General features: G+C 37.4%; 1 protein-coding gene across 2 annotated transcripts; it reads left to right on the forward strand.

Annotated features, from left to right (window-relative positions):
* Nucleotides 1-55,455: 55,455 nt before the first annotated feature.
* On the forward strand, nt 55,456-112,797 carry OTUD7A (OTU deubiquitinase 7A; the record flags this gene model as incomplete). Of its 2 annotated transcripts, none has more annotated exons than XM_082322578.1 (11): nt 55,456-55,606; nt 75,827-76,009; nt 79,072-79,290; nt 88,101-88,202; nt 89,742-89,869; nt 90,960-91,072; nt 100,421-100,548; nt 102,404-102,553; nt 108,959-109,073; nt 109,320-109,404; nt 111,364-112,797. In XM_082322578.1, 11 exons carry the CDS (start codon nt 55,456-55,458, stop codon nt 112,795-112,797), a joined length of 2,808 nt encoding a protein of 935 aa, XP_082178704.1. The 2 variants fall into 2 exon arrangements, with proteins under 2 accessions (XP_082178704.1, XP_082178705.1); XM_082322579.1 differs by having other exon boundaries at nt 111,367-112,797.
* Between the last annotated feature and the right edge of the window lie 9,352 nt (nt 112,798-122,149).

A 122,149-nucleotide genomic window follows, 5' to 3' on the forward strand; every position in this document is an offset into this window, starting at 1 on the left:
GAAGTTTTTTATAGTAGGAATTTGTACATGTTGTAAATCATAAGGTACTGTTCTTCAAGGCAGTCCATCTGAACAAAAACCTATGACCACTGTAAGCCTATTACAGGACATATTACAGGCTTTTGTTGTGTGCATCTCTGGTAATTGTTGACCCCTTTTCTTTTTTTTTTTCCTTCATTTTTGCATAGCATGGTATAAATGTTTCACCACTTGCGTGTTTCACGTTCCTTTTTCAATATGGCCAATTATGGCTGTAATTGAAGATAACCAAAGAAAGAAGAAAAATGCCTTCCCCTCCTGTGCATTTAAAAAAATTAAATTATAAAAGTATAGGGGAATATACTAATACATGTTTGCTTTATATATATGTGCTTGTAAATATACTTGCTTTCCTAAGAGCTCATGGTTCTAGGATAATGTGAGTGGCTGTTCCTAAATTCTTGACATGAATCTGGATACAGTGGAAAAATATCCAAGTTCTCTATCATGCAGCTGATCTATGTCCATTACGTATTTTGCACTTTGCTACCGTCTGTCCACTGGCACACTGCATAGATATAATAATAGGGGAAAATTCCAGGAGACTACAAACAGCATACAGTAGATGACGGTGGTTTTCTGATCCACAGAACAGCATCAGGTGCTTCTAGGTCTTTTGACCCTTTTTTCATTTGATAATGTATTAGTCCTTTAAATCTGTTGCAATAACTAAACATTGTTTTAAACTGAATTTAAGGACTCTAGAGATTCTAGAGAATCTAGAAAGGAAAACTGAGAAATTAATATAAAAATGTAGAGAATGTATTAGGTTATACATAGCTATATATGAAGTAGCTATATTATGCTAATTATCTGGTTTTAAAAAACAGTTCAAGGCTTCAGCTGAGATCATCACTGAAAACCTTACTCCAGCAGGACTCTTCCATAGGAAATTTTATATGCTCACAAGCAGCCAGCTCAACTTCGCATTATCTGACTGAGGAATGTCACTATCTGTTTAGATAAAAACTCTGTCCTTTTTTGTTATGTTTTCATATGGTACGCTAAGGCAACAGAAGGAAGAAAATGCAGGGTTGAGGGAAATTCCATTCTAATTTTTTTGTTTCTATTCTTTTCTACTTAGTTGTTCAAGATGGCTTGTTTTCCTTCTTGCAGCATATAAATTTCTTTAATAGCGGCTGTAGCTTAACCACCTAGTGATTGATCAGCAATTTTCAGTAACTTGCTCTAGATGACCTGTTCAAGTCAGGTAGCACTGCAGTATTTTTGGATATGAGTGCTTACAGCCCTCAAGTGGGTCTGACAAGTGCCTGCAAGGTCAAGAGAAGCATTGCTCAGGTAGATTCTGAGTCTGCAAGCTGTTCTATTTGACTCCAATCGTCTGTGCATTTGGAATAGTCCATGGGGGACAGGATTACCAATGGAGTAAATCCTGGCCTTCTCTGAGTACAAATGTCTATGTTATTAATATTTGCTACCTGTATTCATTCAGGGGCAAAGGTCTTCATTGAACTGCCAGAGAGTTCTCTGCTATTTAATGTTTGGAAATAATTTTAAAACCTTTACTTGTTAGGAAAGCAAACAGAGATGCTAAATGTACGTGCAACAATGAAGGTACAGGTGCTAGGGTGGATTGTAAAAGCCTTGCTTAGACAGTTTCTCTGGTGGAAGTCTGTAAGAATTCACACACAAATTCAGCAAAAATCTTGTTTCAGGTTAGATTTTTAAAGTTTCTTTCTGGTCATCTGGAGACGTTAATGTATTCTAGGGAAGAACTGATTACAGTTTAGTTAACTTTCTTCCCAGACATCTCTTCAATATTTGTTCATAAGTTAGGACCCTTGCTCTGTTCAGGTTACAACAGTGGGAATTGGTGGTTTGGTGTCTTTGCTTGTCTAATATGATTCATAATGTTTGTTTTGCCCCTATAAGCAGGTCGCACAATTGGAATTGTGTTTTCTTTTTGATGTTTGGGATGGATCACACAATTATGGAAGCAGAGTTTTCTTTTTACTGTGACATTGACAGTATTCGTGAAGTCTGTGGTACACAGATGTACACAAAACCCTAAAGCTAATCTATACAAGAAATTCTTCGTGAAAGATGGTAGAGATTTTTTTTCTCCTTTTCCAGCAAGAAGTGCCTTCCTGTCATTAAGAAATGTTCTTACAAGGGAGACAGAGATAATCTGACGAGGGAGTTCACTCTTTCTTGGAATATATTGGGTAATATCTGCTTCAGCAATAAAAAACATTTGTCTAGAGTGAGAATTTCCAAAGGATCAGGAGAATATTGACTGCATTGCATCATTTATTTTTGAGGATGAAGCTATGCAGGAAGAGCAGTTTTATTTTCTGCTCATTGGTAAACACACACAAAGGCTTTTAAGTAAATTAAAACCCAATAAAAGCAGCATTATAATGTATCAAATTTTGCCATCTGTGTTCTGAAGACTTTGAAGTCCCTACAGAGACAATTTCTCCCTCCTGAAGCCAATGTCAGAACGGCCGATTCGCATAAAGTTCAGCTTCTACCTAAAAAGGGCTTTCCGTCCTGGTTCAGTGATTTGTTCTCTGGGATACTGTGGGTTTGTGTGTCTGGCAGTTCTGTGAGGCTGGTTCTTGTCTGGGTGCTTTGTGAGGCCTTTGGATGATTGCCTGGGAATTCCTGTAGTGGCTCTAATCAGGCCATGGGACATTCAGTTGGAGTCATAGTTCCTCTGGTGCTACAGATGCACAGAAATCCTAGATGTTTTGACAGCATGCATTCAAGATCAGATGTACCACGTATGTGCAATAGGAGTGATTTGCACATGGCTGATGAGGCAACGGGCACAAACTGAAACACAGGAGGTGCACTGAGCAGCACCAGCCATTGGGAAAATCTGACTGTCCTACACAAAGTACATCTCTGCTTGGGCTTTGCTGAAGCTATTTATGACTTTTGTAAATGCTATCCCAGTGATGATCTACAGTGTGCTCCGAAGTCTGCTCGAGTGTTAATTGGTTTATTGTTTTACATAGTATATTAAAAGCTTTTCTATTCAGTTTAAAGTTTGAACTGTAATTCAATCCTTAGGATGCCCCGCATGTAAAGCAGAGTTACAAAGCAGGATGTTAGCATGTGGTATCCCTTTTCTGCTATGTTGTTGCCCTGGCATATTATCTATTTGACACCTTTGATAGATGACCATCTGAAAAGAGAGAGTGAAAGACAACAACTAGATTTTGTTTTCTTATCTTCCGTATTAGACATCTCATCCCCTTCTTATGGTGAGTTTTTCTGCTTCAGTTGGCGTGTCAGCGGGAAATATTACAATTAACGTATGTCACAGATGCACCTAGTTGAAGATCAGGGCTCATTTTGCCAGGCACTGTTATTGTTTTGTTACATGGAAAGTTTTTTTAAAACAGCATTGCAGGCTCTTTTGTGCTTTTTGGTATAATAATACTGTAACTCTGTAATACTTGAAACTCTGCTTACGGTCAGTTGCACTGTTTTGACTCCAGCCTATAGCTTGCTTCACTTCCAGTTGCAAGCCCTGTTATATTTTCTGAGTGCTAAAATTGGGTCTGTTTTCTCCTGTGCTGCCCAGTGTCCTTCTATTCAGTAACACAGTTGCTCAGTTGGGGATTCTAGGCAGAGATTCTGTTCTATTCTTGACTTCAACAGCTTTTTACTTCTGCAGGATGACAATCTTTCTATTGAATGTTAGGCTGTGTGCACTCTGGATGCATTTTCGTTTTATTCATATGTAAAGATGCTCTGCCAGTATCATTATGGAACACCTTTGTCTTTTCTGGAAGGATGATGTATTTTGCTGAAGTTTGCAAATGATATATAAGTTGCTGTATATGTGATTCTTTGTTAGTCAATGGACAATGTAAAAGGTTACTCTTCTAACTAACGTACAAGATTAGCTTTCTTTCAATTAAAAGGTAGAGTTGATGAAACTTTGCTAGGTAAACTTTGGGAATATTTTGTCCTTGAGCAGAATTCAGTTACTTATAGTCCGGGTAAAGATCCCCCCCCCCGCTCTAGATTATGATAATATCTATGTTATCTGGCAATAGTGGTTTTATAACACACTTTCTGTTCTTTCTAAACAGCCCATAACTCATCACTCTCCAATTGTCTTGCTTACACTGTGCATTTCAGACAGAAAGGATAAAGAACATGAAATCTTTAGCAAACTGAAATGCAAAAAAAGCTTAAATACTTATCTTTAAAGCTAATACATGCCATCATACTCAATTTAGTTTCTGATAGATTTCTGCTTTTGGCCAAGTTGTTATGTTGAAAAGTTGAGCTTACTTAAATTACATGTTAATCATACCTTCTCAATGTTTTTGAACCAATTTGATCTGTACTTCTACCAGTTTTCAGAGGTCTTTTGTTCTCTAATTTGACCTTTGTACAGCAGTTCATAGCTCATTACTTTGTCTATCACTACAGCAGGTGACTGTATTTTGAAATGTATTTGGTTATTTGAAAGACTTCATTGGTACAATCTCAGGCACTTCAAAAGTGTTTCTGTAAATTTCTGGTTCACCTGATGGTAATTACACACATTTTGAGTGGAGCTGGCAAAGGAGCAAACCTGAGTGGGATCAAGTTCAAAATACCTGGCAGAGTGTTATCTTTATGCACGCTGCCAACAGGACATGTGACAGATTCATCTGAACCACTGTGAAGAGTTGGGGAAGGTGTGACTTTATGTTAGAAACTCTTGCCTTTTGTCACCTCCACCGCTGTCACAGTATGCTTTGTCTTTTTGTATGTAAAAAAAAAAATTAATAATTTCTCAAGATCTTGCAGGTCAAATAAAGGCATGAAATCAATGGTGCTGGAAGGCTTTTGAAATGAAATGGAACATCATTACCTTACAATATATTTTATGGATTATTATAATTTTTTCTAGTTGCATTTTATTATATACCGCTTAATGCATGTGACATAAAACTAGAGAGAGATACATGTCTTCTGTTGTAATTTGACTTCTTGCTGCCAGAGAAAGAAGAGAAGAATTGATAAGTTGGTAGGTTTAGGGGGAAGAAGGCTTGATGGATAATATGGACTGTGCTCTAGAAAATGTCTTACTGGCTTCTGCAACACATTGTACCTTAACACGCATATTGGGGGAAAAAAAAGGAAAAAAGAAAAGAAAAAAAAAAAGGAAAAAAAAAAAGGAAAAAAAAAAAGAGGCAAGCAAGCTCATGAACCAAGAATGGTTTAGTACTTAAGATAATTTTTTATTTGTTTTTTAAAATTAATGCCTCTTCATTTTTGGTAGAAATTAATAAAACAAGGGCCATTTGTTATAAACAGGTTTCCCATCCCTCACCCTAAAATTAAGGAACTTCTTTTCTTTTCTCTTAAAACGTCTGGGGCTCAGTGGGATAAACCTATGGATAAGTTAAATGAAATGTTACATTTCTGCGTTGTCAGATGTCTGTCAACTGCTAGTAAGAAGAATATTAAATAAATCCTTTAGGCTCTTAACTGCATGGCTTACAGTAGGGTTAATGACTGATGAATATCAAGTTCTGTATTTTGAATTGACGGCTTATCCCAAATGAAAAAAAAAGAAAGTGGTGTTAGTGATGTTAGTTAAGATAGCTATATTATCTATAGATAAAAGTATGTATATTTATATCTATATAAATATATCAATAATATACAGACATATAGATAACAGATGCAGTATAGATATACCTATATATTACATATAGATTATACAAACATATAATGCCTATATACATTTCAACATGTACATAACCTTTTCTGTCTGTCCATAAAAACACGTATTTGTAATTTTTATATTTATAATGCCTCTTTGTCTAATGCATTTGACTTCTAGTTATTAAAATGTTTGCTCATTTCTTTGCATGTTACTTGGTAAGCTGCTCAAAAATAATAGCAGATGTGGTGGGGGGATTGTGCTCTTTTTTATTAATGGGAAGGACAGCTGGCAAATTAAAATCATCAGTTTTAGGGATTGAAGTAGGCAATTCAGCTATAGAGAATCATATTTTTCTTATTGTCTGTACTTCGTAAAGATTCTATCTATGGAAAATATTTATCTGACTTCAGCTGAAGAATATATGAGATGGATAACAAAAGAAGTATGTGATAATCTTATATACATAACTATCTAGCATGACATTTAATTTTTTTCAGTCTATGGCAAGGTTACTTTTATTGTAGTTTAGGTGCTTCATAATGTTGCCTTCCTTAAACCTTGCAAAATATCTAATTCAGTGAAGACAAAAAAAAAAATCTAGAAATCGGAGTGCATAACATACTGCTGTTTTCTCTTTATGAATTTCTCCCAGTAGTTTAAGACATGGAGGAAGAGGTGGGGATGGGGGAGTTGTTTGGTTAATAGGTTGGTTTGATGGTGGATTTTTTTTTTTTAAGATGAGTTTTGTTACCAGCTACTGTGCAGATACATCTTTGTGTGCTATACAGCAGGGCAGATTCAAGAAATCTCGTAGTAGGAAAACTTAAAAAATATACTGTGTGTATACTGGTAGGTTTCAGTAACAGATTATATTTGTCAATAAGTTTTACAGTATTTTCCACGTGTAAATGTATTTTCTTTAATATATTCTGTTGAAGTTTGTTTCTAGATGATAAGACTGTGTAAGAACTCACTTTATCGAAAAAATGTTTTTCCCCTAATGGTAGAATATGAAAGTTGCTCACAAATGCTCTACAGTACAAATGAGAACTGCAAAATATACTTTTTAGAGGTATTACAGTATGCTTGTGTGCTTTGGATTCTAAGATAGCTATAGCTCATTTCAGAGCAGAGTGTAGATGTATCTGGCCTAGATGTTGTGTCTCAGATGAGAGAATTAATTAGATGGGGAATTCCAGGGCTGGATTATGTGAACAGAAAGTGAAGCAACTTCTCTTCAGTTGATGTGTTACGTTCTTTTTAAGATTAGTATAATTATTCCCATTTTACAGGTGTAGAAACTGATACAGGAAAGTGAAGTTACATACGGAAGTTTGTAGGAGCCTTTTGAAACACATATATGGACCCATGCAAACTAGAAAGCTAAGAGTACCAAGCCTATTAATTTAACTGCAGTGTGGTTGTCTATGGGGCTGCAGTACCAATTAAGCATCTCCCTGTGCCGTCAGGCAGAAAAACAACTTCGTGGTCTTTGCAGGTCAGCTCTGTGTGTGATAAATATCTGCTACACGTAAAATACAGCGATTATTTGAACAGTGTGTATTCCAGTGTGTAAATTCACTACTCACTTTATGGTGTTTAGATGTGCTTTGTTAAATTCTTGAGATTTCTCCTTCCCCCCTTTCCACTTTCTTAAGTAAAGTTTTGACTTTGCCTGTGATAGCTGAAAACATTGAGAGAAAGGGGCGGGGTGGGGGGAGAGGGAGAGATTTGAGGCGAGTGTTGTTTAGCGTCTCACCGAAATGCAAGCTGACTCCTAATGTGTCAGGATGTACAAGCAGGAGCAAAAGAATAGAGAAGTGTGTGAGCAGAGGTGAAGAACTGTCATTGCCCTCCACTGCTAAATAGGCAGAGTAGTCTGATGTCATTGTGACCACAGGAACAAAAAAACCCCACAGAGATGCTAGGCTTGATTACATCAGTTCATAAAATTGGCTTTGCTTTCCTCTTTGCACTACCAGCTTTGATGCAAAAGCTGATGTAATGCAAACACAGTTAAAGTGCAAAACAACCATGTCATATTTTTTTAGCTTCAGAGAGGATTCTTTGTTATTGAAAGCAACGGTGATTTTGCCACTCATTTTAGTAAGTACCTTTAATAGCAGTTGACTAGATGACATTCAGCTGGACTGACAGAGACACATTTCCATCTTTTGATGCTGCTTTTAGCACAATCCATAGTTGAAATGAAAAATTTTACTTCTTCATCCTCTTTTATATATACACAGGAACTTGAATAGAGAAGAATGGAAGTCCTGCATTATTTTAATGCATTGAAATGTGCAAATATATTTCCTTTTTTTTGTTGTTTAGCTTCCTGCTTATTCTGCCAGTGTATATGAGAATTTGAATGGGTCCCATTAAGAATGCTTATTGAAGCAGGATTCCCATCTTGCTTCAGTGAGGGGCTTTGGCTCAGTTAGGACACCTAGACTGGCCGATACTGAAACATCTGCTATTTATCTTTTGCAGCTTGTTTCAGGAACATGGGTAAAAAAAGGTGCATTCTTGCAGAGCTATTTACAAAATGAGAGCTTGAATCTGTTTTGATGTAGGCTAATGATACATAAATATATATATTATAATTAAGTTATCTTGGGGTTTACTAACTATTTATTTGAGTTGCAAAATTTTTAGCCTGTCTCTGTTAAATGGTAGCTATCAACATAAGATTGGTTATCCTGTACATTAAATCTGAATTTCATACTTTACCAGCGTAATCTGGGAAATGTTTAGAGTGTGGTTTTGGCAAGTACTGAGAAGGTGTTACTAAGTAATGCTTGTAATAAAAGTGAACCATTAAGGATGTTGTGAAGAGAATATACGTTTAGCACATGAGAAATGGTAGTAACTATTCTCCATTATTGTAAGCTGTTTGTTTAGTATAATGACAAATGTGGAGGAGGAGGGTCAGTCTTGGAGAGGACCTTAGCATTGTGAAGAAGTGAGTGCATGCTGGGTCATTTTGCCACCAAAGGGCTATAACCATGTAAGCATAAAACATCAGTTTGTCACACTTACCTGAATTGTTGGACATTTCTCCTTTAAAACTCTGTCTTGCCTGCTTTTGAAAAAGCAGAGTTAGGCAGTTTAAATTTTTGTTTCTTATGCTATAAGAACAGTTAAGAACCTTCTGTTAATATCATACTAAAATCATCAGACAGTTCTGTTGTTTACAATAGGAAATAATTTTGTGATGTAGTTCATTCTTAAATTAGAAAAAAAAACAGCCGCCCACAAAAGGCAGCGAGGGATAGAAATTTATAGTTTTCCAAAATATATAGGAAAGTTTTATTTTTTAAAAAAAAAGGGGGGGGGAGGGGGAAGAAGCAAGCATTCAAATTTCCGTGGAAGCTCTGTGTTTATGTAAAGTACAGCAGCTGCACTGCAAACTCCCCTCTCTGGATGACCTCAGTCCTGAACAAGACAGACTGTTCCGGGTGCAGGTGTGATTACTGAATTATTTGTTCTGTTTTAGTGTCAGTCAGTTACAGTGAGGTATTCTGGGTAAAATTTGTATCCACTGAATAAAGTGAATTGGTATATTTGGTATTCCACAGTTCACTATGTGCCTTCCTGCTATTGCAGAAATAGTTTATTTTATTCTGTTGAATTACATTAGTTAAATAGGACGGACAAGAGGAAGTGACTCCAGCAACAACCTCTGAATACATCAGGCAGGCAGACAGAAAGGCAGGATTGGACTGAAGATTGTGCAGGACATGAAAGATAGTTTTGACAGCCGACTTGTGATCTTTTTGAAGAGGTTTGTATATACTGTTTGAATAGCGAATTTTAAGTTTCTTCTCCATGCTTCATGAGAAATAGAGCTGTGAAAAATGCTCACTTCTAATGCATGAATATCCAGTCAGCCCTGGTTTGAATTTGACTATTCTTGTGAACCTGTCAGTGGTTAGCAAGCTACCTTAGATCACATTTGCCAGGTGTCAATACCTATTTATGTTCTGTGTGCCTTTTATCTCTTACCAGTTTATGAAGTTTTATAGAAAGATCCTGTTCCCTCATTTGTGTTTGGTGTAGACTGCCAGAGAGTAGGACTACACATACTGAAACATGGCTATTTTTCTTATGCTTGTTTTCAACCAAACAAGTCCAGTCAGACTATGGGGAAGCCAGGTTCTTGAATACCTGATTTTTTTTTTTTCCCCATATGTGTAGGATGTACGCTTTTCAGTGTCTTCGCAGAATCAGCACAGATCTAGAACCCACAAAAGCAAGTCCTTCTAGAAAGATGGGTGTAGTTTTCTCCAAATAATTAATAAGAAATTCAATGTCTGCTTTGGCAACCATTAAAGAGAGAACTATTTATTCACCATAAGATGTATGACTTCAGCAGCTAAGTCCACCTAACACTTTTGAGAGGTTATCCCTTTTATCACCTGAAGTGCAATAAAGGGATATAGTGTTCCAGATGAGCTGTAATCCTATAAGGGTTACAGGGAATGGTGGCAATAGTATTACTCTGCATTTGAGATCTCAGTCTTCTGTAGATCCACTATCCTGTTACTTCTCTGTAAAACCACGGTAGCAGCATGACTATTGGCTTCATGTGAGGCACAGAGCATTAGTATAGAAATGTGTTCGAGAATTTGATAAAATTTATTTTAAAATGGAAGTGGATTAACATTAAGATTCCTATGCAAATAGCAGTGTACTTATAAACACTTTTTTTCTTACGTTAAATAAGCATGCTATTGCACTGTGTGCTTTATTAAGTAAGAAATAGATGAAAAATAGAAGGAAGTTTGCTGAGACTGACTGATTTTAAATCCTGGTTCTTGTTTCTGATCCAGTGCAATTTCTTTAAATGATCTGACTCTAACTGAAGACATATAGGGAAAGAGATCAGATATCTCTGAGGATTTAAGAATGGGTTTAGGTGACTCGTGAATGATAAACTAGCTTGATAAGTCAAATGAATGTGTAATCCAGTGTACTCATAGTATAGCATGGTTCCCTTGAGCATAAGAATTGTCTGCTAGCTATTTTTCTTTTAAACCATCTGAAGCAGGCAGATCTTCCTTGTGAAATTGGTAGTGCATTCATGGCAGGACTTGGAAACACATCAACATTTCTAATGGTGGGAATTAGTTCTCGAGGGGTTTGGCAGGGTCAAGGACAGCTCAAACACCACCCACTACTGTTGGTATTGGGAGTAGTGAGACACTGTGGTAAACAGCTGGTATTTCTCTGAGTCATTCATTCTGCTGTTCCCACCTCATCACTCTGTCTAGGGGGTGTGGGTGGCCAGGTACGTTTCTAGGCAGGGAAGTCATTAAAACTGATGTCACAAATCACAGTCATATTATGGGGGGAGGGGGGACATGCTTGCATCCCTCTCTTACCCCTTTTATAACCTTTATGCACTCATCTACCTGATGTATGTGACCATCAGTAAAAAGGGTAAGGGAACAACATATAGATGGCCTCACAAGGTTACGGTAGCTTGTATCCTTAGTCTCACCTGTCTGTTAGTATGCCAACCACTAGGCTACAGACCCATATTAAGGTGCAGGAAGGGTGTCTCCGAGAAATAGAACTATGAATGTCTTTGTATTTATGTATTTATTTGCCCGTCTGCTTTCTGGAGTATAGATGCTGGTTTTAGGCTAATGGAGGTTAATCTGATGCATTGAGGGTGTAATGGTTAGGTGTGATACAGTTAGGGGCATGTTGAACTTTAGCAGGTAATATAGCTTGTGCTTGAATCACTTCTGCCTCCTGTTGAGAAAAGTGGGGTGCAATAATATAGTATCCAAGCTATGTCTCTTGGAGCTTGATGAAGGTCACAAGTTAGCTTATAGTTCATGGTGTGCTAGCTATTCTGCACTAACAGCTTCTGTGTATGTTCTTAACACCAGTGTTGGACTTCATGCTTCAGAAAAGGCACCTCCATGTAGAAACTTAGGGCAAGGTTGGTGCCTTAGCATGAAGTTACAGTAACCTGGAATAGTGTTCCGTATAGATGTTCTTTTGTTAGATTGTATAAGGTAGAGCAGAGAGTCATCCTTGTTATTTTAATAACAAAGTCTGACACATCTGAGGCCATGGTAGCCAGCTGAAAAAAGACATTGAAATACTCCTGTAAGTGAGGTAGTGCCATTCAGACAAGTTGCATAGAACTTGAGATAAATAAGAATTGTTTCTTTATGACCTTTGAACTTGTTTGCATGCTTTTCTTAATTATGCTCTTTTGGGTAAGACAGTGAAGTCTCTAACTGCTCCAGAAGGAAAGGGTCTGGAAAGAAAATGAATTCTGTCTTTGGCAAATAAGTATCAGGTAACAGTGGCAGTGTGGGAGCTTCTTCATTTTTAAGATATTTATCTGAACCAATCTTGATGAACTGAGTTACACCTGAATTTGGAGTTACAGATTCAGAGGAAGGAAATTCTTTTCATGTCTTAAGCTCTTAGTCACTGAAACCAGAAAAGTGGCTGCTTTTCATTTTTGTGTAAAGTGCTGTTGCTTTTGATATGCAAATGGTGCACTGTACCGTATAACCTCAGTCTTCTAGAGAGCAAAAGGAAGGGCAGAGAAAAATGTGTGTGGTGCAGGAATTCAAATGATATGGAAACAGGGTTCCTACTCTCTTTCACGATTCCCTCCTAAATTCCAATAAAACAGAAAGACATCAAATCAGTTTGGACTCCGAGGGCAAAGATTGCCCTGTGTGATAAGGGACATTTGAGAGTTTCTGCATGTAATGAATATAAAAGGTAACTAAGCTGACTGAATGTTAAAGCAGCTGTAGTGAGCAGTAATAGAACTGAGTGGGTTGTAGCTGAGCAACAGCTCATCATATAATCATCATGTTTTCCACTTAGAGCATCTCTGAAAAACAAGAAAGATGGTTTAATTCTTTTTTGTGTTCCTCTAACAAGAGATTTTGACTATTTTTTGGAAAACCTTCATTGACATCTGGGCTATAGATATATATTTTGAGTGACATAAGAGTTACTGTCTGTGGTTCAAAATATATTCTCCCTCCTCCACCTTATTAAATCATACAGAGAATTTCCCCTAGTAATTTTTCTTTTTCCTTAATTGTCTTCTCTTGTACAGAGGTCAGATTTTCTCTGCTGGCATTTCACGATGCAGAAGTAATCACTTAGCAAAGCACAGACTTTTGCGTGTTTCAGTGTCTTTGACGCTCTCCATTCTTTTTCCTGCCCACCCCTCACCCTTGAGAAGCTGCGGGTAAGAAGCACAGATGGGCAGCAAACCAAGCAGCTCTCTGAATGCAGTCCGTTGAAATTACCATGGCTCAGCCATACAGTGTTGATGAGGCAGGCCATAGTCTGCCTTTCTTCTCTCTCAATCCTTACTTCTAAGAAGCTGATTGAGGAGAAACAATGCTTCTGTGATTATATAAAGGAGTAGCAGGTTCCCAGTTTTTACAGGAAGCTCTCACTAACCTCCGAGTCAATCTTTTTTTTGCGTTATCAGGAGAGTGGCAACTGGAAAATGGCTTTATTTGGTGAAGTAGGATTTAAAGGAAAATAGGTCTCATGAGATGAAGCTAAACTCAATAGGAGACTGCTTTATGCTGTGAGTCTTTAGGCATCAGTACGTACTGCGTGCTCTAGTTTTGCGTTATATTTTCTCATCCAGTAGTGACCAGAAAGGTCCTGTCACACCTGATCGGATACTTTGAGATACGGCATAGTACTACTCTTCATTAGTGGGCTTTGGAGCTTGTCAGGTTTTGTATCTAGAGGTCCGTTTTATAGTTAATAAACTATGATTCTTTTAAAAGTGAAATTGCATTTATTATTTGTAAAGGTGAAGCTGTTCCTATGAAGTTGATGAAGTGTTGTAAAGAAGTCTTGAAAGGTATGGCTGTGTTTTTCCTGTGAAGTCAGCAAACTGGGTGGTTGCTGTAGAGTGCAATACAGTTAAGTTGAATTGCTTGCATTTTATATTCTTTTAGAAGAGGGTAACTCAGTTTGCAATTACAATGCACTCTATTTATTTACTAAAGTTTGTACAGCTCTCTAGCAACAGGTTTTCCTAATGTAGTCCACCACTGAAGTGTCTGTATGCTTGTAAATTACTTTGCTGATAGCTTTCAGAGAAAGTTCATAATGTAGCTTTGTCCAGTTGTGGGTTTTTTGCATGTGTATATGTCGTGGTTTAACCCTTGTCGGCAACTAAGCACCACGCAGCCGCTCGCTCACTCCCCCCTGGTGGGATGGGGGAGAGAATCAGAAGGGTAAAAGTGAGAAAACTCGTGGGTTGAGATAAAGACAGTTTAATAGGTAAAGCAAAAGCTGCGCGCACAAGCAAAGCAAAGCAAGGAATTCATTCAGTACTTCCCATCAGCAGGCAGGTGTTCAGCCATCTCCAGGAAAGCAGGGCTCCATCGTGTGTAATGGTTACTTGGGAAGACAAACGCCATCACTCTGAACGTCCCCCCCCCTTCCTTCTTCTTCCTCCAGCTTATATACTGAGCATGATGTCATATGGTATGGAGTAGCCCTTTGGTCAGTCTGGGTCAGCTGTCCTGGCTGTGCTCCCTCCCAGCTTCTTGTGCACCTGGCAGAGCACAGGAAGCTGAAGAGCCCTTGACCAGTGTAAATTCTGCTCAGCAAGAACCAAAACATCAGTGTGTTATCAACATTATTCTCATCCTAAATCCAAAACACAGCACTCTACCAGCTACTAAGAAGAAAATTATCCCAGCTGAAACCAGGACAGTATAAAATTTAGAAATAGCTTTTTCTCAGAAATTTATTGCAGATAAGTTAATTAGAAATAATCAGAAATTAAGAAGATGCATTTCAAATAAAAGTCATTCATCTTCTACTACCTAGGAATGAATGAAGGGCATACTTTTAGATTAGTAAAAGATATAACTTTGTATGCCCATAATGGAGTATGATAGAAAAGAGTTGTGATTAGAGACTTTGATTAGTGATTTGAATAGTGAAAATAACTAGTGATTAGGCACTAGTTCAAGATCTGTCTTCTTGTACCAAGTCTGAGAGGCTCATGGGAAATGATAATGAGCAAGCAAGACAGATTTTGTGTGTGTGTGTGTGTATATGCACATACACACACACATATATAGAAATATATTATATGTATTTTTTAAACTGAAACACACTCTAATATGCAAGTTTTCAAACCACAAAAAATGAGAATCCACAGGTAAAAGTCAGATACTGTTAGCATTGTTTAAATATGAGATGTATTGGTTGATCTTCCTCTGAGTTTTTTGTTTGTTTGCTTAGTAACAGAGTTCACAGTAGTTAAAGGATGTTTATAGGTGAAGTTCATGGAAAACTTTCTCCGACCTCACTGAAGTTAGGATTTCTTTCTGTGTGTTACAAAAGATCTGAGAAACACACTGTCATGTTGGTGACTAGGTGTTTGCTTTCGTGTGAACAGTCTAATGATGTCGGCAAAACTAATCATGGAAGTAGATTTGTATGGGTTTAAACTCGTCAAAATTCAGGACAAAAGAAATGAAAACATGATTTTAAAAGTAACCTTTTCATATGTTAAGCTAAATGATAATTATTTTGAAACCTGCATCGATGCACTTGCTGACTTTGTATTATTCACAAAGAAAATTGTACTTTAATATTTTATGTTAGTACTGATGGTGATGTGAGAGAGAAAAAAACCCTTATAATTGGTATTTAATGCTTGTGATTTAGGATACAGTACAATTCTTGAGAGTTGGTAAGAAAAAAAGTGAATTCACAGGCTAACAAAAAGCCAGGACACACCATACTAAATATTCTTTGCAAGATTTGTATTTTAGTTTACAGATAATCTTTATTTGATCATTTTATGTGCGTTTTGTTTCAATTTTCTGACTGTAAAAGGGGAAAAAAGCATTTTTCAGAAAGTAATTTGGAAGTCCTATAACTGGTTAACATAGAGAAAAATAATTTAGATTTGAATTACATGTTTCAGGGGTTTTGTATGTGTGGAAACGTAACATCATTTTTATTCACTGAAACTTATTCCTTTAATGAAAATAAGGCTACAGAATGAGCTTTTATTGAGCTAATAAGTGAAATCAGACAACTTTGTATTTAGAAACCAAAACCAAAAACATTTGCTTCATAAAGTTAAACAGAAGTGGTGTGAGTTTATCGGGCTAGGCACTTTAAGTATAAAATGTAACCCTTTTTTTCCAAGGTAGTTTCCCAGTATTGGAGTTACTCTGGTTCCTATTTCTTCAGATGTTTTAATGCAAGTGTATAGATAGTTATGTAGCCAAGATCTAGTTCTGGAGTTCAATTTAGATCCATACCATTTTTAACTTGGAAAAAACACCTTAGAACCCATTTAATTGAGAATTTTGAGCTTTCAATGGCTAGGAAAAAAAGAGCTACTTATTTGATGGCGTTTTAAAAAAAATGCATATGTAAAATAAAGTGTAGGTGTTCACAGTATTGGGGAGATAAAAACAAGTTTTATGATCTTGTATTTCTCACTCCTGTTTACAGAGACTTGATGAGAGTAGCTGGCTGCATTTCTGACAGCACAGAAGAGTCAGATTAAATTAATGATGTGTAGCTAGACAGTCAAATAATTTAGTCTTTCTTACTCTTGGTAAAGTGTTCCTTGGCTATTGAAGAAAAAGAAGATGTTCCAATCCCCTTTGGTTCCCTCAGTTTTTTAGACAGGTAGGATTGGTGCTATTTTCACACATTTTTGTTTGTGAGATTGCTAAAAAATGTGCAGACGTATTTGGAAGCTTCTTTGAAACACAACCTGCGTACAACATACAGCTAAAGCCCTCAGACCTAAGCTCCAACCCAGCTCACTTTTATACTGTTAAAGGTGAAGGCTGATTTTCCAGCTGTCACCACATCAGAAGGTACCTGTCTGCTCCCCAGGGCCGGCAGGGCACCAGCACTGCGGAACAGACTTGGGTTCTGCCCTCAGTAGAGTTGCAGTGGGCCGACCTGTAAGTGGCTCAATTGCAGTACACTGAAGCTGTGGATCTGCAAAAGAGGAGAGCTAATCTGAAAGGTCACTGGCACCGAAGAAAAGAGATTTTTTTACCCCACTTGCTTCATGTTGCCTACTTTGCACTGGCTATGGTGTTTTTGCAGCCCCTTCTGTGAGCTGATTCAATCCGGCACAAAGTTCTTCCAGACAAAAAAAAGTACCAGTTTTTTTTTGTTTTTTTTTTTTTTTGTTGGCTGAGTGACTCAAAGTGGCCCACAGACCACTTAGAGAAGTATCAGAGCAAATGAAAAGGAGCAAATCGCACCAAGCGGCCCAAACCAGTGCTGCAAAGAAGGAAGAGGAATCCACGTTTTAAAGCTACTAGGTTTTAGCATCATCTTTGAGTCAGTACAAATTAGGTTTTCTGGGAGATTAGTATAAAGCAGATATGTGGAGATTGGGGATAACATCCATTGTTTGTTCAGTTCAGATTTTAGCTATTTTATTTCAGAAGGTGAATGTAGATAATTGCTAAACTTGAGAGTTTAGATTTGGTAGCTTTCTAGCATGGGCGTGGAAAAATGTCTCTGCTTTATGTGATAAAGAAGTATGTGTTGTATGTAAGGTCTTTAATTAGAAAGAGAATTTTCCATTGTAAAAAGGTGTCTTTAGCTTTTGACCAGTGGAACAATTACTGTGTTTTCCGTGACTTCATGCTGTTACTAGAGATGCTAAAAGTCAGCAGCAATAAACATAAACGAGAAGTTTATCATGTCTTAAAATTAGAGCTCTGGGCAAAAAGACTGCTGCCTCAAAGTGACAGATGCTACTGAGAGCTAAAGGGAACATACAGAAAACTTTCCAAGCTCTTGGTGATACTGTTTCTGTCAGTGTTAAAATAAAGTAGCTTTTGCAAAAACTCCTTTAGTACCTAATCATGACAGAACCTGAGGTCTGCCATAAACCTCAAACACGGGCACTTCCAGTATACCTGCACCGTCCCATTACAGCCTTTCATGATGGATCTGGTCAGAATAAAATTGTTCACAAAGGTCCTTGTTTCTTTGGGCTAATGAAAAAACACATGTAATTATCATCTGCATGACTGGAAGTGTCTGTATTTTATTTTCAGAGATAGAATTATAAATCTGAGTTTAAACAGTGGTATAATCATAATATAATCAATATATTGATAATATGTATCACATAACCAAATGTGAGAACGTACAGTACTTATTAGAGTATAATCATGTCAAGGTATTACTACACCAAAACCTTCATGAACCATTAGTGAGAGATTGTCACATTTTGGTTATGCCATAAACAAGAAACAGATTGAATTTTGAAAGCGTTAATTGCCTTTATGGGAACTTACTGGAGATGTTTGATGTTCTTCCCATAAAAACTTCCTTGCAATTGTTTCAGTTTGAATCTAGTGTCATTTGTTTTTCTTTCATTACGCATGAATCGTTTTGTCAGACCCATCAAATAACGGAATATAGAATTGAATACTGAGGTCAAATTAATTGCTTGTATTGGCAATTACAATCTCATTTAAATCTGTAGCTCACAATCAGAGGTAACTATGGCCTCTGCATTGAAAGACAAGTTTTGTGTCTCCTTGTCCATTGCTTGTGCTGTTGCATGAATTTCACCCAGTTAAGATGAGACCAATATACTTCCTCTCATTCTCCTAACCTCTCTTTTATTATCCACTGGATGCATGCAAGTGTCCAGGGATGGTTTTAGCAGGAGGCAAAGTAGCCAGGAGATACTTTTCTCTGCAGCCTCTTAGTATTCCTTTTTTACTTCACATTTTTGCTATCTAGAGAGAGCTTTGTTCTGGCTATTTTTGAACTTCTGCAATTAAAACAGCTGTTTTTAATGGCACTTAAGAGAAGCAAATGGGTGCTTTGATGGACAGTGATATTCTGAGTAGTTCTTCCATGTGTGCTGTTGCTAGAAGTGTTAATTGAGTTTTGTGAGTGTCAAGCAGTTCAGCAGGATGTGAGGGCATCAGAACAGCACAACAGGCTTGGGCTCTCTTTTTGTTTCCACCAACAGCATTACTGATGCACCACTTGTTCTCAATGACTTTTGTGAGTGACTGTAGTGTGTGTTGTGAATGAAGTGTTGCTGGTGGAAAGGAATCAGACAAACTCAAAGATCTTGGGCACCATTCTTTGGCTATGAGAATTTTAGCATAATTATATGTACTTGTACGATCTGCACGTGACAATATAAACACTACAGTGAAATTGAAGTGAAGTTTGGGTGGTGTTTCAATCTAGAAGTCTGAAATAAAGGCCTCGGCAAGAGTGAAAAAAGTATCTGGACAATCTCTTAAAAACTTATCTTAATTTGGCATTTTGGATTGTTTCTTATAATGCTGCAATCAAAGGTGTGATATCTTTAGTCAAAAATGCAAGTACAGATTTGCCTACGGACTGCAGGACACATTTGTAAAATTGTGCATGTAAGTTCCCAACTGCATGGAGTTGCATGTTCATTTTCTGCACCTTAAATATGTTATTTTTGTGACCACCACCACTTCCAAATACTCTGTGTATGAACATGGAGGATATTTAATTCTTTCTGGTCAAGTTACCATAGCTGTTTTCCCATTTCAGTGGAATTTCATAGAAAAGTGAACTTAGACAGTGTTCTAGATGGCTGACATGAGTTAATGAGGTGAAAATTCAACTGAACCTGAAAAGCAGGGAGTATCTTACGGCTTTAAAAATGACCAGTGAAGGTGTGTTATATTGAAATAAATTTGTGTGATAACATATACTAGGAAAATAATAGCTAAGAAAGTGGAAAAGGAAAATAGAAAAGAGAGTTTGTTAGTCTTTTTATAAAGCAAATATATTTAAGAAATATGGGGATTTGCTTGTATAAATATACAAGTAAATATAAATATATATATGAATTTGTCAAGAAAAAGCAAATTGTATATAGAGAAGGAAGTGTAATATGCTGTAACTAGCAGGACTAAAAAATTAAAATAATTGGGAGAAAGCAAGTATAAGAATGATAACCATAAAAACAGTACAAGATATAATGTTTTAAGACCTTGATTAATGGTACTGAGACTAATAGAGAAGCAGACTTTGGTCAGGGTCAGAAAGAACGATATTTGGGCAGAGTATCACTAAACAGGCTTTAAAAGAAGAGTATGTGCTGATCATTTTTGCTCTCTTAACAGGTAAACCAGAGAAAAAGCTAGATAAACTACAACATGCTCACATATCCAGTCAGGAAGCAAAACATTATCATATAGCTCTTTAAACCACTCAGGTCTATGCTTCACGGTTAATTTAATTAATATTGAGGATTCTTTTAGATCAATTTGCAATGCTTTGTTTTGTTGGGTTTGTTTGTTTGGTTGGTTTGGTTTTTTTTAAAATCATATGACTTCTTTTGAACAAAATCAGTAAATCTCAATCTGCAGATGAATGATTCATGAGTAGAAAGGGACTAAATATACCGGATCAGTTGGAATAATTTACTCAGTTCTGTCGTTGACATGGAATGTACAGTCAAACTGGTGGAAAACCAGCCCTCTAAACTGGATTTTGAGGTACATTGCTTTTGTTTCTCTGAACCAAACAGTAAGGGGGCCGCATTCCTAAGAAGCTATCGTCATATGTACATACCTCTGCAATGGCAAAGCAATCTCAGTCTTAAGGCATACCATTTGGGTTTATCAAGTTACCTTTTGGAATCCTTATGTCTAGGTTAATGTGTGCCAGTGGTCAGAGAATGTTTCCCTCCAGAAAGCTTCCTTTCTGTTTCTCTGTTTGATAATGAATGTTTCTTTTGTTTAATCTGAATTGGATTGGGCTCTGGCTGAAGTTATTGATGGAAAAGCTATGGTGATCTCAACAGTGAGATACTGAAGTGCTTATAACAATCTTGGGAATGGTCAAAGCTGGAAGAAAGGAAGACATTCTTTCTCCATAATAGCGCTGCAGATTAAGACTCCAGGGCCAGGGTGTGTAGTGGGAATGATAAATGGATGCAGAACAGTACTTCACAGTGTCACTTTTGGAGTAAAACAGTAAAACATGTTCTGGTCTTCTCTCCCTTCCCACAGGCACATGATACTGCAGAGCTTCAAAATCAGAAGTAAAATCAGCTGGACAGTTATTTCCTGCCTTCCTAAATAGGTAAACATATTAGAAACAGAAACAGGGGCCTACCTACCTCATTCCTGTAAGTAGCTATAAACATCCCCTCCACCCCCCAAATGAGCATCTATCATTTAGTTTTGAAATGCTGAGCATAAGGGCCTTGCAAAGAAAACAAGAATTTAATTTGTTTTCTGGTTGACAACAATTAAGTGTAGCCAACCAAAGAAACCAACTAAAATTATTAACAGTGTGCCTATTGCTTGTGGCAACATAGAGCTGATGGATGATGCAGTGTTACTCATTAAATGAATCTTTATCTGTGCTTCCTAAAGCTTGGATGCTAAATAAGTTCCTAAAACCATCCATATCATTGCCATGTGAAACTGCTGCAGCAGTTGATTGTCACTGCAGAAGCTCTGTTTTGGGTTTAGTTCTTTGCTTTTATATTTCTTAACAGTTCATTCTGTAATAACATGGTGCAACCCATTGTGAGACTTAAATGGAAGATCCCCATAGTAATAACCTTGGTAAGGACAGTGAACTGAACAATACATTTGCTAAATAAGTGGGTTTTAGCTGATTATCAGCTGCTGTAAATTGCGATTTACTTGCTGACTTCTCTGTCCTTTTTCTAGGGAGAAAGTGGGTTTACTGGTGTGGATGCCTGCCTCATTTGCTTCACCAAAATGAGATAGGGCATGCAGGAGAGAAGGGAGATTTTTGCAAGTAGAACCTACCATGGTGAGTTGGATTTTGTCCCTGCTTCTGCTACAGAATTTCTGAGTGATGCTAAATACATTGCTTAAACCAAACTTTTCACACGAATGTTTCTCCTTCTCTGGAAGTATGTTACACCTAACGGTTCCTTGGCAGCAGTGCTGGATTGAGAAGTTCTTCCCTACGGCTTTTTCCTCCCCTGCCACATTAAGTCCACAGAACTGCTTGAGGGGACCTTCAATAAATTAAAGCACCAAACTAAATGGAGCTCAAAATAATTAATTTCTACCATGTACACAAGAAAAGTATGAGAAATTGTGGTCTGTATTCTTGATTTGACACCACAGGGTCTGTCTTGAACATTCTGCTGAAAATTAAGTGCATGGGAACTACCAGATTTTTTAATTTTGAGTTGCTAAATACCCTCTAAAATTGTAATAAAGAGCAGGGACTCAAAATTAATAATGCTTTTTAAACTAATCTGTCTTCCTTGGCTCCACTTTTAAAACAGTATAGTAATTGCACACCTTACAGGCACATTCTTAATGGCTTTAAACTGAAAGAGGGTAGATTTAGATTAGATATAAGGAAGAAATTCTTCAGTATGAGGGTGATGAGGCACTGCAACACGTTGCCCAGAAAGGTGTTAGATGCCCCATCCCTGGAAGTGTTCAAGGCCAGGTTGGATGGGGCTTTGAGCAATCTGGTCTAGTGGAAGATGTCCCTGCCCATGGCAGTGGGGCTGGAACTAGATGATCTGTAAGGTTCCTCCCAATCCAAACCATTCTGTGATTCTATGATTCTTAACTAAGCTCATTAATGTTTTGTGAGACATGTATGTACTGAACAGATGAACACAGGAGGAAAGAAAGAAATCCTGAACCTCCTTTCAAGAGGTTCCAAAGGTTACAGTAAGTCAAATTCCTGGGGCCACACTTGCATGGTTGCGTTCAACTGAACATTTGAAAAACTGCTGATTAAGTGAGCCCTGTCGATTCTGCAAAATGTTTAAAAGCAAGGATCTTGAATGAAAATACCAGATTGAGGATATAATTAAAGATTGTATTATAATGCTTATGCATAAGAGAACTGAATGAAAATTCTGCATTCTTGCATTTACTAAATTTGACCTACAGGGAGCTGTGGCCAGCATATTCTTCTAGCACCTTTGGCTGTGCATACCATTGGGGGAACCATGGCCTCGAGGCTATGCAGTGTTCAAATTTTAAATCAGTCTACTTTTTTTGCTAGAATGAACAATTTGTTATAATATTCTCCTATAGATATAGAAGGCTTCTGTGCATATTTGTGACTTTGGAAGCTCTAACTTTTTTTTTTTGTGATCTGTTGTTACTGTGTCTGACATGCCTGAAATGTTCTATAACATTTTCATAAAGAGCAGTAGTAATGCTACTGTGAGATTAGCCCCCTCCCCACCCCCCACCTCCCACCCCACCCCCCACCCCACCCCCCCCGATGCTGGAGGCTGGGTCTTGTTTTCTTTGCTGCTATAAATCCTAATAATTTTTTGATCATAAAATGAAAGTACAATGCTTAAGGATGTCAGGATAACAAAATACCTAGTAGAGATCAATTTTCCATTACTGCAAATGTATGTTTTCTGTCATTGTTCACTGTGACTGTGAAGGAGTCCTAACAGAACTTCTAACAATCCATAGCACTAAAGCATGGAAAATGTATCTGCCTCAGTGTCTTCATTTAGTGGATTTAATTTGTTTCTAATTTTGAAGCTTAACCTTGGGTTTGAAACTCACCGTAAACAACTTTTTCAACAGCAATGGAGACTAATGAAGCCTATAGTTTGCTATAGGTGCATTGCCTTTGTCCCCACTCCTCATGACAATAATTCTCTCTCTCTCATGGCTTCCCTTGTTTGTTGCCTTCATTTCTTCAGGTTTTCCTAGGGGCCCACTTCGATGTTATCCCAGTTCTCACACATGTCTTCTCAGTGCCTTACAAGGATGCAGCAGGTTAAGCTGCTGGGCAGTGGCTTCCCATATATTGCACACAGAGACAGGCCTGAGCACTTGTGCATCTACAAATATGACAGTTTTGAGTTAATTCAGAATTAATTTAAACAAAAGAAAATACGATATCTTCTTTTATTATTGTTGTAAATTCTAGAACTGATTCCTGGAACTGTAAGGGAAATTATTCTTAACCTTTATCAATGTGAAATTTGATAACTTTATTGTGACCAACTTCCATGAAACATGTCAACTTTGTCTATAGTAGTCTATAGCACCTTGTAAGATGATTCAGTACTTACGATCTACTAATTGTACTGGATCCATTGCAAAACCAAACCTATCCAGTATTTGCGAGCTATATCAGCTTCACAAAAGCTGTTCATATAAACAATGGTTTGACTGTGTTTTTAACCATGTATTCCTTGAGCTGGAGCAATGAGGAAAGCCTTACTTAACACTAACTGGACTCAAGCATGCTTCTTGCTCTAGTGTAAGCACCTAAATCAGATGAAAGTTATGAAATAAGTGAGGTGGTTTAGAACCGGTTAGAACTGGGCCTGGAGTGTAAGAAAGAGAAATAATTTTTAAATGTATCTAAATGTTTTTATTCATAAACTGGTTAGTTTTGATGAGCATCTAGAAAGCTGCTGGGAATATTACGGAAATGTGATGCTGTTCTGAAAACAAGGAAGTATGTTGTTGAGCAGAAGAGGGGGAGTGCCAAATCTACAAAAAGGTGTGCAGTTCGTTTTTAGTTAAAATCTACAGCATGGTAGGAGGCAAGTGTTATGAAGCCACTCAGAGGAATAATGCTTGTTACCCAGGTATCTCTGATGGCTGGTCGTAAGGCCAGTCTCCTTCACGAGTTGCATGGATTCGTGATGGTCTGTCTGACTGTGATCAGGATGTGGCTGGGTGTTAATACCCTTCAGAATGGCTTTAATAAGTGCTGTGCAGATTTTTGCATTAATACTTTATTTGTGTTGTTAGATATAGATTACTAATAGAAAGTGGAAGTATGAGGAGAGGTGGTTTTTAGCTTACTCCAGTGTCAGGAATAGGATTTGGAAGATCAGACAGAACTTAAAGCTCTTTCTTACTCAGACTCTTAGCTTTAAAGTAGAATTACTTAAATTTCTTTTAGGTGTCTTGATTCACACTGTACCTTATTGAGAATTTTTAATAACTATTTATTCTAGATCAGCCAGTATTGAAACTTCAGCCCTATAGATGCCAGGGAATTCAGCAGTGTTTTTCATGGTTAAATTCATAGCATCTGTTTTCCGGTTTGCTTTACAGAAGGGCCTCTTCATTATTGGATAATAAAGAGATACAAACCTAGCCACTTGCAGGATACGAAAAATAAATCTTTCTATCAAATTATTTCTATGTTTATTTTTTTATTATTCAGGATTACGTGAGCATGTATCATGAGATAAGTTGACCATGAGAGATGGATGAATGGGGGAGGCAGAGCTCAAAAAATATCAAGACAGCGCTTCTAGCAAATCTTAGGGAACATAATGGCAGGTTCATGGTATTTCAAGTAGAAAGAAATCAGGAAAAAAAGGTGAAATTCAAACAGAAGAAAACTCTAAGCTAGCTGACTCTAATTTAGCCTTCTCTTGCCTCAAAAGAATTATTTTTAATACTTTTGGTATTTCCCAATTTGTTCTAAATATAAGAAATCCATGTAGTAAAGATGATGAAGAGTCATCATTGATCATAGAGTTTAGGGTAGACTGTTCGGTGGCAAATTGTACTGTCGTCTTGCAGGTGCTGCTTTTAGCTGCCTTTGAAATGGTGTATTTTTCTACTAAACTTTTCTGTTTAAATTGGAGATTGTGCTTTTAAAGCCTGAGCCATAACCTTCTTTTGCTACTGGCATTTTTCTTCAACAGAGCGATTGTCAGTAGCAGAGTTCTGAGCTTTTATAAACATTGTACTGACAAACCTTAAAACAGATTTTGAAAATAAGATGTTTGGAAAAATGTCATTAACTTGCAGGTAGTGCAAAGTTTGGAAAAAAAAAACAGAAAAACAAATGGAAAACCTAGATTTTCTTTGGGTTAAAAAAAAATCAGTCTCTCAATTCCAAACATTAAAAAATAAAGTTTTTTTATGCATAGTTCTTTGCTAGTGTATTTATTAAGCTATGCTATTGCAATTTCAAGGGAAACTCTTAGAGAACTCAGTAAACCATGAGTAAAGTTATTAAATACAACATTGTATTTCTTCTTGATTTGCTTACATTTTGGTCATCTTAACTGTCATCAAACTTTGGGGACGAATAGCATGAATTTGAATCTACATTTTAATTGGATTAAATATTTTTGAACAAAGGATGGAGATTCTTCAGTATTTCATTATTTAGAAATATTTGTAATATCTCAATTGTGAAATTAGTCCATCAGTGTCTGAGGTAAATGAAAAATATTTAAGTAATCAAATAACACACTACGCTACTTGCAGGTGTGCTTCTCTTTCATAGAAGAGTGCTGGAAAGGCATACATTTTCATTTTGACTCCTTATAAGTCCTTTTGTAACTCATTTGAAATGAGAGAAGCATTGATTTTTTCAAATTCATTGGAAAGCAATCATAAATACATTTGTGTATAAAAAAAGGTTGGGGGGCTCTGTTTTGATGGCGGAAGAGCAATGGCACAAAAGAACAGTCTTATCATACGGAGTTCTGAAATGAGAGTGAGCTAGGTGCTAGCAAGAAAATGCATATATTACCAAAAAAAGGAGTACTTGTGAGCTAACCTGTTTATCCAAGAACAGCCGCCAATGCAAATGGTTGAAGTGATCTCAACTGTGAAATGTCTCTCAAAGAGATGAAAAAGGTATCCTTGACCAATGCTGCTTTCCCTTTCTGTCTTAAGTATAACAGCTGAACAGACTGGTTGTGCATTGTGCTCTCTTGTGCTTTGGCATGTACAGTCTTGTTTTTCTGTTATGCTGTTTTATGAAGTCAATAGACAGTCATTCAGAAAGAGCTCAATTTCTACGTCTGACAGTTGTGAAGTCTGTTGAACATACGGTATTCATCTGGGGACCTGAAATTATTTTTGTCAGTTCTTCGGTTTTCTTTCGTTGTTGAGTTGTAATTATCTGAATATTATCCAATAGAGTTTCAACAGAAAATAATATTCTTCAGTACTTTCAGGGGATGGAGTAAGAAGATAAATAGAGACCTGGGTAGTAGTTCCATACTGAATAGTGTTCTTTCTGTCCACACAGATTCTGAGTAATAAGATTTTCATACAGTCTAGAAAAAGAGAGATGACAAAAATATTTCCTTACAAGCAAACCTTCATACTAAATACATGTAAACAGCCTGGATTGTGTGTGGGTGAAGTCAAGTAAAGAAGCAAAGTTAGAATTCACAAATCTTTCTTTCCTACTTTCAGGCCTGAATTGTGTCCAGATCCTGTTTTTCTTTTTCTTTTTTTTTTTTTTTTTTTTTTTGTCTCTGACTACCAAAGGTCTTTTCTTGAATATAGATTCTTTGTCTGTCTCTCCCTTTCAGAAGTGGGACTTGATGTACCAAACTATCTTAAGGCTCCTGAACTATTGCTGAGCTCATCAGTTCTCTCTATAGCTGATGCACAGATTTTTTCAGAACTCCACCCTCCTCTGTGGGAACTGGTTTTTAGTTAAGCTGTTGAGGATTAAGAATGATATTAGTAAAACCTTTGGGATTCTTGCTGACAATTTTGTAAGTATCCAGTTTGATCATGGAGAAAAAGCTGTATCCAAGTGTTGCATATAGAATGTTTCCTCTGGAACCGTTGTCACTTCAAAAGTCCTTGTGAGTTTGGACACTGCACTCAGCATCCGCAAGTCCCTGTCTTTCCGCTCGGGTGTCAAACTAATTTTATTTGTCCTTGCGAGATCACCAGCACTGAATAGATTGCATTGCTCTGTTCTGCTGGGGCAAAGTCAATCCATGTTAATGGCTTCTTTAATCTTTTAAAAGTGATTATTTTATTTGGGGCAGTGACTCCAGCCAATTCCAGTCTCTTGCTAGTGATAGTGGTCAAATAGAGATAAGCAGTGCCTGCATAAGACAAGTTAGACTCTAATCTTTCCACGTTTTGTGCCTAATTTAACTGAAAAAAGATCTAAACTTAGTTCTCAGGAGTCATAACATTGCATGGCTCATGTGGTTTACCTTCTCCAACCTTGATTTCAGGTAATACCGCGTACCACTCTATACGCTATTAGCTGTTATGTGTCTAAACCAAATCTATCTGATGTGTCATCATACATGCACCTGAAGTATCTAATTCTATAGTATACTTTTGTTAGATTTTGCTTTTCAAGGTCTAGAAGAGTAGGAAATTAGAGTAGACCAAGGAACCTGCAGATCTGAAGAAAAAGGAGGAAATTAAATGATCTATTATTCCACCTTACATTGCCAATCTAAAATCTTTTGATGTCAAAATTCACTTCTAAGCATTTAGTCATTTGTTGCAAAAATAGATCTTTCTTGGATATTCCTTTTACCAACTTTACTGAACTTATTTCTCTGTGTGTTCCCCAATGCACAGCTTGGAAAAGAAAACCCTGGCTTAGATGGCTAAAGCTTAAAGTCACAGATGCTGTTGTGTTGCTGTCTTGAAACTGTAGCTTGCATTGTGTAAGCCCTTCAGTTCCTACTATGCTCAATGTCTACTTTGACAAGGGGGTTTTCTGGGTTGTGAAAAAGCCCAAGCATCTCTCACCCTCCCCCCCAATGCCTGCTCTCAGCTCATCCTCTGCAAAGAACTGATAACTTCTGGTTTGTTTTACACGTCTGCATCAGGCATATGCTGTCTCCTGCAGGGATGGCGATGGTATTGCCCAAAGCGTAACAAACTACTGCTTACAAGTTTTTAGGGAACTCCCTTCTTTGGGATGTAAGCAATGTCCCAGTAATGAGGAGTTGGTTATTGACAGAAAACAAATCTCACCTTTAATTTTCTGATGCAGTTAATATAACTTGTAGTCAGTGATAAGACAGAAATGTTATTCCATTTTATTTAAGTGTCATCTTGGCTATTGCTGTGGTAGTATTTTTACAGGAGTATGTTGGCTTATTATAGAGCAGTGGCATTTGGTTTTGCAAATAACTGGGACACGTTACCTGTCACTACAGGCAGCTTACTCTTTAATTCATCATTTGGCAGTTACTGTTAATTTTAGGCTAATTTAAGACTATGGACCATTTGATTGTAGTCTATTTGAATTTCAATATTGAATTTGTCTTAGGAATCCTCATTAAGATACAATTAATAAAGACTGCTGTTTTAGGATACTCGGGCTGCTCTGCCTAACGTGGCTGGAAGTAGAAGTGTATTTTAATTACAGGCAATGCTCTGTTATTTTGAGATTTAATTGCTAGGTGGATTGGTTATTTTAATAACTGAGACAATTTTGTTACATAATAACAGTATTGTTATTGTATGAGGTACATATTGTCAGTGAGTGCAAACATGTAGCATTGCTTCTTCAGATGTAGAAAACAAACATCCTAGTTCATGCTCTTTGTCTCTGGTAAATGCCTTTACAGGTTTCATTACTTATTTTATTAGTGTGAACTACACTAATTTACTTAGTCCTCCTGAAATCAAAATGCTTTTGCTAATTACCAGGAGTAAAATACTTCTAAGCCCTATTCCATAGTTAGAAATGAGATTCATCCTCTTTTATACAAACTGTATAAGTCATGTTTTTCACCACTGAAAGAAGCCATGTCTGTAAGGCAGTAACTTCACACAGCTTTTCAGGGCAGTGTATCCGAACAAAAATTCATGTCTTAGTAAATTCTGTCCAAGGGAGGTTCTCATGGAATTCCAGGAATTTTTTGTTTGTCTGAAAGATTCCTTTTGTGCAGTAAAGCTGTGTTTTTCCAAGGTAGGTAGTTCTAGACCTGGATGAAAAGAATTAAGTGTATGCTTTAAAAAAATACTATGTGTTCTCATTGGACAGTGCAGTCATCAGGATGTGTTTTTAAGAAAAAAAGTACCTAGACACTCCTTTTATAGTTATTTAGCATGAAGTCCATGAGAATTTCTATTCCATTGTTTTTACTGTTAATAATATGATGTGCATATTAGCAGTGTGACTACATGATGAAAATATGATCTTTGTCTCTCTCGAAGTATTACTCTTTTAGATAAGGTGATTAGAAACTCCCAAGTTTCTAATGTATTAAACCTTTAAAATCAGGACAGTTCAAAATAAACATGTCATCTATTCTAGATGCTGCATGGGCTCTTTAATAAATTTTTAGTGTTGCAGAACCAAACTATAGTTTGTTCAGATTCACATACTTATAAGTAAATTAATGTAGTTTTGAATTTACCTTTCTTGCAAAGACAAAAAGAATTTCAGTAAAATTAGGCAAAACCAATCCGTACCTGATCTCTCAGTTTTATTAATGCGTATAAGGGCAGAGATGGATGGAGAAGTTGGTACTCTTTGTACAGCTAAAAAAAGAAGGAGGCAGTTGATATGTTGATAGAGAAGACAGGGAGTAACTCCTTTCCAAGTAAATCATCTCCTCTCACATTTCCTCTTGAACTACCTCCATTTATTTCAAGCATGAGAAGCTGCCACTGTTGATTTCACATGGATGTTAAAAATCTTTGGAAACTTTATCCAGAGAGAATAAAATCCTTTTGAATAACTAAAGCAAGTTTCAGTGTAAATTAGACCAGTAAGATAGTAAAAAAATCTCTTCACAGAGCAGTTAATTTTTTACAGAGGGCTAGAGGATCTTTAACACTCTCAAAAGCTGAAATGACGTTTGGCAGCTAGTAGGTTTCAAGACTGAAAAGGGTCAAATACACACTATGGTTAAGTTCCGGACACTTATGTCCTGGTCACGTTTTGCTAAACTTGGAACTGAGTCAACACTCTTTGCAAAATGTGTACTGCATGTAATTATGTTCCATATGTTGTTTCACTGGAGGCTGTGAGATTTGGCTGTTTCATTTGTGTTCTTAAGTTAGTTATTGTTGCTGTATCATAAAAATGAATTGTGCACTGGTGGTGTAATAAACTAACAAATGTCTTATTTGTCTTATTAAACAGGCAGGGATTAAAAGGATGTCTTATTAAAATATCTTGGTTGAAAAGTTGCATAAGTAATTGGATAAATTCTTATGGTAAGGTATCTTGTTTTGTGAGGCAATGATCTTTCCCTTTATGCAGAAATTAACAAAGATTTGCTCTCTTTTCAGTGATTGCTGTTAACAGAAATTTTAATACGTATAAAGAAAACATTTCAATAAATTTTTTCACTGATTCTGAAAGCATCTGTTGAATTGCTCAATACTATGATGAAACAAGACAATTTATTAAATACACTTCTGATTCTTGTGACAATTAAAGCATCACCAAGGGGAGATGCCACCCAAGAGGAAACCAGTTGTCTCTTCTCTGTATCTCTTACTTGGTGAAGCCATACTAGTCACTACCCCTGGTTATCAAGAACAGCTTTTATAGTAGGAAATGACAGGACCTTAAAAATACTAAGGGATGCTTGTGTGTTCTTGAATGCCATCTGGCTTATCTACAATACTTCTTGTGAAACAGGGATGCTCTATAAGTTGCTGAGGTTGGAACCACTCTTGAGAGCAGTAAAAATAACAAAGTAGATGACTGTCCAGGTACTTGATCTGTTGTATCAAATCTTTTGCGGTATAGGAAGGACAAACACTGGGGGAATTCCCATTGTGCCTTTAAAAATAATAGAAAAATATGTTTTGTTCATTAGAAAGAAATAAGAAAAGGGCATAACACGTTCTAGTATTTATGCAGATGACTTTTATTTGAATGCTGGAGTTAAGCAGAGCTGTATGCAAAATAGCTTTCTTCTTCCTAAAAGTTCAGATTCTAAAAGCGCAGCAATTAAAAAAAGGGATTATAAGTGATTAAATTGGTTTGGTAAACAGTGCTATAGTGAAAACTGAGGTGCGCTGTGCCTATTAATTTCCAGGCCATGTTCTTGGACCAGTGAGACAAAATCTGCAGTTTCTCTTGCAGTTACTGATAAATAGGTATAACAGACAGCTTCTTTAAAGAAAGAAAAGTGATAAAATAACTTCTGCTGCACAGGGGAAAAAAAAGATATCTCCCTGTCCTGCAGTATAAGGAAACACTAATATATGTATATTTATTATTTCATTGTTACTACACATACTTAAATACTACACTACCATTTCTTGTAATGTCTGAATTCATCCAACATGTTGAAAAATTGATTGCAATTTTTAAGCAATATATATAACAGAGTATTTATATGATGTGATTTTGACCATCTTCTTGGAATTAAAAACCTAGACTCCCAAAATAGTTAATGGAGACTCCACAGCGCAACTAGAACACCTTAGTAGAGTCTGTCAACGTCTGTTAACTGTCCAGAACGTCAGATCTCCATTTACAGATTGACTTGTTTGGCTACAGACTAGGGATTCTGAAATTCTTGCACTGGTTTTTCCATCTCTTTGTAAGAAGAAAGGCTGATTAAATGGGTAAACCTTCAACTCTGCCATTGGGATCTACAAATCAGGGTTATACTGAGCTGGAGATGAAATTTTGAAATCAGACATTGCTGGATAGTGTCATGCTAGCAAACTCACAGGCATGGAGTCTTGAACTGGTATCAGGTGTCATAAAAAGGCAAATGCATTTTTAGCCTGCTTTTCTAACAGTCTCTCTAATGAGACTTATGCCCATCCATTTGTGTATCATTCTTCTCAGTCCCCCTGAAACCATTGTACAATTTGAAAAATAGTTACAATTGTCAAAGTTAATAAAATTCTTACAAAATTTGTGAGTCTGTGGATGGTGAAGAAGAAAGACTGAAACTAGAACCATATTGTTTTCTACACTGTTTGACAGCACCTGCAGCATTGAGAGCTGCCTTCTGTTTCTGAAAATGTTGGAGCTATTTGTAAACCTAGAAGGTCACAGGACTGTATATTGCTTATCGTGCTTATTCTTGTTAGTGCAGCTTCTGGTGTGCTCTTACAATGAACTTTATTCCTGGCTTTCACAATCAAAATGCTGTTTTTCTTTTTTTAAGGCCTAGTGTCCTTGTGCAAGAATATTGGATGTTTTTTCTTCGCTGAAGCAGTGCAGCAAATTGCAAATGATGTATAAAACTTAAGTATTTCTTTTCACTCTTCACTACTTCAGAGTAAATAGTATATGTTGTACTGTTCAATATTATAGTCAGCTTAGTCATGTCCAGGAGAAAGTTGCCAAGGCTAGAAATGAGGGCAAAAGTGCTGTAAAAACTAACCCCCAAATTTAATCTTTACACCTCTACATACATTGAGGAGGGTAGCCGAAAGAGATTTCAGTATTTTTTCAGTCCGTTTGAAATACGGATGTGGGAGAAAAAGAGCGACTGCAGTTCCTGCCTGCTCTTCCTTACCCCCAGTAGCACTCTTTACAGCAATCTGTGCTCTGCATTTTTCCTGCAGAAAGGCAAGGTGAGTCTATTGACCTGTCTGCAGTCCTTTCATTACAAACACTACTTCATTACTTCTTTTCCATGTTAGGAAGGCAAAGTGATAGAATTCTAGCAGTTCAGGTCCTTTCCTCAGCCAGATTTCTCCAGTAAGAAACATAATACACTTCAGCTATGCTAGTCCTTAACTTTTTGTCTCCATGTGGAAAAAAAGACCCTCACTAGAGTCTTTGCTTCCCCAGATGCATGTGTCTTCATCTCAGTAGTGTTTAATGGATAGATGAGTTCATGGAAAGAGCAGAGAACAGTGAGGAAATCTGTCACTTAGTATATACTTGTAGCAGTTTGGAAAAGGACTGATAGGTTCAGGAAGTCTTCCAAGGTCAGCTTTCAGTGGTGACACCGGCTGGGGTGACATTCTATAAAGTGTCTTGACTTTCAAGAGGTAGAGTATTATGGGAAAATGTACTGTTTATCTGTAAGTAGCAATGACAATTATAAATTCTCTGAATGTCTTTCTGTTTGAGGGCATGCTGCTCAGAGCTTTTAATTCTATCATGTAGATTATAGAGAAAATACAGAGTCAAGATTTTCAACCTCCTGCTGGACGTTGTTTACATAATTTTAGGCCTTTTGGCTATGGCTTTACTTTAGGAGACTGACAGTCTAATTTAATCAAGCAGATGTGGATTTGTATATGTGGACTAGATATTCAGTCACATAAGCTGTGTAAAAAGATTCAGGACTGTTTGAAGTTGCCCGAGAAGTTCTTTGCAGCTAAATCTGTTTTAGATGGAATCTATTTGTGAAAGTGGTGGTTTTTCTTCCTTTTAGTTCAAGTCTCTAGTCTTTAGAGATCATCATCATAGAAAACACTGATGTTATACATAAGAAAACAGTAGCTGCTGTGTAGTTCGAGTTGTATATATTATGTTGCACATAATCAGATCCATTTCTATATTAATTAGAACACAAATACTAGTGGCATGAGCTTAGTTTGGATCCAAGTTTAAATATTTGACTAGTTGATGGTAATGACCTTCTTCTTCTCCTGACACCACCACTTTGATGCTAGTGCTTGAAAAAACAAATTATTATCCACTAGATAAAGTTCAGCTTGTACCTTTTTACATTTTAAAGTATTATGAACTCCCCATAGATGGTTAAATTTTCAGTGTCTACTGACTGCAGCTCCAAGAAATTAGCTCATTCTGTCTGTCATGAAATGGAGAATACTGCTGGTTAATTGACTGGTTCAGCAAACTGAAAAGCAAGAGGTTTTTCCAAAACATTTGTAAGTAAGAGAAAAGCTGTCTCAGATGAGCTAATATTGCACATACTCACTGTCAGGCAAACTGACTGATTTGGTGGAAAGTGACTGACATAAACAATAAAAACATAATTTTTCAAATAGGTTTCTGCAAAGCTAAACAGGGAAGTAAGAGTAACACCGTTTCTCTGCTTCTTGCACTGTGGTTGGTCATTCCTTAAGCCACCATTTTGATCAGCTCATTTAGTTGCTTTTTTGCGAGTGATGGAAGAACATGATTTCAAGCAAAATTTTTTTTTTCTTTTTTTTTCCCTTTTATGTAGTCTGTAGTCTTGCCTGTTTGTTGAACGTCTGTCTTCCCACAACAACAGATCAGTAGTGTTTGGTACCAACTCCCTGCATCAAATAATAGGTTATATCTCTTTCCATCCCCCCAGTTATTTATATTTCATGTAACTCCTAACTGAAATTATAGATCATCATTGAAATCATTCCTGCTCCACCTCCACACCTTTTTATTTTGAACCAAGAGTAGCAGGATTCTTTCTTTCTTTCTTCCTTGCTTTTCTGGCTAATAAGCAGCCCTGCTAGTCAGGAAGAGCAACTTTCTGCCATGCTGCTTTGAAAAATTTCTAATAAATTGCTAGCTTGTATTGGCCAAAGTGATGATACATTGTTTCTAAAAATAATCAACAACAACTCCCAATCAGCTTCACTGTGCATTTAGCTTCAGCTCAGCAGCAAAGCAGAGGAGTTTGATCAATGTGTCTTTAAAATAAAGACAAAAAAATTAAATGTGTGAAAGAGAATGTCACTTCAGATAGCTTCAAGGAATTTTTGTTTTATGAATCTGTCTGCTTTCCAGGGCTGCCTTTATTATAAAAAGCAGACAAAAATACAGATATTTCTGAAATCCATGTGTTTGAGATGTTTAAAAAAATATATATAAATAATTCCTTCTGCAGTAGATTGAACTGAAAGATATTTATGTGCTGAAGCTTGCAGTAAGCTCTACAAAACATGTTCTAATTCCTTAGAGTGATGTTGTCATCACGTTTGTCAACTAAGGCTCAAGGAGAATACAAATTCTGTTGTATTTTCCCCTCTTTTTTCTGCCTAGAAGTCTGTGATGAGCAGTTTGTTTCAGAAGAGATTGTTCTTCATGTAGTTTACAGGAGCTGTTTTCGTATGTGAATTTGGTACATAAGTTAAAAAAAAACAGGCACTGTTGTTATTTTCTTTAGCTGTTGCCTGTAGACATTAATATTCAGTGTGATAGAGGGTTTTATTCCCCCACCCCCAGGCTTACTTTGCAATCAATAGCAATTCCCATTTTTTTCCTGGCTTTCTAAATTTCCTGTTTCGCACATTGATATTTAACTCCAACTGTGTCCTGCTTTTCATAGAACGTAATAATAGATGATGACGACAGTGGCAATTAGAACTAATGGTCTAGTTCTTAGAGATGTTGAATATCCATTAATCCTGTTGAAGTTGGTCAGAAATGTTCAAAAGCTCTCAAAAATCAGGCTGCACTATTTTAACATCAAACTTGGAATATCTGTTAGTTGCTAATGCTTTTTTGGGTACGATTCTGCATGTTTCCTTATAGCATTTCCCTTGATTCATCAGCTTCCAGTTCTCCTTGTTGAGCCTGAGTGTTTCCTGTTAATTATTATTATTGTTTTGTTTAATATCGCCTGAATTACAGGAAAAATTGTAAATGCAAAGAGATTATAAATTTTTACAATTGTAGAGGTAGCTGTAGCTTATTTGTGGTGTGAGAAAACTTACAGAATGTTACCAAATTGACTTGACTAAACGAAAGAGGGATTTTCTTGCTCCTTAGGGCATCTTATATTTTCTTTAAGTTTCAATGAACAGCCATTCTTAATACTAGATAATTTCACACTAGACACTAGACATGTCGCTAGACATTTTGCTTGAAAATGAAGTGAAATTTATGGTCTGCTAATATATATAAGCATAAGTCTGAAAAGGAGTTGTAACAAAAAAAGAAACAGATTCCAAGAAAACTGCAGAGAATTATAATAGTACAGGACTGCTTTTGCCTTTATTTTTAAAAAAGTTCTGCATGTTTTGTTTTGTCACTTGACCAAAAAAAAAAAAATCTTTACTAAGCCAGGACAAAGGCACAAATGACCAAGCTCACTGTTTTGTTATTTCACTGAAGAAAATTGTTTTCACCTCTTCCTATTGTCCCCCAGGATATCTGTAATTGGAGTGTGAGATGTCTCTGACGAGTTTTGAAAAATATATTTAGCATATGTCTTGTCTTTAATCATTTCTATACTGATATTTCACAGCAGCATATAAATTAATGTATGCTCCTCATATGGTCTGGACTAATACTGCTAACATCCTCAGAGTCTAGAAGTTTACTGTCAGAGATAGCATTGCAAATCCACCTTCCGTAGGTACTGATTTTTAAGTCAACCCTGATTTGGTCAATTATAGCAGTCCTCCAAACAAATTAATTTATACCATCAGGCATGCTTTTTATCCAGTGAAGCTGTAGCTGCATGTGATTGTTGGTCACAGAGAACTCCCCCCTCCTCTTTAAGAAACATTTTATGTATCCATAGAAATCTTTCACGTAGGCCAAACCTGAGGCATTCAGTCTATTGCAAGGTATTCCTTTGACAAAACTGAGAAAGTTACTGTGAATATTCATTCTCAGTGAAGAACTTCTCTGCCATCTGGCCTCAGTTAAAACTCCTTCTTACCCTCAACAGACCTGTTTGAGATCAAGTTCTTTGTTTTGAAATATATATGCAGCATCTTTAATTGGTGTTTCCTCATTTTCTTGCTAACTTCACGCAGAAGTTATTGCAAGGACCATGCAAAAGTAAAAAGATAAATTCAAAATTTGCCCTCAGAATTATAAAGGAATTGCAGCTGAGATTACTCTACCGCCTGAACCTTTTGATAGCTAATGATAATTCTATTCTGTATGTTTATATCTCTGCATAATTTGTCACGGACCAAGTTGTGGTTGTATGGGGAGCATTCTTCAGTTTATTGGCCCACTATGCAGGGAAATACACCGGACAGAGTAAGCAGTATTTAAGGTTGATCTTGAACTGCATGCTCACAGCAGCTAACCTTAGCCTATGCTTGCTCTGTACTCAGCAGGTACAGAGAAGGGAGAAAGCTCCTTCAGAAGAACTATTCATAAAAACAAAATTAAATTCTTAAGATCTGAAGTTAGCCTTAATGTTCAATTCCTATGCAGATTATGATTATAATCTCCCATATGCTAGCCAGGTGAACAGGTTTGTAAGGAAGAGTAAGGAAGGACTTATATTTCACAGAATGACTGAAGAAGTTATTTGCAGGGATAGCAATAACTGCTATAAATCTCACTGCAAGTTATGTATAAGCTTGAGTTTTTGGCCTACTGTACTACCAAGTTAAAGATAATGTTCAGTGAAACAGATAAAAACTAAAAAAAACCCAGAGAACTAAATAAATTCTTGAAGCTACAGTGTGTGTGTGTGTGTGTGTGTGTCATAAATGCCAAAAAGGGCTGAGCTACATGCATTTCCTTGTGCCCTAACAATCATAGTATCCATAGTAATCTTTTAGATCACTTATTTACAACAGCAAACGAAATGGTATAATTTTTAGCATAGTTTAAATGATACATTTAAATGGTACACTGAAAGGGCAGTCAGGCCCGGGAACAGGCTGCCCAGGGAAGTGGTTGAGTCCCCATCCCTGGAGGTGTTTAAAAAATGCGTAGATGTGGCGCTTACGGACATGGTTTAGAGGCGGACTTGGCAGTTTTAGGTTTACAGTTGGACTCGAAGATCTTAAAGGTCTTTTCCAACCTAAACAATGCTATGATTCTATGATTCGCTAAAAAAAAAGTATGTACTGCAAGCGCATACATTAAATCATCTTTCAACTGAAGAAGTAGGTCAAGTGTTGGATGGAAAGGGTGTGTTTTTCTGTGCAGCTGATGTGTTAAACAAAACTATAAAAATGTTTCAATCGTTGGTTGTTAATATGTAGCTGAAAAAAGGAATATATGTTGACTGCTTGATTATTTCCAGGGCAATGATAAAATTTACGTCCCCGTAGCAGAAACATCATCGTTTGATTTTGAAGGCTGCATAACAGAATTTTTAGTTATTTCCCCATAGCTAATAGGAGTTTCTTAGCGTAGATGTTTCAGTTTGTTAACATAGTATACATGGAAATGTTGAGGCATATTCACACTCGATGGTTATTTCTAACCCTGGCAGTTGAAGTATCTTTGAAAGTGTTAGAGCTATTAAAAGTTACTTCTGTAAGTTCATGAGGGTTTTACAGTTGTTTTTTTTAAGTTCTCTGAGGGTGATAAAGATGAGGGTCATAGGCAAATGTGGTTTGACTGTTCCTTATATTTCCTTTGCAATGTATGAAATGATTCTTTTTATGTTATTCTGAACTTTAAAATAACCTACTTCTGTATGAGGGTGTCTGTGATGTGGTACATTCATAAGTAAGTTCCAACAAAGAATTGAAGATAATTCTTTGGTGAGATATGTGATTCTTGCATGAAAATATATCACAGTGAAGGAAAAAAAAAAAAAGGTAGGAATCTTATTTAGTACTATGTATTAGCTCACAAACACTTCATGTTACAGTTGAGTTGTTACACAGACAACGGGGATTTTTTGCATAAGGACTATTATCTACTCAGATTTGGTTATTTCCATCTGTATTCTATGAAATAATGGGAAATAATATAATGTTCTGTTTTCATATCATAATTCCCACAAATTCATAAAAATAGTGGACCTTGTTATATTTCTACCTGTTTTAAAAGCATTATTGGAAGGAATGTTCCATAATGAAAAGGTTTGGGCAGATGTCTGTTAAATCCTGATTTTGATAAGGCTGAACTCAGTTACAAGCGTATGAGTTTTGTGAATGGATTAAAAAAACAGAAACAGTAAAACTGATTGCCTTTTAAAACAATAAGGTGAAGCTTATAGTAATTGGATTATGTATTTGCAAGCAGCAGGATTTACACTTAAGAGATAGGAGTAGATTATATGCAAAGGGAAATGCTGTTTCTTTAAAAATGAATAAATCCCATTAATAAAGTAGTGTTTCCTCTTTCTTCACGTGTTTGTCCCTTTTTTCCATGAAAGAAAATGGCTATCCTAATTGAGTCTTCTCCTGGATAATTCTTCACTAGTTCATTGCCTCAGATCTTGATAGCTTATGAGAATAAAAACTTCCAAAGGTGTATTTGGTGAGTCTTAAGAAAGAGAACTGTTAGAGGACTTTTAAAGTGTGAATTACCATTTTCATGTAGGATAGCCATAAGGATATTTTTGTACATTCATAATTCATATTTTTTTTTAATTGACTGGGTTGTGCCCAAGTAATCTTCTTAATGCCAATTATTGTATATGGTAATTTATCTGCATTGAGAGTAGTACCTCCATTAGGCTCCTACGGTCAAAGGTGAAGTTGATTTTTGCCAGTTATCATCATTATTCGAATAGCATAGAATAAGTTCAATGACTAATATACTACTTCTTTTTTTCCAGATTTCTCAGGGGACAAAATTTTGCTTATTCATACCTTCTACTGTGGCAAAAATGGATTATTTTCCTCACCAAAAACCAGCAGCATAACACCCATCTGACACACGCCTCAAGGAACTCTTATTTAAAGTCTGCTGTAAGTCAAATTAAAAACTGGCTTAAAGGTAGCTTTAATCAGCTGTGTATCTATTTACAGCTCAAGAATAAGCAGCCTTAACAGGAGAACTAATCTTAGCAGTCTGGCTTTTCAGCAGCAGCTGTTTGTTCTTAAATGAAAGTGTAGGAGGAAGTAAATTGCTGTAAAGCAGAGGTTGAGGTTAAGCTGCTTCCTGACCACTGCATGCCGATGTGTCATACCTGGATGTTCTCTTCCTCTCCCCACACCCCCCATTGAAAGCTGACTGTGATACATTGCAAATCAGAAGCTATGGGGTTATGCATGAATAACATGATCGAAAAGATTATCTGCATTGTAAATGAAGACTTAGACTCCTGTTGCTATGACAATTAATTTTAGAGTTTGCAATGTAGAAATAGGGGGCTAAATAACTCAAAATGTAAGAAACAGCAAGTGGTTAAGCTGGTCTTCATTGTGTTGATTGTTGAGCTGCATGCATTTTGAGGTGCCTATAGCCCAAGTGTTTAATTTTTAATGCAACACAAAGTTGAAAAAAGTAATGAAACTGCACGTTATATATATCCAATAATTATTATTCAGACATCTTGCTTTTTATGTACTGTAGTAAATTTTATGCATGCAGAGTATTTGCAGAGTATATGATATATGTTTTTGTGAGAGCAAACTGTGTTAAGATTAGAGTTTTGGCCAGCATAACTTCTTTATTTGAAAGAAGGATGACATTTGGAGGAATATGTTCAATATTTGGAAACAATATCTTTTTGCAGCGTCAGAAAAAATTATAAATGAGGAAAATGGGGGGGAGGGAAAGGAGAAAATTCCAAATGAGGACAAAATCTAGCTTCTTCGTAGTGCTTCTGTAGAGATATATTCTAGTGGAAGAGAAGCACATTACTTAACGAAACTGTGCATTTAATAAGAGGCCTCAGATTAACATTTGAAGCCCTAATTGTTTTATTTCCACTACAGTACGGTATAATACTGCCTACTTCTTTATCACTCTCCCAGATAAAAGAATAATTGATACTTGAATTTTGTTTAAAATGAAAGTCTTTGTTTTAGGGGAATTCCAATTTTATCAGTGGCATTACATTTATCTCTTGCACTGCTGTTTTCTGCCAGAATACAATTAACACACTATGAGGGCCCTTGTGAATAAAGTAAGGGAAACACTGTAATTGCCTTACGTTCATTCTCTTTATCTGTTGTTCTGTATGAAAACAAAAACATTATAGTAATGGTGTTGTTTTATCCTGAAAAAATACTGATGAAGGGATATAGAAAATCCTTACCTGGAAAGGCTTTGTCTCCTGCTTGTCAGTTTATTTCAGTTATGGACCCCTGTTTCTGTGGACTTCTCGTTTATCCATGACTTTTTCCATCTTAGAATGTAATCATTCCTGAGTAAGAACAATAGTGGTATGACAACCCTCTGAAGCTCCATGAAAACACAGTTGTAAAAATGTTCCAGCAGAACATCTGAGCATATGAATTAATCCTGCTGCATGTGCACCTGACATAGGACTGGTGCTGTGCTTTTTGCTAGGCTGCCATCGGTGGCAGAGTGCAAGTAGAGGACTTCTCAGTTGTTGCCTTAGTTATCAGTGACTGTAAGTGTTTCAGAATGTTTTATGGGGACTTCGGTAGTTTAAGGTATTGAGCGGATCTAGCTTTCCATAATGTTTCTTCAGTGGGAGTGTGCCATAGCTCTTAAAAGCAGTGTGATCTTTGCAATTTTTCTTTTCTACTTTCTGTTATCTTAGCCTCCAAAAATAGGTTATAACCTCTAATTCTTAAATAAATCACCTCAAAAGATGATTTGGTGGTGTCCTTTATCAGTATTTCTAGCTTCAAATAATTCAAATAAATAAGCAAATAGTAGACTTTTAAAATAAATAGCATTTCTGAAAACTGAAATGTAGCTGCATTTTTAAAATGCTTCCCAGTTGGTCTCTGGACTTTGGCGGTATTCTTCCTAGAACTGAACTTAAAATAGTTGAACAATTCTCTTCTCTTGGCTAATAGCTCTTCTTCGATGGTTCCCATGGGGGTTTAGTGTCTTGACTAAGGATTCTTCAGCACAGCTTCCCTCATTCTCTATTTTGTCACTTCTGTGTCTAATGTATCAGTTCAGGGCTTGTCTACACAAGATACTGAGGAAAATTGATGCAAGACAGCTAAATGTAGGAATTTAAAGAGGGCTGCTTAAAGCCCACCAAGTCTCTGTGTGCGCTCTCCTATTCATAATTAAAGTGGCCTCCAGTGAATTCAGTTTAATTCACTTCGAAGGCAAGATGAGTGAAACCAAATTAAGGCTACATTTTATTCCCAGATGAAAGTGTTTGCAAAGGCATTTAATGGACATGGACAAATCCAGTTAAATTAATTTGGGTTAATTTTCCTGAGTTCCATTGTGTAGACAAAACTTTAGTAATAATGCCTGATTGGAGCTTTTATTTTTTTTTTTTCTTTCTTGTTCTTCACCTTTTGTTCCTATAACTCTGAGATTTTATACTTGAGAAGGTAAGTGGCCCGTAATTGTACTAGTCACTAAATGTTGTCTCGTTATCTTACATGCTTTGAGGGTCCCTGTTTTATAATTAACATACAAATATCCCACTTTGGCATCAGTTCTATTGCATATTACCTTTTGTTAGATAGTCATCATTATTTTGACTGCTTCAACTAATGCCTTTTAATTCATCACTGTAACTACATCTGCTGTTAAGATCTTATCCATCCAGCAACTTCTTAAAGCATTTTTTTACAGAATTTTGCAGAACTTGGTGATTCTTATTGCAAATAAGTTGTGACCACGTGTTGCTTCTATAATGTAACTATGCAGTGCCTCTTAATGGAGTGATTTGCTATTCTGGTGGTAGAACTCAGTCAAGTGCTGCCAATTTGAATGGAGTCAGATTAAAGGTGTTTGTATGACTTAGGAGCTAGTCTTCCCAGCTCTGTACAAAGGCTTTAAGGAGGATTTTGGTGAAGTGTACAATAGCTTAAATGGTACAGTTTGTACAGATATGTTTCCTGAATAATATTTTGTTTCTTTCATTGGAGTTCTGTGAGCAGCATGGGCTTAGTCGTACAAAACAGATTGCAAAATTTAGGTCCACTTCACCTGTGATGAAAGAGTATAACATACATTTAGTTCTATGGGAGATGTTCTTCTGACTCTGATGTTAAATACTGGCTTTCATCTTTATATTCTTGGCAGGTAAAACTGGAAGCTATTTGAAGATAAAAGTCTGTTTAAAAAAAACAGGTGCGAGGCTGGCAAAGTAATCTCTAATCTAATTTGAATGGGATGAATACAAAGTGTAAAAGTAAAATACTTAAGAGAGATGCTCTCTTTTAACTGGCCTTTAAAATTCTGTTATAGGAGTCTGAGCATAAATATCTATTCTTAACTTCAATTATTAAGTCCACTATCGCCTGTGAGATCTGTTCTGAGACTGTTTGGCTTAAGCAGCTTTATGCATTGTGTGAAAAAGCTGTCTTGTGTCCAGTGACTTATCGCCAAATTTGAATTTCTGGTGGACTGGAGTATCCTGCTGGTAGGCAGCATCAGTGCCATGCAAGTTAGGGCAATACTAGAGAGATTTTGTAGAAGTTGAAGGCCTGGAATCTCTGGGAACAGTGAAATCGCTGCAGAGGGAGCTAGGATGTCCTGAGTGAACAAAAGATATGGAATATTTCTTTGTAACCATTTTTGTTGTTTGTCACTCAGTCACCTGAGAGCTGCTTTTGTAGGAAACAGAGCAAGCTTCTATTTGAATGTGTTTATTGAGACATTATGCGTCTTTCCAACTAAAGTCATTGTGTCTAGGAAAAAAGCTGTCTTGAGAACTTAAGAATTTTCTGGAAAACCTTGATGTCAGAATTTCTGTCCAATTGTTTGCATTTTGCACTGTCTTGTGCAGTCTTGACAAATTAAGATGAACGTTTAAATAAACAAATCCCCAAGTCCTGGATCTTTCAGTATTTCAAGTGTGATTCAGGTACCTAAATATGCACCTGATAAGTAGTACAGGTAGAAATAGGTGATTCAGGTACCTTACACATAGACATGTATTGCCATTTTGAAAGCTCTGTATTATCTGGGATAGATAATGAGACTAGCAAATATGATGCAGACCCATACACTTCTGGCGCAGCGGATGAAACCCAGAAGATACTATGTGATATGTAGAGTATCACTAGCTACATACTTTTATGTGCCTGAATTGATTTCTGTGTGGTTTATGAGACTGTGCGGTCACGTTTTACCTCTGCTTTCTCCTCTTCGACATAACTTTTCTCTGAACCCCATATATTTGTTTTCCTTCTTCCAATTACTGGATCATGGTAAATAAATAAATAAAATGAAATTACAAATCTATACACTTTTCTTCATACAGCTAAAGATGCTGTTGAGTAATTTGCCAGATAATTTCTCCTTTTAAATTTGAGAGTTGCACAATGTCATACACAGCTGTCATCAGTCAGACTGGAATTTTAAGACTTCACATTATGTAGCTTCTGCTTTGGAATTTCTCTGAAATTGAGTTCTTCCTCCTGGTTATTTTTTTAGTTGATTTTAAAAAAAATACAATCATGCTTCCAGGATGAAGTACTATAGTCATACTAATACTTGTTAAAAACGAACGAACCAACAAACAAAAAACCAGAAGAAAATTGTATGCAAAAATATACACCTTTCGAGAAAAATCCTCCCCCCACCCCTGAAAGGTAGTTATTGCTGAAATTTTCCCATTCGGAATTCAAAGTTAGCGTGTTTCAGTTTTGACTTAACATAATCGCTGTGGTAGATTTGTCCAAGGATATTTTTTATAGAAGTAATACATCAATAAGCATTGTTGATTTAGTGTAGTCACTCTAGTAGTGCATTGATTGGGTAATATACTCATCTGCAAATGACACATGGCTTGTGGCAGTCTAAATACTGGATTCTTATTGACACATAAAACGCCCTTTGAATAACAGCAAATCTCTGTTAAATGTAGTTGTCAAATTGCTAGACCATTTAAATTGAAAGGACCAAGAAAAATAAGAAAATAAGCTATTATTTTTGCAATCAGTAAAATTAATTTAATTATAAGTATACAAATGTATCAAGAAGATAAGAACTAAGCAACATGAATTCATGAAGGGACATACAGAGGTTTTCATCCGTTGTTGTTTAAATAAATATAGATGTTAAACTGCCAAAGTTTAAACCTTCAGGATTACAGAAAAAAGCAAAGAACAACGAAACAATTGTCAAATGTGAGACTAATTCAAAATAATTAGCATTTTCAGAAACATTTGGAGATTTTCAAATAAATTAGAGTGAGTGTTTAATTAAAGAGATTATTCATGTAGCTTCTGTTAAGTCATAACAGTGTCCTGAATAGAATTATTTCCTTTTCATTTGCTGAAAATTTGAAGTACACTTTTATAATTATTATTAACTATCCATTAGTAGTTGTTTGCATAATTATGCAAACTTTGGGCAAGGAGTTGCCTGTAACTTTTGGAGGGAAAGTTTATAGCTTCAAAACAAAGAGGACAAGAATATACTTCATAACTGCATCTGCATTGTTCAAATGCAGGGAGAATGCCTGCTTTGTAATCTGTAATGCCTTTTAGTTCTGTAAACCAACAAACTGTATTAAGAAGCAATATCTTAGTCCATTTATGACTTAAACTTACTACCTGTATCATTTTCACACACACACACACACACACCCCCAAACCCAAGGCAAACAAAAAAAAAAGGCCCAACCTAAAAAAGGGTTGACTTCTGTTACAAGCAGGGGTTCACTCTGAGATGCCCACAACTAAGTAAACATTCAGAGATAGCTACTGGCGTTAGCAGACAGGTACGTATGTAAAGCCAAACCTGTACTGTCAGTGATAGAAGACAATCTTGATGATGTAGTAGGAGAATAGTCAGTCTTGCTGAAACATGCTAGATTAAAAAGTTTAAAGATATCTGCAGCAGACAACTTCAAAGTGTTAAGACAGTGTTGTCTTCCATACTTCCGCACCTCCTTCACCAGCGCGTGATCCCAAGTGGCATTTTCAGGCTGATTGGGATCAGAAGTTACAAGTGAAACATGGAAGGCCAGGATTTGTTTGTGTGCATCATTTTGCAAGTTTTTCAAGCCTAAATACGTTCTAATGCTTCAAAAGAATATAAGGTGACAGAACAGCTCTGGTAATCCATACCAAAAAATTCAACTATGCTGGATGGTACCAGCAAGATTTCATCCTAGTGCAAAATAAAGATAAATAACAAGCCAGATAGTAGTGTGTTAGAAGATGCCTGTGCAGTTTACTGAGGTGCTAATTTAAGACTGCGGACTGGTTTGGCGGGGGGTGGGGGGGTGGGGGGGTGTGTTTGGTTGGTTTTTTTATATTTGCATTTATATACGGGGCATTGATATTACTTATAGACTTGCCTTCTGCCACCTTACTAATCCAAATAAAATACCCTTCTTACCTTCAACTGTCATTCTCTGGGCATAGTCAAAGAGAAAAAAGAATTGATTTAGGCTATTCCTTGTGAATCTGAGAGAAAAAGTGCGTTTCAGACCAGTGAGCAAATTTTACAGTTAGCCAAAAATACGCCGTCTCCACTTTCTTAAATGACCATGCTGTAGTCTGTCAGCAGAACACTTTTTTTTTTTTTTTTTTTTTTTTTTGTGAATCAAAATTGTGGAAAAGGATCTAAAAACCAAGGAGAGTGCTAAGTCCTAAAGGAAACAAAGGAAGAATGATCATGTCAAAAGCTGTATTGGTCCTACAGGTAAAAGGCTGCAACTGTCTGAATAATTGGTGTTACAGCCCGAGTTGCAAGCAGCAGTTTAGCTGGGCCCCAGCTGTGGATTCCAGGTAGAAATTTGGACTGAATGGCAGTGATGCAGGCTGTGGCAGAACGGGTCTAATTTCATTACTAGAGGGAAATAAAAACAAAATAAAAAAAAAATCTTCAGTCCTCTGATAAGATGCTTGGGACTTGTAAAATTTATAGAGAAATGCTAAGACAGGTGATTCAAATCAATAGCAATTGGTCCATCACACTGCCTGGGGTACCAAAGCAGCACAGCCTTTTTATCTCTGATTTGGGTAGGATTTTGGTATGTGCTTAAAACTAAGGACATGGTTTTTGAACTGCTACTGCAGTGATCTGTATAGAAGTGCTTTAGATGAATGTGACTCAATATACAGTTACAGTTTACACCATACTGGTACAATTTTATAAAACATCAATGAAATTTTCTCATTGCCCATACTTTGCTTAGCTCTTCAGGAATTCTTCCATTTTTTTTTAAGTGTTTGGTATCTCAAACCAGTATTTCTGTTAGAATTTGGAGTCTAATATTTTAACGGTTATTCTTATCCCTATAAAAAGTATTAATTTTTCCTTTCCTGCCAAAAATTAATAGTAGCCTAGTTGACAGGGAACAAAACAAGACATATGTTCTGGAAAATTACATTGACTTGCCATTATGTTTCTTTGAAAGGTAGAGAATTGTAGATGTAGAGAATAACATTACTTACATGTGAGCTGTTGACACTTTAACGTGTGTGCGTTTGCCATGCTTGCTCCACACCAAAAAACCTAGATGTGGTTACATTTTTAGTGACACGGTCATATACTAGTGGTTGGGGTTTTTGTTTCGTTGTTTGGGGTTTTTTTAATAAAACCATTTATCTGATGTGTAATTATCATCAACTTAGTAAAGATGTGTGAATTCCTGTAACTAGTGCTTACATGTTCTACCAATGGAGTGTAAGTTTTAAAAAAATGGGTCAAATTGTAGAGAGGAAAAAATCCTGTCAACTAAGCTTAGTATGTTGTTTAGGCAATCATGTTTGTTTTTCATTGATACACTGTATTATATTATATACACAATATTCACATACAAAGGTAAACTTTTACAATATAGTCTACATTTTAATATATGCTACACATTTGTTTATTAGAAAACCAGAAACTAGGGAGGAGAAGACTTTCTTCCAAAGGGACAATTTGTTCTTATGCCTGTTTTTCATATATGATCACTATGACCTTTGAAAAGGGGTTATAAAATACTGCTGTGAATTTAAGGTGTTGTTTTTCACAAATGTAAATTACTGTATAAACTCATTTGCAGGAAGACTCTCACTTTTAAACTTCTGATATTTTCTTTGCGTCTGTATCTTAGCCTCATCCATATATATATGTTCTATTACAGAAGTAAGCAAATTCCTACACGTGTAAATTGCTTATATAATTTTTCCAAGTGGAAATCATAGAGAGAAAAGGAAAAGATTCAATACAGATTTTTGTCATATAGAAATTGTTTTAATGTTGCAATAAGGACCATCTTATTCCATTTCCCAGTGAGAATAACCCCTGAAAGGGTTTCCTAGAAACTCAGGTTATTCAGTAGTGTTAAAAAACAGGCCACAGGATTGCAAGAAAACTGTCCAGTTTTTTAAGTCTGGTTTGCTATCACTGCAGGATGTTACATTGTACTTTACATGTACTTAGGTAGCTCTGTTTTTTAAAATAATTCAGTATTTTCTCCCCAGCTTCTAATGAAAGATTGTTTCCAGTACTGCCGTCACTGGGAGCCCTGTCTTTCTTTCCAGCCTATATTTACTTGTGATTTTTCTTCAGGGTGAGGAAGTACAAGTAAGAGCCAGACCACCCGCCGCCTGTGATAATTACGACTACAAAATGGGCTAGAGGGGTGATGTTTGCTACATGAAAAAAAGAAAAATAGTTAGTACATGGTTAGTAGTTAGTACCAACAGTTAGTAAAATACTGCTATAGTAGTAAACCTAGTATTTGAGTTTTGGCAAGGGGGTGTCTTTGGGTTTTTGGGGGTTTTTTTGTTTGTTTGTTTGTTTGATTGGGTTTTTTACTAATGCTGTTAATATTTGTGGGTTTGGTAGCACCACATTCAGTTTATGTTTCAGGGACTTTGTGAGGCCTTACCAGTATATGAGGAATGAGTTTTCACAGCAGGTTGCTCCTCAGTTGCATGTGTAGCGGAGATTTTAGTTGTCACTTATGGGATTGGATGTGCTTAATTCAGCACTGTTGAAATTTGAAGTTTGCATGGAAACCATGCAGGAGTCCAGCTCCAGTCAGCACAGCCCTGTAGATCTTATTTCATTTTTAAGTAATCCAACACAGTGAAGCAGTGTTAGTTCAGGTAATCAGTGGTGGGTTCGTTCTGTTTTCTTTCATATTTAACATTCATTAGCATGTTTCATCATTGATTCTTCCATCTTCTTGGACACATCTGTCTGAATAAACACTATTAATCTATGTTGTGCTGTTAATTTAGGTCTGATGAGTAACAGGAAGAATTAAATAGCATGGATATTTTTGTGCAGGTGTTCTAAGCACAGTTGCAGGGCCTAGAGCCTAGAGAATTATATAGCATAGTGCATAGTTATAGAGGGAGCATTTGACTAGAAAACGTTTTCCTCACACTGTCATGGATTTGGAAGGTCTGGATTGAGTGTGCTTCCTCAACACCCAACACAAGGCAGGTGTTTTCTACGTGTACAGCTGTTTATCATTATATAATGGAACCTGGATAGTATTTAATTTTAAATTACTGTTTTTCTGTAAAACAACAGCTAGCCTTATCTCTGGCTGTCAATGCACAGTTATTACCAGTTTTATTTATATAGACAGAGAACTTTCTGCATTACCAGAAAGAACCTCTTTTGTAGAAAAGATCTTCATAGGCAGCTTACATAACCTTTGCTGGGATGAGTTAAGAATGAAATGCGTCTGTTGACACGGTTTCTGTATGAATTCTGATGGTCATGTAATCAAGAGGCAATTCTGAGGCGATGGGTGATGTCATAAATGCAGAAAGAGATCGGTCTTGTCTTCTGCTGTTAAAAGGATATCTTTTCAGTACTACTGTTGAAAATACTGAAATAATACTGAGACTGAGACAACTCATGAGTTGACTTCTTCAGACTGATACACACTTCAGTTTTCCAAATTTATGAGCAGTCTAGCCCCCACACATAGTGACTGTACTTGAGTGCCCAGCTGGTGCATTTTAAATTAGCAGTCATTATGCTACTGAGTCACTTTTGATTGTTATCTGAAATTCACTAATGCTTTGTATGATTCACCTGTGGCAGGTTCTTTTAGCTTGATCCATATGTTTCCATCCTGCTGGTTAAGATTTATTTCATTCTTTCTCCTAGGCACTAGAGAAATTAACTGTATTGAGTTTCTTGTGATCTTTTTGTGTGGATGTTAGTGCTGTTTAGTACAGTGGATCTATGTATAAGTATTTTTTTTTTTTTTTAAATAAAAGTAGCATTTTTGTCCTGCATTTGCATTGAAACAGATTGAGTTGCTACAAAGCTTAGATGCCAAATTTGGCCATAATCCACTAAGGCAGATCTCTTCATGAAGTGTCTGCATTCCTTTTTAACTAGCCTCCTCAATATTTCCAGCTTTCCTTCTGTTACTACATCTTCATTATGTTACATTTTAGAAGTGTTTTGCTTGTCCATGGTGATCCAGATGTGCAGTTTTGGTCCTTCACTGGACTTGCTCCAGTATGTCTATGTCTTTCTTGTGTTGGGGAGACAGAAATGGACATAATGCTCCAGATGAGTCTCACCAGGGCTGAATAGAGAGGAAAGGATCACCTCCCCTTTTATCCTAACGCAGTCCCAACATAATGATACGGTTGTATAAATAGTATAAAAGCATAAATGTAGAAGTGGTATAAAACATACAATGGTATAGAGTAGGGGCCAGAAGACTGTGAAGTGGGAAGGATTAGCAACAGCGTAATCTGCTTTTTTACTGAAAAACATGTAATTGTGTAACCATATCCGACACACTTTCAGTTTGTTGGAGTAAGTTGGGTTTTGCAGGCAGTCCTCATGGTTGAGGCTGAGAAGGACCCCACCCTCCTGGGGCAGAAGGTAAATGATGTTTGTATTCTACCTGGGGTACGTGCTTGCAGAAAGAGGCAATTTCTAAGAAAGCAAAGGCATTCCGTTTTTAAAGTTAAATATAACCAGGTAATTGCACATGGAGTATGAAAGGACTGTGTTTCATTTGGGGAACAGTGAAATGAACTGGTTTCCAATTTCTTTCACAGTTTATTTCTCTGTAGCTGTGGTACGAGCAAGAGCCAACCAGTATCATCTGCTACCAGTAGGAAATCTCCATGCTAGTCCTTACCCTTGGCATGTGGTAAAGTTGCAACTGAGCCACCAAGGAGGAATTGACAAGAAAAATCCAATTCATGTTCAAAGGTAAATTTTGACCAATGATGAATAACAAGCATGAAAGTAAAACATATGCTTTTGCTTATGTTGTGTATCATTTAATTTCATCCTGGTTTCTTTGCTTTGCACTATTTCTGGCAGCAGTGCAGGCAGGGTAGAAGTACGGAGATACCTTTAGCCTAACTGTGTTTTGAATGCCAGCTATCTTAATAGCTTGTCTAGCACCAACTACTCTTCAGTCCCTGCTTTAATTTTTATTTCATATTTGTAGAGAACGTTGCCTAGAAGGATTGGTTTCACTTTTTCAGGAACAAAAAGTAGGTACAAAATGCAGTAGGGTGGATGTATTTTTGTTAGCCATGGATTTGGCAAGAAAAACTCCCATGCTGAACATTGTGTTAAATGTCACTTGAGGCAAAACACGATCTGCTTCCTAACAGGTAGCTAGGTGGTTGTGCCACCAAGAGAGTACACTGGTAAGATTGCCCCCCACAGACTGTTTAAAACCACAGTAAAAGCTGTATAGTAGCTACAGTCATCAATAAATGACCATAAACAAAATAATAAAACAAATAAAACTTATAAATTACTGTAATATCAGCTTCTTTTTTCTCCTCTTCCTTTTAAAATCAACCTTCTAATTTCCTGTGAAGTAGGAGTGTTTTTAGAGAGGTGCCACTAGCTTGGCTACTGGGCTCAGCCGTGCCCTGCCATGGGTTGTTGCAGAGCCGGACGGAGCCAGCTGACTCCGGCATGGAGCAGCCCCAGCCTCTCCTCACAGAGGCCACCCCTGCAGCCCCCGTTACCGGAACCCGGCCACCAACACCCAGTGCAGTGACATATTGGTGTGATGCTGGTTTTCTCACAGTAAGCTGCTGTCACTTTGCCTCGGGACAGGCAAATCCTTCCGGGAAGGAAACCTGACATCCTCCACTTGTGTGAAAAAATGTTGGTGCTTTTCTTTTATGGTTAAGCTGGTATTACATAATAACTACTTTAGAAAGCCCTGGATAGACAGCTGGGTTGGGTGGGCACTTTTGGGGGGCATGAGGAATTAGATATAAAAACAGTAAAGACCTCTGTGTACCCTGATTGTATTAACTAGTACTCTAATTGCATCTCTCGGAACAACAACAGGGATGAAATCCTGCCAGACCCTTCCTTTCTGCCTCTCCCAGCTGGGCCTCAGTCGGTCCAAGTGTTTATACTGTATATTTGTTGCAAGTGTTTCTGATATGGTTTGTGGAGGTGGCTTCTGCACTGCAAATTCAACGATAGAAATACTACAATAGAGGAAACTAGAAATATACCCGATACCCTGGATCCGCTGTGCCCTTGGCTCCAAAACCCTAGAGATTGACCTTGAGTCTCTTTGAGTGCTTTCTGCCGCAGGCTCCAGTTGAGGCCAAGGACTCAGCTGTCCCAAGGGCTACCGCACATACTGTCTCCTGTTTGATCTGGTCAAAGGCTTGTCAGTGCTCAGGACCCCAGTTGAAATAGTTCTTTCATGTCACTTGATACAGAGGACTCACAATCTGACTGTAACTCAGAATATGCATTCTCCAGAAAACCACAGTGCCTGGGAAAGCTTGTGTTTCCTATTTGTTAACTAGCGGGAATATGGCTGTTACTGTATTGAATGCATCCATTGGGATATAATGTCCATCTTGCCATTTTATTCCCAAAAACTGGATCTCTTGTGCAGGTCCTTTGACCTTGCTTTGTTTTATGGCAAAACCAGCTTTCAGAAGGATTTGGATTATTCTTTACCCTTTCTCAAACACTCCTTTCACTGTGTTGCCCCATGCGATGTTGGTGTCGATGTACTGTGGGTGTTTGGGGGCTTTACCCTTTTCCTGTGCGGTCTGTATCTATCCATGGAAATATCTATCCCTCAATGTTGTGCTTCCATCTCTGGGACAGTCAATGCCAGGTGTGTTGGACACCCCTCCATGTGAAACGAAACTGTCCTGCAGTCTGCTGCCAAAGGAATCAAGAAGAACACATAGATAGTGTCAGTTGTAGCATACCACTTGATGACTGCCTTTGACTCCAGTTCATATCGGAGTTCTAGCATGGCTGGTACAGCAGCACACCATGGTGGCATGACTGGTCAGGCTGTGGTAGTCCACTGTTAGCCTCTACCCACCATCAGACTTTAGTGCTGGCCATATGGGACTATTATAGGGTGAGTGAATCTTGCTAATCACTCCTTGTCTTTCTTGTCAATTAATCATCTCAGGTGTGGGAACCAGGAATTCCCAGTTGGTGCAATATTATCAGCCATGCACCTTCATGGTAGCAATCAACACCTGCTGTTCTTCAGCACACACCCCACAACAGAAGGATCCTCTGGGAGGCTGGACAAGATAGACAGCACAAGATAGATACAGTCCCACAGGTTTGGGGAGGAAGAGAAATTCTCTTTGAACAGCAGGAGCTGGCAGGCCGGTCTATCCACAGTTGGTACCTTGATGTCTGTCCAGTCCGTTATTGCCAGGGTGCTAGCATATGGTGTCGGTGTGTTCCATACAAACTTCCGCCACATGGACTACATGCACTGGATTTTGTCCAGATCTTTGGAGGACTGGTTGTTGTCCAGGTTGCTGTAAATCACCTCCACCACCACTAATTTCCTCAGATACTGGATACCTTCCTCAATGGTGGTCCACTTGCCTTAGTAGCTTGCACATCTTCCTTGAGGGGATGCCTTGCCTTCACACTCAACAGGAACTGCCTCCAGAGACTGTGGGTTTGTTGCTCCTTTTCCAGTCCCTCTGTCAATTCCCCTGTCCTTAGCTAGAGATCCCAGCTGCTGGGCTTCCTTACCCTCTAATTTCTGACTATGGGCCTCAGTATCCCAGTGGCAGAGCAACCAGGTGATAATTTGCTCGCCTGGCTGACAGCTATAATCTTCCTACGTAATGCGAGCATTCTGGTTATGCAGGGATGTTTGAGAAATTGAACGGCCATTGCAACGAGGCAGGAAACATCTGCCCCGGAGGAGGAGGAGGGGGTGCCATTCTTAATACAAAGTTGCTCCTAGAGGAGAAGAGGAGAACGGTGTAATTGTTAATTGACTCCATGAGATGATTCCCAGAGTATTGGGATGGCAGCAATACATGGGTCAAACACCAGATTAGACTCAAGGCTAGTGCTTTTATCATAGTTCGCACAGGCAAAGAAAAACGAAGTGATAAACAACACGGGAAACAGCAGAAGCTGAAAGTGGCCATTAACAAATCCTGGAGTTTGATGTGCAAAGCCCTGGAGTTTGCTGACCCCAGCCAGCAGCTAAGCACCTACCAGCTGCTCACTCACTCTCCTCACTCCCTCAGTGGGATGGAAGAGAGAAACAGAACAGCAAAACCAAGCAAAAAAACCTCATGGAGCAAGATAAAGACAGTTTCATTAAAGTGAAGGAAGGAGGGGAAAAAAAGCAAGTGACGCAAAGACAGTCACTCGCCACCTCTCACAAGCAGACCGAATGGCTACTTTGGAAAGACTCTGCTCCAGTTTTACTGCTGGGCATGATGTTATATGGTCTGGAATATCGCTTTGGTCAGCTGGGGTCAGCGGTCCTGGCTGTCCCCCCTCCCAGCCTCTTGTCCACCCCCAGCCTACTCACTGCAGGGGCAGAGTAGGACCAGAGAAGGCCTTGAGGCTGTGTAAGCACTGCTTACCAATGACTAAAATATTGATGTGTTATTAACGCTGGTTTAGCCACAATTCTAGAAAATTAATGAAGAAAATTAACTCCGTCCCAGCCAGACCCGGTATAGTGGAGAAACTATAAATTACAGAAGTGATATTGACAAGGCAAATAAAAGAACAAATACTAAGCTCTGGTGTGTATATGTTAGTATTAGTAAGAAAGGCAAAAGAGCTGTAGGGTAGCCAAACATTTAAATACTTGCTAAACTTCAGTGTATGATCAGTGACAAGGATTTGATGATTGTGCTTTGAATGAACAGTGCCTGTGTTTAGCTGGATTGGAGTCGTCAAGTTGTAGAATTATTTACAAGCTGCACATAAGAAAAATCAATAAAAATATGAAATGTTAAGAAAGGGAAAACCTTCCAGTGTGAGCGATCAACAGCTTCTAGGCTAAGGCAGAGATGGATGACATGCTGTTTATTTTAATATGCTGTAACTTGAATGTTTTAGCATTTTTAATAGTCTTGTTTGGGGAAGAGAGGAAGAATGTAGTTTACATCACTTTGGATTCTAAAATCCTGTTTCTTTTTCTCCTTGGCAGATGGATGCCTTCTAGCCAATCAGTGAGTCCTACTGCTGCTGCATGTCTGGCAGCATCACTGAATGATCACATGACTCTTGATATGGATGCAGTCCTGTCAGACTTTGTTCGGTCCACAGGGGCAGAACCAGGTCTGGCAAGAGACTTACTGGAAGGTAAGCTTTCAGGACACAAGTATTTCCTATGGTCACTGCTTGCTTAAAGCGAGAACCAGTCATAAAAAGAGAACTCTGGTCTATGGAAACAGACATTTCTTAGTATTTTCACTAGTAAGTCAAGTCTTGTAATAAGCTGACCATAGATTATACTACGATAAGTGTTTTCAGCAAAAGCCTTGAAAAGTTCTTAGTGTTAGATTGCTGGTTTTTAGGTTATTAACTGCTGTTTTTTAGGTTATTAACAGTCATGCCAGAAAAATAACTGGGTCTTTTTTTTAGTTTTATTGTAGTTGGTTTAAGTTTATAAGCTTGAAAGTGGGAAGATTCCGTTGATATTTGAAGGCATTTTGTAATAGTTGTGTTTGCTCATTTCTTCTGATGTGGACTAACAACAGTTGTGAAGATGGGAAATTAGAAATGAGTAGGTGATACCTATGCAAATTGCAAGGCTCTGTGGATTTCATACATGCACACTGGACTTGTTCCCTGAAAGTTTTGTTTGCTTGTTTGTTTGTTTTTTAATCTTAATATGCTTTAAGAAATTGTGTGTTAAATCAAAGTAACTACTGAACAGCCACAGCAGACTTAAAAGTGTACATTGGGGTATATATCTCCTTTTTGCAAGAGCAATTTCATTATCATGTGTGCACTGAAAGTTTTAAATTTTGCTATAAGTTCTTTTTTTACTCTGGGTTTTTCAGTAGTAAGGAATGATATATTATTCACACAGAGGTGCACGCAATTTTGCAGCATTTCCCAAGTCATCTGTGTTACATGTAGTAAAACCTTAGAATACCTAGCTATGAATATCATCGTTGGCTCGCTGTATTTAAGAGTCTGACTGATTTGATGAATCTGTCATTCTAGCCTAGAGTCTGTCTTGGTCTGTTGGTCTTTTTGAAAAATAAAACATGAGAAGCCTTTTCTCAGCAATATCAGGACAGATTTTCAGTTATTGCGTTGATACAGCATTGCCAAAATTTGAAAAAGTGTTCGCGCATACCAGAGGCGGTTCAGAAGAGTTACTTACCTTGTTTTCCTTGCTATACTTTTTCCTTGCTATACTTTTTCCTTGCTATAAAGGATAATGCTTCCAAATAAATACAGAATAGTATTTTTCTGTATTGTACTTCTCATTTCTGTAGATGAGTAAATTCACACCATACATATTAACAAAGAAATAAGCAATAACCAATTTAATTATTCTGAACAGGCTAATAGACATATGCACCTAGTCCTAATTATTTCCTCCTACACAGGGATTTATCAAAGTAAAAGGGATTGTTGCTAGTTCTGGACAAGATGTGCTCACAGGAACATTTCAGCACATGTAGTTGGGGCTGCATTTGGTCTAATGGCTTCTAAACAGTGGCCGTATCTTGTGCTGGGGGACAGTAATTGATCCAGTGCTTTCTCATTTGTTTAAAAAAGACATAGAAGGGCCTGCCACCCTTACTCCATTATGACCGTCTTTCATAGTTGTCACAGTGTGTAGATGCTCCGGGCTCTGTGAGCAGCACTGAAACCCATGAAGTAACTTCTTAAAGATAAACAATATTCAGAAGAGCAACCTCCCACACCATGGTGCACAAGGCTATAGCGAATGTATTGCACTTGGTCTTGGAATGATGATGTCTGTATAATATTTTCAATTCAAAATTTGAAAACAGGTGTGCACACATATTTTTGAGAAGTTTGGTTGTAGTTTGTACCCCAAAATGACTGTCATAGAGAACTTTGAGCCAAAAAAGCTTGCTTGTATTAGACCCTCATTTCCATGTAATCACAAGTTTTGGTCAGTTCTTCTAGGGTCCCATAGCCCTTCTCTCTATCTGATCTGCTCACAGATTCTATTTTTATAACTTGCTCAGGCTGAATGTTTATGTTGTGCTTCTATGGAGTGTACTCATCTTTTTCAGAGCCGTTTCTAATACTGTTTTCCTTTGTTCATCTTTTGGGGGAAATTTCTTGAATTTCACTATCCGGTAGACAATTGAGGATACCAGTTTCTGCTTCCTTATCCAATTATTTTAATATGTTAATTGTTTTGCTTTGATTGTCCTGTGGATGCATCAGGACAGTATTGTGCACAATATGTGGCGTTCTCCCCTGCAACAAATAGGTAACACAAAACAAATGTACAAATAGCTAAAAAAACCCCTATACATTGCATATAGATTTTCTAAATTGCCAGAAGCTGTCCTAAATATTGGCTCTGTTGATGTTTCTATACTCTGCCTGTCCTGCTGGTAAAATCCCTGCAGTTTTTTTCTGTTGAACTTTGTATTGAGCACAGCCACTTGTCTCACTAAAACATTCCACTTGTGCTTGACACATATCTTCCAGAAAGTGTCCATTCTTCATCTGAAATGAAGATATAAAGAGACTTAAAATATATATATACACACACACACATATATCAGTTCTAATTTATTTGTATCTCGTTCTTTTTGTCAGCTGTTAGTATCCTAAAATAAATAATACTGTAAACCAATTGCTTTTGTATCTAATTTTGATAAGCTAAACATGTTGAGCTCCAAGTCTCACTTTCTGTCTCTATATTTTCTGTATCATTCAAAAGAATGTATAGAGAAATGTTTTGGCTATTTTGGTATATATCTTCCTAGTGCAAAGATTGCCTTCTTGCAGTTACATTGAATATGCTGCTGTTTGTATCTTTGGCCAAGTTTGCTTTAGTATTGCACAGGGAGCTTGTGGCCAAGTCTATGCTCAATTTGATGTTTCAAAGTTGCCAATTCTAGAATTCTGTGCAGTTGCTTAACTGTTAAGGAGTTCAGATTTCACAGACTTAAAGTCTTAAAGGCATTATTTCAATGGTGTGAGAACTTTGTCGTGCACATCTGATGGATGTGAATGCGGACTTTTAAAGCTACATCAAAATTAAAAATGGGTTTGTTTTTCTTAGTTCTGCCTAAGAAATTAATTTTATTTTCATGACATTGCTATGTCTACATTTAGAAAAGCCTTATTCTGTCTAATCAGCTATTCATTGGTGGATAAAATTGCATCAGAAATTGCTTAGTTTGTGTTTGTCCAATGCACAATTTGTGTTTCATTCCTACTTTTCAAGTACTACTTATTGAGTCTGAAAGGCCCGTTGTAGGTTACTTGCTATTTGCTATTTATGTGATACAGCTCTGGGAACTTACATATACAGACTTGCAGAAAGCATGTAACAGCAGATAGACCTACACTTTAGTAAGTCATCTGTCTTACTGTTTGAGTTTTTCTTGAGGTTTTCTTGAGTATTGTAAAGAAGCTTCCTTCCATTATCGTTTATTCTGATAATGTGGTAGATTTATAAACAGCTCATTTCTGCTGTTAAAGAAAATTTTTGAAGCTTGAGATTACAATTTGATACGTCATAAAGCTATGTGTTATGATTGATTCAGCGATTTTTTTCATTAAACTGTATATAAATATTTCAAAACTAAGGCCTTATCCCAACTGTGCAATATAACAGTGGTGATATTTATGACTGGATGTATTTTGTAAATGCACACCGTTTGTATTAAATAATAATTAACTGTAGCAAAGAATGTTAGATTTATAGTCATGTAGAGTTATGTAACTGGCATATTGTAAAGGATAGATTATGCATTTTTTTTTCAAGCACAGGTTTTGATAGCACAAAATCGTTTACCTTATTACTCATATGCATCTATTAAAGATATACAATCATATGAGTAATCAAAGTTTATTCCACTCTCTGATGTGCTATGAGTGCTTAGTAACTCAGTTTAATGAGAGCTTAGAATGATTTTATAGCTTTAAAGTGTGAATACTCTTCTCTCCCCTTTCTGCCCCCAGCTTTTTTTTGTTTTCTTGCTTTTGGACATCCCAATAACTGCATGCCCACTTCTAGGATGAGAACCCAAGGTAGCTGAGATCATGAGAAAAATCCTTTCATGGGGATTATGTACAGTTAAACCAAACAGCATCTTATCTCTCTCAATTCAGCAGGCTCTCATCTACCCTTCTCTGTACTAGTATAAATTTTTTCTTGTGCTCACAGCGTGCCTGCATGCCTGAGCAATAGCTGAGTGAGCTATTTCTGGGCTGAATTCTCCAGATGATCTGTCTCCACATCAGAAGCTCTCTTCCATCAGAAGCTGCAGTACTCTTTGTCCGCTCTGTCAGTTGCTGGCAGTGTCTTGTGCATAGATCACTTCATGCTTGTTTTTGGTTGCCTGTTCTTCTTGGTACCTTTCTGTACTTTTTATACCGAAGGGTTTTTTCTTCCTCTACTCAGCACTCCTTGCCTTCTTTGTCTGAATGCTCTCCTGGATCACCCAGACTACTTCCATCATTCTTTTCAGTTGAAAGAACAGCTTTCTACCAGCCCTGCCAAAATTTTCGCTACTATTATGGCTGAATTATTAAAATGGGAAACACAGTTCTTTCAGCTTGGTTATGATTACAAGACTTTGCAATGTTCATCCTTGTTGTTTAGGACTCCAGGGAGGACACGTGGTTGATAGCTATTTACACCTTCATCTCTAATCTTGCAGAGACTTTAAAGTAAACACCCAGCAGGAATTACCTTTTGAGAGCCTGCACATCTACAGATAAGTGTCCTCAAATTCATGGCATCTCCAAGACATCATAAATCCTGATGTTTTTATGTTAATAATTACAAGTCAGCGACAGAATGATGAGTATGTCCCTATGCAAATAAAAGGACACCAAAAACTATTTGCTGACTGTACCAGATAATAAATAAAATTGCGGGTTGGGGAGAATATATGAGCACCACATATGTCAGCAAATTATAGAGTGGAGAGAGTGACTGTGACAGTTGCTTGGGTCTCTCAGTAGCATTTCACTCAGGGGTTGTGGAAACTGGATCTGACATTACGCAGTGCAGTGGTTCAGGAATCAGATATGCTTGAAGCAGATCACTTTGTATCAAAAGCATCTACTATGGACCTGCAGACCTGAGATCTTGTCTCTGTGCACTTTCATTCAGGAGGAAGGAAGACTGTTGAAGTTTGTCTCTCTTCCAGAAAAACCACAACAGATTTATTCAGTCAACCTGCCTGAAAACAAGAGCATTCCCATCACTGTAAATCTTACTCTGACAACCTTTCACATAATTCCTTGAGACAAAGGCTTCGTTTTGAACTAGTAGTATCCAAGAGCACAGTGTAAACCTCTATGTCTTTTCCTAAGTTTAAAAACACTTTTTAAAACTGCATTCAAACCTCACATTGAATCTTGTGCACCAGGACAAGATTATTACCAATTCTTTCCCCCTTTTTATTCTTCCACGATATATTACCACGTATTTTTAAACTTTACGGTTGTTGGTGGTATTATGCTGTCTTTCATGAGGAACTTACTAGTTATAGGAAACTAGATGGTTGAAAGACCATCAGATACTTTAAAAAGGACACAGTTTGGGGCATAGAAGGACACAGTTCATTCTGTATTATTGTAAAAGAGTTTTTCCATTAAATGGAAGCATTCTGTGTTTTCATTAGATTAGCCTCATTTTTGAAAATAAAACCTCCAGAAAAGCAGAATATACTGTTAGAGTCCACTTGTATGTTTAAGGTTGTAGCAAAACCCTACATCAGAATGAGGTTGTCTGTTCTACTCAGTCTTCACTACCTGGGAGACCCGCTTCTGATGCTATTTGATTGTACAGGTCACCAGTACCGCTGTTTCAGGTCTCTCTGCTTTTGATATTCATTTTCTTTTCCCTCCATTTTATTTTTCAGTGATTAATTGTTTAGCTCTTGATTGCTGAAAATATATACTTAGCCTTTAATCTCATTCATAGATACATTCCTCATACACTGATACATATCAGTGAAAATAATTCTGCTTAAGTGCTAGTAGTTGCATTCTTTGAAAATAATTGTGTTCAATATTGATTTTAATAGCCAACATTTTCTCTTGATGTGTTTACTGCAGCACAGGAATAATTTATGGCACAATTTAATGTGGATATATGAATGGATTTTTAAAAAAGTAAGAATAAAAAGTATGTGAAAAAATTTATCATACTTTCAATTTTCCCCCTTGATTCCAGTTAAAAAGAATACCATCAGTGATCTGAAATCTTTTTACTTGCAGTAAAGGCCAAGAGCATGGTCTTGCCTTGTGCTGTTACATTTATGAAAACAAAAGCAACATAAAACATTTTCATGGCTATCTGGTATAAGACTCTAATACTGGACTTCTATATTTATTAAGATGCTTACAACTATTTTAAATTAATTGTAAATTAATATTAATAAATTTCAACTATGTATCGTTAGCTCTGCCAGTTATATGTTAGTAGATTGTACAAATTTGCTAAACCATTTGTTTCTCAGGAATGTTATTTTTCAGCTTCACTTTCATTTTTGGATGATTACTTCCCAAGTCTTTCATTTGTTTCATTTCATATCTGTTTGAGATACTGTTCACCACTTTCGGAGGTTTTTACCTTGTTTGTGTGCTCCCAAGAACTGAAAGCATACCTCTGTATGTGAGGTTATATAGAGTAGGTATTACATTTTGTGAAACTTCACTGGGTCTCCGTTTTAAGATTATTTTTGTTTTGCATATTTGCTAACCAGCTTTTCAGATATCCTGTTGACCTTTTTTCTGTTCACTAATACATGTTCTTTCAAGTTTACTTACTTTTCCTAATAAGCTGATTATGGATGAAGGTACTATTTCCAATATGTTGTTCAAACTGTTCCTTTAATGAAAAAGTTGGCATCCATATCTCTCAACCTTTGCTGGTCTTTACTACTGTTTTTTCTTTAAATTAAATAAGTTCCAATTTCTTTGAATTGGTGTATTATAAATCATCAAACGTCAAAAGAAGCTCAAAAAACACCTCAGTAGTTTTTCATTCCACAAATGTCCACATAGTCAAGTCCAGGGAAGGTAGGTACCTAGTGTTTTGGCCGTGATTGCAAATTCTTGAGAAATCACTGGCTGGGACAGTTGTTTATCAGTCCCCTTGTGGAAATAAAGACAGCATGAACCTCTGCAATTCTGCTGGAGAACCTGAAACTGTTGCTTCATTTGCTCTTTGTTAACTGACCTCTTGAGTGCTGCATATGCCACTTACATGGTTTTTGTAACTTCAGTTTTATGCTATACATTCAGTAAATGCTCTTTCTGAGATTAGGCCTGATTGTTCTAGGAAGCATTTGTCATTATTCCCTTATTTACTGATATCAGTGCCTCAATTTTCAAAAAGGTGAACAGATCATAAATTTCCAAATTTCAAGCATTGAAAGGAAGTGAGTCTAAAATGAGCCCATTTCCAAACTTTTTTAGATAATTTAATTTTTCACTTTAAAACTAACCAATCAATTGTGGTGCAAAAGAACTGAAAGAGGTATAACGTGAGTGTTATCATCATAACTTATACACCAAACCCCAACCCCTTTTCCCCACCTGTAATACAAAAAACGGAGATGTTTCAGACATGAGAACTAGGTGAACATAGCAGAAGGTGGGGAGAGCTGAATGGAAGGTTTAGTATTGCTTTTTGCCTGCCTTTTAGTTTGGTGGGATGAAAATGTGCTAAGTTAGGGCCATCTACATGCTACAAGATTTCCATTAATTACCCAGAGATTTGGATTTCAGCCCTCACTTAATTTTGAGGATAACGGGAAAAAACAAGCAAACACACAAAAAATCCAAATTTTACTTAAAACCAGGCTAAAATAAAAGCCCACGCTAAAGTGGTTAATATTGACAGAGCAATTTGACAATAAATGTGACCCAGGTGAAAGAAACAAAAATCTCAGCAAAACAGTTTGAAAAGCAGCCCATGCTGGTAAGCATGGTTATCGCTGCTTTGTGCAGGATTAAATTAGGATATGTATTGATTAGTGTCACAGGAAAACATGAAAACAGCTGCAAGACTCTCCAAATGTCATCTTTGTATATGTATGCTTGTTAATGGCACCCAGACCCAAAGGCACCTTGAAGCCAGTGGAAAGACTTCTTTGCCTCACTAAGCTTTGGGAAAAGTTCTGAAGCATAAACAGGTAGGTCTGCATGATAGAGAACTGATTTCTTTTCAGCTGTGTTTGATCTCCACCTTCCCCAAAATCCAGGAATGAGGAGGGCATTTCCCTTCTCCTTCTGGATAGTCTGGGCTGGCACCTTGAATCTCCCATTCATAGAATAGCACTAATGCTTGAGTTGTTATGTGCAACCTACTTAAAATGTGGCTTAAGACAGAAACAAAACCATTAAAGAAAATAGTTTAATCTTTAAAACAAGTCATGCAGTATTTGGTTTACAGTGCCAGGGCTGTAGGTGGGGATGAACTGGGAGATTACTCATAAATCAGTTAGAAAACAGCTCAGTTTTCAGGAAGCAGCAGGTGTGCAGGCAATGACCACTTGAATATAGGGAGAAGGCATAAGAGGAAATATTTTTAAAATGCACACAGTACAGACAACTATCAGGAGCTGGAGGATTTATGAAATTCACTGGCAAGAATAATAATAACAAAATAATAATATAATGATAAAAATAATAAAAATTAATAAAAACATAAAGAATCCAAACTGCATAAAATATTTAAGTGAAAAACTGCCCTTTTGCTTGTATGAATTATTTCATTTATTTATATAAATGATGTAGTATTTCACCATTATATAAAAGTAATTGCTGTCTATTTCCAGCTTTATATAGTGCTTAATCGAGGTACACGTAGTTCACGATGAATTCAGAAATCAGAAGATTGGCTTTCCAGTCATGAAATGTATGCGGTAAAGGAAACTAACCCCGTGGAAAATGACAGAGATGCAGTAGATAGGCATCTCCTCAAAGAATAGTGTATATAAGCGGAATTCAAAGAAAAACATGTAATTAATGGAGAGGGAGAGAGAAATTTACAGTACTGTCATGTGATTGAGTGTACAAAGCTAACTCCCCCAAAATAGTCTCTCATTCTCCTCTCCCTCAGACAGTTCTTTTTTTAGTTCTCTTGTGGAAGGCTTGGCAAAGGGAAGAGGAAGCTGAGCTGCTACCGATGTCTCGTTACACAGAGATCAAAATTGTCATTTCCAGCTGTCTGTTCAGCTTTGAGTGACTTTGCATTCTAGCAGAAAATGAAGCAAATGTTAACAAAATGTCCTTGCTACATTATTTTCCTTTGAGAACATGGACCAAAATTAAATCTTGTTTTAAAACCTATGGTCTAATTTTATCCTAGTTTTGCATACAAGTTTTTCAGAAGGAATAAAGCTAGTCATGAGTTCCTCTTCTTATCTTATGCCTGTTAATATTTGTTAACCTACTTCATGCCAAATAGGAAGAAGTGATTGCATTTAAACTGAACTTGTGGATTGCTTTATTAGCAGTTGGTTTGTAAGAACAGACTTCCTTACATGGGAAAGCAGCTGATGGTAGACTTTGTGTCTTAACAGCTTGTCAAGTTTGGGGGATTTACATTTATATATAAATTTATATATATATATAAAATTAATCATTGTGCGTTGGTGTAGTGGCACAAAATGAGGATCATTTTATGTTGGTGAAAACTAACAATCAATCAATAATATTGAAAGACAGAAGCTGCTTATCATTTCTTCAACTGCCTTTCTAGCATAGTCACCTAAAGCTCCTACGTTTCATAAATAGCTTGTATACAGTAAAAGATCTCCTAGAATTATCAGTGCTAGCAATAACTGAAGAACTAAAAGAACTGCTTTTGCAGTTGAAGCTGGAATTGCTAGTTAGTTAGTTAGCTGATAACTCTGCCTTGTACCTGTAACCACGATTTTAAATATTTGGAGAGAGTCCTATGAAAAATAAGAAGTCCTATGAAATTGCGAGGGTGAAATGTCAGAACTCTTCTAGTTCAGAACAGTTAATTGTAACTTCACCAGCACATAGAATTATAAACATATGCTTTATGTTAAAAAGATAGAAGTATAGACGTTAGGTTCAGCTGAGGCATTAAAATAAAGGCTCTTGCAAAGATTTGGACAAGATATTAGAATGATTGAACAATGTCCCTAGTTGCATAAAGGTAATAATATTCCCTTCTGGTCCTAAATAAAATTCAAGATTTCATATAATTATTGGCAGTTATGAATCCTCTCAGCCAACAGCACCTCACAAAACATCGTGCTCCCAGATACACAAGTATGCAGGGAGAGTTCCTGTCAATGACAAAATACATTAACCATGCTCAGCTTTTAATTTCTGTTGTGGCACATGTGAACATTTCCGTTTCCCAAATATACAGGGTATCAGGAGCACAGAAATTAACTTTAAACCTAGACAGGACAGAGTTGATGGTTGATAGGAAAAGCATTTCAAAGGCTTTCCTCTGTTTTGGGAGAGCTAAATCAGTTCACAACCTTCAGGCATTTTGAATTCTCTTGTACAATTAAATACCCGTGTAAGCCCAGGAACAAAAATTGTTCTTTTGCTGCAGTTGGCCTGTCTTAGGCACATGCTTGTTCATGAGGAGCTCTTAACGTAGGATTCTTGGCGACCTGATTATTTAAAACGATTTCATCTAAGTGCAAAACTACACAGAAGTGTGAATCCCAGTAGATTAGCAAGAGATCATCATAAATGCATTAGCCTAGAGTGTTACTTTCTGTGTTGGCTTCAAATTGAACTTCCAGGTCCATTTCATAGATTGTGTCTTGATATTCAGTGCCTTCCTCGGGTTGGTTATTCTTCTCTACCTGAAAGTTAGCTTCTTGCCCTCTCTGTTTATGTTGTCTCATAATGGCTGTATTCCATTGGGTCAAATTGATGACTTGTGAGTCAAGATGTTAACACTTGTACTAGATTTATGCTATGAAACATTGTGAGGACTTGTCTTGTTCAGACCTAACTGTAAAACTCTGAGCGTTTCTCGTTTTTCTCAGCCTAGCAGCCAGCACTTTCAGCTAAGAACTCTTTCCTGTGTTCTTGGAAGCAAGACATCATGATGTAGAGATTCATATTGTTTTACTTTTTAACATGCATAACTGCTCAAAATCCAAGCTGAAAGATGGTACTGAAGAACGCAGATGGAATAAGAGCCATGGCTTTTGGTTTTAGAAGTATGTTATACAGCCTGCCAAATACTGGATTTGTGCCTGGTCATTTGTAAACGTCTCGGATTGTACATCCTTACAGGTACTTTTCACCCTCATAAGGGGAAGGACTACATGAATCAAGCATTCCTGCTCAAAATTCCTGTGCCTGTTTAATTGATTTGTTGCTGATCCACAGTATAGTCTCATGTAAAATGCTGGTTCCATTAAATGGACTAAAAGGGGAGATGATGTGCCTCCCACCTAAGAGCTGATGCTTTGTATTTGTGGGACAGATGCTATGCCAAAAACACCTTGGCATGGAGTATTTGAGTCACAGAGGCGTGTTCTCTGCAGTAGTTTGAAGGAGTTACAATAATTGGGATGGTATTGAAAACAAAAGTTTTGTCTGCCAGCAAGACTTTTCCTGTTCTGTGGGCAGGGATGCTTTGTTGAATTTTTAATTTTTTTCAATAGGGAGGGTCTTTTTTCTTGCAGATGCTTTGCATTAGCTTTAGTAATAGTGGGATTGTAATTTTTTTCCAATTTGCTAGTAAAAATACAGACAATGATAGTAAAATATTTAAGAAATGGTGGCAAAAGCCTTGGAAGTTACATTAGCAGTACTGGTTCTTCAGTAGTCTCTCTCCTTTTTTAAAAAATGTTTTCTAAATGGTATTGCATTCAAGTGCAAGTTTCATTAACAACAAAAATGACATTAAATGTAAAGTAGATAGACAGATATTGTACCCGATTAGAATGGTTAAAAATTCCAAAAGGTGTGTCCATTTTACTTTTACTGCCATCTCACCAAAATACCTTTTCTTACGTTCTTGAATTTGTCACATAGAAAAACGACGCTCTCTCTTCCTTTCAGCTTAGTTTCTTGTTCAGTTTCATCATATTTTGTGCTTCCATAGACCTAATTTTTATTTTCTGAAATACATCATTCTGTAATCTTGTCCAAGTTGCTTTCTCTGTGAGCTGTGTAGTATTTTGGCTTCTTTTTTTTCCTTTGTTGTTTTGTGAAAGTTTCGCATTAATTCTTACTGGATATTTTTATTGCTTCTACTTCTTAGATACAGGCACCAGCAGTTCATGAACTTTAAACACAGGCTGCGTTGTAATTTGTTTAATTCTGTCTAACATTCCTCTTCTGCATCCTTTTTCTTGTATGTTTTTGGTCCTGTTTAGCTTTAGGCAGCATTTCCTGCCCCTCTTAAAATTTCCATTGCTGAAGGCCTGCGTATATGCTGTTGCTGCAAGTTGCCCTTCATTGTGGTCCTTACTATTTAGAGCTTTCCTAGTTCCCCATCTCAAATTGCATCCTTTCTAGCATTTTGTTTATCATTAAATCAAGAAGTGCTGGTGACCTTTCAAATGTTCTTTTGAACATATTGGAGTAGGTGGGTATTTGGAAGCTTGGCGGGGGGGAGTGCTTTATAGTTGCATGCTTGCTATTCCTACTAATTAATGAGAACTGTCCTCTAGTTTTATTATATCTCTTTTAAGAAATGAAAGACAATAGATTTATTAACTGTTACAACCCTACTTAAGCTATGCCATTTTAGCCAAAACAATAAAAAGCAAAAACCCCAAAGACTAAATAACAGCATGTCACACAGGTCTTGCTGCCTGAATATTATCTGCCTGAAAAACGTAAAATCTAGTATTGGTACAACTAGCGTAGGCTGCTTAATGGGTGCCTGATTTTTGTTATTAGAGAGTATGAGTTGTGATCTGACAAAGCACGTGCTTAGCATTGAGCAAGCAAGGATTACTCATGTGCTGCAGAGCATTAAGAAGTCACTTTCTCCTCACAGCACAATCAAGTTGAAGACTTGACTAGAGAAAGACTAGGTTCCAAACAAGATGGACCCTTTTTCTCCAGAAAACCAATGCTGAATGCAGCTGTCTAAGCACTGTGAAAACTATTGTAAAACCTGAGTGGTGCTAACCGTACTACCTTTATGAAGGCAGAGTGTATTTCTCATCTAAAAAATTACAGTATGTTCTCACAGTCTTGAAGCAAACAATTTAAAGCAAATTCAAAAGTTTCTAGTGCTCTTCTGCTTTCAGATTTCTCCTTTCAAGCTAATCAGCTTATTAAAATGTGGAGTGAGTTGGAAATGTATCTACTAACAGAAAGAAATCAGGACTTCGTCAGGTCACTCTGAAACTTCTCCAAGAGAGCTTCCAATAGAGGGCAATATAGACTTTTTCTTTTTTTTTTTTTTTTTTTTAAAACTATGCAATATATTATTTTATTTAAAACTCAACAAAGTGGTGATATTTTAAAATAATACCTGGGCAAACAAACCCTTGTCTGTCTGATAATACAACATTTCTGGTTCCACTCAGGAAAAAGTAATTATGCAAACGTTTTACATTTGTTATAGTGCTATACCATGTGTATGAACATAGTGCATGGATCCAATGTGGTGGATGATGCAGCCTACATGCAGCTTGGGGCAGAACCAGATATGCAAAAAAACAGCTACAGAATATTTCTTGTCCTGTGAAGTTTACTCTGGTTTGGTTTGACCTCTTCATTGGCATGCACCCAATTTCCTTGCTTCAGAGTCTGAGGAAAACCACAGTGGTTTATTCTAAATTTCTGACTACTACTACTACTGGCTCAGTAGTCTGTCCATCTAATTGCCAGTCTTGTCCCTGGACTGGTTTTCTTGCTAGTGTGCCTCAAGAGGAAAACACTAGTAGTCAAGGCTAAATATAAAAATTTAGGTCTTGGTCTTTCGTTTCTTTTATCAAATGTTTTCTAAGGAGAGGATGGTGCCCACAGGTTAAGAAGGACAAGAAGACGAGGTGGAAGGGCTGGGAAAGGTGAAGGAATGAGGTGTCTTCTCTGATCATAATGTGGTCAGTCCTAATGAGGTCACCTCAACCTTTCGCTCCCTCAAAAGCTAGATTTAATAGCAAACAGCTTTTTCCCAGTGTTCACTAAAGATGTGATGCCCGAAGAACAGGGTGCCAGGGTGAGAACGCACTCTCTGTGGATCCTGCAGTGATACCTCTTGCATAGAGAATGCTCTTGATCGCTGCCTCCTTTTCAACTTATTTCTAGCCTGGGATTTGGAGTCTAGTGAACCTACCACAGAAAGCCCTGCTACTGGACACTTGGCTCTCATCCCCTGCCCGTTTCTTCTACTGTTGGCATTTCTATGTTGTCCCCAGTTGAGGTGCCCTAAGGAAAGCTAGGCTTTGGATCCAGGACCAAGGCCTGGGAAAATTTTATGTCTCGCAGCTTGGTCTCAGAGTATCAGATCACTGGGAAACCCACTTCTGAACACTTCTTGGACTCTTCGAGTTGTCTAAGTAGAGCAGAGGTGGGGGTGGGGAGAAGCAGTCCTCTCTGATGATCGGGAAAAACTGAATCATCTGGAATGCTTCAGAGGTGAGACCTACTCTTGCTGTTCTTTAGCATCTTTTTTTTAACCCTTCACTAATCCAGTTTGAAGTGGTGAGGCAAATATGGATAAGTGGCTTCTTAAATTATATATTGTTTCATCAAAGTCTTTGTTTTTTCTTCAGGCTGACGATGCCTCCTGTTGTTATTCAAGCAACTATTATTTAGGACAGAAACTTCACAGTGTAACTGAGTTTATTTTTGAATTTCCCTTTCATGTAGATGCCTGCTGTCTCTGACACTAAAATGTCAGTACCAGCCCTCAGTCAGAGTGCATCTTCCATTCCTTACTCAGCTGCACTTTTTGTTGTGTTGTTGTTTTTCCTCCACACTAGAAACACTTGGGTTTAAAGCAGAGACCTTTCAGTTCTGTTAAATTTTACACCTGCTGACTCACATAGCACATTCAGCTGTTCTGGAAATAATTGTTCAGTAAGAGTATTCTTTCTGTTGAGTTAGTGAATTAATTTGATTCCAGCATCCTGATCATGATTTACTACCTGTGTTTTCTAACCAGCTTTGTGCTGCTCCAGCTTTTTGCTGACTGATGTTCTCTGACCATTAGAAACTCAAAGCTGTTCATGTAAACCCACTGTGCCAGTGCTGCTTTGGAGCAATTCAGTTGCTACTAACTGATATGGTGCTACCAGTGACTTGTCATCTGATGTGATTGTGTGTACTGAAGTAATGTTGTTATGCTTGTGAAATACCTTTTTAAATACAATAATATGTCATATAAACAAAGAAGTTAGCAGTCAGTGAACAGTAGGGTGCATCAGATAAGTAACAGTAAAGAAAAAAAAATAGCGGACAGTCTGAAAAATAGTCTTGTGTTGTTTTTGTCCTTCAGATTGCAACAAAAAGTCTTACTTGACTTAATTTAGTTGATGAAACTATGCAAAACAGATTAATTACGTGTTGCTTCTCCTTCAGCCTTGTGATGGAGGGCATGTCAGTGCCTATGTCAGGTGTAACCTCTGTGGGATAGGAAAGATTGTTCCTTTCTGTTGACAGCCTGTGCAGGAGTTGACAATTAAAGAAAATAAAAAAGATGTGACAGAGTAGGGACTTGTGTGAGGAGCAGGGTCTAGGAGATTTCAGAGAAGAACAGGGAACAGACATACAAGCAGAACTTAGCTAATAGAAAGAGTAGGTCTTTTCCTAGGGACCCAGAGAGACTATATGCAGTCTGCTCCAAACCAGAAGGCTGCTGAAACTTATTGGACAAGTAGTAAGACTGGAAGGAGGGACCTACCCCCTGAGGCATTGGGGGGGATATGTTTGATTTCAATGTTGTATGAATTTATTTTTGTCTTTTCTGACCCAGCATACCTCCATTTTTTTTTCTTCTTTCAAAACTGAGTTGGAATGTAATAAGGTACAGCTTTAGAAATTCAAAAGCTTTTGGTATGCAAAGTTTAAAGATGGGGAGCTAGGCAGAGTTAGCTCTATTAATCTCCACAGTCATAAGCCCCGCTAGTTTCTTCAGTAACTTCCAGCTGAAACTTTCTCACCTGCCATGTCACACTACTAGACATCCTTGTTCAGATCATCTGCTCTGGACATCTCTGAAGTTAATAACCTTTCTGATTTGTTCCCAGCTTGTCCATTGCTTCTGCTGTCCATTTCTGTGGTCCAAATCACACCACGCTTTTTATTAGATCTGTTTACTTATTTTTTTTATTTTACACTGTATTAAATTTTGGTACTTATTTGTATTTCTTCACACAATGTCTTTTATAAATGCCTCTTGTTTTTTCCTTTCTTCCTTTCACCTAATTCTCTTTGTGGCCTCCAGTTTCCTCTACTTTGACTTATTAATTTTCTTCTTTAATCTTCCCAGACTGATGAATTCTCCTCTTTTTTATGGGCAATGGGAAAAACAAAAGATTTGCCATTTGTATTTACTTGTGAAAATATAAATCAAAATGAGAGGAAGCCTTGGTAAAGGGGGCAAGCTTACATGTTTTCAGTACAGAGAGTAGCTGAAAACACGTGCTAGTCAGTTAGGGTGGCTAATATTCAAAAACACTATTTCATGAAGATGGGAAAGTGCTTAATATGTTGTCTAATTTGGCTGAATTTTTTTTGTTGCATTCCGACGCTTGGAGGCTCCAGCAAATTTGGGGGAAGTGAGTCCCGTAATCATTTCCTATGTTGGCTCTCTGAAGTTTAAGGCTTTGGTGCTGATTGGTGCTTTTGTTCAGGAGATGGGGACAACTCCAGGGAGATGGAGAGATTTTAAAATAAAATATTTCTATGTAAGATACATTTAGATATAGAAATTTTATGTATAGTTTCAAGTCTGTATTAGAAGTTCAGTTGCTACATTGTACCATGGAGTCACTATGCAATTTAGTCTTAGATGCAACACATTGTGAGCCTAGTTTCTGAAGGCTGACTGTAATTTTTATGATAGAGCTTTTAGATAAGATGATTGCATTTGGCCTAAAACTAAGGACAGCAGGATTTCTGTAAGTCTACTGATTTTCTGCTTTCCTATTACATACATCAAAACTTTGTCATACAGCAGTCACTTACAGCACACACAGAGTGATTTTTGTTGGGATTTCAGAACTTAAATATGAAAATATCTCAAGCAGGTGGCTTGTAAGGAATGCCCTGACACTAGAGGAATGCTGTCTGTGTTCCATTAATATAGGTCTGTTACTCAAGAATCTGCACTGAATCAACCCACGTTGCTGGGAGTCACGTAGTGCTGGACTTCTAGCATTGCCAATACTCGGATAATACTGTTTTGTTTAAACCTACATTTCCTAGAATTACATTTATTGTCACTTTCACTTTTTGGAAAAAGTTTTACTTTATTGTCCTTGTGGTTGAGAATAAGATTTAAAAAACATATGGTAAGTGCCTCCTAAAAACAGGACCAAAGAAAAGCAATCACTACTCCAAACATTGATATGTGATCGCATCAGTCTTGCGAACACACTCATCATTCTTCGATGTTTGGGTTGGGCAACTTGATTCAGATGATTATATATAGTTAGAGCAGAGCCCTGGCTGGATTGTAACCCTTGAATCGACGTGGGATTTTTAGAAAAAAAAACATGCTGGCAATAACTCAAGTGCTTGTTCTAGGATCTCTGACAATTTTCACTGAATTTACATTTTCTTCTACGGGCTTTCTAATAGAAGATTACAGCATAACATATATAATGGTTCCATATCTCTGACATAGTGGTTTATATTATGAACTACTCAGGATGTATAGAACATTCTTGCTTGGTGATATTAATTCTCCTTTCACAATTTTGTTTAGTACTTAAAACCTGAGATAGTTTAGTTCAACCCTGTGGGTAACAGCTGTTTGTGCTGTTTTTTTCCTGCTTCAGTTAGGTTTTTGTTCTTCACAGAAATGACTGTAACAGTAAAAGACTTTCTTTTGTCTGTATAAAACTGCTTTGTACTATTTTTACCTTATTCTCCTTTGTGTAAGCAAATAAGTTATATTTAACTGCTATTCAGGTAATGTAGCTTTTCAAAGTACACAAAGTGACAACCTTTTATGGTGTAATAAATCATGTATTAGTCAGAACCAGGTTACTTTTCAATTCCCAGAAAAAGTGCTTATGGAATGCTGTGAAAGTCCCATATAATTAGTGGGGTCTTTTTTCTTACTCTTGAATATTTGTAATTTTCCAATTAAAAACAAGTACTTGGAGAATGCTAGGACATCTGTGTATTTTAACTTAGCAGGATTGTTTTGAAAATAACATACAAATATCTCAACTTTTTTTTCATTATTATTTTTTGAGAGTGACAAGTACCATTTCACCACCTGTACTAAAGAGACTTCTTTATCTCTGGATATTAGCCTGCGTTCTGTTATCGCTGGTCATAGCTCTATGATGAAGTGGGAGCTTGGAAGCAAATCTTTTAGAGGATTCTGTGTTGGCAGGTTCCATGAGCAGCTCACACAGACATGGAACCACACTGACTGAATCTTCTCACTGCATGTTTTGTTACAAAACACTGTCCTATATTATCTGCTTTCTAAAAGACTTCTAAAATCTCTGAAAGCACGTTCTCTCTGATGTGTAAGATAAAAGGACCTAAAGTATTTTGCATTTGCATTCTAGCTGCTCTGCGAATAGAAAGGTAAAGTTTCTCACGCTTTTGTGCTGTAACACTAACAGTCATGTCTTCCTATCATTGCTGCTAATTATTATTTATTATTAATACAACTGTCCAGATGTGAATTATTACTGACTCTCATTATTTTATGTTAAATTCTGTAGCATTTAGTGTTCATCTTAAATTGCCAGTTTCTGGAGCCATTTGATCGGAATCTGAGCAAGGAAAGTCCTGGCGTTGATTGCCTTGTATGATAAAATGTCTAAATTTGTGGATGAGAGGAGAGCAGTGGATGCCTTTTACCTCAACGTTAGCAAGGCTTTTGACACTGTTTCCCACAGTATTGTTAAATTCAAGTTAGGATGTTACAGTCTGGATGGGTGGACAGCTAGATGGGCAAGTAACTGTTTTGATGGTCAGGCTCAGAGAGTAGTGGTTAATGGATAGCTTTCTAGCTGGAAGCTGGTAACAAATGCTGTACCTCAGGGGTCTATACCTGTTTAAAGTCTTTGTCAGTGAGGCAATATCAAGTTTGCAGATGACACCAACTGGGGGGACCAGTTGATGTCTTCAAGGGCAGAGCTGCCATTCGGGGCAACTTAGACAGAGCGAGGGAAGTGACCAACAGAAACCTGATAAAATTCAACAAGGATCAACACAGAGTTCTGCACCTGGAAAGGAAGAACTCCCTGCAGTGGTACAGGCTGGGGGGCAGCTTGGCAGGAAAAGACCTGGAGGTCTTGGTAGCCAGAAAGCTGCACATGAACCAGCCATGTCCCCTGAGAGCTAGGAAAACCAGCAATACTCTGAGTTACATCAACAGGACCATAGCCCATAGACTGAGGGAAGTGATTTATACCTCTCTACTCAGCACTCATTAGACATCTATAATACCATGTCTAATTTTGGCCCCCACCCCCAGTCCAAGGAAGACGGGTATAAATTGGATTGAGTTCAAGAGAAGGCTACAAAGGTTGTTGGGGGCTGGAGCACGAGTCCTGTGAGGAGAGACTTGAGGGAGTGGGTCTTGTCCAGGCTGGAAATGGGGAGGCTTTGAGGGGATCTAACAGCAGCCTTCCAGTGCCAGTAAGAAGGTTATCAAGGGGTCGGAGCCGGGCTCTTCACAGTGGCACGTGGCAGGAGGGCAAGGGGCAATGGATATAAGTTGAAATTAGAGAGTTTCAGAGTGGGCATGGGTTCCATGAAGAGAGTCAAATGTGGGAACTGTTTGCCCAGAGAGGCTGTACAGTCTCCATCCTTGGCGTTTTAAAGACCAAACTGAATAAAGCCCTGAGCAGTCTAGTGTGATCTTATAGCTGACCCCGCTTTGAGCAGGAGGTTGGACAAAAGCTTTCCTGAGGTCTTCTCTGATTATGATACAAAGAAAACTAAAATACAAATAAAAAAAAAAAAAGAAATAATAAGATTTCTGTCTTTGTGTATTTGCTGTGTACTTTTGAGGTGTTTATCAGCTGTGCGTTTTTGTTGAGGGAGGAGTGGTTGTAAAATGTTTTATCCAAAGAACCTCTGTTCCCTTGCTGATGCTTTAAAAATGAGTGATTTCTCTATTTAAGTTCATATTTTAAGTGCATACGAAGATCGTTTCCAGGTTATCAATCTGGTCACATACAGATGTGAGCAGAATGTCCTTTTGCTGTTTGGCAGGCAAAAATTGGGATTTGACAGCAGCTTTGAGTGACTATGAACAGCTCCGGCAGGTACACACCGCCAACCTGCCACAGGTGTTCAATGAGGGCAAATACTACAAGCAGCAGGAGCCAGAGCAGCCTCCCCAGGTGACGAAGGCTGAGCGACCCTGCCTGCAAAGGCAGGATGACATTGCTCAAGGTAAGAGCTCTTCTCCAGGGCTTTTGTGGACAAACAGCTTTCTAGCTTGTCTGCTTGCAAGTTGTGCTTCTCTGCAGGGGGTTGGAAGTCATTTGTCATCAGCCTGTGAACTGTGTCATTGTGATGGGATTCACAGAGCTGCTGCTGGACCCTACGTTTCACATGTTTCAGTTGTCATGAGCTTTGCCTCAGTCCTGCAAGTTATTTTTTTAACGTGTGATTAAAGTACGAAAATGTTGTACAAGCAGTCTTGTGGTACATATAAATGGAATTAATTGGAGAGTGTCATAGACCACTATTGTATGTAGTTTTCTATGCTTATTGAGACCAAAAAAAGATTAAAAAAAAATCCATATTTCAATCTTTACATTCTTACTCACAGTAGGTGATTAAGGTGTATGAAATCGATGAATAACTTTAAGCTTTAAAATTCTTTTCTTTTATGGTTCCACAGAAGAAAGGACAACCTCCTATCCCCACCAAATAGAAACTGAAACTGTAAGAAAAATGAGTCAACTATCTCTAGCAGTTGATTTCCAGTACAGGATGATAAGCATTAGAATTTACTTTTTTGTTTGCAGATCTTTTATAGGCTTTATTTCACATGACTCTCTCAGACTGTTGGAATGCATTTTTTTTAATATTAATTTCTCAAGGAACTGTAGTTTGCACCAAAATAAATCTACAAGTCTGACAGCTTGTCATGTCGGGAGGTAATAGCACTAGCTTGGTGATGGCTTTCTATGCAATGATTAGAAGGAACAGAAAGTCTTCCCTTCTCCTGCTGGCTCTTCCCTCCTCTTAAACAGGAAATGGCATCAGTACTTAGGAGTGTCAGTAAAGCTTTTTTAAAATGGATAACTTCCATCAGTAGACAAGGAACTGTAGTGCTTGTTGTGACTTCTTAAAGGCACTGAATACAAGTAAAGGGAGGAAGAGTAGCACGCTGTAGTTGATAAAACTATGTCCCTTCATCATTAGGATATAGCTCGCTCTAAAATTCCATGTTAATAAATTGTCCAGTTTACACTGAAATGGCCATTTGATATTTTAGTGGGTGTAGTAGGTAGTGTGGGGTAAGTCTGGCTTTAAACGCCTGGACTGACAGTAACTTTGCCACCAATTAAATGCATAACTGATGGCTTCATGATCAGAGAGCCATCTCTGAGTGAAGCGTGAAACTGAGTGAGGAGGCTGTTCAGGGAGGAGCAGAGAAGGGAGAGAAGGGTCTTGTTATGGACCAAGTACTTGGAGTGGAGGATGCAACCAAAAGGTGAGGGCTGGACCGTGGTGGGAAGGGGTGATGGAGTGGTAACAAGGGGATGTCAAACGGAGATGCTACCCTATACTTCACTTCCCCTGTTTAAAAGTGATTTAGCTGAGATGTACAAGGAGAAGAAAGAAATGCAAATGTAATCAAACCTTCTCCCCTCACCCCCAATTCAGGATATTTTAGGGAGTGCAGTTTAGCTCTTAAAATTAGAAAAACTTTGATCCATTAGAGAAACAATAGTTCACAAACTCCAGGAAAATTAATTTTTTAATAACCATTAGTCAGTTTGAGATGTTTTAAAAACACTGTTAACTTAAGTGATAAGCTGCATATAAGTAAGCTTCTTTGTTAATTTCTGAAGGCATGGAAGTACAGGAACTTCTTTTATTTTAATATAGCATTGTACATGTTTGAGAGTTGATCACTAAAGGCTAGTGTATCGTAGTATTTATGAAGTTGCACCAAATAGTTTTTTACAAAAGCTTCCAGTATGATAAGGTACCCATTTCCAAGGAAAGTCAATGAAAATATTATCTAACTTAACATTATGTAAATCCCATCAGGAAGCTTTCTGCATATTCAAAAATGTAAGAAACGCCATAAATCTGGTGTCAGCTCACTAATAAAACTCAGTAAAATGCCCAGGAGACTTAAGTTAAGATAATCCCTGTTGCAAAGGATGGCTAGAGAGAGCGCAACTCAGTAGACCACCTGCGGTCAGTCTGTTTGAAGCACAGAAAGGCAGTGGTACCGTGGTTCTAAGGAGTGCCACTTCTCAGATGCAGAAAGAAACTTTATGCTGAATGTTAAACTTCTGACAGAAGTTTACAGAAGGCTAGTAACAGTTGATGAACATAAATTCTAAGCAGCTACAAAACATTCATTTCAGTTTTTAAAAATGTAAACAGGGGTACAAGGCAGAAACTAAACAGAGGGAAAATCTCTCTATGTTTTGACTGAATGATTCATGGTTTAAACACTTGAAGAGTATTTCTGTTACCCATTTGCCGATACCAGAACTGAGGCCATATAGTACAGTGAAATGATAGGATAGTAGTATTTTGTCCCTTTCTTAACATTCTAATGCTTATTTGCTTTAATGGTCCTTTACTGTTCCTTATATAGCATTTGTCCACAGAGAAATTCAATAAATTATAAGATACTAGCTCATAGTTGTTTTGATAAAATAATGCATTCTTTTGTACCAGGCTTGTTAATGTCATCATTCTTTTCGAACTACGTATTGTTTCTTGGATCAGGATTTTAGAAAACACATATGCAGAAAAACTGAGTTTGTCTTAAATTTAGTATAATGATGTTAAAATTGCTTTCAGGTAGATTGTTCTGAGATTAAACCTGTATGGCATGTTCAATATGAAGTGATTGTAGAATGATGGATTTTTTGATTCACAAGAAGTCAACTTAAATTAAGAGTTCAAAACATTAATTGATTATCATCTGTCTGCCAGTAAATGTTTCTTCCAATGTATCTTTGGAAACTTAAGATGCATTAAAAAAACTTTTAATAGAAATGCTTGTCTTTCATATCTCATTACTTTTACTGTTTACCTGTTTTGCTAGAAGGAGAGTGAAGTTCCTATGACTTGCCATAGGGATCCATAGTAGGAACTAAGCAGTCTTTTACAGTAGGGAAATAACCCAAAAAAAGGTAACAAGAAAGAAGTGGAATAAATTCCTGAGTGAAATGAATGGGCATTTGCCAGACTTAGTGTTGACTGGTCCTTTATATAGTCTGATAGGCTATAATATCTCTTTGGTTTCTCTACAGAGAAGCGTCTTTCCAGAGGTATTTCTCATGCCAGCTCAGCCATAGTCTCCCTCGCTCGATCACATGTAGCAAATGAGTGCAGCAATGAACAGTTTCCTTTGGAGATGCCCATCTACACATTCCAACTACCAGACCTTAGCGTGTACAGTGAAGATTTCAGAAGCTTCATTGAACGTGACTTAATTGAGCAGGCAACAATGGTTGCTTTGGAGCAAGCAGGTGGGTAAATACTTCATATGTCAGCAGCTGGGCAATCTGACATTTTGGCTGACATTTCTAATCATGCTTCATTTCTGGAGCTTGCGCATGCTGCATGGGAAATAAATACCAGAGAGTAAAAGCAGGTAATGTGGTCTTTGCAAAATGACACATACCCTGATCCTCTATTTCTTTTAAAACATTATAGAGAAAACTGTCAAATTTACTTAATAAAACAAAGACATTGAGGGAGGAAGGAGAGGAGGACTGATGTGGGAGTCGTGCAATAGAGAAGGACGTGAATCTGGATGGTCGGAGGGGGTTGGTACTTCAAGTTCTTGTGAGGAAATTACATGGCAATGACTAACAAAGGAAACATCTTCAAGTTCTGTTGCAGCTTGAGAAAATAGTTTTTAAATATGTATTTTATGTATTGATTATTATTTTTGTAATAAGAAACTAAATAATTTTAAAGTAATACTTCATTATTGCTATGGGGAAAAAAGTGAAGAAATTTAAAATTCATTTTAATTCAAAATTATTAGTAGTTTAAAGTTTCAAGTCAGTTTTGAAAGATGCGGAGAAATGTATTTAAAATTGGTATCCATGTCTTATGAAATAGCAAGTGTATTAATGAACCATGAAATGAACACATCTATATAGTGAAATGGCCAACTCTGGTGATATAAAGGAGTTATAAAATCAGATTTCATGGCTGCCTGTGGAATATCAAATAGCCAGTTGCTTTTTTCTCTTGATTGCTATACTGGCTTGTGTAACACTATGTATCCATCTCAGAGTTCATTCTCAAAACTCGGTGCATAGTCATACTGTGTGTGTTCAAACTGGTGAACTGTTGCTTGTTACTGATCGGGGCACTACATCGTAGTATTTAAGCAGGACCTCTGCTAAGCTGGTGTCACCTTGAGTCCTTATTGTGTATTGTCATATGCTCATTTTTTGGCTTTGGTATTTGAAAAGCAAGACATAATTAGATAATAGCATCAAACAGTAAATACTTAAGAGGAAAAAAAAAAAAACAAAACCAAAAAACAAACCCCAAACCCAAACAGTATTCAGAAGGCTGCCTTCTGGTAAAAATAGCAGTATAAAATAATGCAGGAACGCTACAAGGCAACTATGAAGTATGCAAACTGTCAGTCACCTATCAAGAAAATATATCTAGTTTCTCTAGGAACCAGCTAATACAAGAAGGACAGGGAAAAAAACAGGATGGCTCTTCCTCTGGCAGCTCTGCCAAGCACTCCAAATTCCAGTGCTATCAGAAAATATCTTGCTACAGTATCATTGTTGACCTTACCTGCTTCAGCAGAATTACAGCCTTTGGAGTCAGTTAATGCAAGAGTACAAACTAGAGGATCACAGTGGTTTTCTGACCTTAAAATCAGGGAATATGTGAATTTAGAGCTGACATCTTCTAATTCATACAGAGCTGGCTGGCTTTGAACTTGAAATAGGGCTGCAAAAACTACTGAATTTTCTGCCTCAGCATTCCTCTCTCAGATCTTTCTGAAAATTAGAATAAATCATTTATTCTTTTCTTCATGTTACTTTAATTAGGGCAATAAGTTGACTCACACTGGAAAAGTCCCTTCCTCCCCAGAGCCTCTTGCATCCTGGAAAGGAGGGTGTTTTGACCATTTGAAGTGCTTGTAGTTTTGACAGCAGGTATTCTTGTAGCCTCCGTAGACTTAGTTTACTTATGTGAGCATTTCATTCAAATAAACTGGAACCTCCTGGGAAACAGTTCTTCAGTTCAAGTAAGTTAAACAGATCAAACAGTGAATGTTTAAGATAATCATGTAAGACTTCGTGTAAACTGACCTTTTGTCTCTATTTAAGACATAGTGAGTTTCCTTTTATTTCCTGCCTATTTTAGACATGTTGTTGTCTGAAATGAAGAGAGTGAATTAATAGGAAAGTCACTTAACATTAGACATTTTATTGTCTCTTACCAACAGAGGGCCCAGTTTGACTATGGTTTGGTCAGTGACATAAAAAAATTAACAGATAAGGTGTATTCACTGCAAAGGGCCTAAAATCTATTTCAAAACTGTACAAACCCCATGAAGGACAGTAGCTTCTGTAGCTGAGGTTGGGGATATTGTTAAAGGAAAAGAGAGAGGTGTCTGCTTAGGTTTAAGGGCATGAATTTCAGGAGAAAGGAAAAAAATTTAAAAAGCTGATTAGGCAAAAGGAGGAGGAACTTTGTTATGTTTGAACATAGAGTAGCTTACTACTCATAAAGCATAGATTGTGAGAGCAAAACTACTATTAACAGACTGTCGTACGTGTCGTCTGAAGTGCCCGTTTGAGCTGGATGTCTATAAAAGCCTGTAAGGTTTTTATATTCTCTTTTTGTATGCATAGGCACTGGCTACCATTACATCTACATGTGAAAGGATGTTCAGGTTACATCCTACCTGTATAGAAACTCAGAGCAAAATTCCAGATTTACTCAGAAATGCTGTGTGAGATTATAAAGGAAAGGCCCAGATAAAGGCAGTATGATTTACTCACTCTCTGCTGCTGCAATGTATCCTCTACTCTTTGTTGATTGCTTTCTGCATATTTCTCTTAGAGGACAGAATTCACCACACTCATAAAAGCATTTTGGGGTTTTGTGCATCTTATAAACTCAGCTGTTCATTATGGCCTGAATTGGAATGAGGTCAGCTTGTAAGTAATGTGGAGACTGATCTCTGAGTGCTCTTGCAGTAATCAGTGTGGTTCTTCGATGGAGGATGGCTCAGGTAGTGATAACATTAATTGAAGTCTTGTGTGAAAGGAATTTTATAATTCTAAATATTTTGCTGCAGCAAGTTGATTTTCATTATATACACATGTTCCCCCATGTGTTGTTAATGTGTAGGCTGTCACAAAGAGAGATATTATAGAACCTGCTGCTGCTGTACTGATGAGTTCAAGAAACCTTAGCATAGGCAGAAGAATGGCTGGTCTAACACAGTGTTTTTAATGAAAAGTTTGTATTGCAGTGCTGAAATATAATTCAATACAAAAATTAAAAGCAAACTGTATGAACTTTCAAGAATATTGCTTTCCTACACTTTTCTTTCTGTGTTCAGGTTTGTGTTTTCTATGAAGCATTTTATACAGCTACAAGCAAAATAAACAGTAATATGTTGTTAAGCCTGGGTTTCACATCCCCAAAACCAAATCCACCAAAATTCTGGAAATGTTTGATTTCAAACTGTTAAAAATTAAGCTTTGTTAAATAAAAATTGATGCCTTTTCATGTCGTAGAAACATTTTCTTATCCCAGAATTTTTAACAGATTTTAACACGGTATATATAGGGTGTTGGGACAGCAACCATTATAATTACAAGAGAACTGTATTAAGTTCCTGATTTCCAAGCTTTGAAATGCATGCTTGTGTAATTCAATTCTAATATGAATGACAAATACTGTATCACAGAGTAGGATGAAATGCAGTAATGTCATAGAAAACAGTCTGTCTTGGGTTATGAAAGAAACAAATGAACAAAACCGGTAATACTGTATCTGCAGGTAACTGCAGATAACTGAACTCAGTATCGGTTATCTGCAGCCAGTTAGGTCTAGTCATATATTTCTGTGCCATCTTATTTTATGATCTTTGATTTGCATTCTAGTCAGTTAGCTTCTGTGACAGTCTGTGTTGCTTATGCATCAGGCTAAAAGAGAAGCATTTACTTGATTGCTCAGTTTTACTTATTTCTACACGCACAGCTCAACATTACATTTCAAGGACATCAGTAAATATGAATAGCCTTGCAGATGCTACTGCGAAGCTGATTTCATCATCTAGACTAAAAGAGAGAGCTCCTACAAGAAGGTCCTTTCTTTGAAGTACAGAAAATGTATTGGTAAATGCTTTATTTATTCACTTATTTTAAAAAGTAAGCAGTCATTGAATGATTAATATAAGACCATGTAGAAAATCTGTTCTTGTAATTTTCTTCACGTCAATACTTGCAAGTACACATTTATTGTATGAAAGGACTAAAACTAAAAATAAACAAACAAATCTTCTTAGCTAGTCATGTAAGAAACACGTAAAGCATAGAAGTAGCTCTGCTGAAATCTGGATTTGAGGTTCCTGCACCCATTGCTAATTGTCTGACTGTTCTGAGTGGGCTGAGTAATCCTCTGTTGACTTAGTGGGTCGGTCCTCTGCACACCCCAGAGCAGTTATTGCTGTTGGATTCTGGAGGGGAGTTGGTGAGTGCTTAGGGTGAACCATTGCTTTTGAGAATATATGGGGTGTCCAGAATTAGACTTGCTTTGGAAGTTGAAAATGTTATTTTGTGACTTGCTCGTCTTGGGCAATGGATGAGAGAAGGATTTCTGGAAATATGATGTGCTGGAGAAATGAAAGAAAGGCTAGGTTTAGCCTAGTTTCTTAAGGAAATTGAGCTTGTGTCAGCAAGCTGTCTCTTAAAATTGTACCACTATTTAGTTTTTAAATTTAACTCTACCAATTTCAAACGTATTTGTGAGTAAGCTTTTACAAATTTCATGAAAATAAGCAGCTACCTTATCTTTAGTATTTCCATAAAAGAAAACCTTGCAACATTAATACTGTTTATTAAACACTACGGAATCCACATGGGAAAGACCTCCAGAATGCCCAACCACAAATAAAAGAAGAGCCATCAGAAGTCTCACGTTTAGCCACATGTACGACAAGCACAGGAAACCAGACATTTGAGTCCCACCGTGCACAGAGCAACTTGTTTTCCTCAGCGAGATGTCTACTCTGTTGGTGTTTTTGAGGAGTTGGCCTAAGACTGGTTTACTTAGCTGTATGAGAGAGTACTGTTCATACCACAGTGAAGTGCGTTAAAAGACAATCGCACTCAATCTGAGGTAAAATTGTACAAGCTGTGACACAACACTTCACACTTTTTCCCATTTTTAACCATCCTTGTTCTTCTCTTAATGTGTATTCCATTTTTTCTTTAAGAATTCTGACTTATTTTTGATATGATAAATGCACAGCGGTGTTGCAGGCAAGAAGCTGACTATTTGCCTTGGAGGCAGTGATGTGCAATCTAGCTTTGCAGTGAAACTTCAACCACGCTCAATCATGTAGAGCTTGAGAGGAGACTCATCCTTTGTAGTATCTCCTTTTCCCCTGTCAAGAGAGAGTTATATGAAGCTGCTGTTTAGTAAGTCCTTTAAACTCTTTGGTGGTTAATTCTACTAGAAAAATCCCAACTCTGTAAAGCCATTTAGTTTATTAGTAGCTCAAACCAGAAAAAAGAAAATATCATAGAATCATAGAATGTCCTGAGTTGGAAGGGACCTACAAGGATCATCGAGTCCATCTCCTGTCCCTGCATAGGACAACCCCAAAATTCACACCAATGTGGACTGGAGAAAATTAAGAGGGAGCAAAGGATTTATGCAGCGTTTCTACAAAGGTTCTTTAGTATTATGTAACCTCATGTTTCTTTTTAATTTGGTTGGTTTGTATGTGTACCACCAACCTTGTGCATGTTTGGGTAATGAATACTTTATAATGGACCTTAGTAAACTGGAGGGCAGCTCTGTATGAGCATCTTTATGGGATAGTCATAAACTAGAATAATTTCTGTTGCATATTTTTATCTTCTTGTTTATACTGTTAATGGAGTTTTGCATAGAGGACATCATGCTGAATGCTTTCTTACCTTCTATAGTACCGATCCATAAGGTGTCAGGGGCTGATATTGAAAGCCAAGCCTGGCCCCTGTTAATATTTGAAATGCATTCTCTGTTCTCTGCTGCCTTCTTTTTGAGCCATTCAGGTCATATAACCATCTAGAATCCTCTTTGGCAATTTCCTCTCACATCCTGCGGCAAGAAACAGTACACCTGTGGCTTGTAACACAATGTGGACGCTTATGAAAATAACACTTAAACCTTTCTAGTGTCTATTAATAACACTCCAACATTATAAATATTGTTGGGTTAAACCCATGTTTTAAAATATTTCTTATTTCCTTTTCCTCAAATACTTTTTCAACCTAACAGTTGCATAAGGCCAGCTTATACTCAGGCCTACAGTTGTAGTGGGTTTACAATAGGGTAACTTTTGATGTTTGCCTCTTGTCCTGGGAGTCACCAGATAGTAGATTTTAAAGTAGTGATATTGTCTGTTTTCTAAAGTTTGCAAAACTTTCTCTGAGATTCAGCTTACCTTCTTTGCATGGAATACAAGATATATATCTGGTTCTGTATCAGAATGATCGATTCTTGTTGGGCCCTGCAAATAAGTGAGCAGGGGGAGCCAATATATGCTTTGTATTATGTGAAGTCTGATACACACTATGTAGTGCAGGACTAGGATAATATCAGAATACAGAAATAGTTGGCAGTCTTCAGCCACGGGGGATACTAGATTCTGTTAATGTTTCTTTTGAGTTTGTGCCTGAAGTCTTAAGTATCATGCGAAGAAAGGGCAATATTGTGTGCTTGTGTCTGCCTCTCTGATTGTGTGTTGCTAGATCATAGACCTGGATAGGACTTTGTCTTATCTAAAATTAGGACCAAATTTTAATGTACTAGAATATGGGTCTATTAATTGTCAGAGTATTTTTGCTGTAAAACAACAGATCAATTTCTTGAAATTGTGTTTTTTAAGATTAAATAGATTTTGTGAGAAAGTAAGAAGCAAGATCAAGTAGGAGACCAACAGAGGGAGGGAGAGTGAGAAATGGATCTAGTTTGTCCATAAATATTGTCTTATCAAAGCAGACAGAAATAAGCCTGAGGCAGTACTGTTTCCAGTTTTCATTTAAGCTCCACTTTCCTGTTGTTCCCCTAAAGGGAGCCAGTATAACCACTAGATTTGAAAAATTGAGATGCATTTTTTGTTACAATCCAATACATTTCTGCTAATTCTTTAGTCAGCCATAAGCTTGTGATGTTAACCAAGCCCACAAACATTTTTTGCATAATCTACTTGAAAGCAGATCACTTTTATAGAAACCTTCTGTCATTCAAAAGATTCATAAACACCAGACTCTGACATTTATTACCAATAGCTGCTAGTTAATCTGCACAGCAATACTACTCATTATTCCCTTAAGTCCTAAGATCTGTCTGTTTTAGGTCTTGTAACTGTGCTTTAAGCAGCACCTTGGTATAACTTATATGATACCACCAAAACATTCTGCAAAAAACAGGTGGCAAGTTGTTATTTCACAGCCCACAGACACAGGAGTTGCTAAAAAGGATAACTTGTTATTTCGGATTTATCTTTCCCAAAGGCTGTCCAATAGCGCTTTAAATTAAGCTTCTTTAATGCATATTTAATTTAGAACTCAATAAGCCTAGTCTGAGATGTTCGACATTTACAAACTAGCTGCTAAAATCATATGAGGATTACCAAATGGGCTTAGTTATTGATCTGCTATGCATCTTTACCTTTACAGTATAGTAACTCTCAACCCATACCGACTAAGTGGAATTCAATTACATGGTTCTTAGTACCCAGAACAAGGAATTGGGGGCACATATTAAAATATTGTTACACTGGGTTTTTTTGCACAATATGTATTACCTGTTGTTACAAATAAACTTCAGTATAATTTTGTAATGGAAACATATTAATGGGGAGAAGTTTTTCGTTGCTTGAACCTATTTCTGTTTTGGGGATTTAACCTTAAATGCAAGACTGACTGTACAAATGTATAGATACTATTTCCTCTCAGCTTGCAAGTAAAGGAATTGGGGGAGAAAAAGTTTGCAGAAGAGGACAAAGAAAGAAATGGAGTCACCACAGGCCGCCTATTGCATTATTCATTCAATTATTCAATTGTGCATTACCCACAGACTTTCCAAAAGTCTTGGGAAATATACCAGCTCTACTCATCATTGTTAATTATCTCCTCTTCCTTATCCCCAAAGATGTTGTACAATTAGTCACATTCTCTTTCTTTATATTAGAAATGTTCACATGACCATTTAACCAAGGCTCAACGCTCCAGTATGCTACCACACGGCAACCTCCGTGCCAGGAATTATGTACTTCCAGTGTTGGCCTTGGCACTGATACTCTTTATGGCTTTATTTGCTTCATCTAGATACATCAAATATCTGTCCGCTTGTCAGTCTTTTTCATAATCCATCTCTGTTTTATAATTTGTAAAACATGCTTCATGTAGCAATGATGGATAAGTGGTTCTCTAAATTTTCTCAAAGAGAAAAGTCACATGCTATCCTAGACCTTGGGCTATGCATTTGGTCTCATTTTAATTCTCTGGTAGTGTAGCTGTTGATTTTAGTAGGTGTAATCATGATTTACATTATGGTAAATGAGAGGAGAATCGGCTGTTGAAACAATCCATCTGATTGAAACAATAGTACTTTACTTAAAAAACTTAACCTAACAGTAACATATCTTGATTAACACATACATATTACTTTTGTCTTTTGAGACTTTATTGCTGTAACATATTCTGTCATCCGTGTATGGGAGGCCAGTGTCGGTTATGTTTGGGAACTCCTACCAAGACTCATAACGGTATTTAGGCAATGAACTCCTTGGAAATCCATCCCTGAATGTAGCATGTGAGAATGGAAGATGCAAATTAATTAAAGGTGCTCTCTTCTTATTCCAAATACATTTAGAGAATAGTTAAAGTTTATCTGCTTCTAATTTCTAATCTTACCAGTTTTCACTTCTGACATTACACTTATTTGGCAGAAAGGGTGTTCGCCGTTAACCTTCAACATTACACATCATCGCTGTATGCCTGTACACAGTACGCATCCTGTTTTAGTATCCACTCCACCATTTTAATAGATGCTTTCTTTTCAGGACGACTAAATTGGTGGTCCACAGTGTGTACAAGCTGTAAACGTCTTCTTCCCTTGGCTACAACAGGTGATGGAAACTGCCTCTTGCATGCTGCATCTTTAGGTAAGGGAGAGTCTGTACATGAAACCTCCTGCCAAAAATATTTACTGCTTTACTCTATCCCCAGCAAAAGCTCAGAAACACATGGGATGCAAAGACTTTCATTAAAAGACTGGTTCTGGACCAATATGTTCTTCAAATTTCACTTAAGTATTGTTTGCTTTAGGCATGCTTGAGGGAGGAAGGTAAAAGTTTTATCAGGTTATAAAAGAAGTATAATTGGAACAATATCAAAACCCATACATCATAAACACCAGTGATTTGCATTTTCCTTACAGAGCTCAACCCGACAGCTCTGAAACAGGCAAATTCCAGGTGCTTCTGCAGGATTGTCCTCATTGTGGGCAAGGAATTGCATTCATTCTCTGGCTTTTGTTAAGCAGTTCTCTTGCTGTCTTCAAGAATGCAATATCTAGCTATTATCCCTGTTGGTTCCTTGTAGAGTTTAAGTATATTGGAAACAGAGGTTGGGGTGAATTAAAATCATTTCCAATTGATTAATTAATCACTAATACAAGATCTTTGAAGCCTTTCTTCAAATCAAATAAATAGAAACCTGTGAAGCTGAAAGTCTTCGATATGCCTTCTATATCCTAACCGATTACGAGGAAGCTTATTTTTTTGTTGCAGTTGCTAAAATCTTCCACCAGCAGAACTCCAAAAGGTGACTTTTAAAAAAACACTGGGATTTTTATTATTTTGAAGAGACTCTTCTTTTTGAAAGAAGTAGTAAGAAAAGAGCTTTTGCTGTTTCCAAGGATCCTTTTATCTTTGTCCACTTCATTTTTAATTGGGAGGAATTGTGTATTATTTACAGCAGATGTTTGGAGTATTTTGACTTGCAAAGTCTTAAAATAAATGTATTTAATGCCAGCAGCTGACAATATGGTAATTGAAATGTGGTTGTCTATGGGCACATGTCTTGGTGAGAGCTCTGCTGTCTTTTGTAGTAGGTTACTGTTCTCAACTACATGAAGATGTTTTCTTATCTTAAAATGAGCTTGAAAGCCTGTGGCTGGTTGTATTTTTAGACTTCCAGTCATCTTGAATGCTCGTCTCTTTGGTTGGATGTTGAAGCCAAAGGAAATTTACCATCATGCTGTGTAAGAGTTGGATGCCTTTGGGTGTTGGTATCATCTGTGATTCACAAAAGCGCCTGCAGTTGTCGTTAGCAGTCTTGTGTCTGCAAGCTCTGTTGGCAGCTACAGCTAAAACCAGCCTGTGCATTGAATATTCCATTGCTTGCAGCAAAGTTGAAGTTGCCTGCAAACAAACACTGAAACAACTCAAATCTTCAGTCATTCCTTAATTAAAGTTTAAACTTTGTTAGAATTCCCTCTTGTTGCTCATTAGCTTACCTATATTGACTGTTTCTTTAGGAAACCTTAAAAATAATGAGTGAATTATTTGCCAAGGAGAATCTTAAATAACGTATAAGCTATGCTTCTTTCACTAATAGAGCAATATTAATTGTATTAGTACTTACTATTTCTATTTCACTGTAGCTTCTTTACAACTGAATGTTGTCTTGTGCTACTTTAGGGATGTGGGGATTTCATGATCGGGACCTTGTTTTACGTAAAGCACTCTATACTATGATGAGAAGTGGAGCTGAAAGGGAAGCATTGAAAAGAAGATGGAGATGGCAACAGACCCAGCAGAATAAGGAGGTCTGTATGGCCTAAAGACAGTCTTGTTAATACCATTTAAAGTCAAAAGCATTCTTCTGAAGTTTGGTGTGAAAGTTTTAATTGCTATCAAATTCCTCGTGCTTCCACTTTACATGGGGAAAGAGATACTTGTATTTAGGATTTTTGTATCAGAATGCAAATGTGTTTGTGGCTTTGTGGGCATAAATATGCGCAGTTTTGTGCCTGCAAAGGTCTAAGATGAGTTTGGAACCTATAGAAAATTTTGGGCTGCAAAATTAAATGTATAATTTAGCTATCACGAGCATTATAAAATGAGTGGATGAAATCCACAAAAGAAAGAAAACTCCATTTAGGAAAGATTCCTCAGAGTGGTGAATTAGAATTCTTAGAGCTGTGACCAAATATTGAGTGGATGTTTCTTAACGAAAATCATCTGTAGGTTTGGTTTAACTGTTGATTAAAAGCTGCACTTCAGCATGTATTATTTTCTGAAGATGTCTGTGCCTAAACAGGGGCTAGCCAGTTTCAGGAACAATCCTGAATGCTATCAAGTGAATATGCTTAAATGTTTGTGACTTACTTGTAATCTGCTTTTTGTTGGCAGCAGTCAGTGAGAACACAGCTGAGCTGTGACTGGCTCAGCTACTTCAGGCTACCTGAAAACACAGGGGCACAGAAGCACTTACATACCCTTTCTGCTCTTGAACAGAGGGAGAAAGCATCACCTGTCTGCCAAGGAGGGCATTTGTAGTAGTTCCATATTGGGGAAGAAAGCAAACCTCCAGAAATGGGCAGTAAAGCATGCTAACCATGGTTGCAAGGAATTCACATGGGTGTGAATAACTGCATCTCCAATAGTGGAGCACTGCGTTAGCAGCAGCAGACCCACATCTAGAAATGTAATCCAGTATGCAGTTAGTGGTTTAGATCTTTTTTTAGTAAGTTAATATTCTTTCACCTGAATAGAAATGTTGAACCATTAATGGTCCAAGATATTAAACCATATCATGAACGAAGCTCAAAATAAGTTAGTTGTAAATAGTATTACAGAAGTCTGTTTACATTTTGTACAAGCATAATTGTAAAGGTATTTCATTCTCTCCCATAGTCAGGTTTAGTGTATACTGAAGAAGAATGGGAACGGGAGTGGAATGAACTGCTTAAACTGGCATCAAGTGAGCCTCGTACCCATTTCAGCAAAAATGGAGGCACTGGTGGTGGGTAAGTTTAGAGTATGACAAAATCTTTTAGTTTTTGTTCTCAGTAGGAAAACAATACAGTACAAATGAATGAAGATGTTTATAGGACCATCAAACTGCCTTTTTAACTGGTTGTGATTTTTTTGCATGGTAGAATATAATTATCTAATATCTAAATATTTAGCATTTTTATTAAGTTTCCTTGTACAGTTACCGCACTAACTTGAGGTTATTTTGCGTCCAGAGGAGTCTGGATTTCATAAATCCTAATTTCTTGGCTTCTGCAACAAGCATGTTGGCAGTAGCATCTAGCTTCAAGGAGATGAAGTGCCTTGTGTCACTGAAGATATGTAGCTTTTCGTTTGAGGAAGACTTAGCAGAAAGATAACCACTGCTCAGATACTTTTACTAAAACATGGAATGACACAGTAACATCACATCGTCTAATAGCATTCTAGAAGAAAGTAGTTTGTGCCTGGATATCACCTTTTCTGTGCTTTAGCCCAGCTTTAATGCCATCTTCTAATATTCACACATTTATTTCAGTCCTTTTTTGCCTTGTAGTTCGAACAGAAAATCTTCAGAGAGATCTTTATTGAGGGCAAGTCACCAAGTAACTCTTCACATTTTCTACTTTTAAAATTCTGTTAGGCCTAAGTGTACAGGGGAAAAAAGTAATAATTTTGGTATTAAAGCTAAAGATTAAATATTTGGATGCAGTGTCTTTTTAAACAGAAAGTAGAATATCAAGTTATACTTTGTAGTGTCATGAAACCCTTCTGAAAAATCAACATGCTACTTCAATCTTTGAACAGTTACAAAAAACTTTAACTAAATATTACGATAATTAATATTGCACTGGTAGGAACAGTTGCCCTTTCTTTGACTATTCAAGCTTTTATTAAACCCATGTAATATAAATAGTGCTCTCAAACGCAAGAATTATTTAAAGATTGTAGGGGTTTTTATTTCACATTAAACTGATTCAGTGTCATCCTAGTAAAGTTTGATGTTGCTGGAAGGTTCTGTATAGGGTATGTCTGTATTTCTAAGAGCCACATCAGATTCTTTTCTTACCTGATTTCATATCTGTTTATCTAGATTGATTCCATAAGAGTATGGCTGATTGCAGCTACTTTGATTGCACTCTGCAAAGTTTCAATGTGTGCTGGTTACTACTCAGTGCTTAGAGGCAAGCAAGGAAAGAATGTGTTTTCTTGAAGAACAGCTTAGTATGCATGTTTCATCTTTGTGTAGTACTCAATTAGTAGCATTTTAGTCAATTAGCTTATTATAAACAGTACCAGAAAATTTGATGGTCGCAGGGAAAAACCCAGTACCGTCTACTTTACTGCCAGCATGCATTTAGTTTAGATGTTTAGAAGCTATTGGAAAAAAAGGTTAGAAACATATTTGTGAAAAAGTTTGGGATGAAGTAGTATCTGCAACATTTAAATACCTCTGATGCACATACAGAATCTGCTTTAAATAGCTGGTATGATAAACCATCCCTCACTTTCAGTGCAGCTGTTCCCGAAGTATAGGATTATTGACCAGCCTTAAGAATGCAGAAGCCCTAGGTTTTGTATCTAGTGTTTATCACTAAAAATATTTAGTGTGTGTTTACTCAGTGCATGTTTTTCTCTTGCTACTGTTTCCCCTGGAGAAAATTGCATGTGATGATAAGTAAATTGACAAAACAGGGCATACAGCACAATGAGAGTAATAAAATCTTTAGAAAATATTCTCTGGGCTTTGAAAGAATATTATATTTTCCTTTTAACCCTGTGATGTCGAGGACAGGTAATTCTACTAATGCAGGAGGACATTGTTTAGAAAATTGTTAGCCATTATATGTCTCATTTTCTTCTATTTTGTGGCTAGAAAAAAGATTGGTTTTCATTTTACTCTCTAGTTTGTTTCCTCTGTTTGGAGATATTTTCCTGTTGATATGCTTTAGTCTTCTAACGCAGTTCAATTCACATTTCTGTTAAATTTGGCTATTCACCATCCATTTTCTCTGGCCTTACTCTCTCTGTTCCATTCTGTATGTTTCACGTGCTATGTAGTTTTGGTATCTGCCAGTCAGAGATGTCCTCAAATGTTGCATTTGCCAGTCAGTCAACCACCTTTACCTATCCCAGATACTTAAACAGGGAGTATCACTATTACATAAAGATTTAAATTGTTTTCAATGTTCTCATCATGGTTTGCGTTTATCTTTTTGCAAAGTTATCAAAATAAAGTAAGGATAAATAGACAATAGTTATTTTTTCCTTTAAAATGGTGAAAGAGGAATCAGGCAAGAAACTTAGCCTATTAAACATGTGAATATGTAATTCTCTTTACAATCATTCCAAAGACAGAATGAATGTGACAGAATGAATTATTTTCTCAGTTTAATGTACCCATGTTCAAAGTAGAGCCCTTGAGAAGGAAAAGGAATATCAAAATAGTATTTTTGAGATGGGGTATATTACATTCTCTAGTTAGGTGCTGTATTAAGAAAGCTTGCCAGTTAGTCTTTGAATTGTAGAGGAGGCATTTTCCTTTGGTGTCAGAATTAGATAAAGCATCAGAAGTTGTATCTGCTTCAAAAGAATTCAGTGACAAGCCTAAGTCTGGAATTATGTTGCCTCATTCACCTGCAAGTTCCTTTTAGTTATTTTTCAGAGTGAACTACATGCAAAGGAGATCAGCAATTGTCACTAAATCTCCAAAGATGTCTTCTTTGAGAGCACTCTCGTTCTGAGGCTTGGAAGTTGGGAAAAAAAGAAAAAGAGAAAGGACACATAGAAAAACCTGGTTCCTAAGTCCTTGTTTCCAACATGTAAAATCCTTCAAGAACTAAAGCAGAGCAAACTAATTAACTATGAAGAGATTCTTATTTTGAAACAGACTTGCACATCTTTCTGTAAAACATAAATTTCAGATTAACATAATTGTTTCATTTATCTCCATTTACAAGCAAAACCAGGGGTACTGAATTGAAGCAACTGCTTGGAAAAAAGGAAAATGTCTTGTACCCTCTGTTTTTGTTAAGAACCTAACTATTGCAATCCTGCTAAAGAGAAAATTGCAACCCATTCCTTCATTTTGCAGTCTATCGTCAGTGAGATTTCAAAGCCTGTTCTAGTGCTAGATTGAATATCACTGTTGTTACTCACTTCTTGAAAACCTAGTAGAGCTGAAAGCTAGGTGTCATGTTGCGTCATGGGATGAGCTAATACAGATTTTGAAAGTGGATGGTATTCTTATTTAGTATTAACTGTCACTTTCTAGCTAGCTGTCTTGTATGCTGTTGGCACTATCTTATTACTAAAGTCAAGTGATTTTGAATGGGAAAGAAGGGAGGGAATATTGCTGTAATCTTCCCGTGTGTCATTAGAGTTTCATTTAAGGCAGAAACCCAGAACATTTAAACAGTAAGTACTTCTCAAATGCATGTAATCTCTGAGGTTTTGGACTTGGTTAGGTATTCAGAGTATTTCAACATACAGTTCTTCATACAAAACTACTGTGTCCGTCAGACCCGCATCTTGTAGAGAATTTAGTTTAGATCATTTAACAAAGACATTGCTTTAAAACTATTTTTATTTGATGTGGTTGTCTATTATAAGAGTGCTGTTCCTTTTTAATATATTCGGTATATGCAGCAATTATAGGGTGCAGATAGAAAAAGGTTCATTATAACAGTATATCTTTTTCCTTACTAGCTAAAGTTTCTGATCGCTAATAAATCTTTTCATCTGGCCTGTTTTCAGTTGATGTAAATTGTACTTAAGCCAAACGTAGCCTGGAAATAATCAAATTGCCATGGTGATTCAAATATACTAGTTCAGACAGCCCTTCAGGTCTGAAGAGAGTGGATATCCCACAGACTCTGGAAAAGACATAAAAGTCAAGGCAAAGGAGGGATCAGAATTATGTCATATTAAAATTAAGTACTAGTACCTACGTAGTGATTGGGTTTTTCCTTATTTAACAAGTTTTTGTTGAATTCAGGATACTTCCTATTTGACAGATGGTTGCATCTCACATGGCACAGATGATGTTTTACACAAAAGCATGCGTTCGCATACAGTTAAATAAAAATAACATGCAAACCAAAATAGTCTAGGGAAAGTTGATTTAGGTTTTCTCTTTTATTATATGCCTTGAAAACAGCTTCCTAGATATTGTTTTTGCCTGAGAAAAAAAAAATTGGTATTTTTAAAGACTAAGAAACAAAAAGGGGAACTCGAAACATTCACATTCTGTATCACCTTTAGTCAGTGCAGTATACCATTTATTTTTTACCGTGAAGAAAAGAAGAGAAACGTCCCACTACTGTGCAGTTTTTCGTGTTTGAGTTGAAGCTCGTTCCTGAAATACTGTGTAAGGAAATCAATGGGTAGGTCCCTACATCTACCTACAGCAGAAATTTGTACTTGCTAGTAAGCTGCGGCTGTGGTGTATGTTGGTTTTAATTTGGGGATTCTTAAGCAGGGAAAGAAAAGGTTTCAGAAATGGAATGGTGGCAGATCGAGATATGAACTCAGATTTCATTCTGGTCTCATGCTTGTACCTAGTCACCAGGTTGAAGAACTTAGTACTTGTCATGTTGTTTCAGTACATCTCAACTGTCTGCAGGCATTGGTCTCTTGCTCTGCGTGAATCCTGAAACTTAATCTAAATTTGGAATAGCTGTTACGAGTCTGTTGGACAAACTGAGAATCTGGATCGTATGTATCGGGGGAAAAAAAGCAAGGTTACCACAGGGAGCCATTTAGAAGGAAATCCAAGGACATGAAAACTGATCTTGCTCAGAGTTTACAGGCAAAAGAGAGGAACAGACAGCAGATAGCCAGGTGGAACAGCAGGGCAGGTAACTTTCCTGTTTCAGTTTTTGAGGTTTTTTTCATTACTGACTGCAGTACAAATTGGATTTTCCATAGGAGAGAGAATCTCTTTGGAGTGCTGAGTAGGTGTCCACCGTGTTGGGATTCGAGGTATCAGTGGTCCTGCAGGACAGACTGAGGTTTGTTGGTTTTGGTTTTGGTTTTTTTTTTTTTTTCTTTTTTGTTAGTTTGTTCTCACAATCAAGATAAATTATTTAGTCGGTGCCCTGGTTGAGCAGGATTCTGCAATGCAGATTTATATGCTCTTATATATGCGGATTTCATTATTTAAAAATTAACTTTACATGAACAGAGGAATTAATTTCAGTTTCTGAAATTTCCTTTGCTTCCATTTTATTTTGACAAAATTACTTTGTCCACAATTTTCATGGCCATGTAGTTAGCATACATAAAGGTCCATGAAAAAAAGTGGAATGATAAGTGGATCAAAGGATGTGGCAGGTTGCTATGGATACTTGTTAATGATGATTTTTCATTCCCATTAATCTTTAGGAAAATTCATACTGAATCCTCAGCAGTGGCACTGAAATAATATAAGATAGCCCACATGAATTACTGGCAATGATGAAATAAAGTTGGACATTGAAAAGATTGCCCAGAGAGGCTGTGAAGTCTTCCTCCTTGGAGATACTCAAAAGGTGTCTGGACACAGTGCTGGGCAACTGGCTCTAGATGACCCTACCTGAACAGGGGTGTTGGACAAGGTGACCTCCAGAGGTCCCTTCCAACCTCAGCCACTCTGTGATTCTGTGAAAATGAGCACTGGAAAACAGATGTGTAATAGCAGAGAAGGGTTTGAAATGTGTGAATATGATCATAAATAGTGAATCAAGCAACTTGGTGTTGTGATATTGAAGAGTAAAAAAGACCGGTGGAATTTTGGACTTGATGTGCAGTCAGGCTTGACATCAGCTGACCAAAGGGATGAAGTCCTTCTCCTTAACTAGGAGGTGAGGAACAATTAGAGGATTTGAAGAAAAACTTTAGGACTGATAGTCTGGAAATACGTGAGAAAATAGCTGGAAATCTTTGTAGCATATTGTCTTGCCAATAACATGATTCTTCTAACTTCCTCTTGGCTAACAAATTACTCTGAGGGTGACATAATGGACTGCAAATGCTGAAAAGCTGTTGCAGCCAACAATGGAGAAGAATTCAGTAAGGAATATGAAAGGAAATTACAAAACGGGGAATTTAGTTTGAACATCAGGAAAAATTTCCTGACGAGTTTGGGTAGCGGGAAGAGGGATACAGAGAAGTAGAGGTGTCTCGCTGCTTGATCAGAGAATTTGTATCCTGCATCAGCCTACTGTTAATAATTTCCATCCTCCTGTGCTGCTAGGTTGGGATGAAAGATTTTAATGTAAAGTTCCAGGGATGGGCTGGATGCCATCAGACCTGTGAGAAGGTTACTATATTTGTCCCACACATTCTAGAGCAGTGCCCATACAGTTATGTTCAGTTACTATTTTTCACATATAATGAAAATTAATGGCAGTTAATTATGGAAGTTCTCTGCACGCGTAACAATAAGAGGACAATAGCTGCCTTCATTTTAAGAGTGTGCCTAGGTTATGTTGCCCACCTTTATCTGTCTGTCTCACAGAAGCTGTGCTCTGTGTGTATTATATTTTTAAGCAGCACTCAGCTGTGAATTATCGTCTTTACATTTGTCTGCTTCCCACAACCCTACCATTTTTCAGTCTTCTTCCATCTAGTGTGTTTATTTCTGTCTTCTATGTAGAGGCAAAGCTTTAAAATGGGATAGTGACATTAATGACATTAAACTAGAAAAATAGGAAGGGAGAAAACTGAAACCAAAAATCCTATAAAATGCTTATGAAGTCATAGAAGGGCTTGGAAGTGTTCAGCTAGAGAAGTGGAGAATTTTACAGAATTATTCTTGCAGTCCAGATGAAAGAATGATCTGTTTCATAAATGCTTAAAACTTTATAGGTTAGCTTTCCAAAGGTGCTGGGCAGTTCTGTTTCCTGGAAGATTGTGGGGCTGATCCAAAGCATACTGATGCTAGTCGGAAAACCTTTTTTTTTTTTTTTTTTTTTTTTTTTTTAATTTTGTCACTCAATTTTAAGTCAGGTTTTCAGTCTTACCCTTTTTGGGGGAAAAGTACCCCATTGCATTTAGCGATCAGCATCATATCTCTAGAAGTTACTAGCATATATTCTTTAAATAAAGTTTCTCTCTTCTTGCTGTCAAAAGTTTTGAGCCATGCAACATGTAACTGTGCATTTTGTAAGCTTTTCAGTAAAAGAGAACATTTAAAACAAACTTAGTGATTGTGTTTGTCCATTCATATATGAAGAAAAAAGGTTTTTTGAAATTTGTATAAGTTGGGAAAATAAGACCAATGTATTAAGATGAATAGGATAGCACAGGTATATTTTAAGGAATTTAAGGATTTTAGTCCATAAATTATATTCTGAGGATTTGCCTCTCTATATGTATGTGGTGGTTTAACGCTATTGATTTGTTTTGTTAAATTTGAATTTCTGACACTTGATGGTATTGAGAATAGATGTGTAGGCTGTAGATGAATCTGACAGGGGCTGGTTTCCTGGGTGGTTTATAGCTTTTCAGTACTGACATGAAAAAATTACAAATCTTGCTCTTATGTGCTGTACACATTTTTGGCTTTCCTAAATGTCTTATCTCTGTGTTCTTCTAGATAGTAGTAATTATGTAACCTAACATGAGTTTTCTCTGATATTCCTGTTGCAACCAGATATCTTTTCTAATACACATCCAGTTATTCAGTTTTCCTTTGTCTTCTGTCATTGCTTATGCTTTTCAGACATCAGATTATGACTAGAACAGAAACTGCCCAAACCATCCCAGATAGGACTTGGATAGCTCAGTGTCTTTTTTTTTTTTTTTTTTTTTTTTAAAAGCAAAACAAAACATATTGTGTGTACTTGTCTTTGTCAAATTCTTTCAGTAGGTAATTTATTAATATTGGCCACCTTTGAAATGTAGGACTAATTATCATGGTTTTGAAACAAAACACCATACTGTCAGCATATTACCACTTAATACCTGTGTTTTGGAGAACGAGGTGTTGAAAGGCATTTTCACCAAGTAAGGATAATGAATTTAATAATTTTTTTTCCCAAGATGTATATTCCATAATGGTATCAACAAGTCAAAAGGAAGAAGTAACTCTTCCAAGTGCAGAAGACTCTTCAAGTGCTCAAATTGTCTTCCAATTATATTTTACATAGATTTTTTTTTTTTTTTTAATTCCTTCCAAGAACAGCCCTTCTTTGTCTTTGTCTTAAATTACTTGCTTATTGTGAAGCTGGTTGAGGATTAACTCTGTTTAGACCTATGGAATACTCCTCAATAAAACATTTATTGTAATCTAAAACCAAAATATTATCTCTCCACTTTTTAAAGTGCTCTGTATCTGCTCCAACTAGATGAGGAGAACAGACAGACTTCCATTAATTCCAGTGGTCTTTGGATCAGACCTGTAGAAGGCCAATGTAAAGAAAAGACTTGGGTTTCTCTGTAGTGCTGTCTTACTGTTTGAATTTTATGTTCTGCTCTCCTACCATATAAGATATTTGTATTGATTCTTTCTGCGTGTTTTCTGAAACACAGAGCTGCACTGGCAAAAATACTTGGCCTTGTCTCACCTAACTACATCTTGGATCTAGCTTCCTTCTGTATTCTGTAAAGAGAAATGAAAATTTTCATCTCATCTTTGGGCAAATGCTTAAGAGGAGAGGATGATCCTACACCCAGATGTGCCTCTCGTTTTTTGTTATCTGCTGAGGCAGTCAAGGTGAAATGCTTAGACTTCTGATTTTAGATGTCTGAAAGTAGGTGAAATTCATCTCATTGGAAAATCTAATAGGAAAATCAATCTCCAGTTCCTTACGCAGGTACCCCCCCCCCCCCATCTTAAAAAATATGTTTTGGTAATAATCGAAGAACAAAAGTTGACAACTTTCTAAGTTAAATTCCTCTTACTCAAGCTGACGTCAATGTTTCTTACATTGCCAAGGTAAACTCACCTGGATTTTGTTTAGAGGAACTAGAAAAATACTTAATTTTCATTGAAGAATCTGTGCGCCAAGGGTGTCACATGAAATTATGATTTTTGTGACAAAAGCAGATGTACACCAGGAGCTTGGCTAAGAATTACTTGTTTTATTCCTATTAGGCTACCAAACAGTATCAGAAAGTATGAATTTTGCTGACTGCTAAACTAGTGTGGGGTCTGCAAGTGAAAACATTTTCTCTGTTGCTATTATTTTATTTCCAAAAATATTTTTTTCCTTTCCAATTTCTTATGTTACCTATTTCAGTAATTGAAATATGTGTTTCAGAAGAGTGGGAATGAGAGAGACCAAGAAGAAGAAATAGCTGCTGCGATATGTCGGTTCACTGAAGTTTCAATGGTTGGTTCAAGTTGGTTCAAAAAGTTTCAATGCTGTGTCTTCCAGAGTCGATAATTCAGAAGATCCAGTGTATGAGAGCTTAGAAGAGTTCCATGTTTTTGTCTTAGCCCATATTTTGAGAAGACCTATTGTTGTAGTAGCAGACACAATGTTACGAGACTCAGGGGGAGAAGGTAAGAGTTTTTCATAAGAAATCTGTGCACCTATGTAAACTGAATCAGTCATAAACTATCACAAACAAAAGACCCAGCTGTAACATACCTGAGTGTATATGGGATAGCTGCTGCCATTTTCTGAAGAAAAAAAAAAAGAAAGAGCAGAATGATACTCAATCCATTTCTATTAGATAAAAGTAAAAAACACAGGATAATTATGTAAGTCTTGCTGAAAATCTGTTTATCCTAGATATTTATTATTAATAACCACCAAATTACAGAACACAATACATTTCTTACTGGTCTAGGTTAACAAGGTTCTAATTTTGCTGTGTTATTTTGATGTCCCTTATAACTCTGCATAAATGAATCTAATCTGACTTTGAAAAATTGAATTTTAAATGTGTATATCTTGGCTTTCGGTTTTTACTAACTCCTTTGCAGCCTCTCATTCAAAAGTTTCCAGAATGTTTTATTCAGTTTGCACATGTGAGCGCACAAATGTGAGATTGATATGTGGAGCCAGCTGGACAGCTGTCTGAGCAGGACTTGCATGATTAAATTAATCTCTCTCACTTTTTGCCATGAACTAATAGAATACTAATTAATGATAGTATGTTGCTTAACTAAAGGGAAATGTTTGGTTGATTAAAGTGGGATGTTAAACACGTGATGGAGTTTACAGAAATTTACTTCTACAGGAAAATGCTGGGCGGGTAATTTCAGTTTCCATTCAAATTCTGAACTACAAGGAATGGTTGTATGATCTCTATCTGCTCTGACAGGCTCGATCACTATTGCTTCATTTCCTCATAACTTTTCCTATCCCAAATTGCCCTCCCCCCACATTTTCTTCTCCTTGACCCAATCTGATTCTGTCACAATAATCCCAGTGTTTTTCTCACTGCTAGGCTTCATGGACCAGCATGATCAAGCTACCCCAGTTTAACTGTTGTATGTACAAAGTACAGGTTTTCAAAAAGACTAACAACTTGGTCAAATTTGAATAGACTCACCAAAATGTAGATTTATGCCTCAAAAACAATTATGTTCTCCATCCCAAAGTCTGGACAGAGCAGACCTCTTCAAAGACAGAGTCTCTAGTAAAAACAGTGCGTTGTTTGGGTTGACTTTTTCCTTATGCTCATTTCAGAAATATTTCAGCAGTAAGGATTCATATTTTCACAGCAAAAGGAAAAATAATTGGTCAGAAGCAAACACGTTGAGAGTTCTCCTGCCCAAACTTGCTGTTTCCCATAATTATAAACAAGTGTAGAATCTTTCAAAGGAAAGAGCTTTGCCCTTACAGATGTAGCATCCCATTCAAATTCTACTTATGGAATTATTTTAATCTTTCCTTATCATTATTATACATACATACATATACACATTGATACATATATGATGTGTGTGATGACGTGTGGGGACTATAAACATGTTTGTCATGTTTCTGATAGAAATATGCTCATGCAAGGCATGTGTTACGAAGAGAACTGATGGAGTATTTACTGCTGATTATTAGAAAATATCCTTCTACCTGGAAGTATTACAGGAAGGTACAAATCTGCATACATGTGTGAGAGTCATCAAGATTTTGTTATAAGACCTTAATATCTTTACTAGTAAACAGTTAGAGCAAGGAAAATATATGTAAGAGCGGAATATTTTCATTATTGTTCTTAGTATATTTCCTGGCGTTTTATAATGAAATTTTACCTGTTGTTATGACTGTTTTCTGCATTGATTACTCCACTTTAGGCTGCTCTCCTGGAGTTCTGAAAATGTTGTAGCACAATTGTTACATACAATAGAACCAACATTATTGTTTGTTCTTTGACATAGTTAAAAAGAAAAATCTTATTTTACTTTGCAGCATTTGCACCTATACCATTTGGAGGAATTTATTTGCCACTTGAAGTTCTACCTAACAGATGCCATTGCTCACCTCTTGTTCTAGCCTATGATCAGGCCCATTTCTCTGCTCTTGTTTCCATGGAACAAAAAGATCAACAGAGAGAACAAGGTATGCTATAAACTCAGCAACCCAAGGGCATATATTGAATACAATGCACAAAGTACTTTCTTCTACCTGTACGTGTATTTATCTATCAGAAAGGAAACAATATCCACTGAATGCTATTGCTGCTTTCTTAGAAGTCTAAGTGGTTTAATCACAAGACTGGGAGCCAAGAACTCTTCAGTCTTAACCCTTGTGCTGTCACTGTCTATCTTTGGCACTTAAACCTTTTCTGTCAGTTCCATATATGTAAATAGTTACCTTCTGTGCTTCTGGGTTCTTGAAGGCCTTTGTTAATTTGGGTTAGTAAAGTGTTTAGAAGATTAAGTGTGAGTCAGATTGCGACTGAAAACTCATGTAATGGGAAAATCTTCTAGTGTTCTAAATGCACTTTTCTCATTTAAAAATACTTAGTTGAAATGTTTTTATCATATCAGCTTGCTGTCTCCTGTTTTACTTCGGAACAGTGACAACAAAGTCTGACCAGGTATTTCTGTGTCAAGTTTGAGCTTCCTGGGTATGGGATTGGGAGTGACAAGTGCTTCAGGACTGGGTTTGTTCCTGCATCGGTAGCCTAGGAGCTGTCTATAACTGCCCTTATTTGCAAGACCTATTTGCTCTAATAATAGAAAGCTGTGAGTGAACTCCTATCTGTCTTTGCTCCTTTTGTCGGGAAGGGAAAAGTGTTTTGCCAAAAACATGGTGAGGCTTTAGAAAAATTCAGTGGAGTTTTGCTGTTAGGTATGAGTCCTCCTTTTTTTTGCCTGATGACACTGCAGAGGTGTTTTAAATCCCTTATGAATGCATATACCTGTAAAGTAAACATGGAATGTGTGCTGGTTGTTGAGATCTCCTGAGTGAATTTCATTTAGTCCTTCTTCCTAGAGAGTAGTTTAGAGGCAATTAAATATCCTTCATTTAATTCCCTAACTTTATCTGCATTTCATCTGATTTTGCATGTATTAGGCATTTTCCATGCTTATGAGACAGTCAGCATGCCGCAGCTGTGCAAAGTAGAGAGAAAGATGTTCATTAAAATGATGCAAAGGAGAAAAGAAACTCTTGAACAACAGATTTTGTTGTAGACATCTTCATGCAAGAATTTGACATCTAGTTAAGTCATCCTTCTTGGAAGGAGCGGAGAGTTTTTTACATGAGGTTATGTGAGATGGGAAACACTCTACAAAGGGTTGCGTGTGGTATTTGCAAACTTTGCGTTGGTGAAGAGGAGACTGAATTGTAAGACAGTAATTGGAAAAAAAGGTTATCTAGATGTCAGATATTCAATGGGAAAATCAATCCAGTCCAACTATTCAGCCTTCAGTGGCACATAGCTATTTCAGAGATTTGTAGGTAGGTGCTGGGCAATAGGTCTGGCCTTTGCATTATACACTGGGACATTGCAGCTGCCTCCCAGCCCTCAATCTGTAGAAAAGCAGCCCTTAGGAGAATGGTTTTGCATAGGAACCATTTCCAAAGCAGTATGCTGCGGTATGATGTGAAGCACCTTGTGAGAAATGAAAGTCTGCGAAGCAAATTCATACTATTTTAATGCAATAATGTGATACGAATGAAGGCAGAGTCTTGGAGAACCTTTTTAAGGATACTGTTTCACTGTTATGGCTGCTGCTGATATGCTGCAGCCAGGACTGTAGTGTCAGCGTGCTAGTAAGTTAGCAGCTCCTGCGTGTACGTCTGTTACAAATTGTAGAGTTGTCTTGTTGTAGAACATGTCTCCATGTCTTTGGTCTTGATCCTTTTTAGGTCTGAGTTCTGTTGGTGGTGAAACAAGACAATTCTGGAGTAGGCAGAGTCTATTTCTTCCTTTCTAACAATTGTGATCAGAATAATATCAGTAAACTGACAGTAACCTCATTTATTGCAGGCACATCTATCTGCCTTCACACGATACTTCATTATCACAGGTCTTACAAGAGCCTATGTGCGTAAATAATCTGATTGAATACAGAGAACTTAACTATCTCTGCAATAACTTTGCAGATAGGGTAACCGCCACCCACCAAACCTTCTGCTATTGTGGTATCCTCTAAGTGACAGGATTGACAACAGGTAGTGAGGGAAACTACTGTTCAGCTGCTCTGACCCTACCTCTCAGTATGTGTTAAAATATTCAGTGATTCAAGCTGGTGCCACCTACTGAAATATTCCTAATATTACAAGCCATATATACCTGTTAATTACACACTGCAAGATCTTCGGTTTGATAACAAGGTCACATGTTTGATTTCTCCCACAAGTGCTAGCAATAATGTTAAGTATACTTCTTGTTAGAAACTGTCTTTCTGTAGGATTTTCCTACACCTGTAGTCACACAGGAAGGGTGCTGGGAGATAAAAAGCTACCAAATATCCAGCACAGCATCAGTAATGTTGTGTATTGGCTTTGTTCATGTGTAAGTTCATCCAGGTTAATTATAAGGGCTGTTGGATCAAAATGGTATTCGTTTTGTATGATCCGATTTTACATGTTTTACTGCAGGGCCTTGAATACACAGGCTTCAATTCTGTGGAGCAGCAGAGAGCACTTGGCATTAAGTATGGGATGAAGGGAATGCTTTAGCTTTCAGCTGCCAAGCTGGTTGCTGTTAGAGACTGCAGCAGTTAAACAGCTAACATGGCATTGCTGCTGTTCTTCAAACGCTGTGACAGGAACTAGATTGGCACAAGGATGCTCGAATAACGCCTGGTTTTGGTACCTTGTCAGCATAGAGATGTTGGCAGCTTTGGCACAAAGGGAGAGCCACGATTGTTAAGAGTCAGAAAACAGTAGCACAGGTGCCACAGTACGTGGCCAGATTTTGAACTATCAGAATGCAGCTGAGAGCGCTACAAGTTCTTAAAAGGAGCATCTCTGATAGCTAGGCAGTTCATAACTTATAGTATTTATACTCTAACCGTGTAAGCAGATGCCAGGAGCAGCATCTGAAGCTGTCTGAACTACTGCATGTATGTACATACATGTTTAAGCTGCTGAGAAGCTGTCTTGTGGAGGAGACAGTATGTCCCATATTTGTGAAGTATGTGTGGTCAAATAAATGCTGATGTGAACGCCTGAAATTCTGCTTTGGCATATAGTCATTGATCAGATCATTTTGAGCACTACTATAAATGTGTATAAAGAGAGAAAACATGCTAACATCCTCTTGTCTGGAGAGGATTTAAAACACATTTTGACATGTCTTCTTTTTACCAGCACATAGCTGGCATTCTGATGGTCACCGAAGGCCCTCTTGTTTTGAAATCCACAACGTCTGATTAAAAACCTATAAATACTTTTGTATTCATGCAGGCTATATTCATGCAGGTGTTTTGTGTCTTTGTTTACAGAAAATAAAGACCAGTTCTCAACTGCCCCTAACACTGCTTCATTGAACTTGGAGCTTCCCACGCTCCCATGCTTTGTCAGCCAGTCAGCAGGGAATGTTGGCAGTAGCAAGTGTGAGAGGTGTGACGGTGGTTTTTAACAGCAGTACTTCAGTATCTGTGTCAGCATTTTATATTACTAGTATGTTCAGAAATAAGTGTTCTTCTTTATAGAAGATTAATAATGACACTTGAAGCATGAAGATGAGTGCTGGGAAACACTGTGGCAATACACCCAACTGAGGAATGGCATGAAAGTCCTCACTGTGTGTCTTAAAACTGCCATGGACAAAATAGCTGCTGTGACTTTTGACATGTCCCATCTGTTGGCATTGGGACTTGTAGACTGTGTTTCAAATAGTGTGGTTTCAGCTAGAGAGCACCCAAGCCCAAGTGTAACTGAACGACTGCACCAAAGTTGCAGACTCTCTGATGTGGCTGGGCATCAGGAGGATGCTACAATCCTTTGGGTTCGCTTTAGAAATGAATGTGATGGATCCTGCTCACAGTCCTAACATTAAAATACTTTTCTGTCAGGAACGTGGGGAAATCCTGCAAGAAACCCTGGCTATCAAACAGAATTCCCTGAGAGAGCAGAAATCTCTTGCAGTGAAGACAGAATTTTAAAACTCCATTACTTTAGCAGATACTTTTTGCATGAAGATGGTAGTGCTTCATACCAACCTCAGGCTATCCCTTAGAATGAGTATACAGTTTCCATTCAACTCAGAGTTTGAAAAGTAATAGTTAAGAAATTTGCGTGAAGATGGAGACAGTACGTGTCATAATGTGTACATTAGTTAAGACAACAATGACATGCTATAGACAATCAGCTCTAAGCTTTGTTTGGTACTTAGATATTAAGATTTTAATAAAACTGAGTATCACTGAACATTTTTATTGGGTGTATTTTCAGTATCAGTAGAAACAGCCAGCTTTAAAAAGGATTCCTTTAAAATTTGTTTATAAAAATGATTATTTATTGAACTATGTGAAAACTAGTTAGTTTCCAGTGGTCCTTAGAAAAGAAGCTCAAATTTACTTTTTGAGGTTTACATCCCAAAGAGACTGATTCAACTATCTGGCGGTTCTTTGGTCCAGGCTTCCCGGCATCACCTGCCTCGGGATCACATTCCCGGTTCCCTACCAGGCTGTCCTGTAAGGTCAGGTGCCACCAGAGGTGGAAGTGTTGTGTTGTAAACTTATGATGCTGCCTTTTCTAAGTTGCCTTCTTCCTTTAAACAGTTGATACATTGCATTGTAAGGTCAGTTGTAAATCTGGTCAGTACCTGCTAGTAATTCAGTTAATTGGCAGAATATGTGTTTTTCTTGGGAAACATGATCAGTTAATTGTGTTCTCAGTTATTCCAGCCCCTTTGTTGCAATAATTTCATTGAATGCAGCAGGTAAGCCCTCACGTTACACCAATGAGTGTTACAAAGTGTACTCGTGTATTCCGTTGTTACCTCTGCTGTACATTTCTTACGTTCTTCGCTTTACAGTGTATTTTGAATTGTAGAGTTAGGCTCTCTGCTACTTATTCACACTGAGTTTCTTTAAGGAGCTAAATTCTCTTACAATATTAATTTCTGTGCTTGCATCTTACAGTGGTATCTGCAACTAAAGTTGATTAATCTCCAGCTGTTCCATACTATAGTTGCAGTTAATATGGGGAAAATATTTCAAGAATTACCTACTATAAGCAGTAGGGGGCAACGTTTCCATGAAATTTGTAGAGGTTTGACCTTTTTATTTCCTGTCTGCAAAGATGAAAATTTATATATACTTTCTGCGGTTGTTGTCAAGCTGTCTGAACCAAATACTGACTTCACCGTGTTAATCTAATATGCAGGTTAAATTTCCTGCATTCTGCTAGGTGAGGAACAATGTTTGACCAAAAATGCTGTACCTTTGTTTTGACAACATATGTTTTCTGAACTGCAGAAAAGATTATAAACAGCATATAACCAGTAAGTGCAATCAGTTTTCAGTAATTCTGTGCCATGATGTTTGGATGATTTCTCGAGGTTTCTTTGCCCCTTGGCTTTGCTGGAATGAATACCTAGGCAAAGTCCTTAAGGGTTCTAGTACAGAAAATGAAATTCCTCGATTGGTTGTCAGAGGAGCAGCAGTGACCTGCACCATGCTGAGGATCCCACCCAGTCCCTCAACAGCTTTTACTTTTTCTTCTAATGAAATGGAAGCAAATTGCTGGCTTTAATTAAAGCTGACAGTGGTTTCCTCTTAGTTTCTTGCTGGTGATGAATGATAGACACTCTGTAAAATCAGAGTGCAGTCCCTGCATGCTGAGTATAAAGCAGAGTCATTAAGATGTGTGTCAGAAGGCAGAGCCCGAGCAGAGAGGGGAAAGGACAGAAGAGCCAAAACAGCTAGACAGTAATGCTGGGATATAACAGCGGTAATGGTCTTTTCACTCCACTCAAGACAGGCCTCAAACTGACCTCTTAACCCATATATATGTTGATCTATGCTCCTCAATTATGTTAATTCACAGTTCGAGTGAACTGTAACTGCATTTTGCTTTGTTTCTTAATGCTGTTATCAATATATTTTTGTTTCTTTAGCAGTGGAAAACAAAAAGGTACTAAACCGAAAAAAACCAAAATAGTTAACAAGTATGTGCATCTGTGTGAGAGACAGGCAGGGATATTTCAACTTGTTATTGCTTTCTGCTATTCTAATGGCTCTGTCTCCAGGAAGTGTTTATTTTGCATTACAAAATGGCAATGTTGTTCATCCAGAGGTCTCCCCTCCTCCACAGGTGACTATCTTTCACTCCAGGAGCAATCAGTGTATTAACCTCTCCCTCTCCTCTTCTATTGCACAAACATCAAAATAGGGAAATGGAGCCCGGTATAAATCATTCGTGGTGCTCTGGATGAGATAATTCTGCAGCACACTCAAATTCTGCCCTTCTTCAACCAGTTATGCTGCTTTTCACAGCTAAATAATTTTTTTGGTCATTTTTGTTCCCCCCACCCCAATCCTTGTTTCTTCTCTACTTCAGCGGTGATCCCCCTGACTGACTCTGAACACAAGTTACTGCCTTTGCACTTTGCGGTCGATCCTGGGAAAGACTGGGAGTGGGGAAAAGATGACAATGATAACACCAGACTGGCCAAGTAAGACCTTTCTGTAACTTTAGTGTTAAGCAGTAAAATGTCTTGAGCCATACCTGATTGAAGTATTGGGAGAACTGCTAACGGAGAGGGCTTTGTTCCTGTTGTCTGCTTACATGGGAGAAGACATGGGTGGGTCTCCAGCTGACAGCCACAATTTAGGCTGCTGTTACATCTCTTCCTGTTAAGAAGTATTGCTTTTTCTTTCAGGCTTTTTGACTGTTTGTTCCCTTCTTTTTTCATCCTTAGTTTGATTCTGTCTCTTGAGGCAAAGCTTAATCTTCTACACAGCTATATGAATGTAACATGGATACGCATACCATCTGAGACACGGGTAAGGTAAACTTCCCCCTCGGTCTAAACAACATGAGGCACGACAGGGTGTTGCGTAGGGTAGGCTGCCTGGACTGGCCAGCTGCCTGGAAACACCTAAGTGTCCTAGCAGCAGGCACAAGTCACTCATGGCTCATCGTCATTGCAACGAGGCTTATAGATTTTGCCAGTTATTTGTTTCAATAACACAGTTGCTTGCACATTTTTGCAACTCATACTCTGTTCTGAAATGTATTTTCTAGCTTAATTTTTCTGTTACTTATTTCAGTAGTCTCTGTAGTTCAGAAAAACCTTAAAATAGACCTTTTCTCACCATCGTTTTCTCAGCACTTTGGCTTGCTCTCCTAGTGCCACTGTTAGGTCACCCATCCCAAGTCCTTTCTCTTTTTGAGAATACATTTGCACCCCTGGACAGCTCCCAGTTTAGAGAGGCTGACAAAAGGCCACAGACTGGCACTGAACTGGAGCCTGGTTCTTTCAGAAAGCTATTTTAGAACCCTGCCCAGCTGGCACCTAGTCAGCTGCAAATTTCTCTGCAAATTACATTGAATAGATTGAGGGGTTAGTCTGGAGGCAAAAGGTTGCTAGGAGAGGATGGAGGTGATTTAGACAGCCTGCACAGATGGGATTTGAAAGGAGGAACAGAACACAAAAGGAGAAAGCATTTAACAAGCTGCAAGAGGAGAAAAATCCATTTTTCTACAGTTTTCTACAGTGGTAGCTACATCAGAAAAAGGAGAGGCAAAATAGTCCTGTAGTTGTAAGCTGTGAGCCTGAAACTTGTGAGACCTGGGTAACCTCTCCCTGCTTCACACTTGCCACACAAGCGTGGTCAGGCTACTTGAGCACTCGTGTCCTCCTTTGCCAGGTGGGGCTGACAGCTCTGCTCCCGGCTGGGTGGTGAGGTGCTCAGGGGTTCCAGAGAGAGAGAGAGGACATTTAAGTGCCCAGGGACAAGAAGCAGACATGCATTCCTATGCTGGAAATACATACATCTCCAGAGCTTGCTTTTTTTTTTTTTTTTTTTTTGGTCTGAGTCATTATGGTTAGTTGAATGTTTCATATTTATCACTGGCGGATTTTAGCTTCATGGTGCCTGAAAGCAAGACTAAGTTTTGCAGGAGTAAGTGAACAGTTTTAAAGTATCCTTGTAGGATCCTTGTTATTGCATTTTCAAGGAAGATGTTTTATCACCTTACCTAAAATATAAATTGGAACTGAGACTTCTGACACCAGTTGTATCTGCATTGTATTTCTAATAAGAATGAATACACCTCATTGTATTCCTCAGTCTGCTTGCTTAAGTTTAATATTTCAGGCAAGATGTTTAGCTCTGGTGCATCGTACCTTTGATTTTCATGCACCAGGGACGTGAACAATGACGAAATCAATTTCAATAAGTTGGGTTTTGAACATAATGAATTTTGAAATATTGCTACATACAGGTTTGCATGCTGCATCCCCCTCACAGCTTTCAGCAGAATCTTATTTCCCTTCCGTCACAATATTATCGCTTTCTTTCCATGCTCTCTGCCTCTCCCCTGGCTAGAGGCAGCCTGTACTGTGGATGCTTCCTACTGAATGGCTGATCTCTGTGTGCTGGCCAGCTGGTCAGCACAAGCAGGGAGGTTGTGCTCCAGCCTTCCCCTCGACAGGAGCACTAACTCGCATCTCTCCACTATTCAGACACTGGTTTTCACAGACCCTCTGAATGACTGACCTCTATTCTACAAATGTGCTTGAAATGAGCCAAAAGCTACTGTAGGAACAAGTAAGATACATAGTCAGCACAGCCGAATGAGCTTTATTTGGTGAAGAAACCAGTCTAAAATGTCAGTGCATAAATTAAAAAGTACATTTAAAATCAATGTCAAAATCTGTATTGGATTTGGGGTTTTTTGCACCAAGTCCCTGTATGAAACTGATTTTGCTGCATCTAATTATAATTACTTTTCCATAGCAGGCCCCTTTGGCTCAACCAGAATCCCCTACAGCTTCAGCCGGGGAAGACGTTCAGTCTCTGGCTGACTCAATGGACTCGGACCGAGACTCCATCTGTAGTAATTCCAACGGCAATAATGGCAAAAACAGTAAAGAAAAAGAAAAGGACAAACAGAGAAAAGATAAAGACAAAACCAGGACGGATTCAGTTGCCAATAAAATAGGAAGCCTCAGTAAAACCCTGGGAATTAAACTGAAAAAGAATATGGGTGGTCTTGGAGGCCTGGTGCACGGCAAAATGAGCAGAGCCAATTCAGGGAATGGAAAGAATGGAGACACAGTAGAGAAAGTCAAAGAGAAGAAGTCTAAGTCTCGAAAAGGGAGCAAAGAGGAATCTGGACAGTCTGCGAGCACTTCTCCATCTGAAAAGACCACTCCATCTCCGACTGACAGAGCTAGCAACTCACCCATTGAAAAGATGAACACTAAGCCCTTCTCTGACAAGCAGTCTGACCCATGGAAGTACAGCACTGACGTGAAACTCAGCCTAAATATTTTGAGAGCTGCCATGCAGGGTGAACGAAAGTTTATTTTTGCTGGCCTTCTTTTGACCAGTCATAGGCATCAGTTCCACGAGGAGATGATCGGCTATTACCTGACCAGTGCACAGGAGCGTTTCAATGCAGAACAGGAACAGAAAAGAAAGGATGCTGAGAAAAAGGCTGCACTGAATGGATCATCTAGTAGGAAACTGGAGCCAGAAGCATATTCAAAAGAAAAATTAGAAACATCTCCTCAGGATAGGGCATCACCCGTCTTGCCTCAAAGCCATACAACTCAACTGGTTTTAAAATTTAAAGATCGCACTAGTCCCACTCCTGGGTCATTTTCTTCACCTAGTAATGGTGCTAAGAAAAGTGGACCCATTCCAGTATCTGCCCACTATAGCCATACGCCACCAGTTCAAAGGCAAAGTGTCATCCATTTGCATGATGTCAACTCCAAGCCATCGAGCTTCCAAGATGATACCTACAAGCCAGTGGTTGGCACCTTAAAAACCTGTGCCACCTATCCCCAACAAAACAGATCACTGTCTTCTCAAAGCTATAGCCCAGCCCGGATATCCGGTATCCGTACAGTGAACACAGTGGAATCGCTGAGCTATGCCATGCCTACTGAACACAAGTCTCAGACATACACAAATGGATTCAATACTGGCGATATTAGAGACTGCTTAGAATATGCTGATGAGGATGCTCCTCAGACCTGGTTGAACAATGATAAAAATCAAGGCAGAAGCACAGTTTGCCCAATATATTCCATCCAGCAGAACCGCTGTAAGAAGGAGAACTGTTCCTTTTATGGTCGTCCCGAGACTGAAAATTACTGTTCATACTGCTACAAAGAAGAGTTAAAGCGCAGGGAGAGAGAAAGCAAGGGACACAGGCATTGAGGATTCTTCCGTGACTACTTAGTTTTACCATTTTCTTACTTACAAAGTAAACAGTGTTGAATTACAGTAAAAGGAATCCTTAAAAAAAGAATAAAGGATTGATGAGTAAATAGTGTCTAGCTGTTCGCTTTTCCGGGGCAATGAGGAAATAATAGGATTAATTTATCATAAAAAATATTATTTTCCATTTTGTCAGTGTCTTTTTTACATATACTGGTAAGCTGAAGGGTTGTTTACTCCTTTGTCAGTGCTGTGTATATGTTTGGTCAAAAATTTACTAATGGTGCCTGAATTTACACTGACATCACTCAGGTAGTAGAATGATAGGGGAAAGTCATAATACCGGAGATGTGGTGTTGTAGTAGGGTAGTATCTGCCTTGCAGACATTTGAAATGCTATAGCTATTATAAGAGTATTTTTTCCTCAGTAAAACCTAAATTTTTCATAGCCTTTTTTTTCAGGAGGGTAGTGATTTTGCATACTGCATATTTTTAACATGGCAGCATATTGCGTTACTACTAATGTTTGTACTCACTTTAGTCTGAAATTGAATGATTCTGGGAAAATGGGAGTGAAAGGTCTGAATTCATGAGGGCTGTAGCTCTTCCTAATTTTAAGTTCTTACCAGTTATTTCTAAGTTTCCATAAAAAAGTAGATTTGAGCCACTCTTATTTGTACTGAATTTTTAAACAGGTTTTATAAAAAGTACATTATGACTTGCAAGACTTCACGTCACAAAAAAATCCCACACAGTATAGTTTTGGGCACCTGAATGTCAGTAGTATTTTCATTGCTGTTAAAATTGAGAGAAATGTTAAAATAAAATTAAAATATAAAAATTTTATTAGATTTGGAAAATTTGATGACCAGCTAGGAAATTTAAGATCATTTTAGAGCTGAATGAACTGCTTGTCAAAAGAAATGTATTGCATCGGTTGATTCCCTTAGCCATTGCATGAATTTAATCATTATTTATTTAATCCTTTCTCAACGTTACTGAGTGATAGTTACTGCAAACATAACTACTTCTGAGCCTTTCTTGAAGACTGTTGGTTCCAGCTATTTTTGAGTCTTCTCCTAGAGTGAGTTATGTACCCACCAGGAGGTTCCAAGATGGCTATAAAATACCTCCAGTATGAACGGCAACACCCAGCACAGATTTGCACAAGTCTGATATCCAAATATTTACATAAGTATTTGCAATACTTTGGAAAAAAAACTTTGTTCTCAGAAACATTTCTGTAAAGCAGACATCGCAAATCCTGTTGAAGTAGAGGCATGACATTCGGAAGTTTTCTTGAGTATAGTACTTGCCATTTTTGCAACCCTCCACCATCAACTGGCATAATGTAGTAAGAAAAGATCTTTTAGCATTGTTCCACTTGTAAGCAGTGACTCATTTACTGTCTACCTACGTTTTTTTAAAAAGAGCTCATTTTCCACAAATAGGTGGAGTACTGCCTTCAAGACTGCTTACTCTGCCACCTAAAGTTGCAGAACATGAATTCCGCCTTACTCATGATGGAATAGCCCTTTTCTGGCCCACACAGGAAAGATTCTTTGCCAAAGAGTCTTTGTTTCTGATTCTTTTCTGCTGTACCCCGGTTTTCATTCTTGACATGGGTGGCACCATTTCACTTGCATACAGTTAATCCTAGTTAGCATTGAAACCAAGCCTAAAGTAGTCTGTGAAACAAGATACACAAACTTATGCTGACGTGTACTGGCTTTCAGGGAAAGCACATAAGCTTTTGCCAATGTCCCACTGAAATTTGTGGAACTGAGCACATACTTAAAATTGACCATATCTTTAGGTTTTCTGCTGAATGGGAGGTTTAAAGAATAGTTTCAAAATAAGTCCATTAGCCACTCCTAAAAAGCCATGGTCTTTGCCATGTTAGCTGTTCCATGAATCCAGACCTGTACTTCGTATTTCTTGCTGTACACTGAGCAGACACAATGGTACTGAACTTGCATTCCTTCATAAAAAGGAAGTATTGGTATGCGTAATGAGAAGTTAAAAGTCCATATGACTTCTGTCCTTAAGGTAAGCACATTCTAAACCCCATGTCTCCGGTTGCGTACACTGGTAAGCAGTGTCCTTTTTTGGTTAACTGTTGTGATTACATGTAAGTTCTCATTGCCAAAGAAATCTGTGATTGCAGATTATGCTAAAACAAGCCAGATCATGTTAAAACAAATCAAATATCATACTTGATTGTATTTCTTGCTGAGACTGAGAAAACTGACAGGATAAAACTTCATGAAAAAAATAAATATTTAAGAATTCTTAGAGCGTTAGAGTAGCAGTAGCATTTGATACTCTGGGAATTGCTTCTGTGTAAAGTTGTGCTTGAGAAGTACTACATTAGCAGCAAACTACACCAGCCTGTGTATTTAAGTCAGTTACATCCTTTCTGAATGAGGAAAAAAGTAACAGCACATATGTAAAAATAAGCAATTACCATGACAATTTGCTGTTTCCCCATTTTTCAAAGGAGTTGTTTCTATAGTATGTTTTTAAGATCTACTACTCACAAAAGGAAGAGGTTTACAGCTGGTCAATATTTAGATAAATTGCTCTGTTCTAAATTATTGAATAGATTGTACCTGTATGTTAGATTATTTTGAAAAATTAATTGGTCTTCTGAATAATAACAGGCTTGTCTGTATAGGATACCGAACTTCAGTGTTCACTATCATCCTCAAGTCACTCAGATATTTCCATAAATATTTGCCACTACTGGATTGCTCATTTTAAAATATCTGTTGTATGACATACTGACAGAACACTTTTTAGTTGTGCCTCTTTCCTCAGAATCCTGTTCTTGGTATATCTTTGAATAATTTGCTTAATATTGCTGTTTTCTTTTAGAACTCTCTTCAAATATCCCACTATTTTGTTGTCCCTTAAAATCTGATAATTAAAAGAAGTTGCAGGCCTACAACGCAATTTGCCAGTTAAAATCTACCCATCTTTTCCTAGTAGTTGTCCTTTTTTTCTGGATAAGTAATACTGTGATTTTTCTTTTTTTTTTTTTTTTCATTTCTGACCTATTTGTGGCAGTTGTCTAAAGTTGATACCAGAGTTGGTGTTAAACAGTCCAAACATGCAGAAACAGGGCCTCCTCCTGAAGAAGTGACTGTCCCATTAAAAGGAGAGTCTAGCTATAAGAGGAAATTTTCTACCTGTTTTTTTCCGGGAGAATTCCCAACTGCTTATGAGTTGCATTCACCAGCACTGCAAGAAATTGTGTCATTCCTTAGCTAGATGTGAGAGGGAATAATCTTCAGATGTATTTTTCCGTTGCACTAAATGGCCAGCCTTTGACTGCTCTTTTGGTTTGTTTTTCCTTACGTTGAAAGCATATGTAGCCCACAGGCCAGCAAGTCCTTTTCTGTGCCTGACCTGGCCTCTCTACACCTTCCAGACCTTGTTAGAGCTACCACTTACTCCCAGCTGTACAGAAATCAGTGTTGGTTTTGGAGGGCCCTTAGCTCAAGCGGCTGCAATACACATGGCATATTTTTGCATTTGTATGTGCTTTTTCCCTCTCTCTTTGATAGTGATTCGACAATTATCACTGGTGGCCAGATTTCAAAAGTACAGACTAAATCCTGGCTACACCTTCCCAGAATAGGTCCAAAATCACCAGGCGATATTTAGGTTGGAGGAAGCTGGAATTTTTTTAATGTGTGAATGTGCAATTTCTCTAATTTAAAAAAGGCTTACAACTATTATGCAATTTTTTTACTTTGTTCATAAACTCTGATACAAAGGTCTGTTCGTAACAGAGGACGCCTCTAATACATAATGGGTTTCAGTCACACTTTATATTAAAGTTCCATTTAAACTGCTTTATAAAGAGTTAATAAACTACTGCTAGACTTTACAAGTATTTTTTCAGATGTGGGTATCAGTTGTAGCATATGGCTAACAAGCAGCTCATTCAGAAGAAGGTGGTGGTGAAGATTATCAAAAGTAACTTCAGATATTTTGGATTTTAAAACAATTGATTAACCTTTTGTTATTATGGTTCATTAAGCTTTATGAATGCAATGGAAATATAGTGTGTGACCCAGCTTTCTTTAGCAATTAGTTCCTTCTTCCTAAGTCAAAGGTAACATTAAGGGGATCAGTGAAAGAAAGATGCTGTACTTGGAAAGTTTTGTGTTGCTTATTTCTTAAGAAGTCTAAATAGGCCAAGTGAAGTCTTCAGAGTCATCTTTTCTAAAACTGCAAAATTCATGATGTGAGCAGTATTACTTGATACAGAAAGCATTAAGGAGAGACGCTTAACACGGATTTGCGCACCATTTGACTGCAGATCAAAGCAGTCTGCTGAGGCAATATCAGTCCTTGTACATATAGGCATATTCAGGGTAATCTACTTCTCGTGTGATGAATGTGTAGATATCAAAAAATGCACAGCACAGATCTGACAAAATACTGCCCTCTAACTCTCTGATTCTGCAAACAGTTACACTGGTGCTCAACTTCACCAATATGAATAGTCTCCCTGACATCAAGGAGACTGCTTATTTTCAGAAGCTTAACATAACTGTTAAGAAAAAGCATAAAAGTTTGTGGGATCAAGGCCTGAGCCTTTAGCCAGTGTTTGTTCCCCTCAGGCTGCCTGACGTTACTCTTCCCATGAGAGAATCGATGCGAATTTTGCCTGAGGAGTAGAGGGAAGCCTTAGGCCTCTTGGGGCTCAGTCTGCTGTCCTCTGAAATCTGTGGACAGAATCCTGTTAGTAGTGGGGGCCTTAAATCAGGTGCTTCATGGACACGCAAAATACTTGCAAGCTGGACGTGAAAGTAAAGTACAAGCTAGTAAGGGAGTAAGGTCTTCAGAACACTGGGAGTGTTTTGCGCAGGTGAAAACCCATATGTTAATAGAAACCACAGTAATCTCAAATAAACGTAGGTCCAGAGAAGCAAAATAACTGATGCCGATTGTAGATGGCTTTTCAGCTTAGCGTATTTTAAGTCTTTGTCAGTGTATTTGAAGAATATTTGTTTTAGGGTATGGCAGCTTACGCAGAGGATCACCAAACAGTATATAGCATAGAATTTAAATTATTCCAGTAACAGACACTGGTATCTGTTTTAATTTGCACATTAATTTCCAGTGTATATGACTAAAATACTATATTGTTAAAACTGAGAGGAAAACAACACAAAGGTGTTTGTAAGTATGTTCTGTTTGTAGACTTAAGGCTGTATTATGTTGGAATTTTACAAGCCAAGTTTAAATTGTAATATAGAAATTATTTTTATATTATTTTCAAAATATGCTACAGAGCAATATTTTGCGCCTTTATTATAAACAGGGTCATCATTTTAGTAGGTTACCTTCAGAAATGCTGGTAGAAATTAACTATGAAAAGAAAGCTTTGTAAATGTACTTGTTGTTTCTAACTGCTCTGTCTGTTGTGCACATCTGTATCTAATGCGAGTTGAATATACAAATTTTTTTTAATTGAAAAGCTTTAAATTTTTCTTTATATATTTTGGTACAACACTATCCCTCCCTATTTAATTCCACTTTTCCTTCCAGTCCCTACCAAGAGCCACTTTTATAAGCAGCTTCTGAATAAACATTCATCTGGAAAGTTTTCTTACCGAATGAAACATTTCTGCACAGATATTGATTGACTTGGGACATTCATAATACACCCTGAGTCCATTGGAGTAGGATTACTTTGCTTTTTTTAAAAACAGAACCAGAGATTTATTATTCCTTCAAAATGAAAATCAAGAATTAATAATCAGTGCCATCATTTAGCATCTGTGGGAAGAAAATCACTCTAGATCATAGAAATGTCATTATCTAATTGGCAGATACATTGTGTCTTAATATATATCAAATATGCATTAGCTTCTTGCAGATTAAAGTGTTCAGATTTTATTTCTTCATAGTTCTTTGTACTGTACTATGAATTCCTGATGAACTGTGCAAAAAAGACTTCGCAAACTAATGCATATGTTAAGCTAGGAGTCAGTGTAGTTTTCAAAATTCCATAACTTTTGTGGTTTAGTTTGTTGGGGTTGGTTTGTTTGTTTAAGAATTACTATTAAGGTATGTACTGCAACCAAAATTTTCAAATCTGGATGCCTAACGTTAAGACTCTGCATCTAGGTTTCTCCTAATAAATAGACTGGTTTTAAGATGTACTGAGCATCAGTTTCTGTGGGAGCAAAAGCTCTTTCTTGGTTTCAGAAAATCAAATGAGCATTACTCCAACACGCATTCAGGGCTTTTCTTTATTAGTCTACACTTCTTTTCAGTCAATGGAATTCACATTTTCTCTTCAGCGGTTTTCCATGTGTGAACAAGTAATTGGGCTTATTCATAAAGTGATTGCTTGAATATGGAGAGGCTTGCCTTGTACCAAAACACCATATAACTGTCCATTTAACTGTTGCATTCTTAATGGAGCTAGTGTATTCCACTGATGTGGGGAGGGGGGATACAAGACCTTTTTTCCTTGGATATCATGATCACTCTGGTTTGTTTGTTTGTTTTTCTTCTCAAGCGAATATGCTGTTCTGATTGCTGTTTTATCTCCCATTACCTGAATGCATGTACTGTACCAAGAGAATTGAAATGGCTGATGCACATTTGCACTGTGGAACACGCGATATGGGTAAAAGCCACCATGTTCCAAACAGCCTTAAAATGATGACTCTCTGGGGACTGAGAGTCACTTAACTGGATGCAGCCTCTGTCCCACTTCCTCATTTAACCATGACTGTAAAACACTCTAGCCTGCTGTAGTCTACGTAACTGTATGCATATTCATCTGAATAACCTGTAATCTTAAAAGAAATTTTTCTTTAAAAAATTGTCATTCCTTGATAAGTGTCAATGTGTCAGGAAACCTTAGTCAAAAGAGGAGAGAGGGGTAAAAATAGATAATGGTAGCTAGCGGGGTAACCATGGCACCAAAATACTAAAAAGAGGGAAAGTACTTAAGACGTATTGGAACCTATTTCCTGTCAAGACTGGAAGTTTTGTAGATCTTCCTGTAGAGGATCTGGGAAAAGAGAGAAATGCTGCTTTGCCATTCATCTCTGCATTTAATGTAGTCTCTTACTTTGTTGCAGAGGTTTGCTGTTGAGGAAGAAGGGAGAGGAAAATGGCAAGTTTTCTTCCCTTCTTAAACAAAGCGAATGCTACTCTAGTGGCAGAATCATCTGAGACTGCAAAAATAGGATCCAATATTAGAACTAAACAGTGCCTAACTCCTGTGTGTGAGTTGCGTATTTCATTTTCATTTTGCCCCTTTCAAATGCTGTTCCTTTTAAAAAGGGGGGGGGCGGGGGGGAGTTTAAAGAATAAGCTTGCATAATAGTGACCCCATTCTTCCTTTGTTCACATGCGAAATCAGTATAAACACAAAAATGGAATTATACTGGCGTTGCACTTCCCTCCCAGGCAAGCTGAGAGGTAAAAGCTGCCTTTTTAGGTAAATCCCATGTAACTGCTTTGCCCCAGAATAAAATTAGAACCCCTTGGCACAGAAACTTTGCCTGATGAAGCCTGACAGTATGTTAGGAGCCTGAGAGCCATGGCCAGCCTAGCCAAAACAGAGCAAGTCTGGTCCTTCTTGCCTTTAAAACAGATGCAGTTCCTTCTGGCCTGTGGTGTCTGAACAGTGTCTTTGCAGCAAAGATGAAGTGGAACACTGCCTTGTTGTCATTTGCCTCCAGGTTTAAGTAACACAAAGCCTCTTCCCCATCCTTTTGGTTAAAATATGCAGGAGATGTAACAGCAAAACATGGCATCTCGGGCTCAGAGAATGCCCTACGTCTCCTTTTAACAGGCTTGCAATCAGGTATGAATTGAAACACAGCCATGTGGGCGCGATAGAAGCGCTCTCTTCTCTAAACTTTGCAAATTGTGTGCACTTATGTTTTAATACTAACAAATTAAGCAATGATTTTATTGTTTATTTGCTCAAGATTCTGCGTACTGTAAATACGGTCTTTGTATAATGCACATAGTTCGTGTACAGTACAAAAAATGCTTTTCCATTGGAGCCGCTCAAAGAGCTTTGCATGCACATGATACCAATCTCTGTTCATTCACTATAAGCCAAGGAGAACAAACAGGATTTAAGCCTAGATTAAATAACGAATGGAATTAGCCACATAGATTAAGCAGCTAGGATTTCCCAACCACAGTATTCCAGGCCAGCTTTGAGAGTTTTGTATAAAACTCTGTCCCAATGATCTAGATTAGGTTTGTGCTCTTTCCTGGGGAGGAGCAATTACTTCTGTGTCTTTTCCAAGTCCATTGCTCTTACCCTGCTAACTCCTGGTTGCATTTGTAATGTGCCAGTCTTATGATTCAGCTATGAAGCAGTTTTTCAAATCTGCACGGAGCTCTTGTTTTCTTATTGGAATCTGTCTAGAGCTTTATTTTGCATTCAATTTTAAGATGTAAAATGCTGTTATAAACTTTTCATAATGCCTTGCAGTTGACTGTCGTGTGGCTGGAAGACTTTGTTCTCCTTGGAAGGCTTCATTCTTCCTCATTGATTCTTGAGACTAACATTTTTGTATGGAAAAAGTTGAATGAAACGTTGAAAATATCAATGCTGTTTACATGTATTTCTGCCATTCTGAATACTTTATCTTTTTTGTTACACGATTCTGTGTTGTTAAAACCCAATGCCTCTCAGATACGGGCAAATCTTGAAGGACAGTCTGAATTGTTATACACAAAAGGTATATGTAGCTAATTCATCATAACTTTGCTATTACTATTGTATAATATGCCCTCCCCAAATTGTTTGTACATCTTTTTTGCTATTGCTAACATTTTTCTCTTCATCTTCCTTACGCAAAGTCTAAAGCTCTTTGTCCTTAAAGCCTATGGTAGATTTTCCAATAAAGAAGATTTGGCTTTCTCAGTTCAGTTTGCATATAGAGTGGCTTGTCTCCCCAAACAAGAATTAAACAGATGTCACACCCTTAGTTTACGGAAGTTCATTTACTCATTAACTGAGGGTCTCTGTTCAATTATAACCAAAGCTAATTATATAAAGTTTAAAAAATCAGGACAGGTAGTGTGACTCTTTCTAATAACCTAGCAAACTCGGTGTTTTTAAAACCGTAGAAATGTACAATAAATGTATTTGTACTTGAAGTCCATATTTCAAAGAAAGATAGTTGTTGGCTCTCACTGGGGCTTAAGTAAATGTTAATAAGGAATAAAGCAAGTCTCACTGATTTTTGTTAGCTAAGAATTCTACTTCTTGGTAGTCATACCATCCTCATTTTTCAGAGTCTGCGTTTCTTGTTGTCTTCTATAAATTTATACTATTTTAGCAAAGATT

Source organism: Platalea leucorodia, assembly GCF_965183815.1.
Source record: "Platalea leucorodia genome assembly, chromosome: 9".
NCBI classification, from domain to species: domain Eukaryota; kingdom Metazoa; phylum Chordata; class Aves; order Pelecaniformes; family Threskiornithidae; genus Platalea; species Platalea leucorodia.